The 137,068-nt window shown below is 44.2% G+C and overlaps 3 protein-coding genes across 4 annotated transcripts; 1 reads left to right on the forward strand and 2 right to left on the reverse strand.

Moving 5' to 3' along the window:
* Positions 1-881: 881 nt before the first annotated feature.
* NUDT2 (nudix hydrolase 2) lies at positions 882-5,052 on the reverse strand. 2 transcript variants are annotated; one of them, XM_075262401.1, is made up of 3 exons: positions 4,993-5,052; positions 2,341-2,466; positions 882-1,221 (listed from the first exon to the last, which is right to left on the reverse strand). In XM_075262401.1, the coding sequence occupies exons 2-3, from the start codon at positions 2,459-2,461 to the stop codon at positions 902-904; spliced, it is 441 nt and encodes a 146-aa protein (XP_075118502.1). In that variant the 5' UTR covers positions 2,462-2,466; positions 4,993-5,052; the 3' UTR covers positions 882-901. The 2 variants fall into 2 exon arrangements, with proteins under 2 accessions (XP_075118502.1, XP_075118501.1); XM_075262400.1 differs by lacking the exon at positions 4,993-5,052 and adding an exon at positions 4,891-4,958.
* A 7,916-nt stretch (positions 5,053-12,968) lies between these two features.
* On the forward strand, positions 12,969-30,490 carry KIF24 (kinesin family member 24). The gene is made up of 12 exons (XM_075262402.1): positions 12,969-13,537; positions 14,777-14,966; positions 17,128-17,225; positions 18,798-19,013; positions 19,709-19,796; positions 20,399-20,520; positions 21,158-21,263; positions 22,205-22,276; positions 22,800-22,909; positions 25,195-27,297; positions 28,104-28,197; positions 30,245-30,490. Exons 1-12 carry the CDS (start codon positions 12,969-12,971, stop codon positions 30,425-30,427), a joined length of 3,951 nt encoding a protein of 1,316 aa, XP_075118503.1. The 3' UTR covers positions 30,428-30,490.
* A 6,745-nt stretch (positions 30,491-37,235) lies between these two features.
* Positions 37,236-61,477, reverse strand: UBAP1 (ubiquitin associated protein 1). Its single transcript, XM_075269753.1, has 7 exons — positions 61,362-61,477; positions 47,617-47,656; positions 46,874-46,998; positions 45,219-46,085; positions 43,639-43,839; positions 41,048-41,149; positions 37,236-38,735 (listed from the first exon to the last, which is right to left on the reverse strand). The coding sequence occupies exons 2-7, from the start codon at positions 47,648-47,650 to the stop codon at positions 38,595-38,597; spliced, it is 1,470 nt and encodes a 489-aa protein (XP_075125854.1). The 5' UTR covers positions 47,651-47,656; positions 61,362-61,477; the 3' UTR covers positions 37,236-38,594.
* Between the last annotated feature and the right edge of the window lie 75,591 nt (positions 61,478-137,068).

Raw genomic sequence — 137,068 nt, forward strand, 5'->3', positions numbered from 1 at the left:
TCGTAGTTCCTGTCCCACCTCCCCTGCACAGTTATTGGTGTAAAAAAAAGCGCTAGGGAAGGTGGAAGGGGAATCACAATTTTACTGCATTTACCGCGTGGTATTTGACCGAGTACCAGTATTTCGAATACCATAGTATTCGATCGAATACCTATTCGATTGAATACCTACTGGATCGAATACTACTTACTCATTTCTACTAGGTTTGAATCCTGCCCAGGACAACATCGGCAAGGAGTTTGTATGTTCTCCCTATGTTTCTGTGGATTCCCTCCCATACTCCAAAGACATGCTGATGCAAAACCAAAAATGTTAAAATGCTCCCTAAAGGTCGTTGAGGATTATGATGGGGGCACATAGTGTAAAAATTAGGGCAAAAAAAAAATTTAATAAAAAAAATTTCAGTAAGGCTTAGGTTCACATCTGCGCTTGATCACCGTTCAGGGATTCTGTCCTCTATTCCTGCAAGCATTACTTTGCTCTCCGCATTTTTTGGGCGGAAACTGGGTAGACCCCTTTATAGTCTATGGGATCCATGGGTAACCACTTTTTAAGAGGATTGGGTTTCCATTTTTTGGCTTCCCAACTAGACTGGAAGAACAGAAACCCGAATGCAGGTGGAAACCTAGTGTAATATGTCCACATCACTGGTTCTAAGTCCCGCTTCCAGTAACATAACGCTATGTGTCACCTACACGAAATTTACCATCACGGAGAGGGATAACTATTTTTAAAAATAGTTCAGTAGCATTTTGTGATATTAAAAAAATGGGAACATGAGAAAAACAGATGTCTTCCCTCTTTTTGGAAAAAAAATGCAAAAATAAATACAGGATTTGGATTTTTATTATTCTATTATCTTAAAAATTATGTGACCCCCTCCTCCACTCTAAACATGACATCAAGGTTTTTTCTGGCCCTGCAGGAATTGATAAGCTTCATTCAGTGTTTCCTGCAAGTCCTGGTAGCCGACGTAGGCACAGGCCTCTTGCAGCCGCAGCCAGCGATAGTCCTGGTGCTCATCCGAGAGCTTCACCTGCGCGTTTCGGTCTTTCAGCTCCCCCAGCCAGTAGATGACCGTCTTTGGCTTGTCCTTGACTTTGTAATTTAATTCCCTCCTGAATCCATTCACAATATGGAACTGGCTGGGCTGGAGGCCGGCCTCCTCCTCCGTCTCACGTAACGCCGTCGTCATGTCATCTTCTCCAGGGTCAACATGACCTGGGACAACAAAATGTTACAAGGGGTTCTTAGTGATTATATTAATAAATTATTATGTCCCAAGTACATGTGAAGGAGAACTCAACTGGGGGAAAAAGCATCGGGGACACATCTCTGTGGCAAGGCTTATTTTAAAAGGGTTCTCCAAAACTACAAGAACATGGCAGATCCCATCCTAAAACAGCCCCACACCTATTCACAGGTTGTGTCTGGTATTGCAGCTGCGTCTTATTCACTTCAGAAGAGCTAAGCTGCAATAACAGACACTGCCACGGATGAGGGAGGCGCTGTATCTGGAAGAAAACAAAAAGGGGCAGATTAATTAAAGGGATTATATTATTAGAATTTGAGGCGGATCCTAAGGATAGACCACCAATATGTGACCAGTGGTCAGTTGTTGTAACTGGCAGCAGTACTCACAAGCTCTGCGCCATCTTCCCTGTGCCGTTGATGTCACATTCACTGATCACATGATACACCAGCAGCTCAGCTAATGTATACGGGGCTGAGCTGCAATACCAAGCACAACCACTATACAATGTATGGCACTGTGATTGTTTTTTATTGAACGCTCACCTGAACTCTCTGGCCTTCTCAACCAGCAGATCTGTATAGGTCAGTCTGGACCTCAAACTGGACCCCTATCAATCAAATACTGATGTCCTATCTTAAAGAAGTTGTCCAGGGTTAAGCTTTTTATGGACAAAAAGAGAGAGAGGCCATAAATACCTGATCATGGGGAGGGTCAACAGTTGACCCGTCCTATAAACTACACAGGACTGGAAGCAGAAAGCCCCGTCCTCTGTATGGCAGTCGGATGCCGTTGCTGCAGTTCAGCTCCCTCTGACTTCAGTGAGCGCTGAGCGATACAGCTGATCAGACCAGGGACCGGCCCATCCACAATCATGTGCTTATTTTGGTGATAAAGGATAGTCAGAAAGAGCCGTCCTTGTGATTCTTTGTGCCGTCTCATCCCCATGTGCAAAAAAGGGGAGAAAGTGAAAACAAAAAGTGAATCCAGTATATCACAAGTCCTAGCACAAAAAAAGCCATGAGCTGTTCCCTGTCCCATCTAGTGAGAAGACCCTGAAGGACCCCAAGACAAGTCAACGTTCTTACCTTTGGGAGGGGTCCAGTGATGTATACCATAAGACGTCTGTAAAAGAAGGAACTCGATATCACTCACAGAGGCCTCTGAGATTCTTCTGAAGATGATTAGACCACAGGCTCTCAGCGCCATGGTCCCTGCAAACACAGCAAAAAAATCCAAATTACAGGTCTTACTTAAGAGTCTAGGTTTATATGGGATACCTATTTATATGGGTTCACGTCTGCACTAGGAATTCCAGCTGTGACGTATCTGTACTGACAGCCCCCACTGACTTATTATGGGGTTCACTGGGTTCTGTCATGATGTCCGCTATTTTACTGACAAATATGACAGAATCTGTGATGGAGGCCTAAACCGAACTGCCAAATCTTTACAATCTATAGCCTGGCTATTGTAGAGAATGTAATCATATATCATTAAGCTGCAAATAAAGGAAAATAGACCATCGCTTTAAATAGGTTTTATGTCAATAAAGTATATAGTTAGTGTTATAACGATCTACAATATCTCAGTTTGGTGTCAATGAATGAAACATTCAGAATGTACAACCAAAAGCTGGAATCCAAGCACAGGTGAAGGTTTGTTACAATGTATCAGTATAGACTAAGGCTGGGTTTACACCTGTGCCTCCTGTCCACCTGGGGATTCCGTTCCCCATTCCGCTTTTTGGGCAGAAACCTGGTGGACCCCATTATAGTCTATGGTGCCTGCGGGTTTCCACTGGTAACCACTTTTTTTAAAACTGGATTAGGTTTCCATTTGGGGGATCCCCAAGCAGACCCCATGAATGGAAACACAAACGCAGGTGTGAACCTAGCATAAGAAGTGGCATGGAATTCAGAATAGAAATGAATCATCTGTACTGTTTAGCTCATGGAGGGTAGATTATACAGTACAGGGATAATACACACAGTGATGTCACAGTACAGGGATAATACACACAGTGATGTCACAGTACAGAGATAATACACACAGTGATGTCACAGTACAGGGATAATACACACAGTGATGTCACAGTACAGGATAATACACACAGTGATGTCACAGTACAGGGATAATACACACAGTGATGTCACAGTACAGGATAATACACACAGTGATGTCACAGTACAGGATAATTCACACAGTGATGTCACAGTACAGAGATAATACACACAGTGATGTCACAGTACAGAGATAATACACAGTGATGTCACAGTACAGGGATAATACACAGTGATGTCACAGTACAGGGATAATACACACAGTGATGTCACAGTACAGGGATAATACACACAGTGATGTCACAGTACAGGGATAATACACACAGTGATGTTACAGTACAGGGATAATACACACAGTGATGTCACAGTACAGGGATAATACACACAGTGATGTCACAGTACAGGGATAATACACACAGTGATGTCACAGTACAGGGATAATATACACAGTGATGTCACAGTACAGGGATAATACACAGTGATGTCACAGTAGAGGGATAATACACACAGTGATGTCACAGTACAGGGATAATACACACACAAAAAGATCACTGTATACATTATGACATCATAGGGTATGATGATATAATAACTATAGTGATGTCACCTGCAGGCATTGTGATGTCCCAGTAAACAATGGAGGTGCAGTCAGTATTCCGCATCTCCTTCGTCATCCATAGCTCTCAATAATTGCCCCCTATGTCTCAGGCGCCCGAATAGTTGTTGGGCCCCATGGTGGTGGCAATGTCTGCTACCCCGATAGCAACCCCCATGCTTAGGCTAAGGCTTTTTTCCTGTATGGATTACATCTAAATTAAAAAATGGATGCCCCAATGGATAACGCTGACGGAGGCCATACAAGTGTCTTATGGACTCCATCAGTATAATGGCGGCCTATAGGGGGCAGTATAACGTGTGATAGGAACTTTCCCAAAAGTTAAATGTGCGGAAGAAACCCATTGAAAAGACCCAAATGACAAACGTCCTTATTTCTTTTGCCCACATGATGTCCTATTCACCCGGGGAAGTGAAGATTTTGGGAAACAGTAGTGTCATTATTGATATGAGATACTGAACCTGGTAAAATCCCAGCATCTATTCGGACGTGCCAATAAAGCTTTTTTGATTTGATTTGCATCATTGCAAACTCAAGGCCTCTGGAAGGTCAGGCATGATGTTAAAGGGAGCGCCCCCTATAGGGAGGGGTGCATGGCTGAGGTTCTGTCTTCCTAATTACATCATGGAAGATAGACTTGCACATCCTCAGCTAGCGCCCTCTATTGGTGTGCACATACTGAGGCACTGTCTTCCTAATTACATCATGGAAGACAGATTTGCATATTCTTCCCATGATTCTTTTAGTGATATAGGAAAGGATTCTTTAGGGTAAGAGCAGTGCCGGCCATGTCCAGCTTCCATAGTGTAAGAGGACATAGAGTCCGAAATAATTCTCCATAGGATCCCATAGGATGTGGATCTATTCTTTCCACTATGGGTTGGCCTTGCAGACAATGATTCTAAAATACCAATCTATAGTGAGACTAAATCGTAGATCGCCCCAATTTCCATACATACCCAGGAACCCGAAGTACTGCGCATGCGCGGCCGGAACTCCGATATCACTTGTCATGTGACATAGTACAGCGGCCATCTTGCTTATGGGCATATGGATCATACCTTGATGATTTCACGTGTATCACTCTACAGTTTGCTGCCGGGATGCGTTTTCTCCGGTCATGTGAGCGGAGAACGGAGAATATTCCATACCCAGTGTCCGCTCCCGATCCTGTAATATACGGACGGAAGTTCTCCTAGGTCACGTGTGTATACTAGTAGACCCCGCCCCTAGACCGCTAGGATTGGTCGGCGGGGGACAGGGTTGTTATGGAGACGGGAACAGCTGTGCTCCTACTGACGGTTAGAGGCAGAGCGGGGAAAAGAGAGGGAACGGTGAGCAGTGTGCGGAGCGCAGGACAGGTACGGGAGCCGGGCGGCGTGTGATGTAGGGGCTGCGGAGCGGAGGACAGGTACGGGAGCCGGGCGGCGTGTGATGTAGGGGCTGCGGAGCGGAGGACAGGTACGGGAGCCGGGCGGCGTGTGATGTAGGGGCTGCGGAGCGGAGGACAGGTACGGGAGCCGGGCGGCGTGTGATGTAGGGGCTGCAGCGGAGGACAGGTACGGGAGCCGGGCGGCGTGTGATGTAGGGGCTGCAGCGGAGGACAGGTACGGGAGCCGGGCGGCGTGTGATGTAGGGGCTGCAGCGGAGGACAGGTACGGGAGCCGGGCGGCGTGTGATGTAGGGGCTGCACATGTGTACTGAGGGGAGAGAGGTAACATTGGGGGGCAGTGTACTGAGGGGAGAGGTAACATTGGGGGGCAGTGTACTGAGGGGAGAGGTGACATTGGGGGGCAGTGTACTGAGGGGAGAGGTAACATTGGGGGCAGTGTACTGAGGGGAGAGGTGACACTGGGGGCAGTGTACTGAGGGGAGAGGTAACATTGGGGGGCAGTGTACTGAGGGGAGAGGTAACATTGGGGGCAGTGTACTGAGGGGAGAGGTGACACTGGGGGCAGTGTACTGAGGGGAGAGGTAACATTGGGGGGCAGTGTACTGAGGGGAGAGGTAACATTGGGGGCAGTGTACTGAGGGGAGAGGTGACACTGGGGGCAGTGTACTGAGGAGAGAGGTAACATTGGGGGGCAGTGTACTGAGGGGAGAGGTCACATTGGGGGGCAGTGTACTGAGGGGAGAGGTAACACTGGGGGCAGTGTACTGAGGGGAGAGGTGACACTGGGGGCAGTGTACTGAGGGGAGAGGTAACATTGGGGGGCAGTGTACTGAGGGGAGAGGTAACATTGGGGGCAGTGTACTGAGGGGAGAGGTGACACTGGGGGCAGTGTACTGAGGAGAGAGGTAACATTGGGGGGCAGTGTACTGAGGGGAGAGGTAACATTGGGGGGCAGTGTACTGAGGGGAGAGGTAACATTGGGGGGCAGTGTACTGAGGGGAGAGGTAACACTGGGGGCAGTGTACTGAGGGGAGAGGTAACACTGGGGGCAGTGTACTGAGGGGAGAGGTAACACTGGGGGCAGTGTACTGAGGGGAGAGGTAACACTGGGGGCAGTGTACTGAGGGGAGAGGTAACACTGGGGGCAGTGTACTGAGGGGAGAGGTAACACTGGGGGCAGTGTACTGAGGGGAGAGGTCACATTGGGGGGCAGTGTACTGAGGGGAGAGGTCACATTGGGGGGCAGTGTACTGAGGGGAGAGGTAACATTGGGGGGCAGTGTACTGAGGGGAGAGGTAACACTGGGGGCAGTGTACTGAGGGGAGAGGTAACATTGGGGGGCAGTGTACTGAGGGGAGAGGTAACATTGGGGGGCAGTGTACTGAGGGGAGAGGTAACATTGGGGGGCAGTGTACTGAGGGGAGAGGTAACATTGGGGGGCAGTGTACTGAGGGGAGAGGTAACACTGGGGGCAGTGTACTGAGGGGAGAGGTGACACTGGGGGCAGTGTACTGAGGGGAGAGGTGACATTGGGGGGCAGTGTACTGAGGGGAGAGGTAACATTGGGGGCAGTGTACTGAGGGGAGAGGTGACACTGGGGGCAGTGTACTGAGGAGAGAGGTAACATTGGGGGGCAGTGTACTGAGGGGAGAGGTAACATTGGGGGGCAGTGTACTGAGGGGAGAGGTAACACTGGGGGCAGTGTACTGAGGGGAGAGGTAACATTGGGGGGCAGTGTACTGAGGGGAGAGGTAACATTGGGGGGCAGTGTACTGAGGGGAGAGGTAACATTGGGGGGCAGTGTACTGAGGGGAGAGGTAACATTGGGGGGCAGTGTACTGAGGGGAGAGGTAACATTGGGGGGCAGTGTACTGAGGGGAGAGGTAACACTGGGGGCAGTGTACTGAGGGGAGAGGTAACACTGGGGGCAGTGTACTGAGGGGAGAGGTAACACTGGGGGCAGTGTACTGAGGGGAGAGGTAACACTGGGGGCAGTGTACTGAGGGGAGAGGTAACACTGGGGGCAGTGTACTGAGGGGAGAGGTAACACTGGGGGCAGTGTACTGAGGGGAGAGGTAACACTGGGGGCAGTGTACTGAGGGGAGAGGTAACACTGGGGGCAGTGTACTGAGGGGAGAGGTCACATTGGGGGGCAGTGTACTGAGGGGAGAGGTCACATTGGGGGGCAGTGTACTGAGGGGAGAGGTAACATTGGGGGCAGTGTACTGAGGAGAGAGGTGACATTGGGGGGCAGTGTACTGAGGGGAGAGGTGACATTGGGGGGCAGTGTACTGAGGGGAGAGGTGACATTGGGGGCAGTGTACTGAGGGGAGAGGTGACACTGGGGGCAGTGTACTGAGGGGAGAGGTGACACTGGGGGCAGTGTACTGAGGGGAGAGGTAACATTGGGGGGCAGTGTACTGAGGGGAGAGGTAACATTGGGGGCAGTGTACTGAGGGGAGAGGTGACACTGGGGGCAGTGTACTGAGGAGAGAGGTAACATTGGGGGGCAGTGTACTGAGGGGAGAGGTAACATTGGGGGGCAGTGTACTGAGGGGAGAGGTAACACGGGGGGCAGTGTACTGAGGGGAGAGGTAACACTGGGGGCAGTGTACTGAGGGGAGAGGTAACACTGGGGGCAGTGTACTGAGGGGAGAGGTAACACTGGGGGCAGTGTACTGAGGGGAGAGGTAACACTGGGGGCAGTGTACTGAGGGGAGAGGTAACATTGGGGGCAGTGTACTGAGGGGAGAGGTGACACTGGGGGCAGTGTACTGAGGGGAGAGGTAACATTGGGGGGCAGTGTACTGAGGGGAGAGGTAACATTGGGGGGCAGTGTACTGAGGGGAGAGGTAACACTGGGGGCAGTGTACTGAGGGGAGAGGTAACACTGGGGGCAGTGTACTGAGGGGAGAGGTAACACTGGGGGCAGTGTACTGAGGGGAGAGGTAACACTGGGGGCAGTGTACTGAGGGGAGAGGTAACACTGGGGGCAGTGTACTGAGGGGAGAGGTAACACTGGGGGCAGTGTACTGAGGGGAGAGGTAACACTGGGGGCAGTGTACTGAGGGGAGAGGTAACACTGGGGGCAGTGTACTGAGGGGAGAGGTAACACTGGGGGCAGTGTACTGAGGGGAGAGGTAACATTGGGGGGCAGTGTACTGAGGGGAGAGGTAACATTGGGGGCAGTGTACTGAGGGGAGAGGTAACATTGGGGGCAGTGTACTGAGGGGAGAGGTAACATTGGGGGCAGTGTACTGAGGGGAGAGGTAACATTGGGGGCAGTGTACTGAGGGGAGAGGTAACATTGGGGGCATTACGCGTACTGGGGGATTAAAGTTGTCATTGGAAGCAGCATACTGGGGAGGGGTAGAGGTGTCATTGAGGGCAATGTACGGGGGTCAGCGAGCGTACTGGGGGATAAGGGATGTCATAGGGGCAGCATACTGGGGGGGGGGAAGGTGTCATTGGGGGCAGTGTATTTGGGGGTGCAGGTAGCGGGCGTATTAGGAGTATTTTGTGGTGCAGCAGTGTCCTGTAGGGTACTACAGAGGCTTGCTATATGCAGGGAGGTATATGAGAAGGACTCAGACTCCTTGTATTCGGTATTTACTGCCCCCACATGACATAATGGCCTATACTAGTAGCATCATAGCCGGCGTGTCCTCATTGTTAATATGTAGGACTGTTAGTGTAGGTAGATGACTGTGTCCTTACTCACACTTACAGATCTGTGTCCTCCCTGTCATTATCCATTCACCACTACATAATCGGGTCACCTCCGCCTCTCTTTGTAAACACAAGTTTTTTTTACTGTTATGACATTAGTGACGGGTCCACATTGTTGACCTGTTTAGACCCTCTCGTGGGGTTTCAGCCTTTGCCATTTAGGATATCTGCAGAAACCCAAACTCAAAGACCTCACTTTCTAAAATAGACATTTGAATAGTTTATTTTTGACAATTAACAAAATGAACTGAATAAATAAAAGAGAAATCAATAGTTGATGGGACTTTTGCCAATTGGAAGAGGAGTCCTTGGATTGATGAAAAGCCCTGATCGCAACATCATCCAGTCTGTCTGGGATGCCATGAAGACACAGAAGGATTGGAGTAAGCTACATCCACAGAAGATCTGTGCTTAGTTCTCCAAGATGGCTGGAACAACCTCTGGATCTTCTTGGATTCTCAGCCAATTTCCTTAAACTGTCTGCAAGTGTACTGAGAAGATTTGATGGAAGGCAAAGGTCACATTGATAGGATTTAGATTTCTCTTTTCTTCAGTCAATTCATTATGGTAATTGACAGCTATAAACGGTTAACCTTTCTATTTTTAAAAGTATTCTTACAGGGTTATGTCATGTTTTATTACCTATTCACATGGTAGATGGTGTTTGGTGGAGTTTAACCACTTTGGTGCACACAAATCATTAGATCGGGTTCCCTTTAATTCCTTGTCTAAATGTAGCAGTGGCAGCGTGTTCAATGGCATGGTTCTAAATAGTTGAACTGGCGTAAACTTAGTTGAACTGGCGTAAACTTTAATCAGGGTGTCCAAGGGTCCCCTCAGATCGGCGGAGGTCTGAGACACTCATTTCCTATCCTTTGTACGTCTTCTAGTGAAACCTCCAAAGTTTTGATAGTTGGGGATCTAGGTACTGAGACTTTCGTCGATTTGTGGGTATGTGCGCACAGCTAAACCCAGAGTACTGTGCATGCGCGGCCGGAACTCGATTACACTTGTCATGTGACATAGTGCAGCGGCCATCTTGCTTATGGGCATGTGGAAATCCCTTGGTGATTTAATGGCTAAAGTCACCATGTCGTTGTAGCCTTTGTTGTAAATAAGAAAAAATAAAACGCTCCTATTCACAGTTTCTAGTATATTTCTGAATCCACCTTGTAACTTATCTTATATTTTTCCTGCGACCTGCGAATCCATCCAGATAAGTCTTGATTATTTTTGTCCCCCGGCTGGTCCCTGACCTTGTGCTGTGGATTATTATACTCATTGTTTCTCATATTTTGTTATTAAACCCACTTGCGCCCGGCCGTTGTCCTGCTGGAGATGTGGGCTGGGCTCATCCAGTTGCTTCCAGGAGACAGCTGTCCCCTCTATCAGCTGTGATCTGCCCGGCTTAGCAGGTTATTATGGGAACATTGAAATAATTGTGTGTGCACTCACATTGCTGCCATTACTGCCCTGTGTAAGCAGGATGTGGTACCCCTGTCCCATACCCGCGGCCTGATGTCCTGAATCCTCTGACGAGATGGGTGTGTGTGTGTGTCTCTCTCTGCATTATGGTTATAGGTTTGGGCAGTGCTGGGACCTCTTCCCTTTCATCTCATCTGTCACTGTCCATTGACAACCTTTATAACCTGCTTTCATTTGCTTCTTCAATAACTCTTATGGGTTAGTCCTTCCTTGCCCTGAATCCAGCGGGTGTTCCCTTTATTGCCTCTCACTTTACAGACAATATCCGTGATAAAACTTCACCAGCGCAAGACAAAGTTGTCCGTTTCTCCTGTTCTCTCAATGCCAGAGTTTAATCGCTCTATTAATATTGATGAAGGCAGGGCGTAGATGGGTAACAGCTGTCAGGCTGTGTGATAAGTAACATGGGGAGGAGATCTGCTGTTGTAGTTTGGAGTAGTGTAAAAATACACCCCAACCATCACCCCTGCCCCCTCCTTCCATGATCAGGGTCCTGACCTTCACTGGCCAAGAGCAGCTGCCTGTTGTATCTCTGTACATTAGTCATGTGCCATGTAGTGCACATTTTAGCATTTGCAGAGGTTTCATCCCTTTCAATATACAGACTATCTAACCTGGTCCTAGTCCACTGGGATAAAAGTGTAGTATCACAGATTTACTGTTTACATACAGTACAGACCAAAAGTTTGGACACATCTTCTCATTCAAAGAGTTTTCTGTATTTTCATGACTATGACAATTGTAGATTCACACTGAAGGCATCAAAACTATGAAGTAACACGTGGAATTATATACTTAACAAAAAAGTGTGAAACAACTGAAAATCTGTCTTGTTGGTTGGAACCAAAGATCTCAAATTTGGATTCATCAGACCAAAGCACAGATTTCCACTGGTCTAATGTCCATTCCTTGTGTTCTTTAGCCCAAACAAGTCTCTTCTGCTTGTTGCCTGTCCTTAGCAGTGGTTTTCTAGCAGCTATTTTACCATGAAGGCCGGCGGCTGCACAAAGTCTCCTCTTAGCAGTTGTTGTAGAGATGTGTCTGTTGCTAGAACTCAGTGTGGCATTGACCTGGTCTCTAATCTGAGCTGCTGTTATCCTGCGATTTCTGAGGCTGGTGACTCGGATGAACTTATCCTCCGCAGCAGAGGTGACTCTTGGTCTTCCTTTCCTGGGGCGGTCCTCATGTGAGCCAGTTTCTTTGTAGCGATTGATGGTTTTTGCAACTGCACTTGAGGACACTTTCAAAGTTCTCCCAATTTTTCGGACTGACTGACCTTCATTTCTTAAAGTAATGATGGCCACTCGTTTTTCTTTACTTAGCTGCTTTTTTTTTCTTGCCATAATACAAATTCTAACAGTCTATTCAGTAGGACTATCAGCTGTGTATCCACCTGACTTCTGCACAACACAACTGATGGTCATGTGTTAATTCATAGTTTTGATGCCTTCAGTGTGAATCTACAAATTTCATAGTCATCATGAAAATACAGAAAATTCTTTGAATGAGAAGGTGTGTACAAACTTTTGTTCTGTACTGTATATAATTAACATTTTGAGACACTGTGTGCATAAGTTACATTACTTTATTATACTCCAGAGCTGCACTCACTATTCTGCTGGTACAGTCACTGTGTACATACATTACATTACTTATCCTGTACTAATCGTGAGTTATATCCTGTATTATACTCCAGAGCTGCGCTCACTATTCTGCTGGTACAGTCACTGTGTACATACATTACATTACTTATCCTGTACTGATCCTGAGTTACATCCTGTATTATACTCCAGAGCTGCACTCACTATTCTGCTGGTACAGTTACTGTGTACATACATTACATTACTTATCCTGTACTGATCCTGAGTTACATCCTGTATTATACTCCAGAGCTGCGCTCACTATTCTGCTGGTACAGTTACTGTGTACATACATTACATTACTTATCCTGTACTGATCCTGAGTTACATCCTGTATTATACTCCAGAGCTGCGCTCACTATTCTGCTGGTACAGTCACTGTGTACATACATTACATTACTTATCCTGTACTGATCCTGTATTATACTCCAGAGCTGTGCTCACTATTCTGCTGGGCATTTCTATGTGAAGTGTGAATTAGTCATATTAATTGTATTTTTCTATGTGAGACATTGTATGTAGGACAATTATTTGTTGTCCAGGAATGAGTGTTCCCATTATGGTTATGTATCATCTGGTTGGGCCAGTTCATCATGTCTGTGACCCGCTCTCTACTGATGTATTGTGTTGGTATTATTAGCTTCAGGTCACCTCTGTCGGTGCGGTGTATAGTGTGATACAATGTGTTGCTTCTCTGAATGGTACCCAACCATTCTGTTTAATTTTTTAATAGTAAAGATGGTTATCTCTTGTTCTACTCCTTCCAGAGCAATAACGTGTGCTCCTGAAGATGTCCTCCTGCCTCCTCGAGTGCCTCTGTGAGGCTGAACTGGAGCAGTATTATCCTCACTTTGTAGCCCTTGGACTTCAGAAAATTGAGGAACTGGCAAAGGTGTCAATGAGGGATTACTCCAAGTTGGGCGTTCACAGCATGGAGGACCGCAAACGCCTCTTCCAGCTGATTAAAATAATTCAGAGTGTGGCAGCTGAGGACATCAGTGACAGCAGGACCCCTCCCCTGCAGCCAGGCTGTGTCTACCTCCAGCCCCCCTACAACAGATCTGCCACCCGAAGACAGCTGCAATTTGACATCTCCTTTGACACAGATAGAAATGCGTTTCCCTCTGCTCCATCCCATCCCATGAAACATCCTTCTCATTTAAGTGAAATATCGCCATCTAGTGGGCAACAAAGCCTCACAATGAAGGGAGAGGAGACTTCCAGCTCATCGGCAGAGGGGTCCTACCTGAAGGTGCTAGGGGGCACAGCAGCGAGCTCAGGAGACAGCGAAGGTCCCATTGTACATAGAGTGATGCATGTGTCTGGGTACAATTATGGCGTGCCACAGACCTATGTACGGTAGGTTTTTATCTTTCGGTGTGTGTTGATTGGGATGGAGGGGAAGGGGCACAAACTTTTGCCTATGGCTATGTAGCCTGTCTCCTATGGCTGGCTTACATGAATCTTACAGGAATCTTTTTGGTGCATGCGCGAATACCTCTGTGATACCAGCTTGTAAGTCTCGCAAGTTAGAAGGATGATGGAAATTTATTTCCATTTTACTTATATATATATATATATATATATATAATTTTTTTTTAATGTAGATTGTGAGCCCCATATAGTATGGAAGGAAATCCACGCAAACATGGGGAGAACATACAAACTCCTTGCAAATGTTGTTCCTGGCGGGATTCAAACCCAGGACTCCAGCACTGCAAGTTATACATTTTATTGATATAAGCGCCAACATATTCTACCGCACGCTACAAATTGTAGGATCCAAGTACAGACAAAAAGAGGCATTACAGGGTAATAGTCTATTCGCACAAAGGGACTGAGGGCCCTGCTCACAAGAGCTTACAATCTATTAGCAAGAGCTTATTATAAGGTATCAAAAATGGTGCAGATGGTATAAAATGTATCAAAGGTGAACAGGTAATGTTTGCTGCAACTCATTAGGCATGTTTCTGTCAATAGACTCCACCTCTAGGAAGATATTTATATATCCCAATGTTATGTGGCAAAAATGGTGTCAAGTTTTAAAAAGGTTTTCTAGTCTTTATTATCCATTGACCTATGGGTCATCAATGGAAGATCAGCAAGGGTCCAACACCCAGGGCACCCCCCGCAGATCAGTTTTGCAGGCCATATGATAACACGTTCTTTGGTCACATGGGCTGTTCGCTGCTAAGTCCTATTCAAACTGATAACACTGGACTGCAATACCAAGCACAGCCATTATACAATGTAGGGCACTGTGCTTGATTTTCTGTAAAGAGGCTGCAGTACTTGTAGGAACTCTGCAGTCTCTTCTAACAGCTGTCCGTGGGTGATCCTGAAAATCAGACCCTTGCAAGGCTTCAATGGGTGACCTATACGTTATGTTTAACCAGTAACCTCCACCCAATGATGGGGCTGCAACACTTGATTTGTCCTTGACACAGCACCCACACCCTGTCATATTGCTCAGTATGCATGGACAAGTTTTCATGTTAAACACCTCTGGTGCCTTACCAGGGTTTTGATCAATGAACCGCCACTGCTTGAAGTGGAAATCCCCTTTAATTATTATTTTTTTTTTTTTTAATTATACAGACCCAGCTGCACAGACAAGGAGGAACCCTGGACCGACAACGACAAAATCCGCGTCTGTGTCCGTAAACGTCCTTTGGGCTTGAGAGAAGAGAGGCGAGGGGAAGTGAGCGTGGTGACCGTAGAAGACAAGGAGACCATTGCAATTTATGAGAGGAAAGAAGCTGTTAACCTAAAAGAATATATTTTGCAGGTATTGATATAGAAACACCTTGATGACTGCCATACAAATATCATGTCTGCTACCTGACTGTCTACAAAGTGAAACGTAAAGGGGTAGGCCATTGGGATAAGACATTCGTGTTATACAGGGATGCCGAGACTCGGCTCCACCAATCTCAGTTTTTTCAATTGGCCATGTCCCAGGGCTGAACGCTTTGTCCTCTTCGTTGTTTATGTTGGTCTGTTTCTTAAGAGTGGTGTAGAGCAGGGGTCAGCAAGCTTCAACACTCCAGCTGCTGTGAAACTACAACTCCCAACATATGCGCCCTTTAACCACTTCCTGGTGCTTTTTAATTACAGGGGTGTTTTTATATCTTGAAATAGTCTGAAGACTTCTTCTCCCTCATCTTCTTTGGTATCTAAGGGACACTATCTCTTAATCCGTTCCACTACATTCATCTAATTTTGGTGTGACCAAGGACCTTGGCGACTACTATAAGCGAATTGATTATTATTTTTGCGACATGAGTTTGCATATTCCAGGATTTCTCCATGGGATGTCCACCTCTACTTCTGTAAACTTCAATAAGACCTGTGATGCTCGGATATACGTGTATATATATATATATATGTATATGTTGTACAGCCATTTGTTAGTAACTTGTATAGGGTACACAATGTGTTATGGTGGAGTACTCACTGTTTATTTATGGCATGATATGTTTATTTTGTAGAGTCTGACGAAGGCCAGATAGGCCGAAAACGTTTATTTATTTATCACCATACATTGTCAAAAATTTGAAAAATAAAAAAGAATCACGAACAGCATCTTGTTTCCCGGTGGGATCCTTTGCATTATATGATACGGGTTGGGACCCTATCCTACCTCAAAGCCACATCCATCACACCTGTTCACATACAACTCCCAACATGCTCCATTCACTTCTTCGGGAGTTGCAAGAACAGCAGGAGCAAGTATGCATGCTGGGAGTTGTAGTTTTCCAACAGCTGAAGTGTCCAAAGCTACCTACCTCTAGTGTAGGGGATTGCAGCTTTGTCTTATTCAGAGGAATGAGACTGGTTACAATGCTCTTGAATAGCACGTGGTTGGGGCATTGGTGTGCAGGAGAAAACTAAATCTGTACTGTGACACTTTATTATCAGGATCTATTGGGGTCTCTGATTGAACCCCCATGATTATAAAGTGATTGCATATCCTAGTATTACTCCAACACTTTATAAATGAGAATGTATTTTTAAAGGGATTCTATCATTAGAATCCCTTTAAGTAAATGCACATCGGAATAACCTTAAGAAAGGCTATTCTTCTCTTGCCTTTCTTTTTCTGATCCGTGCCGCCGTTCCTGAGGAATTTCATTCCTGAGGAATGGGTTTTCAGACAGCATAGGGGGTGTCCTCTGTGCAGTCCGAAAATTCTCCAGCAACGTGTCTGTCTTCTCTGGTCCGCCGCTTCGCCGAGTCATTGGCCGCATCTTCAGCAAAAGTACCGACTGCGCATATCCTTCGGCCATTTTCCTGTGGCCTCTTACACGAGCGCCCATTTGGCCACAGGAAAATGGTTGCTGGAAATGAGCAGTCGGCGCTTTTGACTGAAGATGCAGCCGATGACCGGAGAAGAAGGCGGAGGTGTTGCTGGAGAGTTTTCGGACTGCACAGGGCCTGGTCCCCTGTGCTGAAAGCTCATTTACATATGGAAGAAAGAAGAAATTCCTCAGGAACGGCGGCGCGGATCAGATCAAGAAAGGTAAGAGAATAGACTTTCTTAAGGCTGTTCCGACATGTATTTAGTTAAAAAATGGGATTCTAATGATAGAATCCCTTTAAGTTCTGTGTTTACACAAGCTGTAAGGTTATGCAAAGTCTCCAAACACTGGTCCCTTGGTCTTCTGCCTTAAATTCCTCCCTTGCAAAGTGGCCCTGTGGAGCCCATGACAGAAAGCCAAGACTGAGGCCTGTGTTTTTGGCACAGGTTTGCAGGTGTGATCAGCCTTATATACAATGTGCCGCGGTTTCCGTTGTGAGCATACTCTTACTGTGTCGTAAAGCTAGCCCTGTATACTCCTGCTTGTTGTTTCTCCCATAGCGCACTTCAGGATGAAGCAAAACCCATGTTTGCCTTTCCTAGTCACCTTATCTGTAATCTTTATTGATTTCATGTTTCCTTTTTTCAGCATGTATTTTATTTCGATGAAGTGTTTAGCGAGATGTTCACCAATCAGGACGTGTATAGGAAGACCGCTCACCCGCTTATCCAGCATGTTTTTAATGGGTAGGGAACTTTCTGTCTTTATATGTTCTGCTTTCATTTCTAGCTGGTCATTCATGACATCTTTGGGCTTGTGATGTTTTCTGTGGTTCTGGAATTCCTGTAATTGTGAATGAATGTGGTATGTTAAAGAGGTATTCCCATAACCCTTGTTCACCAACCTGCAGGCTCTGTGCTCTGTTCACTTCCTGGATTTCTCGGCACATTGGTGGGCGGGGTTTCACTTGCTCTGCTATCTGCTATGTTTGCAGTCAGTAATGAGGGATTGGTTGTAAATGCATTACCACAGTATGAAGCTGATGTAGCTGAGCTGGTTTTGAGTCAGCTTGCATTACATACAGAGGTAACGGACTCCTTATCTCAGCCCTTATCAGCCAAATTCAATTAAACCAGAATCAGAAATGCCGGAGCTCTCACCTCCCCCCTCCCCTATCTGAGGAGCTAAGTTAATTGTCAGACAAACAGCTTAGAGCTGCTGCCAAGCACTCAGCCCCTCTCTCCCCCCTGAGAGCAGGCAGCTAGTCACTTGGGAGCTGAGCAGATAATCCCAGTGGCCATAGAAACTGAGTGTAAACCATGAAGTGAATAAATTAAGATAGCGGCCAAACAAAGCAGTTTTGATAAAGCAATGTATTTAGGAAAAGTCTTAAATCCACATAAACTAGCAGTATAGATAGGATGCTTTTCATGGGACAACCCCTTTAATGTCCAGTGGTGATGTAGAGCCAAGGTGGCCGATACATTAGGCAAATATCTAGCGGACCATCGAATATGTAAGGCCTCATGCACATGACAAAGTGTACAGTGTGAGGCTCTACGATTGTCACCGATGCCAGTTACCTGGGTTTGAATGTGGCAAATATTGGGTTCATGGTTTCTTGCACCAACCATGTTCCACATTGTTCCCTTTGCGCCCCATCACCATTTTGCTTTACAGTGCTGAGATGGACACATTTGCCACAAGTCATGCCAGAAAGCTGCCTTGACTTATACCTGAAATCTTTGCCAGTTCCTGACTGAGTTAGACTTCAGTTCACCAGTCTTAAAACTTTCTACCAGTATTAGTCTAATGCAGAGAAATTCAGCTCGTAATTAATATGCAATTGATTCCTCAAGTGCCACTTGTTGCTTTCCCTCTGGTTCATGTGCTTTGGGCTCTTATTTAGACCCCTGTCCCTCCACTATTTGCTCCCTTCCCCTTGTAAAATGATGTCGTCCTTCTAAAACATCTTCTTCTTGTCTCAGCACTGTCTGTAACGCAGTGTAGCGCTTCCAAAGTCCGTCACCTGTGCTCTACAGTCCGCGTATCCGGCTACAGTGATTTTTGGACTTAGAAAAGGATGTCATAAAAGTTTATGTAGGTGTCCCAGTCCATTTGTCCATGTAGTGAATGTCTGGTACCTGTGTTCCCATTTCTGCTACCTGCACCTATACTTAGACAAGAGGGATCCAGTCTCATATATATATATATATATATATATATATATATATATATATATATATATATATATATAAATTTTTTATTTTTTTTTTGCAGATTTACATTATACACATTTTGCTTTTTTTTCTTTCCAGAGGGAATGCCACATGTTTTGCGTATGGTCAGACTGGTGCAGGTAAAACATACACTATGATTGGCAGCTCGAAAAACCCCGGACTCTACGCCCTAGCCGCCAAAGACATCTTTCACCAACTGGAGACAAATCAACAGAAAAAAGACCACTCAGTGTGGATCAGTTTTTATGAGATCTACTGCGGACAGCTCTATGACCTGCTAAATGGAAGGAAAAGGTTGGTTTGATCCAGTTCAGGAGAGGCTGCTACTTCCTGTAATGTCATAATATCCGGAGAACCTATAAATATAATACTTATTCTGGTATCTAATATAAAATAACAACAATACAGCTTTAATGGGGCAACATGGTGGCTCAGTGGTTAGCACTGCAGCCTTGCAGTGCTCGAATCCTGCCAGGAACAACATCTGCAAGGAGTTTGTATGTTCTCCCCGTGTTTGCGTGGATTTCCTCCCATTCTACAAAGATATACTGATAGGAAAAAAAATGTACATTGTGATCCCTATATGGGGCTCCCAATCTACATGGGAGTGGGAGGAAATCCATCCCTTTTAAAGGAATCCTGTGCTCTCTTTGCATTAGGGAACCTCCCATATTAACCAAACTAGATGCTACTAAGAGCATCTCTGGTTATGGAGGATTTGGCAACACTGCGGTGCTGGTTTATTAGTATGGGCCATGTAGTACCAAATTATTGTCCCTCCACAACATGTCGCAGCAATAAGAACTGATTGCTATATGATTGAGTCATACACGGCCAGGTTCCTAGGGAGTAAATAAATCATGCTTTGTGGTTGTGTATGTTTGTAGAGGGTTTGCGTACAAGCTCCATGTCCTGATGTCTGTCTATCATGTATTGATCTTGACCCTATTTAGTGTCACATGATTAAGTATTACATTGTGTTTCCGCAGGCTGTACGCTAGGGAAGACGGGAAGCATGTTGTACAAGTCGTGGGACTGCGAGAAGTTCAAGTTAATAGTGTTGATTTCCTGCTTGAGGTAAGCCGTGCACCTTGTCTTCTGGCTCCACCTGCTCTTTAATCCTTAACTGCTTTATTTCTACATTGCGATCAATACAGATTGTGTGATGTGTTCCTTTGGGCTGTTAAGTATAACGCTATGCTCAAAGATCATAAATTGCCCCTGATCTTGAGGCAGATTCCTCAACACTAGCACCACATTCTGCCCTTAATTGTATTCAATGGAGGCAGAGATCAAAAATGGATGCTGAAAAAAAAAAAAAAAGCCCTTGCTGTGATATCTGTGGCTAATTCATGCACAGAACCTTTGGTGCGAGCCAATTCTCCTTAATAAACCCATTCACCTGAGCCTAAGCTGTGGCAGAAAGCGGAGAGATGGAAAATGGAGAATAATTTGAGGTTGGAAGTCCACCTCCAATTCCTCTTCTTTTCCATTATGTGAATGTACCCTAAGATAAACTTTGGTGTTTGGTATCAGAACCACTGCATTTTACGTGCACACTGTGATGAGATATTAAAAATTAGAAGTTAAAGTCCACTAACTTAAATAGGAATAAAGGTAAAAATAATTAAAAACTAATCAAAAAGAAAAATTACAGTAAGCCGCATTGATCATTGTAGGTGATCTTGAAAGGCAGCAGAGAACGCAGCACCGGCGCCACAGGGGTGAATTCTGATTCGTCACGGTCACATGCTGTCATTCAGATCCAGATCAAAGATGCTGGGAACCGTAAACTTGGAAGGTGAGTTGTATAGCAGTACTAATAAATCGCAACAAACCCATTCTGTGCTGAAATAATTTTTAGTTATAAAATAAAATGTGTGTGTATATGTATGTTTATATATGTGTGTGTGTGTGTGTGTGTGTATATAATATATTTCTTCAGAAATCAGGTTTAGAGCTCTGTTTTCTTGTAAAACTCCAAATCTCCAGTCTCCCATCACGCAACCTTGGGGTAAAGTGATACAATTATGGTTGTCTACAGTTAACATTCTGGGATGATCGCTGCATTGCGATTTATACAGCTCTTATTGAAATTAGACTTTGTTCACACTTCCATTGCACACTGTTGTATTTGACAAGGAGAAAGGCCAGCGCACTGTGTTCTTTTTCCCCATCAATATTACAGACATGGGATATAACCTAGCGGTCAGATTCCTATCAATGTGATATGTCGCCTATCCTAAGGATAGCTCCTCAGTATCACACTTCTGGGTAACTCCTTGAAAGCTGAGATGACTTCCATATTAGGAGGGGCACTCTATAGGGGTTTGGAAGTGTAAGGGCAATTTTTATTTCACATTAGGTTCATATTGGAAGCAATTACAATGCAGCCCAACGTGACTGATTTTTTTTTTTTTTCCGTGTTTCTATTCCAGAATGTCATTCATTGATTTAGCTGGAAGTGAAAGAGCATCCGATGCCCGGGAATCAGATAAACAAACCAAAATAGAGGGAGCGGAGATAAACCAGAGCCTCCTAGCAGTAAGTGTGCATCTGAAACATAAGGTTTATTGTCATTGTATGGATCTATACAACATTGCATGCAGGTAATACCATCATTAAAGGGGTTGTCTGGGACTATCCTATTGAGCTCCACCACTACTTCTTGGGCAGTGGCATTGCATCACATGGCCTGCATGTCTGCTCCATTCTAATAAATGGGGCTGAGCTGTAGTACCAGGCACATTCACTATAAAATGTACTTGGTAAGTAGTGAACAGGCTATAGAACTCAATATCACAGTAGCGGACAACCAAACTCTGTTGTCAGCTGTATACTGAGAGCAATGAACGGCTGCAGCAGTCCTGTGAAGTCAGTGAAGCTGACAGGTGACCTACGTCAAAATGGAAGGGAAGATGGAGTCAAGTATAAATGCATTTTTATTTTTTACACCATCCCTTCTGCCTGCACATGTTCGTGTTTTTTTTTTTTTTTTTTTTTTTTTTTTTTAAATATACCCAGCATATCAATCCCTGCGGATCACATAGTTTAGGGTCACTGGAATCAAATTGTATTTTCCTCATGTGATTCACTGCATATTGTGTTATATTTGTTTGCAAATGAGCTCTTTGAAGCCGTGAGGGCGATATCTAAGCAGTAGAAGCATGATTCATAGGGTCAAACACTAGTGCTGCGATAATTTGTTGGGTTCTGGTGGCAGACTCCCTTTAAATTTGTGATTTTTTTTTTTTTTTTTTGATTTTTTTTTTTTGGTCTTTGACATTTAAATAAAAAAAAAAAAAAAAAGTTTAAAGCGTACATCCAGTTATTCTAAATTTGTCCTAAATAAGTAGTGCATTTAAATATAAGAAGCTTTGTAATATATTTTATTAAGGAGATCTCTTTCGTTCTCCACTTGTTAAGCTGTTCTCCTTCTCCGTCTCAGACTTTCTTCTACATAATGGTCTCTGTCTTTTTCTCAGTTGAAGGAGTGTATACGTGCCCTGGATCAAGAGCAGGCCCATACACCTTTTAGACAAAGCAAACTGACCCAGGTAGGAACAAACTCCAGAGTACAACCTACAGCAAGAGATCTGCTCAACATACTTTGTCTCTACTAAGTTCTCCATATGTTGTCACAGGATTCATCACAGGATGTGACATCACTTAACCTTTAAAAGAGGAGAATCTCCTCTTTTAAAATGATACCAAGAACTTGATGATAGAACTTACAGTTTTGGAGCGATTCACTGTTGAAAAACGCTACTTGGCATTGAGATCCAACTGCAGATCTTAATTCCTGACAGCGTTTCAACAGTGAATCGCTCCAGAACTGCAAGTTCTATCATCAAGTTCTTGGTATCATTTCAAAGAGGAGATTCTAATTGTAAGAGCATCGTCCCACATTAGTAAAGCCTAGAATGACCTCTAAATATATAACCTCTGCATATGGTGGAACAGAGAAATGACTGTAAAGTTTAGTTTTTGATCTGTATTGAGTGTTCTTCCACTACATGATGTTTGTCATGAGATCTTTTACAATGAGACCAGTCAGAATTTCTGGTGTCTTATCTATAGGTGCTGAAAGATTCCTTTATTGGAAACTCAAAGACCTGCATGATCGCCAATATATCCCCAAGTCATATTGCAACAGAGCACACGCTGAACACACTGCGCTATGCAGACAGGTTAGTAATGATGTGCTGTAGAGAAAAATAAGCTACGTTTTGATTCTTCTAGAAAAATTATATCAACTGCAGAAACTGCTATTCCTATTAGCCTGCGGCCAGCCCAATACATATCAATGAAAAGAGACACCTGGACTGAGTCTACAAGTTTCTTAAAGGATTTTTCCGGCTCCTAATACGGAGGCCCGACACCAGACGGGGCAAATGTGGTGTTCCAGCAGCCTCTGGGCACTGGGAGCGGATGCGGTTTGATGCCAATAACAGTGGTTGCCAAATTGCATGTTGCTCAGGTCCATGCGGCACACTTGTTGTGTTGTTATGGCCAGTAGAGAATTTATGTAGTAGATGGTGGTGAATTGATGGCATTCGGGTATCTTTTTCTAAAGTGTGTGTCTGTAGGCTAAAGCTGAATTTTACATATTTGCCTGCCGTTTCAATTTATTCCCTTCTCTTCATTTACCGCTATATCTATAGGATATGCCTTAAAGGGATTCTACCATTAAAACTTTTTTTTTTGTGTGGACAAGACGTCAGAATAGCCTTTAGAAAGGCTATTTGTCTCTTACCTTTAGACGTGGTCTCCGCTGCGCCGTTCCTCAGAAATATCGTTTTTTTTTTATCGGTATGCAAATGAGTTCTCTTGCAGCGATGAGGGCGTCTCCACCGCTGCCAGGGAAGGGTCTCCAAGCGCCGCCGCCGCCTCCTTCGTCTGCCGCGTCATGTTCAATGTCTTCTTTCGGCGCAGGCTCGTAACCTAACACACTGCACAGGCCACGGGAAAATGGCTGCTAACAATACTGTGCAAGCGGCCATTTTCCCGTGACCTGCGCAGTCTGCTCTACTCTGCTAGAAGTTACCAGCCTGCGCCGGAAGACATTGAAGATGACGTGGTGGACGAATAAGGAGGTGTGGTTTGGAGACACTTCTCTGGCAGCGGTGGGGCCGCCCCCATCGCTGCGGGAGAACTCATTTGCATACCGATAAGAACCGGTATTTCTAAGGAACGGCGCAGCGGAGACCACGTCTAAAGGTAAGAGACGAATAGCTTTTCCAAACGCTATTCCGACGTCTTATCCACAAAAAAAAAAGTTTTAATGGTAGAATCCCTTTAAATGCCTGATAGATGTAGACTTGAGAGTGGGGAATCTGTTTACTGCTGCAGCACATGCACTACTTTCTCCATTCACTTATGTGGGACTTGTACAGGAACATTACCAAGGCTGCCTTAAGACTATGCACGCATCTGCAGCCATTATTTATTCCTTCAAACAATATAGTTAAAACAAAAAATCAGCATCTTCACAAATATCCAAGATTATATATCCTAGTTTTTGCATCTGCAGTTACTATTCAGATCTATAGGTCTCCAGGGTTGCAGACGGCAAACAAACCTTGTGTAGTCTGATCCTGTGTAACGCTGGCCATACACATGACCTATACAGATGTTGGGGATAATGTTCCTCCTTAAGGAGAAATCACCTATTAGGTGTATGGAGACTTATACAGCCATAGTCGCTCCACTGCAAGGGAACATTGGAGGAATATGCAAATCTGTCTATAGAGGGCAGCCTAACAGAGGCACTGCCTCCCTAGTTACATCTGGGGAGACAGATTTGCATATTCCTATTCTACAGATGTAGCAGAGTTAATCCGAACATTGCTGCTGCAGTGAGTTATCTTTATCACAGAAGATGGGAAAAATAAAAGTTATTTTTCCCATATAAAAGTTAGACTTCTCACTGGTTTTTGTTGTCTTCTGTGATCCGATATCACACTGCAGCAGTTTATACAATTCTAAAAGTATGGGTGAACTCTGCTACATCTGTATGTCAGCCGAACCTGCCACATGTAGCAGGACTGAGCAGCCATTTAATGTGCATGGAAACCTGATCCCTTTGTTCTTAGAGAGAGAAGACTGTCAAGTGTCTGGCACAGGTTTCCTTTCCCCATTTAGAATGGCTGAGCGTTCATGTGTATGGGGATGTCGGGAGAGATAGCTGTCAGCTGTTACATGTATTTGTGACAGCTTTCTAGTATGTGTGGCCAGCTTGGCTTCCAGGCAGCAGGAGTGAAGCAGATGGAAAATAGGTGCCATGATCACACTACGCAAAAGTCTGAAGTCTGCAACCAGACATAGGTCTATGTATTTTCAGTCAAGACTTGCTTCATCTTTTTGTTTTGGAGAAGTAAAATCCGTATATAGTCTGTCTTGGTAAAATGTAATTTTATGCATACTAGTGTATAGTGTAGGTACTAACACCTAAAATGTGAATGTTGTTTTCTAGAGTGAAAGAACTGAAAAAAGGAATGAAGTACGCGACATCCTGCAACAATCGCGGCAAAGCTGCTACATGTCTTTCTCCAAAACGTGTTCAGAATTCTTCATCTGTCTCGGGTGAAAAAATATCGCCAAAAAAAGTAAAACTCGGGGGTTCCTCCCCTACCATGGTTAAGCACAAGTCCTGTCCATCTGTTTTCCATCCATCCAATGTCCCCATGTCGTCCACTCCAAAAATCTGCACAAAGCAAAGTACAGGGGGTAGAGGCTGCCCAACCCAAGCCTGGCTAAACCATACTACTCCTGTCAAGGGCACAATAAAGACCAGCAGAAAGAAGAATGAAAGCCATGATAAGATCTCTACCCCAAGGAATCCTCACAGCGTGAAGCCAGACATGGAGACCGAACCAAAAGAAGATCGTAGTCGACAGAGAGTCCAAGCCGTGCAGCCTGTACAAAAGCAAATAGTCTCCCGAACTGGGATGTTTACTGACCTGACGGGAAGATCGTGGGATGCTAATGATGTCCCCGCTTGTAGGAAGCCTGGTGTTGGGTATAGAGAGCTTATAGAGCAGAAAGAAAGAGAAGAACACTTGAAGTACTATCACCAGCAGATTCAGCACCCTCCCATCCTTCTTCAGAAGCTTCACTACCAACCACTTGAAAAAATTTTGGACCAGTATAAACCCCAAGAGGTCACAGTGGGTCATGTCCGAAGCTCTGCACAACGTGAAGGAACTCCAGAAGACCCCGATGACAGCGACTTTAGCGAAGACTCATTTTCATTTACTTCCAACCAAAAGAAAGGAAGAAAAGAAGAGTTGGTCCGAGAGAGGCTTTCTTTCTTTCTTCACCAGAGTTCGCCAAGCCTAGAGATCAAGAAGGTGCCGGCGATGGGGCAAGGACTACAATATTCTTTCTCTGAATCGAAGGAGAAAAAAAGTACCTTAAGTAGTAAATGTGGTTGTGGGTTGTCAGACAGAAAGAGAGTGGAAAATGCTGACCGCAATGTATGGAGTCCTGAAGAAGAGTCCACTAATACTCAAGACACCTCCAATATCAACAGTACTCCAGAAAAGCCATATTCTTCTCAGGAAGACTTAGAAGACCAGATAAAGATAAACGATTCACCTTTGTTTCGCAAGTCAAGTAGTGATTTTAATCCATTACAAGAAAGATGTAGTCGGACTGTGCCATTAAATGGTTCTCCAGCGACAGGTTCGGCGTTGCTTGAAGGAAGGAGTCCAACCATAAATACCTCATGTGAGTCGGCAATGATGGCTCCCCTCACTGTGTCGCTGTTGAAGGATAACTGGTCATTGGAGATGATGCATAATCTCGAACCTCATGAACTCTCCGGAGTTCATGGAGAACCAAATAGTGCAAATTCAGATAAAGCCTTAAGTGTGGAGGATCAGTCTATTGAGAAGAACCTGTCCAATTTGGTCAAAAAAATGCTTCGATATAATGACAGCTTACGTTTAGAGAACTCCCAAAGCAGAGGCAAGGACTGGTTCCTCGACAGCACCTATGAGTCCAAGCCTAGTTCTGCGGGTTCTCCACATTTAGCTGAAAAAATCTCTGCAAGCCCTGCCCGGATTGGACAGTCACCAGCCTCGGCCAAAAATGACTCCTTAGGTATAAATAATTCATTTTTAGAGCTTTCCAATCCTAAATGTAGAGATCAGGTTAGCCAGTATTACGATGCAGATACCGAGGACAGCGGTACAAATATCAAATCTCATGGTATACAGACTCCATGTCTGACATTTGGTAAGAGGAAATCAGAAGATCCTGGTGGAGCTGCCAAAGACCGTGACGACAATAAGGTCTCAGACTCCTCATCGAGCAATGTCAGCCCTGGTCCCCTTCAGTCTCGTTTGCAGGACTCTGAAGACTCCATTAACCTGCCTTTAAGAGACAGCGAGTTAGAGCAACTTAAAAATAAACTTATCAACTGTATATTTGGCCACTGCGGTGCCAAGGAGAACCAGATATCAAAATGTGCCCTCATCAGAGATGACCTGAGCCCAAGAACATCGACCTCAAGTAGCCCCTTACAGTCGTCCCTTATGACAAGTCCACAAATGAAGACTCTCGAGAAGGCTCGGTAAGTAGAGTCAGTGGGGTAACTCGTAAGACATCTTATATCGCTGTGTTAGATCAAATGGGTTCTATCTCCACACAACCTATTTTTTGGAAAATCGATCTTGAAAGTTATAATTTATTTTACCGTACATAAGTAACGAAAGTAATTATAGGACAAGTTGTTTTTTTTTTTTTGTTTTGTTTTTTTTTCATCTAAATGGTTTCTACTTTAATATAAGCAATGACTTTTGGAGATAGAACCTTATTGTTTCAGAAAATGTCAATTGTCGTCACTTTTAGGCTGGTGTCCGACAGCTAGTGTCCGTAGCTAATGTCCGCACAAGATTTTAGCATCGGACACTAGCTGGGTCCATTTACAATTTCCATAATTCTAAGTGGGACATCATGTAGTGTCCTTTAGGGTCTGTGTGTGTCTTTAAGTGTCTGTTTACAACCATGTCCGATTTTTCAAGCGGACAGCAAATTCCTACATGTACAACAGAATCCTTCCGCCAAAGCGGATTTCTGAATCTGCTGAAACCATTTTGCATTCACATTCTCTCCGTGAATATCACAGATAATTCTATACCGCTCAAACCGCATGTAGAGTAATATACAAAAAACCTCATGCCACAAAGTCATTTTTGACAAAATGTGGTGATGGAACCTTCTTGATCTAACACCGCAATATAACGGTTTCCACGAGTGGATATATGCAATAGGTCGTAGGGTTAATCTGTATTCACCACGGATGGCATACGATCCTAGATTTCGCCACAGATCATCACCAGCCCTCGTATTAATCCTTTCTTGACTCTTTCTTTTCAGGCAGGTTGTCATTCAAGCACATAGCAAACAGCTCAGTGAGATGTCGGCTCTGAGTTCACAGGAAGAAATGCTGCTAAATCACACGTCCAATTTAGTAAGTGTATTCTTCATACCTTGTAATAAAATGTGAGAGAAGAATGTCCATGGATATGCAAGGATACACTATATAGTGTGTGTGTGTATGTATGTATATATATATATATATATATATATATATATATATATATATATATATATATATATATATATATATGAGAGACACGCATTTATGTATATTGTACAGACACAGAACTCTGCTCTATGTTCTCAAAGGGATCCTATCATTGGATTCCCTTTTTTTTCCTGACTAACACATAGGAATAGCCTTAAGAAAGATGTCTTCTCTGCACCGCTGTTCAGTAGAAATCCGAGTTTTCTTTGGTATGCAAATGAGTTCTCTTGCAGCACTGGGGGCGTCCCCGATGCTGTGAGAGAACTCTTCAGCGCTGCCTCCATCTTCTGAATGACCTCTCCCTGTGTCATCTTCTGTCAGGCTCTGCCATCGAGCCTCGGGCAGAGCTGACTTCACATGCCACGGCCATAAGAAAATGGCCGCTCACACAGTAAACTGGTGTAAGCGGTCATTTTCTTGTGGCGACTTACACAGTAAGCTAGTGACCGTGGGCATGTGCAGTTGGCTCTGCCAGGGCCCGATGGTAGAGCCAATGGAAGAAGACACAGGGAGAGGCCGTTCAAGAAGAAGATGGAGGCAGCGCTGGAGAGTTCTCTCGCAGCATTGTGGACTCCCCCAGTGCTGTTTGAACGCTGGGGCCCGCCGCCAGTGCTGCGAGTGAACTCGTTTGCATACCGAAGAAAACCCAGTTTTCTACCGAACGGTGACGCGGAGAAGACGTCTAACGGTAGGAGAAGAATAGCCTTTCTTTAAAAAAAAAAAAAAAATACACTGCAGAAAACCTTCCCCCAAAATGTTGGCTTTTTTCTCTGCACTTTTGCCTTCTGCCATGGGTTTATAGGGAAAATGCAGTTTTCACAGGTAAAATTAACATGCTGCGTTTTTGAAAAACACTATTTTCCCGCTGTATTTTTATTTATTTTTTTCCCTGCAATGTTGTGATGAGATAAAATAAAATCTCATTCACTTTTGCTTCAGCTGAAACTGCCGTTCCAAGAAATAACACTTGATAGTACATGTTTGATCTCCAGGGAAATTCTGCCTGTGAATTCCCAATGCGACGAATGGCATGTGGAAAACTATCGCCTGGCCAGCATGGAATTGTTATAGAATTTACACAATCATTTCGCAACCTTTTTAGGTCATTCAAACCTGGTAAAGTGGATGCGGCTAGCCTATCGAGTGGTCGTACAGCACATTTATCCAATGTGACTTATTAAAAAGTCCCATTCTCATTGCAGTAAAGGGGTGCTACGGAAAGTGGAGCAACCTCTAAGGACACAAGTGTTAGGCTTTAAAGGGATGTGGCATTATATGGACAGGATAGGGGATAAGTGTCTGGTTGCTGGGGTCTGAAACCTGAACCTGGCAGCCAGACCCCAAGTGATATAACAGGACAACCCCTATAAGGATATGCCATGTGACATTTGACCACTTTGATGCAACTTATAGCGACAGGCATTCCAGAAAAACTGACTTTAAAGGGATCCTATCATTAAAAAGCAATTTTTTTGTGACTAACGCATAGGAATAGCCTTAAGAATACTTCTAGGCCTCGGGCAGAGCCAACTGCACATGCCCATAGGCCACAAGAAAATGACCACTTGCTTACTGTATAAGCGGCCATTTTTCTTGTGACCGCAGGCTCTGCCCAAGGCCTAGAAGTTTGACCCCTCAGTGCCGGAAAAAGACACGTGAAGAACCCATTCCTGAAGAAGATGGAGGCAGTGCTGGAGATTTCTCTCGCAGCATTGGGGACGCCCCCAGTGCTGCGAGAAAACTCATTTGCATACCGAAGAAAACCTGGATTTCTACTGAACGGCAGCGCGGAGAAGACCTCTAAAGGTAGGAGAAGAATAGCCTTTCTTAAGGCTATTCCGATGCGTCACAAAAAATTGCTTTTTAATGATTGAATCCCTTTAACGATTGTCCTCATGATAAATCTCCAACAATATCTTCTTGTCTACAGGATTTTCCAGAATACGTGAAGAAGCTGGATGAGATCCTGTCCCTAAAGTGTAAGCACATAGAGAGCCTGAGATCTCAGCTGCAGAGGTTCCTGGATCACAAACCGGCAGAATCGCCAACTCTGCCGCCCTCCGCCCCGGAGAGAAAACCACAAAAGATGGACGACTGTGTCTGCTGCTCTTAACCTGATGCTCAGCACGACAATACAGGAGCCTGAACCCCAAAGTCCAGCCCATACTATAGATGTGGATATGGAGGAGGAGGTGGAGTAATAAGCGGATTGCTTCATCCTCATGATAAAGAAACTTTCACTTTTACACAACTGGATCAGAGCATAGTGACCGAAGAAAAGAGAAAAACAGAAAATATACTGAAATAATTTTTGGGGAAAGAATAAAAGAAATGTATTAATATATAATTTTTTATTTTAATCATGCAGAGGAGACCATGGAAATCCTTCCCTATGTTCCTGTTCTGAACTGAAGTGCTCAAGATTTCTCCATTTTTATGAAATAAGCCACATGACATATCCAGGATTGTGATAGTGGATGAAAACATGAATATCGTAATGCAATACAACAAACGCCTTTAATCCACCAGTGCCTGGACCTCACCGCACTCACAGATATTCTGAATTATTAGAAGAACATAGAAAAGTCTATAAAATCTCCCCAGCAGAGGTTGCAGTAAAGTCTCTACAGATGCAGTGATACTGGTATGGACATGTGTTGTGAAGAGATGCATTATGGGAGATGTAGTTTTCTGCTTGTCGTGTCTCCTGACACTAGTAGTTTCCATAAAGTGATTCACTGAGGTACCACTCCCATGGAGGCTCACAGAGGTCTAGGTCTCGATGGTTACAAGCTCGGAGGGATTGAGGAGGGTGGAGGACTGGATTTAGTCACTGAAGCATCTTGGATCTATGGTGCTATAAATTCAGGTCATTATGGATGTATTCTGGCTACCTGAATGCAGGAATATTACTGTATTTCTCTATTAAGGAGGAGCTCTGCCTCAGTGAAGGCGGGGGGTATGTCACCTCACAGATAGGTGTCAGGAGCTGCTGGAGAGGAGCCTGGAAAATGAATCCTTAGGCTCCTAAATAGAGCAATGGCCTGGTCCCTAAACCCCAGCAGCAGCACATGCTAGTGGTTTAGGGCCCCCGAACTTTGTTTATGCAGTTGTATAACATGGTATATAAAGTGCCTGCCCTATTTAGACATGTCAGGAGCATTATTCAGTCTCTCAGCATCTTGTGTGAGATGAGATATGGTTGGTGCTCTGCTCTTATACCATTACTCGTCCCAGCCAGCTTCGATAGGATTCAGGCTCTCTGAGGCTGTAGCACTTGGTTATCATTTGCCCTGATGTGGCCATATGAAGGCCGCCATGCACTAATATATAACCATAAAAGGGATGTATAATTTTGTAAACTTAAAGAGGTTGTCCACTGAGGAAATAAAGGTTATTGTTTATGTAATAAAAAGTTGTACAATTTTCCAATATACTTTCTGTATCAATTCCTCACGGTTTTCTAGATCTCTGCTTGCTGTCATTCATTCTGCTTACTCCAGTGGATAAAAATCAGACGGTGGTCATGTGATGTACACACAGGTGCACAGCTAGTTACTAGACCGAGGTTTGATTTCTGTTCTGTGACTATAATGAGCTGTGCCCCTGTGTCTACATCACATGACCATAGACTGTACATCACATGACCCAGGGACTGATTTTTATCCACGAAAGGTAAACATAACTGGACAACCCCTTTAAGTATTTCTTCCATTTTGTGTTAGTTCACACTCTGCTCTCAGACTTTAGACAAGGAACAGGTGACAGTATAATACAGGTCTGTTTCAATGAAGACACACAAGACTGTATAAGAGTTGTAGTCCTAAATTGTAGGACATTCTTAATTTAAAAAAAAAAAAAGTTTGCAAAATGGCAGCTGACAAATGTCCCATAGAGGGATCATAAAAATGTTAAGGCTGGGGATACACGTGGTGTAAATGCAGCATCCCTCCAAACGCCATATATTGTGAATAAAGACTTGCAGCGGGCCGTTATAGTTTTGGAAACTGCAGCATGTCAATCCCCTATCTGAAAAAAAGATTTTGCAGAGTTTTACAATTTGTTTTATTTTTTTCTGACTTACCGTATATACTCGAGTATAAGCCGACCCGAATATAAGCCGACCCCCCTAATTTTACCACAAAAAAATGGGAAAACTTATTGACTCGAGTATAAGCCTAGGGGGAAATGCAGCAGCTACTGGAAAATTTCAAAAATTAAAATGGCCGAGTTCTTGGGTGCAGTAAGTGCTGGGAAAGGGGAGGGGGTGTTTTGGTTGTCTGTCTGCCCCTTCCCTGAGCTTGAGGACTAGGTTTTTTACCCCCACTTGGAATTCAGCCTGGCTGAATATAGGGTATCTGCAGTGCTCCTATTAACCTCTTCCTGACGGAATAGAAGCACTGCAGATACGCTATATTCAGTAGACCGGGCACTGTCAGACACAGGGATACCTAATGTGTTTGTGTTTCACAGTCATTTTCTACTTTGAGGGCAGGTTCACACCAGCGCCCAATCTCAGTTATGCAGGTTTCCGTTTCCTGCCTGAGAAACATTCATGGGTTTGAAAAGTGTCCGCCGGTGAGCGTCTTCTCCGCATTGAAACCGGTTTTTGTTTTTTTTTAGTTGGACATGCAGGACTTTGTGTCCAGTAAAAAACAAAACGGTTTCGCCATGGGCAGCAGAAGACGGCTCACCCACAGACACTGAATGTCGGTTTCTGTCTTCTGCTGACAGAAAACGGAAACCTGCATAACTGAGATCAGGTGCTGGTGTGAACCCGCTGTGAACTTTTATTTATTTTATTTTTTATTATATTTTTTTTTAAACTTTTTTTTAGCCCCCCTGAGGGACTTGAACCTGCAGTCATTTGATTGCAAGTTCCATAGACGGCAATACAAGTGTATTGCCGTCTATGGGAGATTCTCTACATTACTATTACGGCTGATCATAGACCAGCCGTAATAGTAATATAGCGATGACAGGCCTGGGAGCCTTCATTAGGCTCCCGGCTGTCGTCGGAACAGGTCGGCTACTGCGAGCTCGCTGCGCAGGAGCCGGCCTGCAACTTTAAAGGTATGGGGCCGGTGGGGACCGGCCCCGGGGGCTAATTTTGAACTAGGAGGGGGGGAGGACATCTCCGGAGGGCACCTCTGCTGTAACGCTTACAGCAGAGATGCCACAGCTTATGCCTACAATCAGAGATCGCAGGCATAAGCTTCAGCATCTCTGTTGTAAGCGTTACAGCGGAGGTGCTGGTTTCTATGGCGACCGCTCTGCAGAGCGGTTACGTTTACAGCCCGGCATCCGGACCCGGCATCCAGACACCGCGGCGGGTGCCGGGGCCCACAGCATCACCACGCTCCTGCCAGGAGCGCGGCGATGCTGTACATTAAAATCTGCAGAAGTACTTACGGTACTTCTGCTAGCAGGGCAGGAAGCAGACATGCCGGGTGCGGGCCTGAGTTTACGTGGCTATGTCACCCGGCGTGTGATGGAGCGGTGGGGGGGTGGTGGAGTCTGCTAGCCTGGCCTGCTAGCAGAAAATTACCGTAATGATCTGAATATAAGCCGAGGAGCACTTTTTCAGCACAAAAACTGTGCTGAAAAACTCGGCTTATACTCGAGTATATACGGTAACTATAATTCCTGGATTATGCTGTTTTTTGGCCTTTTTTTATTTTTGTAAAAAACACCCCCATGCATTGACCGATATGGCACTACCTTCCAAAAGGTGGCTCTAGAGCAAACTCCTGTTTTCCATCTTGGACTGTTTCTTTGCACGGTCCTTACATAGAATTCTTAGCAAGGCATGCATGGTCTAATAAGTCCCTGCACTGTCTCTCCCTAAGGAGACACCTTACTCCTCTGACCCAGGAAGAAGAACACACAAAGGGCAGAATACAGAGCACATGAAATAACATGTCGGGACTAGATCTTTTTAACTACGGTTCCGATCACTTCTGAGCTGTAGATGACTCAGGTCAGGGTTTTGCGTGATGTGAAAGGTTTGACTTGTATTTATTACTTTTTGTCTATTTTGGAGTTAATGGTTCTTACAAATGAATTATAAAAAGAAAATGTAAAATTAAAAATTTTAAATTTTTTTAAAGTCTTTTCTTCTGTTGTGAATTGTTATACATTGACTGGTTTACAGTCTCATAGCAAAGGCAATTCTCATTAAAGGGATATTCCCATCTCAAGGATCACGTTAAGACATGTAGCCGAAGCGTTTTACTCAATACGTTTTTTTTCTGGCTCTATTTGCCAGATACAGCTACATGTCTTCATCATTGGTTTAAGGTAAAGCTCCACGTTGCGGAAACGCAGCTTTTTTTGTTGTTGCAGATTTTGTTGCGTTTTTTTGAGTCAAAGCCAGGAGTGGATTGAGCAAAAGGGAGAACCTTTCCCATCCCTTTGGTAGCCATTGTTGGCTTTGGCTAAAAAAACCGCAACAAAATCTGTTTCACAACGTAGGGCCTTAGATTACAGTCCTGCTCACAGGTTGGCATGATGACTCTTGGCCATCTATACTCTCTTCAGCTAGGATCACATGTACTCCGCTGCAGAAAATCAGCAAAAGAAAAGTCCTGTCCCATTACAGTCTATGGGGTCTGTAGACAACCGCTGTCTTAGTGATCTGCCTCCATTTACTCCCGAAAAATAGCAGTGGAAATGCTGCGATTTCAAAAACACATATTTTTGTAAATCGCATCATGGCAATTATTCCTATAAAAACGCTGGTGGGACTTTTTTTTTTTTTGCAATGAGTCGCTTATACGAGCACTTACCCTAAGGCACCTTGCAGACAACCATGGTGTGGAGTTTTTTCCCTGAATGACACACTGACCCAAACACAAGCTGTGAATTAAATGGTTGTGTTCGGGCTATCTGGGCTTCAAAACTCAGAACAGGTCCTACTGCTGTCCGGTTTGCAGCCATGCTTCCGCAGCTCCTATTTATAAAATGAATGGGGCCGCAGAAGCACAGCCGGCACATGGATGACAACTGTATGTCAGCTATACCGTTCAATCATGGCCGGCCTAAAGCAGGTGACTTCTGCTAGGTCCATAGAAACAGTGCTCACAAACAGAAACTGTTGCAAGGAGCCCAGACATAAGTGAAGACTAATTTTAAGACAGTCTTGTTTACGGATGAGTACTGAGTAACCCTGGACGGCCAAGATGGATAGAGTAGTGGATGGCCACCGTATCCCAACAAGGAGGTGACAATCATGTTTTGGGCTGGAATCATAGGGCTAGAACTGATAGGCCCCTGTAGGTGTGAAAATGACTTCTGCAAAATACATAGTTTCTGGTGGACCATTGTCAACTGCCTGCTGTAGCAAAAATAGACAAAAAACAAAACTCCGAATGGCCACCATCCTCCCCGACTAACACTATTTAGAACCTTTGGAGGTATCCTCAAGCAAAAGATCTATATAGGTTGGAGAAAGTTCACATCAAAACAGCAGCTCTAGGAGGCGATTCTGACATTTCAAAGAAATTCAAGCAGAAACCATCCAAAAACTCAAGATCAATGGGTGCAAGAATTGTTAAGGCGATAATAAAGAAGAGGGCCTATGTTATGTAACTTGGCCAATTAAGATGATATTGAGTTCGGTAAATTTGACCTCAACCCCTTCCTGAGATTCACGTACTATTTCAGCTCCTGAGTGGCTGACAGTCACCGGGTCTTTGCTCTATGCAGCTTGTAATAGAAGTGCTAGTATATTGTATATTGCAATGCATTAGTGATTAGACATTGCAGGGTTCAAGAACCCCTATAGTCTAATAATTACATTATAAAAAAAATTGAAACTTTTAATCATCCCCTATTTTTAATTTTTGGCTCAAAACTTTGACTTGCAATATTTAGTCTTTCATGTTGCTCTTGCCTGTCAGATTTATGATGATTGATGCTGGTTTAAAGGCATAATACCTGAACTCTACTCCGGCGATGATCTGGTACAGGTTTAAGTGCAGGCACATGGCTGGGAGGAGGGAGCGTGCACGTGATTAATGATCAGTTGTGTCTAGTCATAAGAGGTGTGCATGCTCTGACAGTGCAGGAATGATCAAGATTAGCATACTAAACACTTATCTTGATAAATCCTCCCCATTATATTTGTACATCGGTCTTCATATCCCGTTCTGAATCCGGAGTATCCTCATATTCCTTGGCCAAAGTCTACACCAGGTCCTGAGCAATCAGTGCAGTTAGTCTTGGTGAATGATGCCAACTAGACTCCCTAATGTTAAGTGGATGGTGTAAGGCTGCGTTCACACTGAGTTTTTTGGTCAGGAAACGGACTCAAATGCCTCCTCCTAAAAACGCTTCATAAGTAGAGATGAGCAAACACTGTTCGGATCAGCCGATCCGAACAGCACGCACCCATAGAAATGAATGGAAGCACTTGTGACGCTGACTTTGCCGGTGTCACAGGTGCTTCCATTCATTTCTATGGGAGCGTGCTGTTCGGATCGGCTGATCCGAACAGTGTTCGCTCATCTCTATTCATAAGGTGAGGTGTTTTGTTTTTTTTTGGAGGAGGAATTTGAGTCAGTTTCCTGACCAAAAAAAAACTCGGTGTGAACTTAGCCTAAGGCTTGAGCAGACAATGGAGACTGATTCAGAGCTCTTAACCTGGCTGGCTCTGATTTGATCTTTGAGTCACGCCCCTTACCCGCTCCTGCCTTACACCACCCACTTGACTTAGGGAGTCTAGTTAGCATCAGGCACCAAGACTATCGGCCCTGATTGCTTGGGAACCGTGGACACTAGAAAAAATAACTACAACTGTGTGAGAATCAGTAGTGTGGTGACTATTAACCGATACTAAGAACTGAAGGAGGTGGCGAAAGGATCTCTTTAAGACAAGTAAAAATGAAGCACAGCCCACAACTATTGTCCTTTTTAGAGTTTTATTAGTACCTCTGTAGGGAGAAAGAAAATATTTAGCAAATTACTTATATATTCATCAAGACTGAAGATTTACATGTTCTTTTATCTTAAACAATGTACAACATAATACACTTTGTACTATCAAAAGATGATTCGAAATACTAGATATAATTCTGGGAAGGAAAAGAAGCGGGGAGAACAAAGTGCTTAAAGAAAGTTGGTTCACGTGGACAGGTGGCGCCACTATATGCCTGGGTCTAGCGGCTGTCGAGCTTGCCATATGGTGGTAGTATAACTAGTTGCAAAACTATGACAGGGTTGTAGTTTTGCAAAACCAAGAGAGCGCAGCATTACGGGATGAGCTGCGACACCTGTAACCCAACGCTTACGACCGTCCGCTGCGGTCGCTCAGTTTCTTCATTACATTCGGTAACGATTATTCGTTCCCATTTAGCAATCTCGTGAACACACCCTGATACTTGCCAAGGGACAGCTCAAACGATACAACACGTTCGGTCCGTTTCTCTGCCGTTTCCTCGTCATGTGTTATCAATTGAACATAACTTGTAATCTCAATCAAAATGGTCTAGTTTGGAAACGAAAACTACACACGAGGCCGGCGCCCACCTCCCCGTGCAGCTCGACAGCAGCTAGAACCACACAATGTATCAACCTGTTTTAAGTCAACACTTTCCAAAATGGAGTCCTTCGAAAGGGTAGTGGGGTGAGTAATGTCTTTTGATGCACAGATAAAGCTCTGAAAACTCAATAACTTATAGCATATAATTAAACAATCCCGAGAAGCGGTCACAGCTTTACCAGTGCTAAACTGTAACCACCACCAAGCCGCCGCCCGAGGCGAGGGCCGAGCCGGTGGATGACGCAGAGTGTACAGGTTAGTCTGCCATTTTACTCTATACTCTTGTAACTATTTCAATGACCAGTGTAGCACTAACTATCCAAAAGAAAAAAAACAAACAATAATTGCACTAATATTTGCCATTTCGGGGTAGAACAGTCCGTATTCCAGTATAAGCATCAGCAGCTTCACACGTCAATTCTTCTGTTTCCATTTACACTGCAAAGTAAAACAAAAAATTCAGCTCCCCCAATGTCGTGCATATAAAGGTTCAGAGACCTCCTCATTCCTTGGAAGGGGGTAAAGGTTTGGGTGTAAAAGGGCACTTCTTACAATAACTCTGTAGCTGGCATTTTTGTGAAAAAAGGGAAAAACCGAGTAGAACACGTAACATGGTAGGACGCAGCGGGTTTGTCCGCTCTCTCTCTGCGCTCCTCTGTGAACGGAAAGCTTGTCGTAGGATTCTCCTATCCAGACATTCGGTTAAGAGCCTATTGTGATAGGGGAGGGGGCAGAGTATTCAGCTGGGGCCGGCACGCGTCATTAACTCTTCCAATGCCTTGTCCTGATCATTGTTATGAAGTAACAAAACTTCCTTTATCTCTTTCTGTTCAAAGCCCATCTCTTTAAATTTACTCATCAGCTGGAGAAATACCATTGTCTGCGGAGAAGAGGAGGAAATATTCATATAAATGTATACAGGAAAGAGTATCACACAATATAGTAGGTGTATTTTTGTACATAGGAGCAGTGTTATAGTAGTTATATTCTTGTATATTATAGTATTTATATTCTTGTACATAGGAGCAGTATTACAGTAGTTATATTCTTGTACATAGGGGCAGTATTATAGTAGTTATATTCTTGTACACAGGAGGCAGTATTATAGTAGTTATATTCTTGTACATAGGAGTAGTATTATAGTAGTTATATTCTTGTACATAGGAGGCAGTATTATAGTAGTTATATTCTTGTACATAGGAGCAGTATTATAGTAGTTATATTCTTGTACATAGGAGTAGTATTATAGTAGTTATATTCTTGTACATAGGAGGCAGTATTATAGTAGTTATATTCTTGTACACAGGAGGCAGTAATATAGTAGTTATATTCTTGTACATAGGAGGCAGTATTATAGTAGTTATATTCTTGTACATAGGAGCAGTATTATAGTAGTTATATTCTTGTACACAGGAGGCAGTAATATAGTAGTTATATTCTTGTACATAGCAGCAGTATTATAGTAGTTATATTCTTGTTCATAGGAGGCAGTATTATAGTAGTTATATTCTTGTACATAGGAGTAGTATTATAGTAGTTATATTCTTGTACATAGGAGCAGTATTATAGTAGTTATATCCTTGTACATAGGAGCAGTATTATAGTAGTTATATCCTTGTACATAGGAGCAGTATTATAGTAGTTATATCCTTGTACATAGGAGCAGTATTATAGTAGTTATATCCTTGTACATAGGAGCAGTATTATAGTAGTTATATTCTTGTACATAGGAGCAGTATTATAGTAGTTATATCCTTGTACATAGGAGCAGTATTATAGTAGTTATATTCTTGTACACAGAAGGCAGTACTATAGTAGTTATATTCTTGTATATAGGAGGCAGTATTATAGTAGTTATATTCTTGTATATAGGAGGCAGTATTATAGTAGTTATATTCTTGTACATAGGAGTAGTATTATAGTAGTTATATTCTTGTACATAGGAGTAGTATTATAGTAGTTATATTCTTGTACATAAGGGCAGTATTATAGTAGTTATATTCTTGTACATAGGGGCAGTATTATAGTAGTTATATTCTTGTACATAGGGGTAGTATTATAGTAGTTATATTCTTGTACATAGGAGCAGTATTATAGTAGTTATATTCTTGTATATAGGAGGCAGTATTATAGTAGTTATATTCTTGTACATAGGAGTAGTATTATAGTAGTTATATCCTTGTACATAGGAGCAGTATTATAGTAGTTATATTCTTGTACATAGGAGCAGTATTATAGTAGTTATATTCTTGTACATAGGAGCAGTATTATAGTAGTTATATTCTTGTATATAGGAGGCAGTATTATAGTAGTTATATTCTTGTACATAGGAGTAGTATTATAGTAGTTATATTCTTGTACATAGGAGCAGTATTATAGTAGGTATATTCTTGTACATAGGAGACAGTATTATAGTAGTTATATTCTTGTACATAGTGGGCAGTATTATAGTAGTTATATTCTTGTACATAGGGGGCAGTATTGTAGTAGTTATATTCTTGTACATTGGAGGCAGTATTATAGTAGTTATATTCTTGTATATAGGAGCAGTATTATAGTAGTTATATTCTTGTACATAGGAGTAGTATTATAGTAGTTATATTCTAGTACATAGGAGCAGTATTATAGTAGGTATATTCTTGTACATAGGAGACAGTATTATAGTAGTTATATTCTTGTACATAGTGGGCAGTATTATAGTAGTTATATTCTTGTACATAGGGGGCAGTATTGTAGTAGTTATATTCTTGTACATTGGAGGCAGTATTATAATAGTTATGTTCTTGTACAGTGGAGGCAGTATTATAGTAGTTATATTCTTGTACATAGTGGGCAGTATTATAGTAGTTATATTCTTGTACATAGGGGGCAGTATTGTAGTAGTTATATTCTTGTACATAGGGGGCAGTATTGTAGTAGTTATGTTCTTGTACAGTGGAGGCAGTATATGGCCCATGTAGATAGACAATCAGTCGAGCCCATACACAAATTATTACAGCTGAGATGGGTGTAACTTAGCAGATTTTAATTGCTTACACCTTTGATAGTTAGCTGTATGGGATAAACATTCACTGGTTTATGTAGGAATGGTCGGCTGATCCAAACATTTGGTGACTTCAGCAAATTTCTGATATATATAGTAAGCTTAATATTATAAAGACAGAAGCCTAGAACTAAATACTTGGTACGTACCTTCTCTTCAGAGCACTGATACATCTCCATAGCCTCATCCACCAGCAACGGATCAAAGCCCTTCTCACACAGCTGAGAGTGGATGAACAAGTACTCCAGCACCTGTGTTAAAGAGGAGAAGACTGTCAAGGATACCGGTATAATCTGGTATAAACAACATCATGTGACAGCTATTATAGCCTAACTTTACACCACTAATTCACTTCTCATACCTGAAGGGAACTTCCATTTTAAGGTATCTAACTCAACAACAGAAAACAATGCACCCTAAAACATATCTACAGGGAACTTGCTGCAGATTTCACACACCCCATTTAGGTTTACTTGGACAAGACTATGCCTACATGTCAAATGATGTTGCCTTTGTAAGGTGCTGTAGTGTGTGTGTGTGTGTGTGTGTGTGTGTGTGTGTGTATATATATTTCAAAGTAGCCTCCTTTTGCTTTGATTACTGCTTTGCACACTCTTGGCATTCTCCTGATGAGCTTCTGCTTAGCACTTGTTGGCCCTTTTGCCTTCTCTCTGCGGTCCAACTCACCCCAAACCATCTGTATTGGGTTCTGGTCTGGTGACTGTGGAGGCCATGTCATCTGGCGTAGCACCCCATCACTCTCCTTCTTGGTTAAATAGCCCTTACACAGCCTGGAGGTGTTTGCGGTCATTGTTCTGTTGAAAAATAAATGATGGTCCAACTAAACGCAAACCGGATGGAATAGCATGCCGCTGCAAGATGCTGTGGTAGCCATGCTGGTTCAGTATAAATCCCCAATAGTGTCACCAGCTTGGCACCCCCACACCATCACACCTGGGATCCAGGCATGTAGAGTCCGTCCGTTCACCTTTTCTGCGTCACACAAAGACACGGTGGTTGGAACCAAAGATCTCAAATTTGGATTCATCAGACCAAAGCACAGATTTCCACTGGTCTAATGTCTATTCCTTGTGTTCTTTAGCCCAAACAAGTCTCTTCTGCTTGTTGCCTGTCCTTAGCAGTGGTTTTCTAGCAGCTATTTTACCATGAAGGCCGGCGGCTGCACAAAGTCTCCTCTTAACAGTTGTTGTAGAGATGTGTCTGCTGCTAGAACTCTGTGTGACATTGACCTGGTCTCTAATCTGAGCTGATGTTAACCTGCGATTTCTGAGGCTGGTGACTCGGATGACCTTATCCTCCGCAGCAGAGGTGACTCTTGGTCTTCCTTTCCTGGGGCGGTCCTCATGTCAGCCAGTTTCTTTGTAGCGCTTGATGGTTTTTGCAACTCCACTTGGAGACACTTTCAAAGTTTTCCCAATTTTTCAGACTGACTGACCTTCATTTCTTAAAGTAATGATGGCCACTCGTTTTTCTTTACTTAGCTGCTTTTTTCTTGCCATAATACAAATTCTAACAGTCTATTCAGTAGGACTATCAGCTGTGTATCCACCGGACTTCTGCACAACACAACTGATGGTCCCAACCCCATTTATAAGGCAAGAAATCCCACTTATTAAACCTGACAGGGCATACCTGTGAAGTGAAGACCATTTCAGGTGACTACCTCTTGAAGCTCATCGAGAAAATGCCAAGAGTGTGCAAAGCAGGAATCAAAGCAAAAGGTGGCTACTTGGAAGAACTTAGAATATAAGACAGATTTTCAGTTTTCACACTTTTTTGTTAAGTATATAATCCCACATGTGATAATTCATAGTTTTGATACCTTCAGTGTGAATCTACAATTTTCATAGTCATGAAAATACAGAAAACTCTTTGAATGAGAAGGGGCTGAGCTGCAATTCCAAGCTCCGTCCCCTATGATATGTATGGCACCATGCTTGATATTCATTGAAGTGACTGCAGCCCCTTCAACCACCTTATCAGTGGGGGTCCTGGGTGGTGACCCCCACCAATCATGTTGACGACCTATCCTAAATCCTGTAAAACCCCTTGATCTGTAATCTAGCAGGGCTGTGGAGCCAATAGGCTAGACTACAGCCTGACTCAGACTCCTGCTCATAGATGGCTGACAGTCATGGTCCGTCACACGCAGTAAAGATTCTCTAATTCATGAAATATGTACATTCTATATTCCAATGAAAGTAAATGTGTAACAGACTATACATCTAATTATACAATAAAATAAAAATAATTAATAATATATTACTTATTACAATAATAATAATAATAATAATAAAAAAAAAAATCCTTTCTGACTCCACCCAAAATTGATCGGGACTCCAACTCCATAGTCTATCATACAGTGCACCCATAACAATTGAGCTTTGGTGGAATTCTTTATGCAAAATATATAACCGCCACATCATAAATGCCAGCAAAGAAATAGTTAATCAACCCGGTGACTGTAAGAGGAAATCTGAGTTGCAGCAACATGAGCAGACATGGAGCGGCTCACAGGATTGAGCTCTTGTTGCAACACTGGATGTCAGTCAGAGTAATCTGCCAGTCGAAGCAATTCAGCCCACAATACCTTCTGTTCATACCAAGCATTCTGCCAGCTTGGTTACACAGAGTAATAACACAGCATTAGAAATTACTCCAGGAGTCACCATTGTGTACAAGTGTAGATTTCTTCCCCATGTCAGGTTAGTGTCCTCACCTGCTCCACATTCTGCCCTTGCTTCTGCATGGCTCTCATCACATGTTCATAGGAATACCCCATGCTGACAATGGTCTCGGCACATTGCCGCTCGCTGCTGGACAGTGCTTGGAGAAGCTCCTCGTAGCCCGGGACACTGAGCTGTCTCACATTAGTTACACTATTGGGCACTTTGGACACTGCGACCTGATGAGCGGATATCTGGTATAAGGGAAAGAAATGAAGATCATCTATTAAAAGGACAAATGCAATGTATTTTCCACACGTCTCTAACAGCCATTTCACATACAAATGTCTTATATGGGTTTTGTCATTACAGACACTTATTCCTTATCCACGGGACCCCCAGTGATCAGGAGAATGGAGGCCGCAGGAGAAAGTCCCGACATCCATCATATGAAGCAGCAGTGCGAATGTCCAACTGGGCCTCATTCAATTCTATGGGGCATCTGGGACTGCAATCTGCAGAAGCCTCAGACTAGAGTTCAGGCAAGTGCACGGCTGGTTCATTCAAACCCATTCAAACCACTTAATATCATTAAATAAGTTGAGCCACTGTGTACATACATTACATTACTTATCCTGTACTGATCCTGAGTTACATCCTGTATTATACTCCAGAGCTGCGCTCACTTTTCTGCTGGTACAGTCACTGTGTACATACATTACTTATCCTGTACTGATCCTGAGTTACATCCTGTATTATACTCCAGAGCTGCACTCACTATTCTGCTGGTACAGTCACTGTGTACATACATTACTTATCCTGTACTGATCCTGAGTTACATCCTGTATTATACTCCAGAGCTGCGCTCACTATTCTGCTGGTGCAGTCACTGTGTACATACATTACATTACTTATCCTGTACTGATCCTGAGTTACATCCTGTATTATACTCCAGAGTTGCACTCACTATTCTGCTGGTTAATAATGCATGTAGCTCACATGCTTCTTATTGGACACCTCCTCCCACCTAGTAGCTTACCCAGGCCTTATACCGCAGGGGAGCAGTTTGTTTTTTTCCAACATCACACAGTGCCTGCCCAAAAGACAACATTTAAGGGGGTTTCCAGAAAGGCCTCACCAATTACCTGCTGTTGTCAATTTACCAGGTCCAATCTTGACACACAAGAATTGGCAGGAAATACCAGCTCAGTCATTTCCTGTGTATCAAGACAGGAAGCGGAGACCAGCAGGGACCTGGTAAGCAGCAGTAGAGGGGAAACACGAGATGGGCTTATTTTATATCTCAATCTCTTTTTTTTTTTAACAACATTTTCACTTGGTGACAAATTGCCGTAAATCTAAATCCACTGAGCAAGCTTGGCTTAGACTGGGAAGAAGCAGTTTATGATTTCAGCTCAGCAGAATAATGAATGCAGTTGAGAGTATAATATAGGATATAGCTAAGGGGAGAACAAGAACAAAATGTAATTTACAAACTGACTATGTTGTAGATGACTAACAATCTGATGGAAGGCAAAAGTCACACCAAATACTGATGGGCCGGAATCAGAGTAGCTGGACCTATTAAAGGATGCAAAGACTCCTATGAAATCTCCATAGGAAATAGCCTTACCTTTGTGTCACCAGTCCTGGAAATTCCTTCTGTACCACTGACTGGGCCCACAGTGGAAGGAGGTAATGCACACTTCAACATCCCACTGTCTAAACGCAAGGAAGGCCCCCACATGAGGTGTCCATTCAGTTCATCACCATTATGGGTTGAGCGGGATTTTAAGGATTCTAGGAAAGTGCCGTTGGGCAGGCAGTTAGTGCTTGCATGTGCTATCTTCTGATTGCTCTCGTCAGAGTCTAGTTTGGGAAACGATAGGGATTTGATATTGCTGACCGTGGTCATGGGGGCAAGTGACACTTTGGAAGACGGGGGCAGTTCACAGTTTTCCAACTGTGGTAAAGTGATGAAACCATTGGGTTTGCGGAGATGCTTAAAGTCTAAAGCTTCCTGTTTCAGGGTCGAGAGCGTCTCCTCGTCCTTCAGAGGTGACTGGGAGTTCTGGACTGTGTCAGCGTTACTTAAGTCTGGACTTACAACAGGCCTCACGTGAATATCAAGAATGTTCTTCAACTCTTCTTTGTCATCGATGGTTTTTAATTCTAACTTGTCAAAGGGGTCCTCCTCGCACTCGAAGTCGGCAGGGTTAAAGTCTGCCTTGCTGTGAGGGGGGCTCAGCACTTTTTGCGTTATGGCACTGCTTAGGGCGGGGGTTGGGGTCAGGATGTTGTTGTGCTGCAGGCTTGCGAGGATCGGATTGATGGGAGGAGGGCATCCTATACCTTCGTCACCCTCACTCTCTGCCTGAGTGTCAGAAAGAGCTTGCGAGCGAGCCTCTTCTGCCTTCCTCTCGGCTTCCCTCTGAGCAGCTTTGATCCGTTTTACTTCTTCTGCCCACTGGACAGTTTTCTTCTCCAGCGAAAAGTCATACTGTCATTAAGACACAGAAAAAAAGAGATTAGATTAGACATCCATCGCTATATCACCATAGAGAAAACTGTTTTATCATATGTCCTACTGACACCCTCACTGATCATGAGCACTGGGGTGCTTTGCAACCCAATTCTGAATGGAGCAGCTAGTTGGACAGCACGCAACACTTCATTCATTTCAATAGGACCACCAGAGAGTCAAGTGCAGTGTTGCGGCTATCTCTGGTGGACTCTTTGAATGAATGGTGAAGACTTCCCTGATTTGTGCCGCATGGTTGGGGGGTTCCCTGCAGTCATCCTGAGGGCGGGTTCACACCTACGCCCAGTCTCCACTATGCAAGTTTCCGTCTTCTGCCCGAGAAACTGGACAGGAGATGGAAACTGGCAGTCAGTTTTCAAACCCATTCACTTGAATGGAGTTGCAAAGTGTCCGCACATGAGAATCTTCTGCCTCTCCGATGTCAAACCACCTTTTTTAACCAGACACAAAGTCGGACATGCAGGACTATGTGTCCGGTTAAAAAACAAAAAAACCCAGTTTCGCCGGAGACCAGAAGACGCTCACGGGTGGACACTGACTGCTGGGTTTCAGTCTCATGTCCAGTATCTGGGGCAGAAGACAGAAACCCACAAAGCAGAGACCGGGCGCAGTTGTGAACCCGCCCTAACTCTGATCAGAACGTTACTTGTTGGAACTGGAATACTCCTTCACCCTCACATGAGCTAATGCACAACTGCTGGCTTCTAGATGATTTCCCAGGGGTAATATAACCAGAGACCCCCTACCTGGACTTCACTGATGAGCTGGCTGACATCTGGCACACAAAAACCTATAGGCAAGCCAACTTTATCCGGCACTCTGAACTTGTCACCAATCTTAAACGGGACGTCCTCTAGATAACTGAAAGGCCCTAGAATAAAGAGAAAGAGCACAAAATAGTATCAGTCAAATTTAAAGGGATTTCTCAGCTACATATATTGTATATTATCCTTTTGGAAGCGGGAAGGATTGTCTCATTAGTGACGACCCAGAAGTTCCTTCCTATCTGACCGTCAGCTTGAGTCCACTAGAGTGAGACATAATTCTACAGAGGATACTTGCGTTGACATTCTCTACACCTGTGCCAGGCAACACCTATGTATGAACCCATTACCAAACATTTTGCACAGTTTATTCTTTTACCCAAACTTTAATGAAAAAAAAGGATGTTTGTGTATAGCAAAGATAGACTAGGTACGTATAGCCACTGAGAACAGCTATATACCTCATGGGGGCATATGAATGTTAGACAGAAGGGTCTCTTGTACTCAGTTACTCCCCGGACCAATATGGGAGGATTAGAGAAGCGATTTTGCGGCCATTTCTGTTAAAGTTAATGGGCACAAGACTATCCTCCAGGGACTCCTTCTACTGATAAAGACAGGCAAAATGACCAGCCCTCTACTCTCCTTGTCACCCAGGTATGAAGGTGTAAACCCACGAGACCTCCATTATACATGGACAGGTGCAAACCACCTTTTATTCTTACCGTGTAAGTCTGAAGCCGACTTCCTAGAAGCCATTTAGAGCTGTAAACAGAAAAAGACCAGAGTGAGTGCAAAGGAACATGTGATTCACATGAAAGCCGCATGACACAAGCTATGAATATCAGGATCCTATCTGTCTGATCCACAATAACAAATAACCCCTTTCATGGAAATGAACCGTGGTCAAGTCTCCCAAAACGTACGGCAGCTGGGTGCACTACACGACAGTGCTCAAAGAGAATGGCCGCAGGACCACAAGCATAGCAAGTGCCAAGGAACCTCCCACAGACTCACTCAAAAATCCTTCCCTAAAGAGTGGAAGCTGTTTGAGCATCACAAAGGGGAACCAACTCCAGGTGAATGAACTGCAGTGAATACCAATGCCTCCTGCAAATGGGGGAATACAGTCCATACACTGGCTGGATATCACAGCGCAAGCATGGTGACTTACAAAGCTAGCAGTCCTTGTCTCTATGCGGCTCTACAGTCCCATAATATATACTGTAGTATAGCAATATAGAGCTGCAGGGAATTATAGACAGTCTGTAGCAATGGTCTCCACTTGTGGCTCTACAGACGCTGCAAAATTACAACTTCCACGTGTCATAAAGCAGCCTGTGTCTGCCAAAAGGGAAGTGGTGGGAAATGACATTATAAAAAGCCATTGTTTATGCAGGTCTATCTTGTTTTTGTACAGTACGGTCCTACAACAGGCAATCTAGTGCCCACCTAGTAATGAAGTCTACAGAAGTCCCAATTGGATCTTGTACAGATGAAACCATCATTGTGGTCTCCTACTGGAAAATACAGTGGTACTGCACACTGGGATGTGTGATCTGACCTCAGTACAATTTACTTCTACATTGGTGGATGCATATATACTGAATCTATATGTACACAATTTTCATTACAGCCATGTTCTATATCTACAATGCATCTTGAAACCTAAGCGGAAAGACCTGTATAAAGGAGACAGTCTGAAAAATGGGACGTGCCAACATGAAGTCAGGAGACGGAGATGCTTCACGGCTCACATGGTCCATTACGTAAACACTTTGAAGACTTTTGCTAAGTCATGTGAACCGAATCTCAGTGAACTTTGGATCTGACATTTATAGGAAAGCATTGGATGTTAAAGAGTAACTGCACTTGTAAGGAATGAGCTCATGTACACATCACACATCCTTATCTTCAAGGTCCATTCAGAAGACATGCGACATATTATAGCCTGTGGATTAGTGCCAAGCAAATGGACAAGGATGAGCTTAAACATTATGTAGTATACTAATATATCTGTCTACATCAGGGGTGGGCAATTAATTTTCCCATGGGGCCGTATAAGAAATTCTATTCTAGAGGGCCATGTGAGCTGCGGCAAATTTAGCTCCACCCATTCTCAATAATTTTTTCATCTGCCCCCACAAAGTATAATCCTCCTACAGTCACCCGTACATTATATGCCCCCACATTATAATGTTCCCTTCCAACTGCCCCACAGTGTTAAGTCAGGAGAGGTCCTGGTGCTCCAGTTTAAACTGGTGGAAAATAGAGGGGACATTAAACTCTGACAGCTGGAAGCAACAATTAAACCGTAGGGGTAACTGGAGGGTGACATTAAACTGGGGGCAACTAGAGGCAGACAGATCCCCCTCCAGCTACCTGCACGGTTTAATGCCCCCTCCAGTTGTCCCCAGTTTAATGTCCCCCCGTATCCCCTTCATCTACCGCCAGTTTCATGTCCCCCCCCCTCCATTTCTCTACCAGTTTCATATCCCCCTTCATCTGCCCCATTTCATGTCCCCCCCTCCATCTCTGCCCCCAGTATAACTTTCCCCTTCCATCTCTGCCCTCAGTATAACATTCCCCTTCCATCTCTGCTCCCAGTATAACATTCCTCCTCCATCTCTGCCTCTAGGTTACTGAGACACAGACACACACACACTCTCCACCCTGCATCTCACATCCCCCTCCCTCCCCTCTCAGTACCTTAGGACACACACCACATGTCTCCATCTTCTTGCACTGTCCTGCTGGCACTAAGACACGCCTCCCTAGTCAAGCTATGCGGGCCGGACTGAATCAGTCAGGGGGCCGGATATGAAGGAATTTTGGTGTCGAGGCAAAGCTGAATTTGGCGCTTTATGAAAGCTCCATAAAAAATGAGAGGTAGTACTTTATGTACCTACACAATTTACAAAGAGAAATGTCCGGTAGTGTTATACAGTAGGCCCTTACTGTACTTATTGACGCTGCATACAAACTAGTCACGCCTCTCCGTTGTTCAGGTCAATCAGAGAACCAGATCAACAGACAGGCGGACCTCTAAAATAGTGGTAACATATGGAGTCCAATTGACTCCATGGACTATAATGGGGTCCATCAGATGTCTGTGGCTTTAAAAATGAAAATGGCAGGAGTCTTTCCTCAGACAATTTTCAGGCGGACATTGTGAGAGTCTCAAACGGTTACTCTGGCATAGATGTAAACAGAGAGTGAGAACGACAAGGAGGTAGAACTGTCTATGCCTAAATCACATTCAACAATATCGGGAAGCAGGACTGCTTTGTAGTGTCCCCCCTTAGGCAAGGGGCCACCAGATCACCCTGTTTTGGGTAACGCTCCACAGCCATTGTAAGGAATAAAGACAGTGGACACAAGGTAACCCTGTTCAGGTGCATGCGGAAGCAGATTATAAAACAGTTTTCTATAGTAATCTCCCCAACATATCACAAGGCTGTCACCTCATGTTCCTGGCAGGGCCTGTGACGTGGCCACATATATTGTAAACAGCTTCCTTTTAGAGAATAACTCTGAATGAGTCCATTTATGAGGCGAGCACAACATCACCTTTATAAAGAGAGTCAAAATGTGACTAAGAACATCTGGGAACGTCCCAGCATCAGACTTCACACAATGTATAAACCTGACTATATATAATGTCCGTCCTTCAGTCTGCCCCGTATATGCGTATAAATATTTGGTGGAGTTACAGGCCTGGATTCAGCTCTGGATTAACATAATGGCCTCATACAAGTGTAAGCAATGTCCAGTACAGCCAACCTGAAATACCAGGTCACAGCGGGGGAGACAGGAGGAGCGCTATTCTTAGTCATTAAATTACAGGTTTAGAAACTGTGATCGAGAAGGGTGGAGAACGGCCGGCCGTGCGCTCGGGATTTATAGGTCATACTGTGGATAAGTTTTCCTCTTGTTATACGCCTGTTCTGACAATATACAGAAAATAAAACATTTGTGGAAACACATTAGTACAATTTCTTTTAGCTTGTATAGTCTTCTAGTCTGTATAGCACCAGATAAATACTTAGTATATACATAAAGATACACATTGGCAGGACTGGCTGACTAATAGGTATAAGGCCACCCTTACCCAAAGGATAGGGGATAAACTGCAGATTGGTAGTAATCCGACCATTAAAGCCTCCAGTAGGGGGATATACTCCCATTAAGATTGTATCAGCACACCGCCATGTCATTCAATGCTGAATAGCCAGAAAACAGCAGTCCGCCATCTGCAGCACTCCCACTTACGTGAATGGGAGAGGTGTGCTTTCTGGGTTCACCGCCAATTCCTAAAACAACTAGGGATCAGCAAATGATCACTTGCCCTATGTATAAAGGATAGATTTTTCTGTTATAACCCCTTTAATTGGCTCAGTGGTTAGCACTGCAGCCTTGCAGCGCTGGAGTCCTGGGTTCAAATCCCACCAAGGACAACATCTGCAAGGAGTTTGTATGTTATCCCCGTGTTTGCGTGGGTTTCCTCCGGATACTTCGGTTTCCTCCCACACTCCAAAGACATACTGATAGGGAATGTAGATTGTGAGCCCTATATGGGACAGTGACTGTCAATATCTGTAAAGCGCTGCGGAATATGATGGCGCTATATAAGTAAGCATAATAAATAATAAATAAGATGACCGTACATATAAGCCTATAGTCACTTCTGAAGTGCTAGTCCCTATAGACAATTACACCATATAATTGCTACAAACACAGAAGATCTTTTTTGCAATTTTCTTGTAGTTCCTTATATTGGTTAGGAAATAAAAACACAGAAAACATTTTCCAGAACTGCGTCGTGATAGACCTGAATTATCCTGATTTGTGCAGTGAACCTAATACAACCCGATTTATTATTTCTCTTATTGTACACCACCAAACCCTTAATAATTCCCTCTAATGTGACTCTCCTATCCCTCTCTGACGTTATGGTTGGAAAAGCACAAATATACACTGGGCAGTAGAGATGCCAAGGCAGCCGTACCAGGCTCTGCAAGTATCACGCACAAGTCCTCGAAAACTGAACCACTTACATACTGCTGCACAAGATGTTAGAATGAGTGGGAAGGGAACTGGAGGAACAGTACGTCTCCATCTCATAGACATTTTCTGCATCACCTCTGCACATAATATCACTAAGATCATGAAGTCGGCGGCCAAATGTGGCTTATCAGAGGACCACACTGAAAAGTCAAAATTTGCAACCGAACTATAAACCCTTAATATAACCATGTGAAATTGGCTGTGTATGGTGCGCTCTTTGATCCTCTTCACCCTGCACTTGGATTTGAAAGACGACAGAAATATGGACGAATGAATTTCCTTTAGCTATGCCATACAGGTTTGTTGCTAAAATATTCCTTTTATTTAGCCTCATACGTGACTAGGTAGGAAAGTGTGATGTAACTAAAAAAAAAAAAAAAAAAAACCCCATACATTGTGTTAGGATGAGCCATAGCAGGAGTGGATTTAGCAGAAGAGAGAAGTATAAGCGCTTCCTATATATTTCCCATTCCTTGTGTAGCCACTCATGGGTCTGACACAAAAACTGCAGCAAAATCTACAACACAAAAAAACAGCATTTCCACAACGTGGGGCCTAAGGCATACGGGTTTCCATTCGGGGAGTCCGATTGTGGATGCCCTGAAACGCAAACCTAATCCGCATAAAAAAGCAGTTACCTTACTAAAACCATGGACCCCATAGACAAAAGAGATAAGAATCCTTTAATAGTCCCACAGTGGGGAAATTTCAGCATGTTACAGCAACATAGTAATACAGACACAGGATAATACACAGTAATATATTACAGACGTAGACAGACATATGGGGATGTCCCCAGTGCTGCGAGAGAACTCATTTGCATACCAAACCGGGATTTCTACTGAATGACGGCACACAGAAGACATCTAAAGGTAGGAGAAGAATAGCCTTTCTTAAACTATTCCTACGTGTTAGTCACAAAAAAATTGCTTTTTATTGATAGAATCCCTTTAAAGAGGACCTTTCATCAGATTGGGCACAGGCAGTTCTATATACTGCTGGAAAGCCGACAGTGCGCTGAATTCAGCACACTATCGTCTTTCCCGATCTGTGCCCCGGGTAAAGCGCTATTGGTCCCGGTACCGTAGCGCTTTACAGTCAGTAGGGCGTTTCTGACAGTTAGTCAGGAACGTCCTTCTCCACAGCAGCGCCTATCGCGCTGTACAGTGTGAGCGGGCAGGAACGCCCCCTCCCTCTGCTCACAGTGCTCGTCCATAGACAAGTGTTATCAGGAGGGGAGGGGGCGTTCCTCCCCGCTCACACAGTACAGCGTGATAGGCGCTGCTGTGGAGAAGGACGTTCCTGACTGACTGTCAGGAACGCCCTTCTGACTGTAAAGCGCTACGGTACCAATAGCTCTTTACCCTGGGGCACAGATCGGGAAAGCCGATAGTGAGCTGAATTCAGAGCACTGTTGGCTTTCCAGCAGTATATAGAACTGCCTGTGCCCAATCTGATGAAAGGTCCTCTTTAATGTCTTTGGAAAGCCAAAGCAATTCCTGCCACTCACCCAGTAAACCCCCCACTCACCCCCAACTACCAGCAGAGTTGAATACATGGCATTCACCTGCATAGCCAATAGATACATTAGGTTCACTGTCCCTTTAAATCACATTGTCAGAACTATTTCCAATTCCGAAGCCTCACTCACCAGATAGTAATAAACAGCGGTACAGTCACACACTCCTTTATTACATACCACAGACCTGTACAATACAGCCAGGCCAGATACAATCTTTATTGAGTCACGTGACTTCTGTAACTTTCCACCTGCACATAACCCTCATCGTACTTGTCAAGGCCCTTTCTACAAGATCTCCAGTGTATGTCATCCGCTGACCCTACACACAACAGCTGCGCTCCTGCTCCTGTCGGCACCTTATTAAATATTAATAGATTTGCAATAAATATTTAATTTCAATGAAACAGGACAGAATCGCTGACAAAGAGCAGTCAATCCAAACATGGAGCCTCCCACAACCTGCGGTGACAACTTCAACCCAAATACCAACACATGACATTCAGAAAAAGCCACAGGCCGCGCACTTATGTCTTCAGTGACTCACAAACTTTCACTGCAACCAATTCACGCCCAACCCTAAACCTCAGGTGACTGTGCTGTGAACGCAGAACAAGGAGAGAAAGTAGGGATATCAGAATTGTGAATGCAGCTCTGGAGTACCAGACAGCATCCAATAAGCAATACAGTAGATTTAAGGGGTATTCCGACTCCTTTTATTAACCCTGCAGATCCTAAAATAAACTCTGCGGGCTCACCTTTCCGTTTGACTGGATTGAGGAATTGTAGTCAGATTTCCGCATCAGTGAGTGGAAAACAAAGTAGAGGAATCTGAGGTGGAATTTTGCCACAAATTCCTCTTCATTTTATGATGTCTGAAAGGGACCTTACTGCTCCCGACTGATTATAGTTGTCAGCCATTTACATAAGAGTTGCAATTGGGTTAGTGGTTTGACCTACTGACTCCACAACCCTGCTGGTCCTTATTTTTTGGCCGATTCGCTCACATCTGGACAGAATGTCACCGGTCAGTGGCCATGTGGTTATGTCCTGTTTGAACATGGCATCACCTCTTATGCACCGATTGGCCGTATCACTCGGGGACATCGGCGATCAGAAGAGACACTCTCCATTGGACGGACAGGTGAGTATGTAGAGTTTGTTCTATGCAGGAGTTAATTTAAAAAAAAACTAGAACAACCCTTTAAGCTTGAGTCATCTTAACATGTAAATTAAATCTGTATATAATAGGTGGTCAAAAGTAAACCCCACATTAGGGTAAAAGGGCTGTGAAATATGATGGCCTTATATAAGTAAGCAATACATTTACTGACAGATTACTTAAAGGGGTTACCTGAGGAGTAATAACGCTTACCTTTATTACTAATATACACGTTGGTCACCCCATTTATTACTTTTGCAGAGGGCAACTGGGGAGGTCTCAAATCCCAAGCTCTGTCGCCATTGAGCCGCTCCAAATGTGAGTGACATCACTGACTCCCCTCTACATCAGGTGCAGGTCCATTGAGTAGAGAGGAGTTGGTCATGTGACCATGAGTCTGGGGGCTAGGTAGGAGAGATTGAAAGGTAGTGAAGGTAGGAGGGGGTGTTCTCCACCGTCTAAGGCTATAGAAGAGACCACCAGGGAGACAGACACTCCTCACTACTCAGCAATGACCTCAAGCTGTAGGACCGGCTCCTCTGACAGTGCAGTGATATTGGTGGAAGTAACAGCAGAGGCATATCTGTAACGGGGGAAGATACCACGAAAACTGACCACCATCATCTTTGCTATGGTATATAACGCTCCCCAACTTAGAGAACATGAGCAGACCACTTTAACCAAGGATCATTAGGCTCAGGTTATGGAAGCAAACTACGTCACCACAGGTTAGGTTGCTTGTAGTTTGTCTACTTAGTAAAGGAAATCATCTAAGCATACGCTGATTTACTCATAAGCTAGTGCTGCAACACATAACTGCAGTGTAAAGTATGGTGGAAGGATGGTAGGAGGAGCGGTATAAACATCTGCAGAACTGAAATCTATCTCAAACTACCAGATAGTGCAGGTCAGGCTGCGGACACGCTAGCGTTGGGTGACCGTTAAGGAACTTCATCCCCCATTCCGCAAACAGGACTTTCCTCTCTGCCAGAAACCGGGCAGACCCTATTGTATAGTCTATGGGGTCCGCAGATTTCCGTGGATAACCACTATTTAAGCGGATAGGGTTTCCATTTTTCAGGTCCCTGAGCAGATCCAAAAGATGAAAACCCAAACGCTAGTGTGAACCTAGAGCGAGCTAAATCAACAGAAATTTTTGACAATCAGTTTACTGATCGGTGAACACAGCCAAATATAGGGCAGACCATTCTAATGCAATCGGTGCAACCAATTGTGCGCAACGTGTAAGTTCATGTGAATACAGCCTTAGAGTTTACGCACGTCTTTGTCATACTGCATTTGTTTGTGATTTTCACAAAACTGTGTAAAGAGTTGAATATGATGGCAGTATGTAGCTAAACCTTTAAGACAGCGGTATTCTCCTTTAAGACCCAATGACGCCGATATAAATAGTCTCTATTCCAGACAGTCACACTGGCATCTTTGTCGCTTGGATCTTCTGAAAAATAATTAACATTCAGGGAGAAAATTCTGTCCCGTCAAAAATCAATGAGAGCTGTGAGAGCCTGCCACGCCAAGCCCCAGATGCTTCACAAAACAAGTCTTACAAGTCAGCCTTTTCCTTAACTGGAAACGTATTTCCTATCTCACACAGGTACATTAGGTCCAGGGCAGGAGGGCACAGAGGCAATGGTGCAAACTAGAAGAAAGTCGCCGTTAAAAAAAACAAAAACAAAACAGTCCTTCATTGAATACAGCCTATGTCTATGGGGTCCAAATCACAGTGGGGGGAGATTTATCAGGCAAAATGTACCAGAATTCTGGCCAAAAAACTGTGAAACCTGTTGTGTGTGCACCACATCTATCTAGCGTTATAGACACTTTTTTCAAACTTATGGGCGTGGCCTCTAAAACTGGGCGTGACTGTACACCAAAAATATGGGAAGAACTATTAGGGTAAGTTCACACAGGGTTTTTTGGATCGGAACCTGAGGCGGAGGCTCCCTCAAGTTCCGATCCAAAAGCTGGGTAGCCATGGCTGAAAGCCGACGTACTGCACTTAATGGGCCTAGTCCGGAGGAGGGAGTGTCTTCAGGCCAAATTGCAAGGCGAAATGGCCTGAAGAATGAACACCTCACTTCTTCTCCTGAGCAGCTCCCATTGATTCCAATGGGAGCCGTCTTTTTGGTCAGGATTTTGAGACGAATACGGCCTCAAAATCTTGACCAAAAAACTCTGTGTGAACTTACCCTTAGGCTGAGGCCCCACATTCTGGAAAATCAGCTTTTTTTGTTGCAGATTTTGTTGAGGTTTTTTGTGCCAAGGCCAGGAGTGGATTGAGCAGAAGTATAAGAACTCCCTACATATTTCCCATTCCTTTTGTAGCCATTCTTGGCTTTGGCTCAAAAAACCGCAACAAAATCTGCAACAAAAAAAGCTGCGCTTCTGCAGTGTGGGGCCTCAGCCTTAAGCTAACTAATAAGTGGCCTGTCTAAACCTCAAAGGGGTTTTCTGGGCTTTTTTTTTTTTTAAAGGTCCGTTAGTGCTAGTAATGGGTTAATAGTGGGGAAAGTAACGATGATCCGTTTCCAGAGATGGGGAAATGGATCGTCACCAGATAACCAGCAACTGTCCCTGAGGTCGTCACATGATCGCCCAGTGGTATGGGTAAATATACAATTTTGATTAATTATGTTATTTATAAAGTAGTAGGGTGTTTAGATTAGTCTAGGGATTTCCAGTTATCCCGAACAACCCCTTTAAACACTACTAGCAAATCTGCCCTAGAATATCCAAACAGTTAATCGAAAAGTAACCGAAACCAAACATCAACCAGGATGACCAAGGTTACAGTTATTACAATATTTCTGAGGTTCTACTAGTAGTGTTGTTCAGACCCCAATTGTCCAAATGGGAACTGCTATAATACTGAGATGTTTCTTTAGACCTCAGAGTATAATAAGTGGAGGCTCAGGGGAGCTGATCAAACATAAAATTGCGTTACTTACCTCTCCTCTGATGTGACTCCCTGTTTTCTTCGGGTCCTCTGAAGTCAAGAATAGATGAACCTTGTGGTTGGGCCTCAGTGGGTAACGTGGAGTTGTGACGTTTAGACACAAGCTGAAGGACCAATGTGAATGATGAGGCCCCATTACAGGCCTTAGTGGTCCCTAACATCAGTCAGAAGACTCGAAGACAGCAGGGAGTCCTGCCGGAGTCCAGTGGAGGTGAGTAACAGTGTATTTTATGTTCGATCACCTCCCCTGAGGCCTCCACTAACTATCCTCTGGGATCTGAAGTCACCTCACAGTGGAATAGCATTTCTGGTTTGGCCCAATTAAAACTGCCTGGTGAACCTCACGAATGAATCTTGCAACAATCACCCGACACGTACTCATACTTTAAAAGGGGAGTGACCTGAATAATCAACTTGAATCATAATAGAGATAAAATGCCTGATTAATCCCAATTTTGATTTAGGTCACAATAGTCTCATCCTGATATCCATCTGTGGTGTGTATACTGCTGACCAAGCTCAGAACCAGTTATCTCATAAGAAACCTACAAGACGACCATTATATTCCATCGTACAGTCATCTGGCAATGATGAGGATGCTGTTACCCTGAATATACTTCATGTCACTGTATACCATACCAGATATCAGTAAATACATGTAATACAACAATATCAATATGATCAAGATCAGAGCCACTAAAAGGGTTGTGACCCCAAAGACCCTATTCATTGTCAGATGGCTACAACGCGCTCCGATCATAGGCCTGCTGAAGTGAATGGAAAGGATAAGTGTCTTTGTGTTACAACCTAATTCATAACCTTAGTTAACAGAGGCGCTGATCCGTTGTTTATTATTTGCTTAGGCCGCAAATATCCAATTGGCCGGGATCAGCTGATCAGGCTGTGTACTATACAGTGCACAGGGATGGATGTCAGTAGGAGTTGAGCAGCTTCCGGCTCTGTGCACTGTATAATATGGGAAATGGGTACAGCTCTGAACAGCTGATCCATGCAGGGGCCGGCTAGCACCCCACTGATCAGATGTCCATTGCTTGCCGTCAAAGACAAATGACCTAACTTCTGTACAACTACAATTTCTTAACTACACCACAAACACAACTGATCTTGGTTGCTATGGGTGACAACATTGTAAACAATCACCAAAATATAGAATTATCAAATAATAAGTAAGAAGAGCACCATCTTTGCAAAAGTGACAACAAGAAGTTCCGCCATATTGGTTATCACCTCGAAAAAGTAACTTATGTAATATTAGAAAAAAGTTCCATCAATATTGAAGTTCCGAGAGCCGGTTCACATCTGCGTTCCTGCCATTCCCTCTCCGCATGAAAATTGCCGAGTGAAGGGTTCTGCAATAAGCACTTTTCTCTCCGCATTTTTCGTGCAGAAACCACACCGACCCCATTATAGTCTTATTGGGTCCATGTGGTTTCTTAAGTAACTGCTTTGTAATGCGTATAGGTTTCCATTAGGGGGGTCCCCAAGTGGACTCCCCGAACGCTGATGTGAACTAGGCCTGACACGTCCCTGACCACGGTCTTAAAGCTGCCAAGTGCAAACAATGCCCATCACACCCATGGCAGCAGCAGTAACTCCCCTTGAGTTTGGGTGATGTCCCTGCAGAGGAGAGTTCTCATAATGAGTGCAAACGTGAAGCAGAGGATTTGTCCAGAGCCACCAATAACGTCATCTCTAATATTTCAGTGCAGCTTTGGAAAATGAAGCAGTAACTTTACTGCTGTGTGTGATCATGAGCCTACCTCGCAGTACTGAGTCTCCCACTGGCCCGAGTCATGTGTAACACTGGGATGTGATCTGGTCACCACTGCCTTGTCATTGTAGTAATCCACTCGTCACTGTCACCCTGTTCCATTTACCTGTTGTGTCTTCAACCCCCTACCAACTACTCTGATCTGTCCCCTTTACCACCTCACCAAAGCTGTGGCCCCCAATGTGGTAACTCAGTCACAAGTATGCCACCCAGGACTGTGATCTGGTCACCGGCAACCCCGTCAGTGGGAGGTGTGACCCAGTCATAGTTAACCCTATCAGTAAGAGGTATGATCAGGTCTCAATTAACTCTATCAGTAAGAGTTGTGATCCAGTCACCATTAACCCTATCAGTCAGGGGAGAGATCCAGTCACCATTAACCCTATCAGTCAGGGGAGAGATCCAGTCACCATTAACCCTATCAGTCAGGGGAGAGATCCAGTCACCATTAACCCTATCAGTCAGAGGAGAGATCCAGTCACCATTAACCCTATCAGTCAGGGGAGAGATCCAGTCACCATTAACCCTATCAGTCAGGGGAGAGATCCAGTCACCATTAACCCTATCAGTCAGGGGAGAGATCCAGTCACCATTAACCCTATCAGTGTAGAGATCCAGTCACCATTAACCCCATCAGCAAGGGGTGTGATCCAGCACTATTAACCCTATCAGTCAGGGGAGAGATCCAGTCACCATTAACCCTATCAGTCAGAGGAGAGATCCAGTCACCATTAACCCTATCAGTCAGGGGAGAGATCCAGTCACCATTAACCCTATCAGTCAGAGGAGAGATCCAGTCACCATTAACCCTATCAGTCAGGGGAGAGATCCAGTCACCATTAACCCTATCAGTCAGGGGAGAGATCCAGTCACCATTAACCCTATCAGTCAGGGGAGAGATCCAGTCACCATTAACCCTATCAGTCAGAGGAGAGATCCAGTCACCATTAACCCTATCAGTCAGGGGAGAGATCCAGTCACCATTAACCCTATCAGTCAGAGGAGAGATCCAGTCACCATTAACCCTATCAGTCAGGGGAGAGATCCAGTCACCATTAACCCTATCAGTCAGGGGAGAGATCCAGTCACCATTAACCCTATCAGTCAGGGGAGAGATCCAGTCACCATTAACCCTATCAGTCAGGGGAGAGATCCAGTCACCATTAACCCTATCAGTCAGGGGAGAGATCCAGTCACCATTAACCCTATCAGTCAGGGGAGAGATCCAGTCACCATTAACCCTATCAGTCAGGGGAGAGATCCAGTCACCATTAACCCTATCAGTCAGGGGAGAGATCCAGTCACCATTAACCCTATCAGTCAGGGGAGAGATCCAGTCACCATTAACCCTATCAGTCAGAGGAGAGATCCAGTCACCATTAACCCTATCAGTCAGGGGAGAGATCCAGTCACCATTAACCCTATCAGTCAGAGGAGAGATCCAGTCACCATTAACCCTATCAGTCAGGGGAGAGATCCAGTCACCATTAACCCTATCAGTCAGGGGAGAGATCCAGTCACCATTAACCCTATCAGTCAGGGGAGAGATCCAGTCACCATTAACCCTATCAGTCAGAGGAGAGATCCAGTCACCATTAACCCTATCAGTCAGGGGAGAGATCCAAGCACCATTAACCCTATCAGTGTAGAGATCCAGTCACCATTAACCCCATCAGCAAGGGGTGTGATCCAGCACTATTAACCCTATCAGTCAGCGCTGTGATCCAGTCACCATTAACCCTATCAGTCAGCACAGTGATCCAGTCACCTAGCACACGGGGACACCTAGCAGACGGGTGAGATCCGGGTGTCGGTCCCCCTGAGCCGGTGTCCTGTGCTCAGGACCGTTAATCTGTCTCCGCTTTACCACCCACAGTTACAATCTTTCCGAGTGCGACACCCGTGTAACAGCAACCAGCGACCCGACTTCAGGGAGTGCCCGGCTGTACTCACCCGCTGAGCTGCCTCCTCCACCCGCTGTCAATCTGCCACTTTCCTACACACCCAGCACCTTGGCCCCGGCCTCAGTGTGCGACGCCATCTTGGAACACTTCCTCCTTCCTGCAAAGGGTGGCGTATGACGTAATCACGTACAGCACGTGATGAATACACTAATACGTCATTAGTCATATGGCGCAGGGCACCGCCCCACTGACTGTGTACATAGTAACAAGCGATGAGGTAATTCAGGGCTCGGCAGAGGTGACTATGTAGTGTAAGCCAAGCCTCAAAACCCCCCCAGGCCCCTCTGGCCCGGGCCCCCTGCCTTACAGACCATGTCCCTATAGTATAAGGGTAAGTTAACAAAGTTTTTTGCAGAAGGATTTTGAGAAGGAATACGCCTCAAAATACTCCCCCAAAAACACCTCCCATTAATTCAAATGGGAGTCAGTAGTAGTCAGCCATAGGGGGGAAAAACACCATGGCCTATCTTCACGCCCAGAAAAACCCATTGAAATCAGTGAAAAGAGAAAAATGTGTCAGGGTTTGTAACTTGTCTTTCTTTCAATACACATCAAAAATCACTACTGTATTTTTTAATCGTATTTTCCTGGTCCATACAGTGAGCTGAAGTGAGACTTATAGGCGTGAAAAAACGTATTCTATCAGTGCACACAGAGTTTTTTGGCGCTGATTTTGACGCTGAATCTACCTCAAAATCAGCCTAAAAAAAAATCCTGCCAATAGAACTCTATTGGCAGGCTTTTGTTAGAAGCTGATTTTGAGGCGGAATCAGCGTAAAAAAGACCCTCAGCACCGAGCTTCTCTCCACACGGTTGGGGAGCTTAACCCACTAGCTATTTAAAGGTCATCGCGGAAGGGATGTCTTAACTTAAGGCGACATCTATTGTCAAGAAAGAAGATGATAAATGAGAAGAGCGGCTTTATGATAAAATTGATAAGATCCGTCAGGAAATTACTGCCCAAGCCCCAGGTAGCATTGATTCCCACACCTACAATAGTACTGATCCCCTCACCAACCACACTTTAGACTATCCATTCTCATCTTTTGAACCTGTTACAGAAGAGAAAGTCTCCCAGCTACTTTCTTCATCTCACCCTACAACCTGCAGTAGTAACCCCTCACATCTTCTCCAATCTCTGTCACCTGCTGTCACGACTTACTTTACTAAAATATTTAACCTCTCTCTCTTCTAGAATCTTCCCATCCTCCTTCAAGCATGCTGTTATAACCCCGCTATTGAAAAAACGCTCCCTGGACCCATCCTGTGCTGCTAACTATTGACCCGTCTCTAACCTCCCTTTCATCTCTAAACTCTTGGAACGCCTGGTCTATTCTTGTTTAATCCGCTATCTCTCTGCTAACTCTCTGCTTGACCCCATACAATCTGGTTTCCGCGCTCTGCACTCTACTGAAACAGCTCTCACAAAAGTCTCCTAATGATCTCCTAATGGCTAAATCCAATGGCGACTTCTCTCTTCTTATTCTTCTGGACCTCTCAGCAGTATTTGACACTGTTGACCATCAACTTCTCCTCACTATGCTCCGCTCAGTCGGCCTCAAGGACACTGCGCCCTCCTGGTTCTCCTCTTATCTCTCAGACCGCACTTTCAGTGTATCATTTGCGGGCTCTGTTTCCTCCCCTCTTTCCCTTGCTTTTGGGGTTCCTCAGGGCTCGGTCCTAGGCCCCCTGCTCTTTTCTCTCTACACAGCCCCCATTGAACAAACCATCGCCAGATTTGGCTTCAGGTACCATCTTTATGCTGATGACACCCAATTATACACATCTTCCCATGACATCACCCCTGTACTCATACAGAACACCAGCGACTGTCTCTCTGCTGTCTCAAATATCATGTCCTCGCTCTATCTGAAACTAAATCTCTCCAAGACTGAACTACTACTGTTTCCACCATCTAACAGATCTGTCCCATATATATCCATTGTAGTCTCAGGCCTTACTATAACACCTAGGCAGCAGTCCCGCTGCCTCGGGGTGATGTTTGACGCAGACCTTTCCTTCACCCCTCATATTGAATCACTGACACGTTCATGTCACCTCCACCTCAAAAACATCTCCAGAATACGCCCTTTCCTTACCAGAGATACACTGAAGACACTTATTGTTTCTCTGATTCATTCTCGCCTTGACTACTGTAACTCCTTACTAATCGGTCTTCCCCTCACTAAACTCTCCTCTCTACAATATATTCTGAATGCAGCGGCTAGGTTCATCTATCAGTCTAGACGCTACAGCGATTCCTCCGGTCTGTGTCAGTCACTACATTGGCTGCCTATTCATTATAGAATAAAATATAAATTTATTACTCTCATCCACAAGGCTCTCCATAATGCCGTACCTCCCTACATTTCCACCCTCATCTCTGTCTAACGCCCAACCCGTGCTCTCCGCTCACTCAATGACCTAACACTTACATCCTCTATTATCAGAACCTCTCATGCTCGTATACAAGACTTCTCCCGAGCTGCACCACTTCACTGGAATGCTCTACCCCCGACAATTAGATTTACTCCCAATTTCTACAGTTTCAAACACAAACTAAAGACGCATCTTTTCAGACAGGCCTATCACAATTTCTAACGTAAACCCTTCCATAATATAATTAGAATCCCCAAAATATATTATTAATATTATTATTATTATTATTATATAAAGTTAATTTTATACAACATTAGATAGTGTTTTGCATGATATTGCAACAGGCAATTCTGCTTTTTAGTTCTGGATCAGATACACATGCAAATTAGACTATAAGGCAAGAGCTGATTTTTTTTCATCTGAGTTTAATATTTTGATTTTAGATTAGAATTTCTACAGAAACATTTTCATTCAAAGCCCAAGCAAAGTATTGAATTACTGACAGAACCCACAGTTGTGTTTTGTACCAGTAGACCTGCCATGGCATAGTGAAAGATTCACCTGTACTCTCCCGAAACAGACATCAAAATCTATAGGCCCAGGGAGAATCGGACAGCTGTAGAGACTCCCGCTTTCCAAGTGCTATCGTCTCTATCTGAAAGCGGAACCTTGTTTTTCTTCAAGTATTTCTTGCCCAGGACTGAGGGAGCAAACGCCAATGTGGTGTATGAAAAGGAGCTTGGAAAATAACGGCACGATCTGTTCTTAACATTCAATAGAAAACATACAGCGCTTTTCTGGAGCAGACGCCAACAAAAGTTGGAGAGAGAGTAGTCTGAATTGAGTTGGGAAACATCTGCTTTTTCCTCTCGGTCATTGAACTGAAGCATGCCAGCCGTGAGTCGCTTCCAAACTCGACAACTTGGAATCGGTAGCGGCGCAGTATTCTGAACGCTCGCTACTTCTTGTTCCTTCAAGTTGCAAGCTGACCGGTGTTGATGGGAACTCACTTGCTCTGTTCAAGCAATGCTTTGCGAAAGCAGCACATGGCTCCTATCTCAGACCTTCCCTGAGGCCAGCTGAAGAGCAACTGGAGTGCTCCGCAAGGAACCTCAGCACCGAGCTTCTCTCCACACGGTTGGTGAGCTTACCTCACTGGCTATTTAAAGGTCATCGCGGAAGGGATGTCTTAACTTAAGGCGACATCTCTTGTCAAGAAAGAAGATGATAAATGAGAAGAGCGGCTTTTATGTAAAGTTAATTTTCTACAACATTAGATAGTGTTTTGCACGATATTGCAACCAGCAATTCTGCTTTTTAGTTCTGGATCAGATACACATGCAAATTAAACTATAAGGCAAGAGCTGATTTTTTTTCATCTGAGTTTAATATTTTGATTTTAGATTAGAATTTCTACAGAAACATTTTCATTCAAAGCCCAAGCAAAGTATTGAATTACTGACAGAACCCACAGTTGTGTTTTGTACCAGTAGACCTGCCATGGCATAGTGAAAGATTCACCTGTACTCTCCCGAAACAGACATCAAAATCCATAGGCCCAGGGAGAATCGGACAGATGTAGAGACTCCCGCTTTCCAAGTGCTATCGTCTCTATCTGAAAGCGGAACCTTGTTTTTCTTCAAGTATTTCTTGCCCAGGACTGAGGGAGCAAACGCCGATGTGGTGTATGAAAAGGAGCTTGGAAAATAACGGCACGATCTGTTCTTAACATTCAATAGAAAACATACAGCGCTTTTCTGGAGCAGACGCCAACAAAAGTTGGAGAGAGAGTAGTCTGAATTGAGTTGGGAAACATCTGCTTTTTCCTCTCGGTCATTGAACTGAAGCATGCCAGCCGTAAGTCGCTTCCAAACTTGACAACTTGGAATCGGTAGCGGCGCAGTATTCTGAACGCTCGCTACTTCTTGTTCCTTCAAGTTGCAAGCTGACCGGTGTTGATGGGAACTCACTTGCTCTGTTCAAGCAATGCTTTGCGAAAGCAGCACATGGCTCCTATCTCAGACCTTCCCCGAGGCCAGCTGAAGAGCAACTGGAGTGCTCCGCAAGGAACCTCAGCACCGAGCTTCTCTCCACACGGTTGGTGAGCTTACCTCACTGGCTATTTAAAGGTCATCGCGGAAGGGATGTCTTAACTTAAGGCGACATCTCTTGTCAAGAAAGAAAATGATAAATGAGAAGAGCGGCTTTTATGTAAAGTTAATTTTCTACAACATTAGATAGTGTTTTGCACGATATTGCAACCGGCAATTCTGCTTTTTAGTTCTGGATCAGATACACATGCAAATTAGACTATAAGGCAAGAGCTGATTTTTTTTTCATCTGAGTTTAATATTTTGATTTTAGATTAGAATTTCTACAGAAACATTTTCATTCAAAGCCCGAGCAAAGTATTGAATTACTGACAGAACCCACAGTTGTGTTTTGTACCAGTAGACCTGCCATGGCATAGTGAAAGATTCACCTGTACTCTCCCGAAACAGACATCAAAATCCATAGGCCCAGGGAGAATCAGACAGATGTAGAGACTCCCGCTTTCAAAGTGCTATCGTCTCTATCTGAAAGCGGAACCTTGTTTTTCTTCAAGTATTTCTTGCCCAGGACTGGGGGAGCAAACGCCGATGTGGTGTATGAAAAGGAGCTTGGAAAATAACGGCACGATCTGTTCTTAACATTCAATAGAAAACATACAGCGCTTTTCTGGAGCAGACGCCAACAAAAGTTGGAGAGAGAGTAGTCTGAATTGAGTTGGGAAACATCTGTTTTTTCCTCTCGGTCATTGAACTGAAGCATGCCAGCCGTGAGTTGCTTCCAAACTCGACAACTTGGAATCGGTAGCGGCGTAGTATTCTGAACGCTCGCTACTTCTTGTTCCTTCAAGTTGCAAGCTGACCGGTGTTGATGGGAACTCACTTGCTCTGTTCAAGCAATGCTTTGCGAAAGCAGCACATGGCTCCTATCTCAGACCTTCCCCAAGGCCAGCTGAAGAGCAACTGGAATGCTCCGCAAGGAACCTCAGCACCGAGCTTCTCTCCACACGGTTGGTGAGCTTACCCCACTGGCTATTTAAAGGTCATCGCGGAAGGGATGTCTTAACTTAAGGCGACATCTCTTGTCAAGAAAGAAGATGATAAATGAGAAGAGCGGCTTTTATGTAAAGTTAATTTTCTACAACATTAGATAGTGTTTTGCACGATATTGCAACCGGCAATTCTGCTTTTTAGTTCTGGATCAGATACACATGCAAATTAGACTATAAGGCAAGAGCTGATTTTTTTTCATCTGAGTTTAATATTTTGATTTTAGATTAGAATTTCTACAGAAACATTTTCATTCAAAGCCCGAGCAAAGTATTGAATTACTGACAGAACCCACAGTTGTGTTTTGTACCAGTAGACCTGCCATGGCATAGTGAAAGATTCACCTGTACTCTCCCGAAACAGACATCAAAATCCATAGGCCCAGGGAGAATCGGACAGATGTAGAGACTCCCGCTTTCCAAGTGCTATCGTCTCTATCTGAAAGCGGAACCTTGTTTTTCTTCAAGTATTTCTTGCCCAGGACTGGGGGAGCAAACGCTGATGTGGTGTATGAAAAGGAGCTTGGAAAATAATGGCACAATCTGTTCTTAACATTCAATAGAAAACATACAGCGCTTTTCTGGAGCAGACGCCAACAAAAGTTGGAGAGAGAGTAGTCTGAATTGAGTTGGGAAACATCTGCTTTTTCCTCTCGGTCATTGAACTGAAGCATGCCAGCCGTAAGTCGCTTCCAAACTCGACAACTTGGAATCGGTAGCGGCGCAGTATTCTGAACGCTCGCTACTTCTTGTTCCTTCAAGTTGCAAGCTGACCGGTGTTGATGGGAACTCACTTGCTCTGTTCAAGCAATGCTTTGCGAAAGCAGCACATGGCTCCTATCTCAGACCTTCCCCGAGGCCAGCTGAAGAGCAACTGGAGTGCTCCGCAAGAAACCTCAGCACCGAGCTTCTCTCCACACGGTTGGTGAGCTTACCTCACTGGCTATTTAAAGGTCATCGCGGAAGGGATGTCTTAACTTAAGGCGACATCTCTTGTCAAGAAAGAAGATGATAAATGAGAAGAGCGGCTTTTATGTAAAGTTAATTTTCTACAACATTAGATAGTGTTTTGCACGATATTGCAACCGGCAATTCTGCTTTTTAGTTCTGGATCAGATACACATGCAAATTAAACTATAAGGCAAGAGCTGATTTTTTTTTCATCTGAGTTTAATATTTTGATTTTAGATTAGAATTTCTACAGAAACATTTTCATTCAAAGCCCGAGCAAAGTATTGAATTACTGACAGAACCCACAGTTGTGTTTTGTACCAGTAGACCTGCCATGGCATAGTGAAAGATTCACCTGTACTCTCCCGAAACAGACATCAAAATCCATAGGCCCAGGAAGAATCGGACAGATGTAGAGACTCCCGCTTTCCAAGTGCTATCGTCTCTATCTGAAAGCGGAACCTTGTTTTTCTTCAAGTATTTCTTGCCCAGGACTGAGGGAGCAAACGCCGATGTGGTGTATGAAAAGGAGCTTGGAAAATAACGGCACGATCTGTTCTTAACATTCAATAGAAAACATACAGCGCTTTTCTGGAGCAGACGCCAACAAAAGTTGGAGAGAGAGTAGTCTGAATTGAGTTGGGAAACATCTGCTTTTTCCTCTCGGTCATTGAACTGAAGCATGCCAGCCGTGAGTCGCTTCCAAACTCGACAACTTGGAATCGGTAGCGGCGCAGTATTCTGAACGCTCGCTACTTCTTGTTCCTTCAAGTTGCAAGCTTACCGGTGTTGATGGGAACTCACTTGCTCTGTTCAAGCAATACTTTGCGAAAGCAGCACATGGCTCCTATCTCAGACCTTCCCCGAGGCCAGCTGAAGAGCAACTGGAGTGCTCCGCAAGGAACCTCAGCACCGAGCTTCTCTCCACACGGTTGGTGAGTTTACCCCACTGGCTATTTAAAGGTCATCGCGGAAGGGATGTCTTAACTTAAGGCGACATCTCTTGTCAAGAAAGAAGATGATAAATGAGAAGAGCGGCTTTTATGTAAAGTTAATTTTCTACAACATTAGATAGTGTTTTGCACGATATTGCAACCGGCAATTCTGCTTTTTAGTTCTGGATCAGATACACATGCAAATTAAACTATAAGGCAAGAGCTGATTTTTTTTCATCTGAGTTTAATATTTTGATTTTAGATTAGAATTTCTACAGAAACATTTTCATTCAAAGCCCGAGCAAAGTATTGAATTACTGACAGAACCCACAGTTGTGTTTTGTACCAGTAGACCTGCCATGGCATAGTGAAAGATTCACCTGTACTCTCCCGAAACAGACATCAAAATCCATAGGCCCAGGGAGAATCAGACAGATGTAGAGAATCCCGCTTTCAAAGTGCTATCGTCTCTATCTGAAAGCGGAACCTTGTTTTTCTTCAAGTATTTCTTGCCCAGGACTGGGGGAGCAAACGCCGATGTGGTGTATGAAAAGGAGCTTGGAAAATAACGGCACGATCTGTTCTTAACATTCAATAGAAAACATACAGCGCTTTTCTGGAGCAGACGCCAACAAAAGTTGGAGAGAGAGTAGTCTGAATTGAGTTGGGAAACATCTGCTTTTTCCTCTCGGTCATTGAATTGAAGCATGCCAGCCGTGAGTCGCTTCCAAACTCGACAACTTGGAATCGGTAGCGGCGCAGTATTCTGAACGCTCGCTACTTCTTGTTCCTTCAAGTTGCAAGCTGACCGGTGTAGATGGGAACTCACTTGCTCTGTTCAAGCAATGCTTTGCGAAAACAGCACATGGCTCCTATCTCAGACCTTCCCCAAGGCCAGCTGAAGAGCAACTGGAATGCTCCGCAAGGAACCTCAGCACCGAGCTTCTCTCCACACGGTTGGTGAGCTTACCCCACTGGCTATTTAAAGGTCATCGCGGAAGGGATGTCTTAACTTAAGGCGACATCTCTTGTCAAGAAAGAAGATGATAAATGAGAAGAGCGGCTTTTATGTAAAGTTAATTTTCTACAACATTAGATAGTGTTTTGCACGATATTGCAACCGGCAATTCTGCTTTTTAGTTCTGGATCAGATACACATGCAAATTAGACTATAAGGCAAGAGCTGATTTTTTTTCATCTGAGTTTAATATTTTGATTTTAGATTAGAATTTCTACAGAAACATTTTCATTCAAAGCCCGAGCAAAGTATTGAATTACTGACAGAACCCACAGTTGTGTTTTGTACCAGTAGACCTGCCATGGCATAGTGAAAGATTCATCTGTACTCTCCCGAAACAGACATCAAAATCCATAGGCCCAGGGAGAATCGGACAGATGTAGAGACTCCCGCTTTCCAAGTGCTATCGTCTCTATCTGAAAGCGGAACCTTGTTTTTCTTCAAGTATTTTTTGCCCAGGACTGAGGGAGCAAACGCCGATGTGGTGTATGAAAAGGAGCTTGGAAAATAATGGCACGATCTGTTCTTAACATTCAATAGAAAACATACAGCGCTTTTCTGGAGCAGACGCCAACAAAAGTTGGAGAGAGAGTAGTCTGAATTGAGTTGGGAAACATCTGCTTTTTCCTCTCGGTCATTGAACTGAAGCATGCCAGCCGTGAGTCGCTTCCAAACTCGACAACTTGGAATCGGTAGCGGCGCAGTATTCTGAACGCTCGCTACTTCTTGTTCCTTCAAGTTGCAAGCTGACCGGTGTTGATGGGAACTCACTTGCTCTGTTCAAGCAATGCTTTGCGAAAGCAGCACATGGCTCCTATCTCAGACCTTCCCTGAGGCCAGCTGAAGAGCAACTGGAGTGCTCCGCAAGGAACCTCAGCACCGAGCTTCTCTCCACACGGTTGGTGAGCTTACCCCACTGGCTATTTAAAGGTCATCGCGGAAGGGATGTCTTAACTTAAGGTGACATCTCTTGTCAAGAAAGAAAATGATAAATGAGAAGAGCGGCTTTTATGTAAAGTTAATTTTCTACAACATTAGATAGTGTTTTGCACGATATTGCAACCGGCAATTCTGCTTTTTAGTTCTGGATCAGATACACATGCAAATTAGACTATAAGGCAAGAGCTGATTTTTTTTTCATCTGAGTTTAATATTTTGATTTTAGATTAGAATTTCTACAGAAACATTTTCATTCAAAGCCCGAGCAAAGTATTGAATTACTGACAGAACCCACAGTTGTGTTTTGTACCAGTAGACCTGCCATGGCATAGTGAAAGATTCACCTGTACTCTCCCGAAACAGACATCAAAATCCATAGGCCCAGGGAGAATCAGACAGATGTAGAGACTCCCGCTTTCAAAGTGCTATCGTCTCTATCTGAAAGCGGAACCTTGTTTTTCTTCAAGTATTTCTTGCCCAGGACTGGGGGAGCAAACGCCGATGTGGTGTATGAAAAGGAGCTTGGAAAATAACGGCACGATCTGTTCTTAACATTCAATAGAAAACATACAGCGCTTTTCTGGAGCAGACGCCAACAAAAGTTGGAGAGAGAGTAGTCTGAATTGAGTTGGGAAACATCTGCTTTTTCCTCTCGGTCATTGAATTGAAGCATGCCAGCCGTGAGTCGCTTCCAAACTCGACAACTTGGAATCGGTAGCGGCGCAGTATTCTGAACGCTCGCTACTTCTTGTTCCTTCAAGTTGCAAGCTGACCGGTGTAGATGGGAACTCACTTGCTCTGTTCAAGCAATGCTTTGCGAAAGCAGCACATGGCTCCTATCTCAGACTTTCCCCGAGGCCAGCTGAAGAGCAACTGGAGTGCTCCGCAAGGAACCTCAACCTCACCGAGCTTCTCTCCACACGGTTGGTGAGCTTACCCCACTGGCTATTTAAAGGTCATCGCGGAAGGGCTGTCTTAACTTAAGGCGACATCTCTTGTCAAGAAAGAAGATGATAAATGAGAAGAGCGGCTTTTATGTAAAGTTAATTTTCTACAACATTAGATAGTGTTTTGCACGATATTGCAACCGGCAATTCTGCTTTTTAGTTCTGGATCAGATACACATGCAAATTAGACTATAAGGCAAGAGCTGTTTTTTTTCATATGAGTTTAATATTTTGATTTTAGATTAGAATTTCTACAGAAACATTTTCATTCAAAGCCCGAGCAAAGTATTGAATTACTGACAGAACCCACAGTTGTGTTTTGTACCAGTAGACCTTCCATGGCATAGTGAAAGATTCACCTGTACTCTCCCGAAACAGACATCAAAATCCATAGGCCCAGGGAGAATCAGACAGATGTAGAGACTCCCGCTTTCAAAGTGCTATCGTCTCTATCTGAAAGCGGAACCTTGTTTTTCTTCAAGTATTTCTTGCCCAGGACTGGGGGAGCAAACGCCGATGTGGTGTATGAAAAGGAGCTTGGAAAATAACGGCACAATCTGTTCTTAACATTCAATAGAAAACATACAGCGCTTTTCTGGAGCAGACGCCAACAAAAGTTGGAGAGAGAGTAGTCTGAATTGAGTTGGGAAACATCTGTTTTTTCCTCTCGGTCATTGAACTGAAGCATGCCAGCCGTGAGTTGCTTCCAAACTCGACAACTTGGAATCGGTAGCGGCGCAGTATTCTGAACGCTCGCTACTTCTTGTTCCTTCAAGTTGCAAGCTGACCGGTGTTGATGGGAACTCACTTGCTCTGTTCAAGCAATGCTTTGCGAAAGCAGCACATGGCTCCTATCTCAGACCTTCCCCAAGGCCAGCTGAAGAGCAACTGGAATGCTCCGCAAGGAACCTCAGCACCGAGCTTCTCTCCACACGGTTGGTGAGCTTACCCCACTGGCTATTTAAAGGTCATCGCGGAAGGGATGTCTTAACTTAAGGCGACATCTCTTGTCAAGAAAGAAGATGATAAATGAGAAGAGCGGCTTTTATGTAAAGTTAATTTTCTACAACATTAGATAGTGTTTTGCACGATATTGCAACCAGCAATTCTGCTTTTTAGTTCTGGATCAGATACACATGCAAATTAGACTATAAGGCAAGAGCTGATTTTTTTTCATCTGAGTTTAATATTTTGATTTTAGATTAGAATTTCTACAGAAACATTTTCATTCAAAGCCCGAGCAAAGTATTGAATTACTGACAGAACCCACAGTTGTGTTTTGTACCAGTAGACCTGCCATGGCATAGTGAAAGATTCATCTGTACTCTCCCGAAACAGACATCAAAATCCATAGGCCCAGGGAGAATCGGACAGATGTAGAGACTCCCGCTTTCCAAGTGCTATCGTCTCTATCTGAAAGCGGAACCTTGTTTTTCTTCAAGTATTTTTTGCCCAGGACTGAGGGAGCAAACGCCGATGTGGTGTATGAAAAGGAGCTTGGAAAATAACGGCACGATCTGTTCTTAACATTCAATAGAAAACATACAGCGCTTTTCTGGAGCAGACGCCAACAAAAGTTGGAGAGAGAGTAGTCTGAATTGAGTTGGGAAACATCTGCTTTTTCCTCTCGGTCATTGAACTGAAGCATGCCAGCCGTGAGTCGCTTCCAAACTCGACAACTTGGAATCGGTAGCGGCGCAGTATTCTGAACGCTCGCTACTTCTTGTTCCTTCAAGTTGCAAGCTGACCGGTGTTGATGGGAACTCACTTGCTCTGTTCAAGCAATGCTTTGCGAAAGCAGCACATGGCTCCTATCTCAGACCTTCCCTGAGGCCAGCTGAAGAGCAACTGGAGTGCTCCGCAAGGAACCTCAGCACCGAGCTTCTCTCCACACGGTTGGTGAGCTTACCCCACTGGCTATTTAAAGGTCATCGCGGAAGGGATGTCTTAACTTAAGGCGACATCTCTTGTCAAGAAAGAAAATGATAAATGAGAAGAGCGGCTTTTATGTAAAGTTAATTTTCTACAACATTAGATAGTGTTTTGCACGATATTGCAACCGGCAATTCTGCTTTTTAGTTCTGGATCAGATACACATGCAAATTAGACTATAAGGCAAGAGCTGATTTTTTTTTCATCTGAGTTTAATATTTTGATTTTAGATTAGAATTTCTACAGAAACATTTTCATTCAAAGCCCGAGCAAAGTATTGAATTACTGACAGAACCCACAGTTGTGTTTTGTACCAGTAGACCTGCCATGGCATAGTGAAAGATTCACCTGTACTCTCCCGAAACAGACATCAAAATCCATAGGCCCAGGGAGAATCAGACAGATGTAGAGACTCCCGCTTTCAAAGTGCTATCGTCTCTATCTGAAAGCGGAACCTTGTTTTTCTTCAAGTATTTCTTGCCCAGGACTGGGGGAGCAAACGCCGATGTGGTGTATGAAAAGGAGCTTGGAAAATAACGGCACGATCTGTTCTTAACATTCAATAGAAAACATACAGCGCTTTTCTGGAGCAGACGCCAACAAAAGTTGGAGAGAGAGTAGTCTGAATTGAGTTGGGAAACATCTGCTTTTTCCTCTCGGTCATTGAATTGAAGCATGCCAGCCGTGAGTCGCTTCCAAACTCGACAACTTGGAATCGGTAGCGGCGCAGTATTCTGAACGCTCGCTACTTCTTGTTCCTTCAAGTTGCAAGCTGACCGGTGTAGACGGGAACTCACTTGCTCTGTTCAAGCAATGCTTTGCGAAAGCAGCACATGGCTCCTATCTCAGACTTTCCCCGAGGCCAGCTGAAGAGCAACTGGAGTGCTCCGCAAGGAACCTCAACCTCACCGAGCTTCTCTCCACACGGTTGGTGAGCTTACCCCACTGGCTATTTAAAGGTCATCGCGGAAGGGCTGTCTTAACTTAAGGCGACATCTCTTGTCAAGAAAGAAGATGATAAATGAGAAGAGCGGCTTTTATGTAAAGTTAATTTTCTACAACATTAGATAGTGTTTTGCACGATATTGCAACCGGCAATTCTGCTTTTTAGTTCTGGATCAGATACACATGCAAATTAGACTATAAGGCAAGAGCTGTTTTTTTTCATATGAGTTTAATATTTTGATTTTAGATTAGAATTTCTACAGAAACATTTTCATTCAAAGCCCGAGCAAAGTATTGAATTACTGACAGAACCCACAGTTGTGTTTTGTACCAGTAGACCTGCCATGGCATAGTGAAAGATTCACCTGTACTCTCCCGAAACAGACATCAAAATCCATAGGCCCAGGGAGAATCGGACAGATGTAGAGACTCCCGCTTTCCAAGTGCTATCGTCTCTATCTGAAAGCGGAACCTTGTTTTTCTTCAAGTATTTCTTGCCCAGGACTGAGGGAGCAAACGCTGATGTGGTGTATGAAAAGGAGCTTGGAAAATAATGGCACAATCTGTTCTTAACATTCAATAGAAAACATACAGCGCTTTTCTGGAGCAGACGCCAACAAAAGTTGGAGAGAGAGTAGTCTGAATTGAGTTGGGAAACATCTGCTTTTTCCTCTCGGTCATTGAACTGAAGCATGCCAGCCGTGAGTTGCTTCCAAACTCGACAACTTGGAATCGGTAGCGGCGCAGTATTCTGAACACTCGCTACTTCTTGTTCCTTCAAGTTGCAAGCTGACCGGTGTTGATGGGAACTCACTTGCTCTGTTCAAGCAATGCTTTGCGAAAGCAGCACATGGCTCCTATCTCAGACCTTCCCCGAGGCCAGCTGAAGAGCAACTGGAGTGCTCCGCAAGAAACCTCAGCACCGAGCTTCTCTCCACACGGTTGGTGAGCTTACCTCACTGGCTATTTAAAGGTCATCGCGGAAGGGATGTCTTAACTTAAGGCGACATCTCTTGTCAAGAAAGAAGATGATAAATGAGAAGAGCGGCTTTTATGTAAAGTTAATTTTCTACAACATTAGATAGTGTTTTGCACGATATTGCAACCGGCAATTCTGCTTTTTAGTTCTGGATCAGATACACATGCAAATTAAACTATAAGGCAAGAGCTGATTTTTTTTTCATCTGAGTTTAATATTTTGATTTTAGATTAGAATTTCTACAGAAACATTTTCATTCAAAGCCCGAGCAAAGTATTGAATTACTGACAGAACCCACAGTTGTGTTTTGTACCAGTAGACCTGCCATGGCATAGTGAAAGATTCACCTGTACTCTCCCGAAACAGACATCAAAATCCATAGGCCCAGGAAGAATCGGACAGATGTAGAGACTCCCGCTTTCCAAGTGCTATCGTCTCTATCTGAAAGCGGAACCTTGTTTTTCTTCAAGTATTTCTTGCCCAGGACTGAGGGAGCAAACGCCGATGTGGTGTATGAAAAGGAGCTTGGAAAATAACGGCACGATCTGTTCTTAACATTCAATAGAAAACATACAGCGCTTTTCTGGAGCAGACGCCAACAAAAGTTGGAGAGAGAGTAGTCTGAATTGAGTTGGGAAACATCTGTTTTTTCCTCTCGGTCATTGAACTGAAGCATGCCAGCCGTGAGTTGCTTCCAAACTCGACAACTTGGAATCGGTAGCGGCGCAGTATTCTGAACGCTCGCTACTTCTTGTTCCTTCAAGTTGCAAGCTGACCGGTGTTGATGGGAACTCACTTGCTCTGTTCAAGCAATGCTTTGCGAAAGCAGCACATGGCTCCTATCTCAGACCTTCCCCAAGGCCAGCTGAAGAGCAACTGGAATGCTCCGCAAGGAACCTCAGCACCGAGCTTCTCTCCACACGGTTGGTGAGCTTACCCCACTGGCTATTTAAAGGTCATCGCGGAAGGGATGTCTTAACTTAAGGCGACATCTCTTGTCAAGAAAGAAGATGATAAATGAGAAGAGCGGCTTTTATGTAAAGTTAATTTTCTACAACATTAGATAGTGTTTTGCACGATATTGCAACCGGCAATTCTGCTTTTTAGTTCTGGATCAGATACACATGCAAATTAGACTATAAGGCAAGAGCTGATTTTTTTTCATCTGAGTTTAATATTTTGATTTTAGATTAGAATTTCTACAGAAACATTTTCATTCAAAGCCCGAGCAAAGTATTGAATTACTGACAGAACCCACAGTTGTGTTTTGTACCAGTAGACCTGCCATGGCATAGTGAAAGATTCACCTGTACTCTCCCGAAACAGACATCAAAATCCATAGGCCCAGGGAGAATCGGACAGATGTAGAGACTCCCGCTTTCCAAGTGCTATCATCTCTATCTGAAAGCGGAACCTTGTTTTTCTTCAAGTATTTTTTGCCCAGGACTGAGGGAGCAAACGCCGATGTGGTGTATGAAAAGGAGCTTGGAAAATAACGGCACGATCTGTTCTTAACATTCAATAGAAAACATACAGCGCTTTTCTGGAGCAGACGCCAACAAAAGTTGGAGAGAGAGTAGTCTGAATTGAGTTGGGAAACATCTGCTTTTTCCTCTCGGTCATTGAACTGAAGCATGCCAGCTGTGAGTCGCTTCCAAACTCGACAACTTGGAATCGGTAGCGGCGCAGTATTCTGAACGCTCGCTACTTCTTGTTCCTTCAAGTTGCAAGCTGACCGGTGTTGATGGGAACTCACTTGCTCTGTTCAAGCAATGCTTTGCGAAAGCAGCACATGGCTCCTATCTCAGATCTTCCCTGAGGCCAGCTGAAGAGCAACTGGAGTGCTCCGCAAGGAACCTCAGCACCGAGCTTCTCTCCACACGGTTGGTGAGCTTACCCCACTGGCTATTTAAAGGTCATCGCGGAAGGGATGTCTTAACTTAAGGCGACATCTCTTGTCAAGAAAGAAAATGATAAATGAGAAGAGCGGCTTTTATGTAAAGTTAATTTTCTACAACATTAGATAGTGTTTTGCACGATATTGCAACCGGCAATTCTGCTTTTTAGTTCTGGATCAGATACACATGCAAATTAGACTATAAGGCAAGAGCTGATTTTTTTTTCATCTGAGTTTAATATTTTGATTTTAGATTAGAATTTCTACAGAAACATTTTCATTCAAAGCCCGAGCAAAGTATTGAATTACTGACAGAACCCACAGTTGTGTTTTGTACCAGTAGACCTGCCATGGCATAGTGAAAGATTCACCTGTACTCTCCCGAAACAGACATCAAAATCCATAGGCCCAGGGAGAATCAGACAGATGTAGAGACTCCCGCTTTCAAAGTGCTATCGTCTCTATCTGAAAGCGGAACCTTGTTTTTCTTCAAGTATTTCTTGCCCAGGACTGGGGGAGCAAACGCCGATGTGGTGTATGAAAAGGAGCTTGGAAAATAACGGCACGATCTGTTCTTAACATTCAATAGAAAACATACAGCGCTTTTCTGGAGCAGACGCCAACAAAAGTTGGAGAGAGAGTAGTCTGAATTGAGTTGGGAAACATCTGCTTTTTCCTCTCGGTCATTGAATTGAAGCATGCCAGCCGTGAGTCGCTTCCAAACTCGACAACTTGGAATCGGTAGCGGCGCAGTATTCTGAATGCTCGCTACTTCTTGTTCCTTCAAGTTGCAAGCTGACCGGTGTAGATGGGAACTCACTTGCTCTGTTCAAGCAATGCTTTGCGAAAGCAGCACATGGCTCCTATCTCAGACTTTCCCCGAGGCCAGCTGAAGAGCAACTGGAGTGCTCCGCAAGGAACCTCAACCTCACCGAGATTCTCTCCACACGGTTGGTGAGCTTACCCCACTGGCTATTTAAAGGTCATCGCGGAAGGGCTGTCTTAACTTAAGGCGACATCTCTTGTCAAGAAAGAAGATGATAAATGAGAAGAGCGGCTTTTATGTAAAGTTAATTTTCTACAACATTAGATAGTGTTTTGCACGATATTGCAACCGGCAATTCTGCTTTTTAGTTCTGGATCAGATACACATGCAAATTAGACTATAAGGCAAGAGCTGATTTTTTTTCATCTGAGTTTAATATTTTGATTTTAGATTAGAATTTCTACAGAAACATTTTCATTCAAAGCCCGAGCAAAGTATTGAATTACTGACAGAACCCACAGTTGTGTTTTGTACCAGTAGACTTGCCATGGCATAGTGAAAGATTCACCTGTACTCTCCCGAAACAGACATCAAAATCCATAGGCCCAGGGAGAATCGGACAGATGTAGAGACTCCCGCTTTCCAAGTGCTATCGTCTCTATCTGAAAGCGGACCCTTGTTTTTCTTCAAGTATTTCTTGCCCAGGACTGAGGGAGCAAACGCTGATGTGGTGTATGAAAAGGAGCTTGGAAAATAATGGCACAATCTGTTCTTAACATTCAATAGAAAACATACAGCGCTTTTCTGGAGCAGACGCCAACAAAAGTTGGAGAGAGAGTAGTCTGAATTGAGTTGGGAAACATCTGCTTTTTCCTCTCGGTCATTGAACTGAAGCACGCCAGCCGTAAGTCGCTTCCAAACTCGACAACTTGGAATCGGTAGCGGCGCAGTATTCTGAACGCTCGCTACTTCTTGTTCCTTCAAGTTGCAAGCTGACCGGTGTTGATGGGAACTCACTTGCTCTGTTCAAGCAATGCTTTGTGAAAGCAGCACATGGCTCCTATCTCAGACCTTCCCCGAGGCCAGCTGAAGAGCAACTGGAGTGCTCCGCAAGAAACCTCAGCACCGAGCTTCTCTCCACACGGTTGGTGAGCTTACCTCACTGGCTATTTAAAGGTCATCGCGGAAGGGATGTCTTAACTTAAGGCGACATCTCTTGTCAAGAAAGAAGATGATAAATGAGAAGAGCGGCTTTTATGTAAAGTTAATTTTCTACAACATTAGATAGTGTTTTGCACGATATTGCAACCGGCAATTCTGCTTTTTAGTTCTGGATCAGATACACATGCAAATTAAACTATAAGGCAAGAGCTGATTTTTTTTTCATCTGAGTTTAATATTTTGATTTTAGATTAGAATTTCTACAGAAACATTTTCATTCAAAGCCCGAGCAAAGTATTGAATTACTGACAGAACCCACAGTTGTGTTTTGTACCAGTAGACCTGCCATGGCATAGTGAAAGATTCACCTGTACTCTCCCGAAACAGACATCAAAATCCATAGGCCCAGGAAGAATCGGACAGATGTAGAGACTCCCGCTTTCCAAGTGCTATCGTCTCTATCTGAAAGCGGAACCTTGTTTTTCTTCAAGTATTTCTTGCCCAGGACTGAGGGAGCAAACGCCGATGTGGTGTATGAAAAGGAGCTTGGAAAATAACGGCACGATCTGTTCTTAACATTCAATAGAAAACATACAGCGCTTTTCTGGAGCAGACGCCAACAAAAGTTGGAGAGAGAGTAGTCTGAATTGAGTTGGGAAACATCTGCTTTTTCCTCTCGGTCATTGAACTGAAGCATGCCAGCCGTGAGTCGCTTCCAAACTCGACAACTTGGAATCGGTAGCGGCGCAGTATTCTGAACGCTCGCTACTTCTTGTTCCTTCAAGTTGCAAGCTTACCGGTGTTGATGGGAACTCACTTGCTCTGTTCAAGCAATACTTTGCGAAAGCAGCACATGGCTCCTATCTCAGACCTTCCCCGAGGCCAGCTGAAGAGCAACTGGAGTGCTCCGCAAGGAACCTCAGCACCGAGCTTCTCTCCACACGGTTGGTGAGTTTACCCCACTGGCTATTTAAAGGTCATCGCGGAAGGGATGTCTTAACTTAAGGCGACATCTCTTGTCAAGAAAGAAGATGATAAATGAGAAGAGCGGCTTTTATGTAAAGTTAATTTTCTACAACATTAGATAGTGTTTTGCACGATATTGCAACCGGCAATTCTGCTTTTTAGTTCTGGATCAGATACACATGCAAATTAAACTATAAGGCAAGAGCTGATTTTTTTTCATCTGAGTTTAATATTTTGATTTTAGATTAGAATTTCTACAGAAACATTTTCATTCAAAGCCCAAACAAAGTATTGAATTACTGACAGAACCCACAGTTGTGTTTTGTACCAGTAGACCTGCCATGGCATAGTGAAAGATTCACCTGTACTCTCCCGAAACAGACATCAAAATCCATAGGCCCAGGGAGAATCGGACAGATGTAGAGACTCCCGCTTTCCAAGTGCTATCGTCTCTATCTGAAAGCGGAACCTTGTTTTTCTTCAAGTATTTCTTGCCCAGGACTGAGGGAGCAAACGCCGATGTGGTGTATGAAAAGGAGCTTGGAAAATAACGGCACGATCTGTTCTTAACATTCAATAGAAAACATACAGCGCTTTTCTGGAGCAGACGCCAACAACGCCTGTCTAACGCCCAACCCGTGCTCTCCGCTCACTCAATGACCTAACACTTTACATCCTCTATTATCAGAACCTCCCACGCTCGTATACAAGACTTCTCCCGAGCTGCACCACTTCACTGGAATGCTCTACCCCCGATAATTAGATTTACTCCCAATTTTTTTTGTTGGCAGACGCCAACAAAAGTTGGAGAGAGAGTAGTCTGAATTGAGTTGGGAAACATCTGCTTTTTCCTCTCGGTCATTGAACTTAAGCATGCCAGCCGTAAGTCGCTTCCAAACTCGACAACTTGGAATCGGTAGCGGCGCAGTATTCTGAACGCTCGCTACTTCTTGTTCCTTCAAATTGCAAGCTGACCGGTGTTGATGGGAACTCACTTGCTCTGTTCAAGCAATGCTTTGCGAAAGCAGCACATGGCTCCTATCTCAGACCTTCCCCGAGGCCAGCTGAAGAGCAACTGGAGTGCTCCGCAAGTAACCTCAGCACCGAGCTTCTCTCCACACGGTTGGTGAGCTTACTTCACTGGCTATTTAAAGGTCATCGCGGAAGGGATGTCTTAACTTAAGGCGACATCTCTTGTCAAGAAAGAAGATGATAAATGAGAAGAGCGGCTTTTATGTAAAGTTAATTTTCTACAACATTAGATAGTGTTTTGCACGATATTGCAACCGGCAATTCTGCTTTTTAGTTCTGGATCAGATACACATGCAAATTAAACTATAAGGCAAGAGCTGATTTTTTTTCATCTGAGTTTAATATTTTGATTTTAGATTAGAATTTCTACAGAAACATTTTCATTCAAAGCCCGAGCAAAGTATTGAATTACTGACAGAACCCACAGTTGTGTTTTGTACCAGTAGACCTGCCATGGCATAGTAAAAGATTCACCTGTACTCTCCCGAAACAGACATCAAAATCCATAGGCCCAGGGAGAATCAGACAGATGTAGAGACTCCCGCTTTCCAAGTGCTATCGTCTCTATCTGAAAGCGGAACCTTGTTTTTCTTCAAGTATTTCTTGCCCAGGACTGAGGGAGCAAACGCCGATGTGGTGTATGAAAAGGAGCTTGGAAAATAACGGCACGATCTGTTCTTAACATTCAATAGAAAACATACAGCGCTTTTCTGGAGCAGACGCCAACAAAAGTTGGAGAGAGAGTAGTCTGAATTGAGTTGGGAAACATCTGCTTTTTCCTCTCGGTCATTGAACTGAAGCATGCCAGCCGTGAGTCGCTTCCAAACTCAACAACTTGGAATCGGTAGCGGCGCAGTATTCTGAACGCTCGCTACTTCTTGTTCCTTCAAGTTGCAAGCTGACCGGTGTTGATGGGAACTCACTTGCTCTGTTCAAGCAATGCTTTGCGAAAGCAGCACATGGCTCCTATCTTAGACCTTCCCCGAGGCCAGCTGAAGAGCAACTGGAGTGCTCCGCAAGGAACCTCAGCACCGAGCTTCTCTCCACACGGTTGGTGAGCTTACCCCACTGGCTATTTAAAGGTCATCGCGGAAGGGATGTCTTAACTTAAGGCGACATCTCTTGTCAAGAAAGAAGATGATAAATGAGAAGAACGGCTTTTATGTAAAGTTAATTTTCTACAACATTAGATAGTGTTTTGCACGATATTGCAACCGGCAATTCTGCTTTTTAGTTCTGGATTAGATACACATGCAAATTAGACTATAAGGCAAGAGCTGATTTTTTTTTCATCTGAGTTTAATATTTTGATTTTAGATTAGAATTTCTACAGAAACATTTTCATTCAAAGCCCGAGCAAAGTATTGAATTACTGACAGAACCCACAGTTGTGTTTTGTACCAGTAGACCTGCCATGGCATAGTGAAAGATTCACCTGTACTCTCCCGAAACAGACATCAAAATCCATAGGCCCAGGGAGAATCGGACAGATGTAGAGACTCCCGCTTTCCAAGTGCTATCGTCTCTATCTGAAAGCGGAACCTTGTTTTTCTTCAAGTATTTCTTGCCCAGGACTGAGGGAGCAAACGCTGATGTGGTGTATGAAAAGGAGCTTGGAAAATAATGGCACAATCTGTTCTTAACATTCAATAGAAAACATACAGCGCTTTTCTGGAGCAGACGCCAACAAAAGTTGGAGAGAGAGTAGTCTGAATTGAGTTGGGAAACATCTGCTTTTTCCTCTCGGTCATTGAACTGAAGCATGCCAGCCGTAAGTCGCTTCCAAACTCGACAACTTGGAATCGGTAGCGGCGCAGTATTCTGAACGCTCGCTACTTCTTGTTCCTTCAAGTTGCAAGCTGACCGGTGTTGATGGGAACTCACTTGCTCTGTTCAAGCAATGCTTTGTGAAAGCAGCACATGGCTCCTATCTCAGACCTTCCCCGAGGCCAGCTGAAGAGCAACTGGAGTGCTCCGCAAGGAACCTCAGCACCGAGCTTCTCTCCACACGGTTGGTGAGCTTACCCCACTGGCTATTTAAAGGTCATCGCGGAAGGGATGTCTTAACTTAAGGCGACATCTCTTGTCAAGAAAGAAGATGATAAATGAGAAGAGCGGCTTTTATGTAAAGTTAATTTTCTACAACATTAGATAGTGTTTTGCACGATATTGCAACCGGCAATTCTGCTTTTTAGTTCTGGATCAGATACACATGCAAATTAAACTATAAGGCAAGAGCTGATTTTTTTTTCATCTGAGTTTAATATTTTGATTTTAGATTAGAATTTCTACAGAAACATTTTCATTCAAAGCCCGAGCAAAGTATTGAATTACTGACAGAACCCACAGTTGTGTTTTGTACCAGTAGACCTGCCATGGCATAGTGAAAGATTCACCTGTACTCTCCCGAAACAGACATCAAAATCCATAGGCCCAGGAAGAATCGGACAGATGTAGAGACTCCCGCTTTCCAAGTGCTATCGTCTCTATCTGAAAGCGGAACCTTGTTTTTCTTCAAGTATTTCTTGCCCAGGACTGAGGGAGCAAACGCCGATGTGGTGTATGAAAAGGAGCTTGGAAAATAACGGCACGATCTGTTCTTAACATTCAATAGAAAACATACAGCGCTTTTCTGGAGCAGACGCCAACAAAAGTTGGAGAGAGAGTAGTCTGAATTGAGTTGGGAAACATCTGCTTTTTCCTCTCGGTCATTGAACTGAAGCATGCCAGCCGTGAGTCGCTTCCAAACTCGACAACTTGGAATCGGTAGCGGCGCAGTATTCTGAACGCTCGCTACTTCTTGTTCCTTCAAGTTGCAAGCTTACCGGTGTTGATGGGAACTCACTTGCTCTGTTCAAGCAATACTTTGCGAAAGCAGCACATGGCTCCTATCTCAGACCTTCCCCGAGGCCAGCTGAAGAGCAACTGGAGTGCTCCGCAAGGAACCTCAGCACCGAGCTTCTCTCCACACGGTTGGTGAGTTTACCCCACTGGCTATTTAAAGGTCATCGCGGAAGGGATGTCTTAACTTAAGGCGACATCTCTTGTCAAGAAAGAAGATGATAAATGAGAAGAGCGGCTTTTATGTAAAGTTAATTTTCTACAACATTAGATAGTGTTTTGCACGATATTGCAACCGGCAATTCTGCTTTTTAGTTCTGGATCAGATACACATGCAAATTAAACTATAAGGCAAGAGCTGATTTTTTTTCATCTGAGTTTAATATTTTGATTTTAGATTAGAATTTCTACAGAAACATTTTCATTCAAAGCCCAAACAAAGTATTGAATTACTGACAGAACCCACAGTTGTGTTTTGTACCAGTAGACCTGCCATGGCATAGTGAAAGATTCACCTGTACTCTCCCGAAACAGACATCAAAATCCATAGGCCCAGGGAGAATCGGACAGATGTAGAGACTCCCGCTTTCCAAGTGCTATCGTCTCTATCTGAAAGCGGAACCTTGTTTTTCTTCAAGTATTTCTTGCCCAGGACTGAGGGAGCAAACGCCGATGTGGTGTATGAAAAGGAGCTTGGAAAATAACGGCACGATCTGTTCTTAACATTCAATAGAAAACATACAGCGCTTTTCTGGAGCAGACGCCAACAACGCCTGTCTAACGCCCAACCCGTGCTCTCCGCTCACTCAATGACCTAACACTTTACATCCTCTATTATCAGAACCTCCCACGCTCGTATACAAGACTTCTCCCGAGCTGCACCACTTCACTGGAATGCTCTACCCCCGACAATTAGATTTACTCCCAATTTTTTTTGTTGGCAGACGCCAACAAAAGTTGGAGAGAGAGTAGTCTGAATTGAGTTGGGAAACATCTGCTTTTTCCTCTCGGTCATTGAACTTAAGCATGCCAGCCGTAAGTCGCTTCCAAACTCGACAACTTGGAATCGGTAGCGGCGCAGTATTCTGAACGCTCGCTACTTCTTGTTCCTTCAAATTGCAAGCTGACCGGTGTTGATGGGAACTCACTTGCTCTGTTCAAGCAATGCTTTGCGAAAGCAGCACATGGTTCCTATCTCAGACCTTCCCCGAGGCCAGCTGAAGAGCAACTGGAGTGCTCCGCAAGAAACCTCAGCACCGAGTTTCTCTCCACACGGTTGGTGAGCTTACCTCACTGGCTATTTAAAGGTCATCGCGGAAGGGATGTCTTAACTTAAGGCGACATCTCTTGTCAAGAAAGAAGATGATAAATGAGAAGAGCGGCTTTTATGTAAAGTTAATTTTCTACAACATTAGATAGTGTTTTGCACGATATTGCAACCGGCAATTCTGCTTTTTAGTTCTGGATCAGATACACATGCAAATTAAACTATAAGGCAAGAGCTGATTTTTTTTCATCTGAGTTTAATATTTTGATTTTAGATTAGAATTTCTACAGAAACATTTTCATTCAAAGCCCGAGCAAAGTATTGAATTACTGACAGAACCCACAGTTGTGTTTTGTACCAGTAGACCTGCCATGGCATAGTGAAAGATTCACCTGTACTCTCCCGAAACAGACATCAAAATCCATAGGCCCAGGGAGAATCAGACAGATGTAGAGACTCCCGCTTTCCAAGTGCTATCGTCTCTATCTGAAAGCGGAACCTTGTTTTTCTTCAAGTATTTCTTGCCCAGGACTGAGGGAGCAAACGCCGATGTGGTGTATGAAAAGGAGCTTGGAAAATAACGGCACGATCTGTTCTTAACATTCAATAGAAAACATACAGCGCTTTTCTGGAGCAGACGCCAACAAAAGTTGGAGAGAGAGTAGTCTGAATTGAGTTGGGAAACATCTTCTTTTTCCTCTCGGTCATTGAACTGAAGCATGCCAGCCGTGAGTCGCTTCCAAACTCAACAACTTGGAATCGGTAGCGGCGCAGTATTCTGAACGCTCGCTACTTCTTGTTCCTTCAAGTTGCAAGCTGACCGGTGTTGATGGGAACTCACTTGCTCTGTTCAAGCAATGCTTTGCGAAAGCAGCACATGGCTCCTATCTTAGACCTTCCCCGAGGCCAGCTGAAGAGCAACTGGAGTGCTCCGCAAGGAACCTCAGCACCGAGCTTCTCTCCACACGGTTGGTGAGCTTACCCCACTGGTTATTTAAAGGTCATCGCGGAAGGGATGTCTTAACTTAAGGCGACATCTCTTGTCAAGAAAGAAGATGATAAATGAGAAGAACGGCTTTTATGTAAAGTTAATTTTCTACAACATTAGATAGTGTTTTGCACGATATTGCAACCGGCAATTCTGCTTTTTAGTTCTGGATTAGATACACATGCAAATTAGACTATAAGGCAAGAGCTGATTTTTTTTTCATCTGAGTTTAATATTTTGATTTTAGATTAGAATTTCTACAGAAACATTTTCATTCAAAACCCGAGCAAAGTATTGAATTACTGACAGAACCCACAGTTGTGTTTTGTACCAGTAGACCTGCCATGGCATAGTGAAAGATTCACCTGTACTCTCCCGAAACAGACATCAAAATTCATAGGCCCAGGGAGAATCGGACAGATGTAGAGACTCCCGCTTTCCAAGTGCTATCGTCTCTATCTGAAAGCGGAACCTTGTTTTTCTTCAAGTATTTCTTGCCCAGGACTGAGGGAGCAAACGCTGATGTGGTGTATGAAAAGGAGCTTGGAAAATAACGGGACGATCTGTTCTTAACATTCAATAGAAAACATACAGCGCTTTTCTGGAGCAGACGCCAACAAAAGTTGGAGAGAGAGTAGTCTGAATTGATTTGGGAAACATCTGCTTTTTCCTCTCGGTCATTGAACTGAAGCATGCCAGCCGTGAGTTGCTTCCAAACTCGACAACTTGGAATCGGTAGCGGCGCAGTATTCTGAACGCTCGCTACTTCTTGTTCCTTCAAGTTGCAAGCTGACCGGTGTTGATGGGAACTCACTTGCTCTGTTCAAGCAATGCTTTGCGAAAGCAGCACATGGCTCCTATCTCAGACCTTCCCTGAGGCCAGCTGAAGAGCAACTGGAGTGCTCCGCAAGGAACCTCAGCACCGAGCTTCTCTCCACACGGTTGGTGAGCTTACCCCACTGGCTATTTAAAGGTCATCGCGGAAGGGATGTCTTAACTTAAGGCGACATCTCTTGTCAAGAAAGAAGATGATAAATGAGAAGAGCGGCTTTTATGTAAAGTTAATTTTCTACAACATTAGATAGTGTTTTGCACGATATTGCAACCGGCAATTCTGCTTTTTAGTTCTGGATCAGATACACATGCAAATTAGACTATAAGGCAAGAGCTGATTTTTTTTTCATCTGAGTTTAATATTTTGATTTTAGATTAGAATTTCTACAGAAACATTTTCATTCAAAGCCCGAGCAAAGTATTGAATTACTGACAGAACCCACAGTTGTGTTTTGTACCAGTAGACCTGCCATGGCATAGTGAAAGATTCACCTGTACTCTCCCGAAACAGACATCAAAATCCATAGGCCCAGGGAGAATCAGACAGATGTAGAGACTCCCGCTTTCCAAGTGCTATCGTCTCTATCTGAAAGCGGAACCTTGTTTTTCTTCAAGTATTTCTTGCCCAGGACTGAGGGAGCAAACGCCGATGTGGTGTATGAAAAGGAGCTTGGAAAATAACGGCACGATCTGTTCTTAACATTCAATAGAAAACATACAGCGCTTTTCTGGAGCAGACGCCAACAAAAGTTGGAGAGAGAGTAGTCTGAATTGAGTTGGGAAACATCTGCTTTTTCCTCTCGGTCATTGAACTGAAGCATGCCAGCCGTGAGTCGCTTCCAAACTCAACAACTTGGAATCGGTAGCGGCGCAGTATTCTGAACGCTCGCTACTTCTTGTTCCTTCAAGTTGCAAGCTGACCGGTGTTGATGGGAACTCACTTGCTCTGTTCAAGCAATGCTTTGCGAAAGCAGCACATGGCTCCTATCTTAGACCTTCCCCGAGGCCAGCTGAAGAGCAACTGGAGTGCTCCGCAAGGAACCTCAGCACCGAGCTTCTCTCCACACGGTTGGTGAGCTTACCCCACTGGCTATTTAAAGGTCATCGCGGAAGGGATGTCTTAACTTAAGGCGACATCTCTTGTCAAGAAAGAAGATGATAAATGAGAAGAACGGCTTTTATGTAAAGTTAATTTTCTACAACATTAGATAGTGTTTTGCACGATATTGCAACCGGCAATTCTGCTTTTTAGTTCTGGATTAGATACACATGCAAATTAGACTATAAGGCAAGAGCTGATTTTTTTTTCATCTGAGTTTAATATTTTGATTTTAGATTAGAATTTCTACAGAAACATTTTCATTCAAAGCCCGAGCAAAGTATTGAATTACTGACAGAACCCACAGTTGTGTTTTGTACCAGTAGACCTGCCATGGCATAGTGAAAGATTCACCTGTACTCTCCCGAAACAGACATCAAAATCCATAGGCCCAGGGAGAATCGGACAGATGTAGAGACTCCCGCTTTCCAAGTGCTATCGTCTCTATCTGAAAGCGGAACCTTGTTTTTCTTCAAGTATTTTTTGCCCAGGACTGAGGGAGCAAACGCTGATGTGGTGTATGAAAAGGAGCTTGGAAAATAACGGGACGATCTGTTCTTAACATTCAATAGAAAACATACAGCGCTTTTCTGGAGCAGACGCCAACAAAAGTTGGAGAGAGAGTAGTCTGAATTGATTTGGGAAACATCTGCTTTTTCCTCTCGGTCATTGAACTGAAGCATGCCAGCCGTGAGTTGCTTCCAAACTCGACAACTTGGAATCGGTAGCGGCGCAGTATTCTGAACGCTCGCTACTTCTTGTTCCTTCAAGTTGCAAGCTGACCGGTGTTGATGGGAACTCACTTGCTCTGTTCAAGCAATGCTTTGCGAAAGCAGCACATGGCTCCTATCTCAGACCTTCCCTGAGGCCAGCTGAAGAGCAACTGGAGTGCTCCGCAAGGAACCTCAGCACCGAGCTTCTCTCCACACGGTTGGTGAGCTTACCCCACTGGCTATTTAAAGGTCATCGCGGAAGGGATGTCTTAACTTAAGGCGACATCTCTTGTCAAGAAAGAAGATGATAAATGAGAAGAGCGGCTTTTATGTAAAGTTAATTTTCTACAACATTAGATAGTGTTTTGCACGATATTGCAACCGGCAATTCTGCTTTTTAGTTCTGGATCAGATACACATGCAAATTAGACTATAAGGCAAGAGCTGATTTTTTTTTCATCTGAGTTTAATATTTTGATTTTAGATTAGAATTTCTACAGAAACATTTTCATTCAAAGCCCGAGCAAAGTATTGAATTACTGACAGAACCCACAGTTGTGTTTTGTACCAGTAGACCTGCCATGGCATAGTGAAAGATTCACCTGTACTCTCCCGAAACAGACATCAAAATCCATAGGCCCAGGGAGAATCAGACAGATGTAGAGACTCCCGCTTTCAAAGTGCTATCGTCTCTATCTGAAAGCGGAACCTTGTTTTTCTTCAAGTATTTCTTGCCCAGGACTGGGGGAGCAAACGCCGATGTGGTGTATGAAAAGGAGCTTGGAAAATAACGGCACGATCTGTTCTTAACATTCAATAGAAAACATACAGCGCTTTTCTGGAGCAGACGCCAACAAAAGTTGGAGAGAGAGTAGTCTGAATTGAGTTGGGAAACATCTGCTTTTTCCTCTCGGTCATTGAATTGAAGCATGCCAGCCGTGAGTCGCTTCCAAACTCGACAACTTGGAATCGGTAGCGGCGCAGTATTCTGAACGCTCGCTACTTCTTGTTCCTTCAAGTTGCAAGCTGACCGGTGTAGATGGGAACTCACTTGCTCTGTTCAAGCAATGCTTTGCGAAAGCAGCACATGGCTCCTATCTCAGATTTTCCCCGAGGCCAGCTGAAGAGCAACTGGGGTGCTCCGCAAGGAACCTCAACCTCACCGAGCTTCTCTCCACACGGTTGGTGAGCTTACCCCACTGGCTATTTAAAGGTCATCGCGGAAGGGATGTCTTAACTTAAGGCGACATCTCTTGTCAAGAAAGAAGATGATAAATGAGAAGAGCGGCTTTTATGTAAAGTTAATTTTCTACAACATTAGATAGTGTTTTGCACGATATTGCAACCGGCAATTCTGCTTTTTAGTTCTGGATCAGATACACATGCAAATTAGACTATAAGGCAAGAGCTGATTTTTTTTCATCTGAGTTTAATATTTTGATTTTAGATTAGAATTTCTACAGAAACATTTTCATTCAAAGCCCGAGCAAAGTATTGAATTACTGACAGAACCCACAGTTGTGTTTTGTACCAGTAGACCTGCCATGGCATAGTGAAAGATTCACCTGTACTCTCCCGAAACAGACATCAAAAGCCATAGGCCCAGGGAGAATCGGACAGATGTAGAGACTCCCGCTTTCCAAGTGCTATCGTCTCTATCTGAAAGCGGAACCTTGTTTTTCTTCAAGTATTTCTTGCCCAGGACTGAGGGAGCAAACGCTGATGTGGTGTATGAAAAGGAGCTTGGAAAATAACGGCACGATCTGTTCTTAACATTCAATAGAAAACATACAGCGCTTTTCTGGAGCAGACGCCAACAAAAGTTGGAGAGAGAGTAGTCTGAATTGAGTTGGGAAACATCTGCTTTTTCCTCCCGGTCATTGAACTGAAGCATGCCAGCCGTGAGTCGCTTCCAAACTCGACAACTTGATATCGGTAGCGGCGCAGTATTCTGAACGCTCGCTACTTCTTGTTCCTTCAAGTTGCAAGCTGACCGGTGTTGATGGGAACTCACTTGCTCTGTTCAAGCAATGCTTTGCGAAAGCAGCACATGGCTCCTATCTCAGACTTTCCCCGAGGCCAGCTGAGGAGCAACTGGAGTGCTCCGCAAGGAACCTCAACCTCACTGAGCTTCTCTCCACACGGTTGGTGAGCTTACCCCACTGGCTATTTAAAGGTCATCGCGGAAGGGATGTCTTAACTTAAGGCGACATCTCTTGTCAAGAAAGAAGATGATAAATGAGAAGAGCGGCTTTTATGTAAAGTTAATTTTCTACAACATTAGATAGTGTTTTGCACGATATTGCAACCGGCAATTCTGCTTTTTAGTTCTGGATCAGATACACATGCAAATTAGACTATAAGGCAAGAGCTGTTTTTTTTCATATGAGTTTAATATTTTGATTTTAGATTAGAATTTCTACAGAAACATTTTCATTCAAAGCCCGAGCAAAGTATTGAATTACTGACAGAACCCACAGTTGTGTTTTGTACCAGTAGACCTGCCATGGCATAGTGAAAGATTCACCTGTACTCTCCCGAAACAGACATCAAAATCCATAGGCCCAGGGAGAATCGGACAGATGTAGAGACTCCCGCTTTCCAAGTGCTATCGTCTCTATCTGAAAGCGGAACCTTGTTTTTCTTCAAGTATTTCTTGCCCAGGACTGAGGGAGCAAACGCTGATGTGGTGTATGAAAAGGAGCTTGGAAAATAATGGCACAATCTGTTCTTAACATTCAATAGAAAACATACAGCGCTTTTCTGGAGCAGACGCCAACAAAAGTTGGAGAGAGAGTAGTCTGAATTGAGTTGGGAAACATCTGCTTTTTCCTCTCGGTCATTGAACTGAAGCATGCCAGCCGTGAGTTGCTTCCAAACTCGACAACTTGGAATCGGTAGCGGCGCAGTATTCTGAACGCTCGCTACTTCTTGTTCCTTCAAGTTGCAAGCTGACCGGTGTTGATGGGAACTCACTTGCTCTGTTCAAGCAATGCTTTGCGAAAGCAGCACATGGCTCCTATCTCAGACCTTCCCCGAGGCCAGCTGAAGAGCAACTGGAGTGCTCCGCAAGAAACCTCAGCACCGAGCTTCTCTCCACACGGTTGGTGAGCTTACCTCACTGGCTATTTAAAGGTCATCGCGGAAGGGATGTCTTAACTTAAGGCGACATCTCTTGTCAAGAAAGAAGATGATAAATGAGAAGAGCGGCTTTTATGTAAAGTTAATTTTCTACAACATTAGATAGTGTTTTGCACGATATTGCAACCGGCAATTCTGCTTTTTAGTTCTGGATCAGATACACATGCAAATTAGACTATAAGGCAAGAGCTGATTTTTTTTTCATCTGAGTTTAATATTTTGATTTTAGATTAGAATTTCTACAGAAACATTTTCATTCAAAGCCCGAGCAAAGTATTGAATTACTGACAGAACCCACAGTTGTGTTTTGTACCAGTAGACCTGCCATGGCATAGTGAAAGATTCACCTGTACTCTCCCGAAACAGACATCAAAATCCATAGGCCCAGGGAGAATCAGACAGATGTAGAGACTCCCGCTTTCAAAGTGCTATCGTCTCTATCTGAAAGCGGAACCTTGTTTTTCTTCAAGTATTTCTTGCCCAGGACTGGGGGAGCAAACGCCGATGTGGTGTATGAAAAGGAGCTTGGAAAATAACGGCACAATCTGTTCTTAACATTCAATAGAAAACATACAGCGCTTTTCTGGAGCAGACGCCAACAAAAGTTGGAGAGAGAGTAGTCTGAATTGAGTTGGGAAACATCTGCTTTTTCCTCTCGGTCATTGAATTGAAGCATGCCAGCCGTGAGTCGCTTCCAAACTCGACAACTTGGAATCGGTAGCGGCGCAGTATTCTGAACGCTCGCTACTTCTTGTTCCTTCAAGTTGCAAGCTGACCGGTGTAGATGGGAACTCACTTGCTCTGTTCAAGCAATGCTTTGCGAAAGCAGCACATGGCTCCTATCTCAGACTTTCCCCGAGGCCAGCTGAAGAGCAACTGGAGTGCTCCGCAAGGAACCTCAACCTCACCGAGCTTCTCTCCACACGGTTGGTGAGCTTACCCCACTGGCTATTTAAAGGTCATCGCGGAAGGGATGTCTTAACTTAAGGCGACATCTCTTGTCAAGAAAGAAGATGATAAATGAGAAGAGCGGCTTTTATGTAAAGTTAATTTTCTACAACATTAGATAGTGTTTTGCACGATATTGCAACCGGCAATTCTGCTTTTTAGTTCTGGATCAGATACACATGCAAATTAGACTATAAGGCAAGAGCTGATTTTTTTTCATCTGAGTTTAATATTTTGATTTTAGATTAGAATTTCTACAGAAACATTTTCATTCAAAGCCCGAGCAAAGTATTGAATTACTGACAGAACCCACAGTTGTGTTTTGTACCAGTAGACCTGCCATGGCATAGTGAAAGATTCACCTGTACTCTCCCGAAACAGACATCAAAAGCCATAGGCCCAGGGAGAATCGGACAGATGTAGAGACTCCCGCTTTCCAAGTGCTATCGTCTCTATCTGAAAGCGGAACCTTGTTTTTCTTCAAGTATTTCTTGCCCAGGACTGAGGGAGCAAACGCTGATGTGGTGTATGAAAAGGAGCTTGGAAAATAACGGCACGATCTGTTCTTAACATTCAATAGAAAACATACAGCGCTTTTCTGGAGCAGACGCCAACAAAAGTTGGAGAGAGAGTAGTCTGAATTGAGTTGGGAAACATCTGCTTTTTCCTCCCGGTCATTGAACTGAAGCATGCCAGCCGTGAGTCGCTTCCAAACTCGACAACTTGATATCGGTAGCGGCGCAGTATTCTGAACGCTCGCTACTTCTTGTTCCTTCAAGTTGCAAGCTGACCGGTGTTGATGGGAACTCACTTGCTCTGTTCAAGCAATGCTTTGCGAAAGCAGCACATGGCTCCTATCTCAGACTTTCCCCGAGGCCAGCTGAGGAGCAACTGGAGTGCTCCGCAAGGAACCTCAACCTCACCGAGCTTCTCTCCACACGGTTGGTGAGCTTACCCCACTGGCTATTTAAAGGTCATCGCGGAAGGGATGTCTTAACTTAAGGCGACATCTCTTGTCAAGAAAGAAGATGATAAATGAGAAGAGCGGCTTTTATGTAAAGTTAATTTTCTACAACATTAGATAGTGTTTTGCACGATATTGCAACCGGCAATTCTGCTTTTTAGTTCTGGATCAGATACACATGCAAATTAGACTATAAGGCAAGAGCTGTTTTTTTTCATATGAGTTTAATATTTTGATTTTAGATTAGAATTTCTACAGAAACATTTTCATTCAAAGCCCGAGCAAAGTATTGAATTACTGACAGAACCCACAGTTGTGTTTTGTACCAGTAGACCTGCCATGGCATAGTGAAAGATTCACCTGTACTCTCCCGAAACAGACATCAAAATCCATAGGCCCAGGGAGAATCGGACAGATGTAGAGACTCCCGCTTTCCAAGTGCTATCGTCTCTATCTGAAAGCGGAACCTTGTTTTTCTTCAAGTATTTCTTGCCCAGGACTGAGGGAGCAAACGCTGATGTGGTGTATGAAAAGGAGCTTGGAAAATAATGGCACAATCTGTTCTTAACATTCAATAGAAAACATACAGCGCTTTTCTGGAGCAGACGCCAACAAAAGTTGGAGAGAGAGTAGTCTGAATTGAGTTGGGAAACATCTGCTTTTTCCTCTCGGTCATTGAACTGAAGCATGCCAGCCGTGAGTTGCTTCCAAACTCGACAACTTGGAATCGGTAGCGGCGCAGTATTCTGAACGCTCGCTACTTCTTGTTCCTTCAAGTTGCAAGCTGACCGGTGTTGATGGGAACTCACTTGCTCTGTTCAAGCAATGCTTTGCGAAAGCAGCACATGGCTCCTATCTCAGACCTTCCCCGAGGCCAGCTGAAGAGCAACTGGAGTGCTCCGCAAGAAACCTCAGCACCGAGCTTCTCTCCACACGGTTGGTGAGCTTACCTCACTGGCTATTTAAAGGTCATCGCGGAAGGGATGTCTTAACTTAAGGCGACATCTCTTGTCAAGAAAGAAGATGATAAATGAGAAGAGCGGCTTTTATGTAAAGTTAATTTTCTACAACATTAGATAGTGTTTTGCACGATATTGCAACCGGCAATTCTGCTTTTTAGTTCTGGATCAGATACACATGCAAATTAGACTATAAGGCAAGAGCTGATTTTTTTTCATCTGAGTTTAATATTTTGATTTTAGATTAGAATTTCTACAGAAACATTTTCATTCAAAGCCCGAGCAAAGTATTGAATTACTGACAGAACCCACAGTTGTGTTTTGTACCAGTAGACCTGCCATGGCATAGTGAAAGATTCACCTGTACTCTCCCGAAACAGACATCAAAATCCATAGGCCCAGGGAGAATCGGACAGATGTAGAGACTCCCGCTTTCCAAGTGCTATCGTCTCTATCTGAAAGCGGAACCTTGTTTTTCTTCAAGTATTTTTTGCCCAGGACTGAGGGAGCAAACGCCGATGTGGTGTATGAAAAGGAGCTTGGAAAATAACGGCACGATCTGTTCTTAACATTCAATAGAAAACATACAGCGCTTTTCTGGAGCAGACGCCAACAAAAGTTGGAGAGAGAGTAGTCTGAATTGAGTTGGGAAACATCTGCTTTTTCCTCTCGGTCATTGAACTGAAGCATGCCAGCCGTGAGTTGCTTCCAAACTCGACAACTTGGAATCGGTAGCGGCGCAGTATTCTGAACGCTCGCTACTTCTTGTTCCTTCAAGTTGCAAGCTGACCGGTGTTGATGGGAACTCACTTGCTCTGTTCAAGCAATGCTTTGCGAAAGCAGCACATGGCTCCTATCTCAGACCTTCCCCGAGGCCAGCTGAAGAGCAACTGGAGTGCTCCGCAAGGAACCTCAGCACCGAGCTTCTCTCCACACGGTTGGTGAGCTTACCTCACTGGCTATTTAAAGGTCATCGCGGAAGGGATGTCTTAACTTAAGGCGACATCTCTTGTCAAGAAAGAAGATGATAAATGAGAAGAGCGGCTTTTATGTAAAGTTAATTTTCTACAACATTAGATAGTGTTTTGCACGATATTGCAACCGGCAATTCTGCTTTTTAGTTCTGGATCAGATACACATGCAAATTAAACTATAAGGCAAGAGCTGATTTGTTTTTTCATCTGAGTTTAATATTTTGATTTTAGATTAGAATTTCTACAGAAACATTTTCATTCAAAGCCCGAGCAAAGTATTGAATTACTGACAGAACCCACAGTTGTGTTTTGTACCAGTAGACCTGCCATGGCATAGTGAAAGATTCACCTGTACTCTCCCGAAGCAGACATCAAAATCCATAGGCCCAGGGAGAATCAGACAGATGTAGAGACTCCCGCTTTCCAAGTGCTATCGTCTCTATCTGAAAGCGGAACCTTGTTTTTCTTCAAGTATTTCTTGCTCAGGACTGAGGGAGCAAACGCCGATGTGGTGTATGAAAAGGAGCTTGGAAAATAACGGCACGATCTGTTCTTAACATTCAATAGAAAACATACAGCGCTTTTCTGGAGCAGACGCCAACAAAAGTTGGAGAGAGAGTAGTCTGAATTGAGTTGGGAAACATCTGCTTTTTCCTCTCGGTCATTGAACTGAAGCATGCCAGCCGTGAGTCGCTTCCAAACTCAACAACTTGGAATCGGTAGCGGCGCAGTATTCTGAACGCTCGCTACTTCTTGTTCCTTCAAGTTGCAAGCTGACCGGTGTTGATGGGAACTCACTTGCTCTGTTCAAGCAATGCTTTGCGAAAGCAGCACATGGCTCCTATCTTAGACCTTCCCCGAGGCCAGCTGAAGAGCAACTGGAGTGCTCCGCAAGGAACCTCAGCACCGAGCTTCTCTCCACACGGTTGGTGAGCTTACCCCACTGGCTATTTAAAGGTCATCGCGGAAGGGATGTCTTAACTTAAGGCGACATCTCTTGTCAAGAAAGAAGATGATAAATGAGAAGAACGGCTTTTATGTAAAGTTAATTTTCTACAACATTAGATAGTGTTTTGCACGATATTGCAACCGGCAATTCTGCTTTTTAGTTCTGGATCAGATACACATGCAAATTAGACTATAAGGCAAGAGCTGATTTTTTTTCATCTGAGTTTAATATTTTGATTTTAGATTAGAATTTCTACAGAAACATTTTCATTCAAAGCCCGAGCAAAGTATTGAATTACTGACAGAACCCACAGTTGTGTTTTGTACCAGTAGACCTGCCATGGCATAGTGAAAGATTCACCTGTACTCTCCCGAAACAGACATCAAAAGCCATAGGCCCAGGGAGAATCGGACAGATGTAGAGACTCCCGCTTTCCAAGTGCTATCGTCTCTATCTGAAAGCGGAACCTTGTTTTTCTTCAAGTATTTCTTGCCCAGGACTGAGGGAGCAAACGCTGATGTGGTGTATGAAAAGGAGCTTGGAAAATAACGGCACGATCTGTTCTTAACATTCAATAGAAAACATACAGCGCTTTTCTGGAGCAGACGCCAACAAAAGTTGGAGAGAGAGTAGTCTGAATTGAGTTGGGAAACATCTGCTTTTTCCTCCCGGTCATTGAACTGAAGCATGCCAGCCGTGAGTCGCTTCCAAACTCGACAACTTGGAATCGGTAGCGGCGCAGTATTCTGAACGCTCGCTACTTCTTGTTCCTTCAAGTTGCAAGCTGACCGGTGTTGATGGGAACTCACTTGCTCTGTTCAAGCAATGCTTTGCGAAAGCAGCACATGGCTCCTATCTCAGACTTTCCCCGAGGCCAGCTGAGGAGCAACTGGAGTGCTCCGCAAGGAACCTCAACCTCACCGAGCTTCTCTCCACACGGTTGGTGAGCTTACCCCACTGGCTATTTAAAGGTCATCGCGGAAGGGATGTCTTAACTTAAGGCGACATCTCTTGTCAAGAAAGAAGATGATAAATGAGAAGAGCGGCTTTTATGTAAAGTTAATTTTCTACAACATTAGATAGTGTTTTGCACGATATTGCAACCGGCAATTCTGCTTTTTAGTTCTGGATCAGATACACATGCAAATTAGACTATAAGGCAAGAGCTGTTTTTTTTCATATGAGTTTAATATTTTGATTTTAGATTAGAATTTCTACAGAAACATTTTCATTCAAAGCCCGAGCAAAGTATTGAATTACTGACAGAACCCACAGTTGTGTTTTGTACCAGTAGACCTGCCATGGCATAGTGAAAGATTCACCTGTACTCTCCCGAAACAGACATCAAAATCCATAGGCCCAGGGAGAATCGGACAGATGTAGAGACTCCCGCTTTCCAAGTGCTATCGTCTCTATCTGAAAGCGGAACCTTGTTTTTCTTCAAGTATTTCTTGCCCAGGACTGAGGGAGCAAACGCTGATGTGGTGTATGAAAAGGAGCTTGGAAAATAATGGCACAATCTGTTCTTAACATTCAATAGAAAACATACAGCGCTTTTCTGGAGCAGACGCCAACAAAAGTTGGAGAGAGAGTAGTCTGAATTGAGTTGGGAAACATCTGCTTTTTCCTCTCGGTCATTGAACTGAAGCATGCCAGCCGTGAGTTGCTTCCAAACTCGACAACTTGGAATCGGTAGCGGCGCAGTATTCTGAACGCTCGCTACTTCTTGTTCCTTCAAGTTGCAAGCTGACCGGTGTTGATGGGAACTCACTTGCTCTGTTCAAGCAATGCTTTGCGAAAGCAGCACATGGCTCCTATCTCAGACCTTCCCCGAGGCCAGCTGAAGAGCAACTGGAGTGCTCCGCAAGAAACCTCAGCACCGAGCTTCTCTCCACACGGTTGGTGAGCTTACCTCACTGGCTATTTAAAGGTCATCGCGGAAGGGATGTCTTAACTTAAGGCGACATCTCTTGTCAAGAAAGAAGATGATAAATGAGAAGAGCGGCTTTTATGTAAAGTTAATTTTCTACAACATTAGATAGTGTTTTGCACGATATTGCAACCGGCAATTCTGCTTTTTAGTTCTGGATCAGATACACATGCAAATTAAACTATAAGGCAAGAGCTGATTTTTTTTTCATCTGAGTTTAATATTTTGATTTTAGATTAGAATTTCTACAGAAACATTTTCATTCAAAGCCCGAGCAAAGTATTGAATTACTGACAGAACCCACAGTTGTGTTTTGTACCAGTAGACCTGCCATGGCATAGTGAAAGATTCACCTGTACTCTCCCGAAACAGACATCAAAATCCATAGGCCCAGGAAGAATCGGACAGATGTAGAGACTCCCGCTTTCCAAGTGCTATCGTCTCTATCTGAAAGCGGAACCTTGTTTTTCTTCAAGTATTTCTTGCCCAGGACTGAGGGAGCAAACGCCGATGTGGTGTATGAAAAGGAGCTTGGAAAATAACGGCACGATCTGTTCTTAACATTCAATAGAAAACATACAGCGCTTTTCTGGAGCAGACGCCAACAAAAGTTGGAGAGAGAGTAGTCTGAATTGATTTGGGAAACATCTGTTTTTTCCTCTCGGTCATTGAACTGAAGCATGCCAGCCGTGAGTTGCTTCCAAACTCGACAACTTGGAATCGGTAGCGGCGCAGTATTCTGAACGCTCGCTACTTCTTGTTCCTTCAAGTTGCAAGCTGACCGGTGTTGATGGGAACTCACTTGCTCTGTTCAAGCAATGCTTTGCGAAAGCAGCACATGGCTCCTATCTCAGACCTTCCCTGAGGCCAGCTGAAGAGCAACTGGAGTGCTCCGCAAGGAACCTCAGCACCGAGCTTCTCTCCACACGGTTGGTGAGCTTACCCCACTGGCTATTTAAAGGTCATCGCGGAAGGGATGTCTTAACTTAAGGCGACATCTCTTGTCAAGAAAGAAGATGATAAATGAGAAGAGCGGCTTTTATGTAAAGTTAATTTTCTACAACATTAGATAGTGTTTTGCACGATATTGCAACCGGCAATTCTGCTTTTTAGTTCTGGATCAGATACACATGCAAATTAGACTATAAGGCAAGAGCTGTTTTTTTTCATATGAGTTTAATATTTTGATTTTAGATTAGAATTTCTACAGAAACATTTTCATTCAAAGCCCGAGCAAAGTATTGAATTACTGACAGAACCCACAGTTGTGTTTTGTACCAGTAGACCTGCCATGGCATAGTGAAAGATTCACCTGTACTCTCCCGAAACAGACATCAAAATCCATAGGCCCAGGGAGAATCGGACAGATGTAGAGACTCCCGCTTTCCAAGTGCTATCGTCTCTATCTGAAAGCGGAACCTTGTTTTTCTTCAAGTATTTCTTGCCCAGGACTGAGGGAGCAAACGCTGATGTGGTGTATGAAAAGGAGCTTGGAAAATAATGGCACAATCTGTTCTTAACATTCAATAGAAAACATACAGCGCTTTTCTGGAGCAGACGCCAACAAAAGTTGGAGAGAGAGTAGTCTGAATTGAGTTGGGAAACATCTGCTTTTTCCTCTCGGTCATTGAACTGAAGCATGCCAGCCGTGAGTTGCTTCCAAACTCGACAACTTGGAATCGGTAGCGGCGCAGTATTCTGAACGCTCGCTACTTCTTGTTCCTTCAAGTTGCAAGCTGACCGGTGTTGATGGGAACTCACTTGCTCTGTTCAAGCAATGCTTTGCGAAAGCAGCACATGGCTCCTATCTCAGACCTTCCCCGAGGCCAGCTGAAGAGCAACTGGAGTGCTCCGCAAGAAACCTCAGCACCGAGCTTCTCTCCACACGGTTGGTGAGCTTACCTCACTGGCTATTTAAAGGTCATCGCGGAAGGGATGTCTTAACTTAAGGCGACATCTCTTGTCAAGAAAGAAGATGATAAATGAGAAGAGCGGCTTTTATGTAAAGTTAATTTTCTACAACATTAGATAGTGTTTTGCACGATATTGCAACCGGCAATTCTGCTTTTTAGTTCTGGATCAGATACACATGCAAATTAAACTATAAGGCAAGAGCTGATTTTTTTTTCATCTGAGTTTAATATTTTGATTTTAGATTAGAATTTCTACAGAAACATTTTCATTCAAAGCCCGAGCAAAGTATTGAATTACTGACAGAACCCACAGTTGTGTTTTGTACCAGTAGACCTGCCATGGCATAGTGAAAGATTCACCTGTACTCTCCCGAAACAGACATCAAAATCCATAGGCCCAGGAAGAATCGGACAGATGTAGAGACTCCCGCTTTCCAAGTGCTATCGTCTCTATCTGAAAGCGGAACCTTGTTTTTCTTCAAGTATTTCTTGCCAAGGACTGAGGGAGCAAACGCCGATGTGGTGTATGAAAAGGAGCTTGGAAAATAACGGCACGATCTGTTCTTAACATTCAATAGAAAACATACAGCGCTTTTCTGAAGCAGACGCCAACAACGCCTGTCTAACGCCCAACCCGTGCTCTCCGCTCACTCAATGACCTAACACTTTACATCCTCTATTATCAGAACCTCCCACGCTCGTATACAAGACTTCTCCCGAGCTGCACCACTTCACTGGAATGCTCTACCCCCGACAATTAGATTTACTCCCAATTTTTTTTGTTGGCAGACGCCAACAAAAGTTGGAGAGAGAGTAGTCTGAATTGAGTTGGGAAACATCTGCTTTTTCCTCTCGGTCATTGAACTGAAGCATGCCAGCCGTGAGTCGCTTCCAAACTCGACAACTTGGAATCGGTAGCGGCGCAGTATTCTGAACGCTCGCTACTTCTTGTTCCTTCAAGTTGCAAGCTGACCGGTGTTGATGGGAACTCACTTGCTCTGTTCAAGCAATGCTTTGCGAAAGCAGCACATGGCTCCTATCTTAGACCTTCCCCGAGGCCAGCTGAAGAGCAACTGGAGTGCTCCGCAAGGAACCTCAGCACCGAGCTTCTCTCCACACGGTTGGTGAGCTTACCCCACTGGCTATTTAAAGGTCATCGCGGAAGGGATGTCTTAACTTAAGGCGACATCTCTTGTCAAGAAAGAAAATGATAAATGAGAAGAGCGGCTTTTATGTAAAGTTAATTTTCTACAACATTAGATAGTGTTTTGCACGATATTGCAACCGGCAATTCTGCTTTTTAGTTCTGGATCAGATACACATGCAAATTAGACTATAAGGCAAGAGCTGATTTTTTTTTCATCTGAGTTTAATATTTTGATTTTAGATTAGAATTTCTACAGAAACATTTTCATTCAAAGCCCGAGCAAAGTATTGAATTACTGACAGAACCCACAGTTGTGTTTTATACCAGTAGACCTGCCATGGCATAGTGAAAGATTCACCTGTACTCTCCCGAAACAGACATCAAAATCCATAGGCCCAGGGAGAATCAGACAGATGTAGAGACTCCCGCTTTCAAAGTGCTATCGTCTCTATCTGAAAGCGGAACCTTGTTTTTCTTCAAGTATTTCTTGCCCAGGACTGGGGGAGCAAACGCCGATGTGGTGTATGAAAAGGAGCTTGGAAAATAACGGGACGATCTGTTCTTAACATTCAATAGAAAACATACAGCGCTTTTCTGGAGCAGACGCCAACAAAAGTTGGAGAGAGAGTAGTCTGAATTGAGAAACATCTGCTTTTTCTTCTCGGTCATTGAATTGAAGCATGCCAGCTGTGAGTCGCTTCCAAACTCGACAACTTGGAATCGGTAGCGGCGCAGTATTCTGAACGCTCGCTACTTCTTGTTCCTTCAAGTTGCAAGCTGACCGGTGTAGATGGGAACTCACTTGCTCTGTTCAAGCAATGCTTTGCGAAAGCAGCACATGGCTCCTATCTCAGACTTTCCCCGAGGCCAGCTGAAGAGCAACTGGAGTGCTCCGCAAGGAACCTCAGCACCGAGCTTCTCTCCACACGGTTGGTGAGCTTACCTCACTGGCTATTTAAAGGTCATCGCGGAAGGGATGTCTTAACTTAAGGCGACATCTCTTGTCAAGAAAGAAGATGATAAATGAGAAGAGCGGCTTTTATGTAAAGTTAATTTTCTACAACATTAGATAGTGTTTTGCACGATATTGCAACCGGCAATTCTGCTTTTTAGTTCTGGATCAGATACACATGCAAATTAAACTATAAGGCAAGAGCTGATTTTTTTTTCATCTGAGTTTAATATTTTGATTTTAGATTAGAATTTCTACAAAAACATTTTCATTCAAAGCCCGAGCAAAGTATTGAATTACTGACAGAACCCACAGTTGTGTTTTGTACCAGTAGACCTGCCATGGCATAGTGAAAGATTCACCTGTACTCTCCCGAAACAGACATCAAAATCCATAGGCCCAGGAAGAATCGGACAGATGTAGAGACTCCCGCTTTCCAAGTGCTATCGTCTCTATCTGAAAGCGGAACCTTGTTTTTCTTCAAGTATTTCTTGCCCAGGACTGAGGGAGCAAACGCCGATGTGGTGTATGAAAAGGAGCTTGGAAAATAACGGCACGATCTGTTCTTAACATTCAATAGAAAACATACAGCGCTTTTCTGGAGCAGACGCCAACAAAAGTTGGAGAGAGAGTAGTCTGAATTGATTTGGGAAACATCTGTTTTTTCCTCTCGGTCATTGAACTGAAGCATGCCAGCCGTGAGTTGCTTCCAAACTCGACAACTTGGAATCGGTAGCGGCGCAGTATTCTGAACGCTCGCTACTTCTTGTTCCTTCAAGTTGCAAGCTGACCGGTGTTGATGGGAACTCACTTGCTCTGTTCAAGCAATGCTTTGCGAAAGCAGCACATGGCTCCTATCTCAGACCTTCCCCAAGGACAGCTGAAGAGCAACTGGAATGCTCCGCAAGGAACCTCAGCACCGAGCTTCTCTCCACACGGTTGGTGAGCTTACCCCACTGGCTATTTAAAGGTCATCGCGGAAGGGATGTCTTAACTTAAGGCGACATCTCTTGTCAAGAAAGAAGATGATAAATGAGAAGAGCGGCTTTTATGTAAAGTTAATTTTCTACAACATTAGATAGTGTTTTGCACGATATTGCAACCGGCAATTCTGCTTTTTAGTTCTGGATCAGATACACATGCAAATTAGACTATAAGGCAAGAGCTGATTTTTTTTCATCTGAGTTTAATATTTTGATTTTAGATTAGAATTTCTACAGAAACATTTTCATTCAAAGCCCGAGCAAAGTATTGAATTACTGACAGAACCCACAGTTGTGTTTTGTACCAGTAGACCTGCCATGGCATAGTGAAAGATTCACCTGTACTCTCCCGAAACAGACATCAAAATCCATAGGCCCAGGGAGAATCGGACAGATGTAGAGACTCCCGCTTTCCAAGTGCTATCGTCTCTATCTGAAAGCGGAACCTTGTTTTTCTTCAAGTATTTTTTGCCCAGGACTGAGGGAGCAAACGCCGATGTGGTGTATGAAAAGGAGCTTGGAAAATAACGGCACGATCTGTTCTTAACATTCAATAGAAAACATACAGCGCTTTTCTGGAGCAGACGCCAACAAAAGTTGGAGAGAGAGTAGTCTGAATTGAGTTGGGAAACATCTGCTTTTTCCTCTCGGTCATTGAACTGAAGCATGCCAGCCGTGAGTCGCTTCCAAACTCGACAACTTGGAATCGGTAGCGGCGCAGTATTCTGAACGCTCGCTACTTCTTGTTCCTTCAAGTTGCAAGCTGACCGGTGTTGATGGGAACTCACTTGCTCTGTTCAAGCAATGCTTTGCGAAAGCAGCACATGGCTCCTATCTCAGACCTTCCCTGAGGCCAGCTGAAGAGCAACTGGAGTGCTCCGCAAGGAACCTCAGCACCAAGCTTCTCTCCACACGGTTGGTGAGCTTACCCCACTGGCTATTTAAAGGTCATCGCGGAAGGGATGTCTTAACTTAAGGCGACATCTCTTGTCAAGAAAGAAAATGATAAATGAGAAGAGCGGCTTTTATGTAAAGTTAATTTTCTACAACATTAGATAGTGTTTTGCACGATATTGCAACCGGCAATTCTGCTTTTTAGTTCTGGATCAGATACACATGCAAATTAGACTATAAGGCAAGAGCTGATTTTTTTTTCATCTGAGTTTAATATTTTGATTTTAGATTAGAATTTCTACAGAAACATTTTCATTCAAAGCCCGAGCAAAGTATTGAATTACTGACAGAACCCACAGTTGTGTTTTGTACCAGTAGACCTGCCATGGCATAGTGAAAGATTCACCTGTACTCTCCCGAAACAGACATCAAAATCCATAGGCCCAGGGAGAATCAGACAGATGTAGAGACTCCCGCTTTCAAAATGCTATCGTCTCTATCTGAAAGCGGAACCTTGTTTTTCTTCAAGTATTTCTTGCCCAGGACTGGGGGAGCAAACGCCGATGTGGTGTATGAAAAGGAGCTTGGAAAATAACGGCACGATCTGTTCTTAACATTCAATAGAAAACATACAGCGCTTTTCTGGAGCAGACGCCAACAAAAGTTGGAGAGAGAGTAGTCTGAATTGAGTTGGGAAACATCTGCTTTTTCCTCTCGGTCATTGAATTGAAGCATGCCAGCCGTGAGTCGCTTCCAAACTCGACAACTTGGAATCGGTAGCGGCGCAGTATTCTGAACGCTCGCTACTTCTTGTTCCTTCAAGTTGCAAGCTGATCGGTGTAGATGGGAACTCACTTGCTCTGTTCAAGCAATGCTTTGCGAAAGCAGCACATGGCTCCTATCTCAGACTTTCCCCGAGGCCAGCTGAAGAGCAACTGGAGTGCTCCGCAAGGAACCTCAACCTCACCGAGCTTCTCTCCACACGGTTGGTGAGCTTACCCCACTGGCTATTTAAAGGTCATCGCGGAAGGGATGTCTTAACTTAAGGCGACATCTCTTGTCAAGAAAGAAGATGATAAATGAGAAGAGCGGCTTTTATGTAAAGTTAATTTTCTACAACATTAGATAGTGTTTTGCACGATATTGCAACCGGCAATTCTGCTTTTTAGTTCTGGATCAGATACACATGCAAATTAGACTATAAGGCAAGAGCTGATTTTTTTTCATCTGAGTTTAATATTTTGATTTTAGATTAGAATTTCTACAGAAACATTTTCATTCAAAGCCCGAGCAAAGTATTGAATTACTGACAGAACCCACAGTTGTGTTTTGTACCAGTAGACCTGCCATGGCATAGTGAAAGATTCACCTGTACTCTCCCGAAACAGACATCAAAAGCCATAGGCCCAGGGAGAATCGGACAGATGTAGAGACTCCCGCTTTCCAAGTGCTATCGTCTCTATCTGAAAGCGGAACCTTGTTTTTCTTCAAGTATTTCTTGCCCAGGACTGAGGGAGCAAACGCTGATGTGGTGTATGAAAAGGAGCTTGGAAAATAACGGCACGATCTGTTCTTAACATTCAATAGAAAACATACAGCGCTTTTCTGGAGCAGACGCCAACAAAAGTTGGAGAGAGAGTAGTCTGAATTGAGTTGGGAAACATCTGCTTTTTCCTCTGGGTCATTGAACTGAAGCATGCCAGCCGTGAGTTGCTTCCAAACTCGACAACTTGGAATCGGTAGCGGCGCAGTATTCTGAACGCTCGCTACTTCTTGTTCCTTCAAGTTGCAAGCTGACCGGTGTTGATGGGAACTCACTTGCTCTGTTCAAGCAATGCTTTGCGAAAGCAGCACATGGCTCCTATCTCAGACCTTCCCCGAGGCCAGCTGAAGAGCAACTGGAGTGCTCCGCAAGAAACCTCAGCACCGAGCTTCTCTCCACACGGTTGGTGAGCTTACCTCACTGGCTATTTAAAGGTCATCGCGGAAGGGATGTCTTAACTTAAGGCGACATCTCTTGTCAAGAAAGAAGATGATAAATGAGAAGAGCGGCTTTTATGTAAAGTTAATTTTCTACAACATTAGATAGTGTTTTGCACGATATTGCAACCGGCAATTCTGCTTTTTAGTTCTGGATCAGATACACATGCAAATTAAACTATAAGGCAAGAGCTGATTTTTTTTTCATCTGAGTTTAATATTTTGATTTTAGATTAGAATTTCTACAGAAACATTTTCATTCAAAGCCCGAGCAAAGTATTGAATTACTGACAGAACCCACAGTTGTGTTTTGTACCAGTAGACCTGCCATGGCATAGTGAAAGATTCACCTGTACTCTCCCGAAACAGACATCAAAATCCATAGGCCCAGGAAGAATCGGACAGATGTAGAGACTCCCGCTTTCCAAGTGCTATCGTCTCTATCTGAAAGCGGAACCTTGTTTTTCTTCAAGTATTTCTTGCCCAGGACTGAGGGAGCAAACGCCGATGTGGTGTATGAAAAGGAGCTTGGAAAATAACGGCACGATCTGTTCTTAACATTCAATAGAAAACATACAGCGCTTTTCTGGAGCAGACGCCAACAAAAGTTGGAGAGAGAGTAGTCTGAATTGAGTTGGGAAACATCTGCTTTTTCCTCTCGGTCATTGAACTGAAGCATGCCAGCCGTGAGTCGCTTCCAAACTCGACAACTTGGAATCGGTAGCGGCGCAGTATTCTGAACGCTCGCTACTTCTTGTTCCTTCAAGTTGCAAGCTTACCGGTGTTGATGGGAACTCACTTGCTCTGTTCAAGCAATGCTTTGCGAAAGCAGCACATGGCTCCTATCTCAGACCTTCCCTGAGGCCAGCTGAAGAGCAACTGGAGTGCTCCGCAAGGAACCTCAGCACCGAGCTTCTCTCCACACGGTTGGTGAGCTTACCCCACTGGCTATTTAAAGGTCATCGCGGAAGGGATGTCTTAACTTAAGGCGACATCTCTTGTCAAGAAAGAAGATGATAAATGAGAAGAGCGGCTTTTATGTAAAGTTAATTTTCTACAACATTAGATAGTGTTTTGCACGATATTGCAACCGGCAATTCTGCTTTTTAGTTCTGGATCAGATACACATGCAAATTAGACTATAAGGCAAGAGCTGATTTTTTTTCATCTGAGTTTAATATTTTGATTTTAGATTAGAATTTCTACAGAAACATTTTCATTCAAAGCCCGAGCAAAGTATTGAATTACTGACAGAACCCACAGTTGTGTTTTGTACCAGTAGACCTGCCATGGCATAGTGAAAGATTCACCTGTACTCTTCCGAAACAGACATCAAAAGCCATAGGCCCAGGGAGAATCGGACAGATGTAGAGACTCCCGCTTTCCAAGTGCTATCGTCTCTATCTGAAAGCGGAACCTTGTTTTTCTTCAAGTATTTCTTGCCCAGGACTGAGGGAGCAAACGCTGATGTGGTGTATGAAAAGGAGCTTGGAAAATAACGGCACGATCTGTTCTTAACATTCAATAGAAAACATACAGCGCTTTTCTGGAGCAGACGCCAACAAAAGTTGGAGAGAGAGTAGTCTGAATTGAGTTGGGAAACATCTGCTTTTTCCTCCCGGTCATTGAACTGAAGCATGCCAGCCGTGAGTCGCTTCCAAACTCGACAACTTGGAATCGGTAGCGGCGCAGTATTCTGAACGCTCGCTACTTCTTGTTCCTTCAAGTTGCAAGCTGACCGGTGTTGATGGGAACTCACTTGCTCTGTTCAAGCAATGCTTTGCGAAAGCAGCACATGGCTCCTATCTCAGACTTTCCCCGAGGCCAGCTGAGGAGCAACTGGAGTGCTCCGCAAGGAACCTCAACCTCACCGAGCTTCTCTCCACACGGTTGGTGAGCTTACCCCACTGGCTATTTAAAGGTCATCGCGGAAGGGATGTCTTAACTTAAGGCGACATCTCTTGTCAAGAAAGAAGATGATAAATGAGAAGAGCGGCTTTTATGTAAAGTTAATTTTCTACAACATTAGATAGTGTTTTGCACGATATTGCAACCGGCAATTCTGCTTTTTAGTTCTGGATCAGATACACATGCAAATTAGACTATAAGGCAAGAGCTGTTTTTTTTCATATGAGTTTAATATTTTGATTTTAGATTAGAATTTCTACAGAAACATTTTCATTCAAAGCCCGAGCAAAGTATTGAATTACTGACAGAACCCACAGTTGTGTTTTGTACCAGTAGACCTGCCATGGCATAGTGAAAGATTCACCTGTACTCTCCCGAAACAGACATCAAAATCCATAGGCCCAGGGAGAATCGGACAGATGTAGAGACTCCCGCTTTCCAAGTGCTATCGTCTCTATCTGAAAGCGGAACCTTGTTTTTCTTCAAGTATTTCTTGCCCAGGACTGAGGGAGCAAACGCTGATGTGGTGTATGAAAAGGAGCTTGGAAAATAATGGCACAATCTGTTCTTAACATTCAATAGAAAACATACAGCGCTTTTCTGGAGCAGACGCCAACAAAAGTTGGAGAGAGAGTAGTCTGAATTGAGTTGGGAAACATCTGCTTTTTCCTCTCGGTCATTGAACTGAAGCATGCCAGCCGTGAGTTGCTTCCAAACTCGACAACTTGGAATCGGTAGCGGCGCAGTATTCTGAACGCTCGCTACTTCTTGTTCCTTCAAGTTGCAAGCTGACCGGTGTTGATGGGAACTCACTTGCTCTGTTCAAGCAATGCTTTGCGAAAGCAGCACATGGCTCCTATCTCAGACCTTCCCCGAGGCCAGCTGAAGAGCAACTGGAGTGCTCCGCAAGAAACCTCAGCACCGAGCTTCTCTCCACACGGTTGGTGAGCTTACCTCACTGGCTATTTAAAGGTCATCGCGGAAGGGATGTCTTAACTTAAGGCGACATCTCTTGTCAAGAAAGAAGATGATAAATGAGAAGAGCGGCTTTTATGTAAAGTTAATTTTCTACAACATTAGATAGTGTTTTGCACGATATTGCAACCGGCAATTCTGCTTTTTAGTTCTGGATCAGATACACATGCAAATTAGACTATAAGGCAAGAGCTGATTTTTTTTCATCTGAGTTTAATATTTTGATTTTAGATTAGAATTTCTACAGAAACATTTTCATTCAAAGCCCGAGCAAAGTATTGAATTACTGACAGAACCCACAGTTGTGTTTTGTACCAGTAGACCTGCCATGGCATAGTGAAAGATTCACCTGTACTCTCCCGAAACAGACATCAAAATCCATAGGCCCAGGGAGAATCGGACAGATGTAGAGACTCCCGCTTTCCAAGTGCTATCGTCTCTATCTGAAAGCGGAACCTTGTTTTTCTTCAAGTATTTTTTGCCCAGGACTGAGGGAGCAAACGCCGATGTGGTGTATGAAAAGGAGCTTGGAAAATAACGGCACGATCTGTTCTTAACATTCAATAGAAAACATACAGCGCTTTTCTGGAGCAGACGCCAACAAAAGTTGGAGAGAGAGTAGTCTGAATTGAGTTGGGAAACATCTGCTTTTTCCTCTCGGTCATTGAACTGAAGCATGCCAGCCGTGAGTCGCTTCCAAACTCGACAACTTGGAATCGGTAGCGGCGCAGTATTCTGAACGCTCGCTACTTCTTGTTCCTTCAAGTTGCAAGCTGACCGGTGTTGATGGGAACTCACTTGCTCTGTTCAAGCAATGCTTTGCGAAAGCAGCACATGGCTCCTATCTCAGACCTTCCCTGAGGCCAGCTGAAGAGCAACTGGAGTGCTCCGCAAGGAACCTCAGCACCAAGCTTCTCTCCACACGGTTGGTGAGCTTACCCCACTGGCTATTTAAAGGTCATCGCGGAAGGGATGTCTTAACTTAAGGCGACATCTCTTGTCAAGAAAGAAAATGATAAATGAGAAGAGCGGCTTTTATGTAAAGTTAATTTTCTACAACATTAGATAGTGTTTTGCACGATATTGCAACCGGCAATTCTGCTTTTTAGTTCTGGATCAGATACACATGCAAATTAGACTATAAGGCAAGAGCTGATTTTTTTTTCATCTGAGTTTAATATTTTGATTTTAGATTAGAATTTCTACAGAAACATTTTCATTCAAAGCCCGAGCAAAGTATTGAATTACTGACAGAACCCACAGTTGTGTTTTGTACCAGTAGACCTGCCATGGCATAGTGAAAGATTCACCTGTACTCTCCCGAAACAGACATCAAAATCCATAGGCCCAGGGAGAATCAGACAGATGTAGAGACTCCCGCTTTCAAAATGCTATCGTCTCTATCTGAAAGCGGAACCTTGTTTTTCTTCAAGTATTTCTTGCCCAGGACTGGGGGAGCAAACGCCGATGTGGTGTATGAAAAGGAGCTTGGAAAATAACGGCACGATCTGTTCTTAACATTCAATAGAAAACATACAGCGCTTTTCTGGAGCAGACGCCAACAAAAGTTGGAGAGAGAGTAGTCTGAATTGAGTTGGGAAACATCTGCTTTTTCCTCTCGGTCATTGAATTGAAGCATGCCAGCCGTGAGTCGCTTCCAAACTCGACAACTTGGAATCGGTAGCGGCGCAGTATTCTGAACGCTCGCTACTTCTTGTTCCTTCAAGTTGCAAGCTGATCGGTGTAGATGGGAACTCACTTGCTCTGTTCAAGCAATGCTTTGCGAAAGCAGCACATGGCTCCTATCTCAGACTTTCCCCGAGGCCAGCTGAAGAGCAACTGGAGTGCTCCGCAAGGAACCTCAACCTCACCGAGCTTCTCTCCACACGGTTGGTGAGCTTACCCCACTGGCTATTTAAAGGTCATCGCGGAAGGGATGTCTTAACTTAAGGCGACATCTCTTGTCAAGAAAGAAGATGATAAATGAGAAGAGCGGCTTTTATGTAAAGTTAATTTTCTACAACATTAGATAGTGTTTTGCACGATATTGCAACCGGCAATTCTGCTTTTTAGTTCTGGATCAGATACACATGCAAATTAGACTATAAGGCAAGAGCTGATTTTTTTTCATCTGAGTTTAATATTTTGATTTTAGATTAGAATTTCTACAGAAACATTTTCATTCAAAGCCCGAGCAAAGTATTGAATTACTGACAGAACCCACAGTTGTGTTTTGTACCAGTAGACCTGCCATGGCATAGTGAAAGATTCACCTGTACTCTCCCGAAACAGACATCAAAAGCCATAGGCCCAGGGAGAATCGGACAGATGTAGAGACTCCCGCTTTCCAAGTGCTATCGTCTCTATCTGAAAGCGGAACCTTGTTTTTCTTCAAGTATTTCTTGCCCAGGACTGAGGGAGCAAACGCTGATGTGGTGTATGAAAAGGAGCTTGGAAAATAACGGCACGATCTGTTCTTAACATTCAATAGAAAACATACAGCGCTTTTCTGGAGCAGACGCCAACAAAAGTTGGAGAGAGAGTAGTCTGAATTGAGTTGGGAAACATCTGCTTTTTCCTCTGGGTCATTGAACTGAAGCATGCCAGCCGTGAGTTGCTTCCAAACTCGACAACTTGGAATCGGTAGCGGCGCAGTATTCTGAACGCTCGCTACTTCTTGTTCCTTCAAGTTGCAAGCTGACCGGTGTTGATGGGAACTCACTTGCTCTGTTCAAGCAATGCTTTGCGAAAGCAGCACATGGCTCCTATCTCAGACCTTCCCCGAGGCCAGCTGAAGAGCAACTGGAGTGCTCCGCAAGAAACCTCAGCACCGAGCTTCTCTCCACACGTTTGGTGAGCTTACCTCACTGGCTATTTAAAGGTCATCGCGGAAGGGATGTCTTAACTTAAGGCGACATCTCTTGTCAAGAAAGAAGATGATAAATGAGAAGAGCGGCTTTTATGTAAAGTTAATTTTCTACAACATTAGATAGTGTTTTGCACGATATTGCAACCGGCAATTCTGCTTTTTAGTTCTGGATCAGATACACATGCAAATTAAACTATAAGGCAAGAGCTGATTTTTTTTTCATCTGAGTTTAATATTTTGATTTTAGATTAGAATTTCTACAGAAACATTTTCATTCAAAGCCCGAGCAAAGTATTGAATTACTGACAGAACCCACAGTTGTGTTTTGTACCAGTAGACCTGCCATGGCATAGTGAAAGATTCACCTGTACTCTCCCGAAACAGACATCAAAATCCATAGGCCCAGGAAGAATCGGACAGATGTAGAGACTCCCGCTTTCCAAGTGCTATCGTCTCTATCTGAAAGCGGAACCTTGTTTTTCTTCAAGTATTTCTTGCCCAGGACTGAGGGAGCAAACGCCGATGTGGTGTATGAAAAGGAGCTTGGAAAATAACGGCACGATCTGTTCTTAACATTCAATAGAAAACATACAGCGCTTTTCTGGAGCAGACGCCAACAAAAGTTGGAGAGAGAGTAGTCTGAATTGAGTTGGGAAACATCTGCTTTTTCCTCTCGGTCATTGAACTGAAGCATGCCAGCCGTGAGTCGCTTCCAAACTCGACAACTTGGAATCGGTAGCGGCGCAGTATTCTGAACGCTCGCTACTTCTTGTTCCTTCAAGTTGCAAGCTTACCGGTGTTGATGGGAACTCACTTGCTCTGTTCAAGCAATGCTTTGCGAAAGCAGCACATGGCTCCTATCTCAGACCTTCCCTGAGGCCAGCTGAAGAGCAACTGGAGTGCTCCGCAAGGAACCTCAGCACCGAGCTTCTCTCCACACGGTTGGTGAGCTTACCCCACTGGCTATTTAAAGGTCATCGCGGAAGGGATGTCTTAACTTAAGGCGACATCTCTTGTCAAGAAAGAAGATGATAAATGAGAAGAGCGGCTTTTATGTAAAGTTAATTTTCTACAATATTAGATAGTGTTTTGCACGATATTGCAACCGGCAATTCTGCTTTTTAGTTCTGGATCAGATACACATGCAAATTAGACTATAAGGCAAGAGCTGTTTTTTTTCATATGAGTTTAATATTTTGATTTTAGATTAGAATTTCTACAGAAACATTTTCATTCAAAGCCCGAGCAAAGTATTGAATTACTGACAGAACCCACAGTTGTGTTTTGTACCAGTAGACCTGCCATGGCATAGTGAAAGATTCACCTGTACTCTCCCGAAACAGACATCAAAATCCATAGGCCCAGGGAGAATCGGACAGATGTAGAGACTCCCGCTTTCCAAGTGCTATCGTCTCTATCTGAAAGCGGAACCTTGTTTTTCTTCAAGTATTTCTTGCCCAGGACTGAGGGAGCAAACGCTGATGTGGTGTATGAAAAGGAGCTTGGAAAATAATGGCACAATCTGTTCTTAACATTCAATAGAAAACATACAGCGCTTTTCTGGAGCAGACGCCAACAAAAGTTGGAGAGAGAGTAGTCTGAATTGAGTTGGGAAACATCTGCTTTTTCCTCTCGGTCATTGAACTGAAGCATGCCAGCCGTAAGTCGCTTCCAAACTCGACAACTTGGAATCGGTAGCGGCGCAGTATTCTGAACGCTCGCTACTTCTTGTTCCTTCAAGTTGCAAGCTGACCGGTGTTGATGGGAACTCACTTGCTCTGTTCAAGCAATGCTTTGCGAAAGCAGCACATGGCTCCTATCTCAGACCTTCCCCGAGGCCAGCTGAAGAGCAACTGGAGTGCTCCGCAAGAAACCTCAGCACCGAGCTTCTCTCCACACGGTTGGTGAGCTTACCTCACTGGCTATTTAAAGGTCATCGCGGAAGGCAGACATCAGAGCTGGAAGAGAAACATGAGGGGAGGAGAGAAAAAATAGCAAGTCGTCTGCATAAGCCGCCACTTTGTATAAACAGGAAGAATGAGCAGCGCCTGAGATGTTCGGGTCGGCTCGAACCTGGCGGAGGAAGGGTTCAAGAGTCAGGACGAAAATGAGAGGCGAGAGGGGGCATCCTTGCCTAGTGCCATTTCGGATAGGGAAGGACTGGGACAATAAACCGTTCACCCTAACCATCGCTGTAGGGAGAGAGTATAGAGCCATGATCCAACTCATCATGCGATTTCCAAGACCAATATGTAATAGGGTCTCTTCCATGAACCGCCAGTTGACCCTGTCGAAGGCTTTCTCAGCGTCAGTTGAAAGAAGCATGAGAGGAGAGCCCGATTGTTTAGCCCCATACATGAGGTTGATAGCTTTGGTAGTATTATCTCGAGCCTCACGGCCGGGTAAAAATCCAGCTTGATCCGCGTGAACAATATTTCCTAACAAGGGCGATAAACGTGTCGCAAGGATCTTGGCTAAAATTTTTAGGTCAACATTGATTAGCGAAATGGGGCGGTAGTGTTTCTGTAGAAATTCTAATCTAAAATCAAAATATTAAACTCAGATGAAAAAAAAATCAGCTCTTGCCTTATAGTCTAATTTGCATGTGTATCTGATCCAGAACTAAAAAGCAGAATTGCCGGTTGCAATATCGTGCAAAACACTATCTAATGTTGTAGAAAATTAGCTTTACATAAAAGCCGCTCTTCTCATTTATCATCTTCTTTCTTGACAAGAGATGTCGCCTTAAGTTAAGACATCCCTTCCGCGATGACCTTTAAATAGCCAGTGGGGTAAGCTCACAAACCTTGTGGAGAGAAGCTCGGTGCTGAGATTCCTTGCGGAGCACTCCAGTTGTTCTTCAGCTGGCCTAGGGGAAGGTCTGAGATAGGAGCCATGTGCTGCCTTCGCAAAGCATTGCTTGAACAGAGCAAGTGAGTTCCCATCAACACCGGTCAGCTTGCAACTTGAAGGAACAAGAAGTAGCGAGCGTTCAGAATACTGCGCCGCTACCGATTCCAAGTTGTCGAGTTTGGAAGCAACTCACGGCTGGCATGCTTCAGTTCAATGACCGAGAGGAAAAAGCAGATGTTTCCCAAATCAATTCAGACTACTCTCTCTCCAACTTTTGTTGGCGTCTGCTCCAGAAAAGCGCTGTATGTTTTCTATTGAATGTTAAGAACAGATCGTCCCGTTATTTTCCAAGCTCCTTTTCATACACCACATCGGCGTTTGCTCCCTCAGTCCTGGGCAAGAAATACTTGAAGAAAAACAAGGTTCCGCTTTCAGATAGAGACGATAGCACTTGGAAAGCGGGAGTCTCTACATCTGTCCGATTCTCCCTGGGCCTATGGATTTTGATGTCTGTTTCGGGAGAGTACAGGTGAATCTTTCACTATGCCATGGCAGGTCTACTGGTACAAAACACAACTGTGGGTTCTGTCAGTAATTCAATACTTTGCTCGGGCTTTGAATGAAAATGTTTCTGTAGAAATTCTAATCTAAAATCAAAATATTAAACTCAGATGAAAAAAAAATCAGCTCTTGCCTTATAGTCTAATTTGCATGTGTATCTGATCCAGAACTAAAAAGCAGAATTGCCGGTTGCAATATCGTGCAAAACACTATCTAATGTTGTAGAAAATTAACTTTACATAAAAGCCGTTCTTCTCATTTATCATCTTCTTTCTTGACAAGAGATGTCGCCTTAAGTTAAGACATCCCTTCCGCGATGACCTTTAAATAGCCAGTGAGGTAAGCTCACCAACCGTGTGGAGAGAAGCTCGGTGCTGAGGTTTCTTGCGGAGCACTCCAGTTGCTCTTCAGCTGGCCTCGGGGAAGGTCTGAGATAGGAGCCATGTGCTGCTTTCGCAAAGCATTGCTTGAACAGAGCAAGTGAGTTCCCATCAACACCGGTCAGCTTGCAACTTGAAGGAACAAGAAGTAGCGAGCGTTCAGAATACTGCGCCGCTACCGATTCCAAGTTGTCGAGTTTGGAAGCGACTTACGGCTGGCATGCTTAAGTTCAATGACCGAGAGGAAAAAGCAGATGTTTCCCAACTCAATTCAGACTACTCTCTCTCCAACTTTTGTTGGCGTCTGCCAACAAAAAAACATTGGGAGTAAATCTAATTGTCGGGGGTAGAGCATTCCAGTGAAGTGGTGCAGCTCGGGAGAAGTCTTGTATACGAGCGTGGGAGGTTCTGATAATAGAGGATGTAAAGTGTTAGGTCATTGAGTGAGCGGAGAGCACGGGTTGGGCGTTAGACAGGCGTTGTTGGCGTCTGCTCCAGAAAAGCGCTGTATGTTTTCTATTGAATGTTAAGAACAGATCGTGCCGTTATTTTCCAAGCTCCTTTTCATACACCACATCGGCGTTTGCTCCCTCAGTCCTGGGCAAGAAATACTTGAAGAAAAACAAGGTTCCGCTTTCAGATAGAGACGATAGCACTTGGAAAGCGGGAGTCTCTACATCTGTCCGATTCTCCCTGGGCCTATGGATTTTGATGTCTGTTTCGGGAGAGTACAGGTGAATCTTTCACTATGCCATGGCAGGTCTACTGGTACAAAACACAACTGTGGGTTCTGTCAGTAATTCAATACTTTGTTTGGGCTTTGAATGAAAATGTTTCTGTAGAAATTCTAATCTAAAATCAAAATATTAAACTCAGATGAAAAAAAATCAGCTCTTGCCTTATAGTTTAATTTGCATGTGTATCTGATCCAGAACTAAAAAGCAGAATTGCCGGTTGCAATATCGTGCAAAACACTATCTAATGTTGTAGAAAATTAACTTTACATAAAAGCCGCTCTTCTCATTTATCATCTTCTTTCTTGACAAGAGATGTCGCCTTAAGTTAAGACATCCCTTCCGCGATGACCTTTAAATAGCCAGTGGGGTAAGCTCACCAACCGTGTGGAGAGAAGCTCGGTGCTGAGGTTCCTTGCGGAGCACTCCAGTTGCTCTTCAGCTGGCCTCGGGGAAGGTCTGAGATAGGAGCCATGTGCTGCTTTCGCAAAGCATTGCTTGAACAGAGCAAGTGAGTTCCCATCAACACCGGTAAGCTTGCAACTTGAAGGAACAAGAAGTAGCGAGCGTTCAGAATACTGCGCCGCTACCGATTCCAAGTTGTCGAGTTTGGAAGCGACTCACGGCTGGCATGCTTCAGTTCAATGACCGAGAGGAAAAAGCAGATGTTTCCCAACTCAATTCAGACTACTCTCTCTCCAACTTTTGTTGGCGTCTGCTCCAGAAAAGCGCTGTATGTTTTCTATTGAATGTTAAGAACAGATCGTGCCGTTATTTTCCAAGCTCCTTTTCATACACCACATCGGCGTTTGCTCCCTCAGTCCTGGGCAAGAAATACTTGAAGAAAAACAAGGTTCCGTCTTCAGATAGAGACGATAGCACTTGGAAAGCGGGAGTCTCTACATCTGTCCGATTCTTCCTGGGCCTATGGATTTTGATGTCAGTTTCGGGAGAGTACAGGTGAATCTTTCACTATGCCATGGCAGGTCTACTGGTACAAAACACAACTGTGGGTTCTGTCAGTAATTCAATACTTTGCTCGGGCTTTGAATGAAAATGTTTCTGTAGAAATTCTAATCTAAAATCAAAATATTAAACTCAGATGAAAAAAAAATCAGCTCTTGCCTTATAGTTTAATTTGCATGTGTATCTGATCCAGAACTAAAAAGCAGAATTGCCGGTTGCAATATCGTGCAAAACACTATCTAATGTTGTAGAAAATTAACTTTACATAAAAGCCGTTCTTCTCATTTATCATCTTCTTTCTTGACAAGAGATGTCGCCTTAAGTTAAGACATCCCTTCCGCGATGACCTTTAAATAGCCAGTGGGGTAAGCTCACCAACCGTGTGGAGAGAAGCTCGGTGCTGAGGTTCCTTGCGGAGCACTCCAGTTGCTCTTCAGCTGGCCTCGGGGAAGGTCTGAGATAGGAGCCATGTGCTGCTTTCGCAAAGCATTGCTTGAACAGAGCAAGTGAGTTCCCATCAACACCGGTCAGCTTGCAACTTGAAGGAACAAGAAGTAGCGAGCGTTCAGAATACTGCGCCGCTACCGATTCCAAGTTGTCGAGTTTGGAAGCGACTCACGGCTGGCATGCTTCAGTTCAATGACCGAGAGGAAAAAGCAGATGTTTCCCAACTCAATTCAGACTACTCTCTCTCCAACTTTTGTTGGCGTCTGCTCCAGAAAAGCGCTGTATGTTTTCTATTGAATGTTAAGAACAGATCGTGCCGTTATTTTCCAAGCTCCTTTTCATACACCACATCGGCGTTTGCTCCCTCAGTCCTGGGCAAGAAATACTTGAAGAAAAACAAGGTTCCGCTTTCAGATAGAGACGATAGCACTTGGAAAGCGGGAGTCTCTACATCTGTCTGATTCTCCCTGGGCCTATGGATTTTGATGTCTGTTTCGGGAGAGTACAGGTGAATCTTTCACTATGCCATGGCAGGTCTACTGGTACAAAACACAACTGTGGGTTCTGTCAGTAATTCAATACTTTGCTCGGGCTTTGAATGAAAATGTTTCTGTAGAAATTCTAATCTAAAATCAAAATATTAAACTCAGATGAAAAAAAATCAGCTCTTGCCTTATAGTTTAATTTGCATGTGTATCTGATCCAGAACTAAAAAGCAGAATTGCCGGTTGCAATATCGTGCAAAACACTATCTAATGTTGTAGAAAATTAACTTTACATAAAAGCCGCTCTTCTCATTTATCATCTTCTTTCTTGACAAGAGATGTCGCCTTAAGTTAAGACATCCCTTCCGCGATGACCTTTAAAAAGCCAGTGAGGTAAGCTCACCAACCGTGTGGAGAGAAGCTCGGTGCTGAGGTTTCTTGCGGAGCACTCCAGTTGCTCTTCAGCTGGCCTCGGGGAAGGTCTGAGATAGGAGCCATGTGCTGCTTTCGCAAAGCATTGCTTGAACAGAGCAAGTGAGTTCCCATCAACACCGGTCAGCTTGCAACTTGAAGGAACAAGAAGTAGCGAGCGTTCAGAATACTGCGCCGCTACCGATTCCAAGTTGTCGAGTTTGGAAGCGACTTACGGCTGGCATGCTTAAGTTCAATGACCGAGAGGAAAAAGCAGATGTTTCCCAACTCAATTCAGACTACTCTCTCTCCAACTTTTGTTGGCGTCTGCCAACAAAAAAAATTGGGAGTAAATCTAATTGTCGGGGGTAGAGCATTCCAGTGAAGTGGTGCAGCTCGGGAGAAGTCTTGTATACGAGCGTGGGAGGTTCTGATAATAGAGGATGTAAAGTGTTAGGTCATTGAGTGAGCGGAGAGCACGGGTTGGGCGTTAGACAGGCGTTGTTGGCGTCTGCTCCAGAAAAGCGCTGTATGTTTTCTATTGAATGTTAAGAACAGATCGTGCCGTTATTTTCCAAGCTCCTTTTCATACACCACATCGGCGTTTGCTCCCTCAGTCCTGGGCAAGAAATACTTGAAGAAAAACAAGGTTCCGCTTTCAGATAGAGACGATAGCACTTGGAAAGCGGGAGTCTCTACATCTGTCCGATTCTCCCTGGGCCTATGGATTTTGATGTCTGTTTCGGGAGAGTACAGGTGAATCTTTCACTATGCCATGGCAGGTCTACTGGTACAAAACACAACTGTGGGTTCTGTCAGTAATTCAATACTTTGTTTGGGCTTTGAATGAAAATGTTTCTGTAGAAATTCTAATCTAAAATCAAAATATTAAACTCAGATGAAAAAAAATCAGCTCTTGCCTTATAGTTTAATTTGCATGTGTATCTGATCCAGAACTAAAAAGCAGAATTGCCGGTTGCAATATCGTGCAAAACACTATCTAATGTTGTAGAAAATTAACTTTACATAAAAGCCGCTCTTCTCATTTATCATCTTCTTTCTTGACAAGAGATGTCGCCTTAAGTTAAGACATCCCTTCCGCGATGACCTTTAAATAGCCAGTGGGGTAAGCTCACCAACCGTGTGGAGAGAAGCTCGGTGCTGAGGTTCCTTGCGGAGCACTCCAGTTGCTCTTCAGCTGGCCTCGGGGAAGGTCTGAGATAGGAGCCATGTGCTGCTTTCGCAAAGCATTGCTTGAACAGAGCAAGTGAGTTCCCATCAACACCGGTAAGCTTGCAACTTGAAGGAACAAGAAGTAGCGAGCGTTCAGAATACTGCGCCGCTACCGATTCCAAGTTGTCGAGTTTGGAAGCGACTCACGGCTGGCATGCTTCAGTTCAATGACCGAGAGGAAAAAGCAGATGTTTCCCAACTCAATTCAGACTACTCTCTCTCCAACTTTTGTTGGCGTCTGCTCCAGAAAAGCGCTGTATGTTTTCTATTGAATGTTAAGAACAGATCGTGCCGTTATTTTCCAAGCTCCTTTTCATACACCACATCGGCGTTTGCTCCCTCAGTCCTGGGCAAGAAATACTTGAAGAAAAACAAGGTTCCGTCTTCAGATAGAGACGATAGCACTTGGAAAGCGGGAGTCTCTACATCTGTCCGATTCTTCCTGGGCCTATGGATTTTGATGTCTGTTTCGGGAGAGTACAGGTGAATCTTTCACTATGCCATGGCAGGTCTACTGGTACAAAACACAACTGTGGGTTCTGTCAGTAATTCAATACTTTGCTCGGGCTTTGAATGAAAATGTTTCTGTAGAAATTCTAATCTAAAATCAAAATATTAAACTCAGATGAAAAAAAAATCAGCTCTTGCCTTATAGTTTAATTTGCATGTGTATCTGATCCAGAACTAAAAAGCAGAATTGCCGGTTGCAATATCGTGCAAAACACTATCTAATGTTGTAGAAAATTAACTTTACATAAAAGCCGTTCTTCTCATTTATCATCTTCTTTCTTGACAAGAGATGTCGCCTTAAGTTAAGACATCCCTTCCGCGATGACCTTTAAATAGCCAGTGGGGTAAGCTCACCAACCGTGTGGAGAGAAGCTCGGTGCTGAGGTTCCTTGCGGAGCACTCCAGTTGCTCTTCAGCTGGCCTCGGGGAAGGTCTAAGATAGGAGCCATGTGCTGCTTTCGCAAAGCATTGCTTGAACAGAACAAGTGAGTTCCCATCAACACCGGTCAGCTTGCAACTTGAAGGAACAAGAAGTAGCGAGCGTTCAGAATACTGCGCCGCTACCGATTCCAAGTTGTCGAGTTTGGAAGCGACTCACGGCTGGCATGCTTCAGTTCAATGACCGAGAGGAAAAAGCAGATGTTTCCCAACTCAATTCAGACTACTCTCTCTCCAACTTTTGTTGGCGTCTGCTCCAGAAAAGCGCTGTATGTTTTCTATTGAATGTTAAGAACAGATCGTGCCGTTATTTTCCAAGCTCCTTTTCATACACCACATCGGCGTTTGCTCCCTCAGTCCTGGGCAAGAAATACTTGAAGAAAAACAAGGTTCCGCTTTCAGATAGAGACGATAGCACTTGGAAAGCGGGAGTCTCTACATCTGTCTGATTCTCCCTGGGCCTATGGATTTTGATGTCTGTTTCGGGAGAGTACAGGTGAATCTTTCACTATGCCATGGCAGGTCTACTGGTACAAAACACAACTGTGGGTTCTGTCAGTAATTCAATACTTTGCTCGGGCTTTGAATGAAAATGTTTCTGTAGAAATTCTAATCTAAAATCAAAATATTAAACTCAGATGAAAAAAAATCAGCTCTTGCCTTATAGTTTAATTTGCATGTGTATCTGATCCAGAACTAAAAAGCAGAATTGCCGGTTGCAATATCGTGCAAAACACTATCAAATGTTGTAGAAAATTAACTTTACATAAAAGCCGCTCTTCTCATTTATCATCTTCTTTCTTGACAAGAGATGTCGCCTTAAGTTAAGACATCCCTTCCGCGATGACCTTTAAATAGCCAGTGAGGTAAGCTCACCAACCGTGTGGAGAGAAGCTCGGTGCTGAGGTTTCTTGCGGAGCACTCCAGTTGCTCTTCAGCTGGCCTCGGGGAAGGTCTGAGATAGGAGCCATGTGCTGCTTTCGCAAAGCATTGCTTGAACAGAGCAAGTGAGTTCCCATCAACACCGGTCAGCTTGCAACTTGAAGGAACAAGAAGTAGCGAGCGTTCAGAATACTGCGCCGCTACCGATTCCAAGTTGTCGAGTTTGGAAGCGACTTACGGCTGGCATGCTTAAGTTCAATGACCGAGAGGAAAAAGCAGATGTTTCCCAACTCAATTCAGACTACTCTCTCTCCAACTTTTGTTGGCGTCTGCCAACAAAAAAAATTGGGAGTAAATCTAATTGTCGGGGGTAGAGCATTCCAGTGAAGTGGTGCAGCTCGGGAGAAGTCTTGTATACGAGCGTGGGAGGTTCTGATAATAGAGGATGTAAAGTGTTAGGTCATTGAGTGAGCGGAGAGCACGGGTTGGGCGTTAGACAGGCGTTGTTGGCGTCTGCTCCAGAAAAGCGCTGTATGTTTTCTATTGAATGTTAAGAACAGATCGTGCCGTTATTTTCCAAGCTCCTTTTCATACACCACATCGGCGTTTGCTCCCTCAGTCCTGGGCAAGAAATACTTGAAGAAAAACAAGGTTCCGCTTTCAGATAGAGACGATAGCACTTGGAAAGCGGGAGTCTCTACATCTGTCCGATTCTCCCTGGGCCTATGGATTTTGATGTCTGTTTCGGGAGAGTACAGGTGAATCTTTCACTATGCCATGGCAGGTCTACTGGTACAAAACACAACTGTGGGTTCTGTCAGTAATTCAATACTTTGTTTGGGCTTTGAATGAAAATGTTTCTGTAGAAATTCTAATCTAAAATCAAAATATTAAACTCAGATGAAAAAAAATCAGCTCTTGCCTTATAGTTTAATTTGCATGTGTATCTGATCCAGAACTAAAAAGCAGAATTGCCGGTTGCAATATCGTGCAAAACACTATCTAATGTTGTAGAAAATTAACTTTACATAAAAGCCGCTCTTCTCATTTATCATCTTCTTTCTTGACAAGAGATGTCGCCTTAAGTTAAGACATCCCTTCCGCGATGACCTTTAAATAGCCAGTGGGGTAAGCTCACCAACCGTGTGGAGAGAAGCTCGGTGCTGAGGTTCCTTGCGGAGCACTCCAGTTGCTCTTCAGCTGGCCTCGGGGAAGGTCTGAGATAGGAGCCATGTGCTGCTTTCGCAAAGCATTGCTTGAACAGAGCAAGTGAGTTCCCATCAACACCGGTCAGCTTGCAACTTGAAGGAACAAGAAGTAGCGAGCGTTCAGAATACTGCGCCGCTACCGATTCCAAGTTGTCGAGTTTGGAAGCGACTCACGGCTGGCATGCTTCAGTTCAATGACCGAGAGGAAAAAGCAGATGTTTCCCAACTCAATTCAGACTACTCTCTCTCCAACTTTTGTTGGCGTCTGCTCCAGAAAAGCGCTGTATGTTTTCTATTGAATGTTAAGAACAGATCGTGCCGTTATTTTCCAAGCTCCTTTTCATACACCACATCGGCGTTTGCTCCCTCAGTCCTGGGCAAGAAATACTTGAAGAAAAACAAGGTTCCGCTTTCAGATAGAGACGATAGCACTTGGAAAGCGGGAGTCTCTACATCTGTCCGATTCTTCCTGGGCCTATGGATTTTGATGTCTGTTTCGGGAGAGTACAGGTGAATCTTTCACTATGCCATGGCAGGTCTACTGGTACAAAACACAACTGTGGGTTCTGTCAGTAATTCAATACTTTGCTCGGGCTTTGAATGAAAATGTTTCTGTAGAAATTCTAATCTAAAATCAAAATATTAAACTCAGATGAAAAAAAATCAGCTCTTGCCTTATAGTTTAATTTGCATGTGTATCTGATCCAGAACTAAAAAGCAGAATTGCCGGTTGCAATATCGTGCAAAACACTATCTAATGTTGTAGAAAATTAACTTTACATAAAAGCCGCTCTTCTCATTTATCATCTTCTTTCTTGACAAGAGATGTCGCCTTAAGTTAAGACATCCCTTTCGTTGCAACTTCCCCCCACTTCTGGCGTCTATCAGGGCTGATTGTACTCGATGGTCCACTGGAGCCTTTACTTGGTTCGGGAGATGCGCGATTTTTAAAATGAACATTCTCCCTCGTCTTCTCTACTTGATGCAGGCGCTTCCCATTCACATCCCTCTGTCTTTTCTTAGATCCCTCACTTCCGTCCAATTGAAGTTCATCTGGTCGGGCAGACCCGCCCGAGTGAGCAAGGCTTTTCTCTTTCGTCCCAAGAGTTGCGGTGGTTTATCGCTTCCGGACCTGAAGTCCTATTACTTGGCTACCCACCTGACTCGTGTCGTGGACTGGTGTAGGCATGCTGTTTCTAAACCTTGGGTCTACATCGAACAGGCATTCTCTCCGATCCCTTTGTAGGTTGCCCCATGGCTGGACTCCTCCTCATTGTCATCTCTCTTTTCTCACCCTACCCTTGGTCCCACGCTTCGGATTTGCTCCAGGGGCCTTGTTCGCTCCACTCTCCTCCCTAAGGATTCCGCTCTTTTCCCAGTGCTGGGCAATCCTGCCTTTCCACCTGGAATGTTTGACCGAGTTTTTCGTAATTGGCGCCGTCATGGGATTTTCCGTGCCTGTCACTTCCAGGACGCTGGGGGATGGACTACACTTCTGAATTCCCAGGCCCCCTCCTGAGCTGCCCCCTTTGGATGCTTGGCGGGGGATGCAACTTCGTCACTTTTTACATTCTCTCCCTGCTCCTGCAGAGTTCCGCGTCGAACCTACCCCCTTGGAGAAGATTTTTGTTGGTGCTGGCCCCCTTCGCCACTCCCTCTCGCTCACTTACCGGATCCTGGTTGAACCTCCGGAGGACTTTGTTCCGCCGTTCTTGTTGAAATGGGAATCTGACTTATCCCTTTCCCTCTCTCAGGAGCAGCGTAGGCGAATTTTTCGCCTTTCTCATACTGCTTCCATCAGCTCTCGCCACCAGGAGGCCAGCTACAAAATCTTGTCCCGATGGTATAGGGTTCCTACGAGACTCCATGCTATGTTTCCTCAGGTCTCCCCATTATGTTGGCGCTGTGGCGACGAGGAAGGCACGCTGCTACACATTTTTTGGTCCTGTCCTGCCCTTTCGTCCTTCTGGGAGGGGGTCAAGCGGATAACCCTCCAGCTTACTGAAACTTCTCACCATTTGGGCCCTGCCCTGTTCCTCCTTAATCATTGTGAGTCTTCTGTAAAGGTCTTTAAGCGTTCCCTACTTAGATTCCTGATCCTCGCTGCCCGGGCTTGTATCCCCCTTTTTTGGAAACGAGTGGATCCTCCTCCTCTCTCCCTCTGGATTTCGAAGGTCAACAAGATAATGCGCATGGAAAATCTCACGTCTTTCCTGCATGGCACGACTGAGGCGTACATCAAAACCTGGTTCTACTGGTTCAGGTTTCAACAGTCTGCAGAGTACCGGACGCTCCTGGGCTCTGACCCCTCCTCTGATTGATACTCTTGTTGTTCGTCTCAGGTATTTGACCAGTGGTTGCTCCCGAGCCCTTCCCAACTGGCTGTGGTATGGATGACCTGGCGAGCGCTCTCACTGGTTTCCTGACTGCTCACACTCACCCCTACCTACCCTTTCACCCCCCACATTTAGTCCTCTCCCCCACTCATCTGTCCCACTAACCCCTCCCTCCCCCCCCCCCTTTTTTCCTTTTTCTTCTATGTTGCTTTCTTTGTCTTTAATTTTTTTTTTATTTTTTATTTTTTTTATTTTTTTTTATTTTATTCTTCTGATTGTATTTTGTGTTGCACTGTGTGCTTTTTCTGTTCGCAGGGCGGGTGTTCGCCTTGTAACTTGTAATTGTTTTTTCTTTTCGTATTGTTTAAAAAAAATTTCAATAAAAATTTGAGTTATAAAAAAAAAAAAAGAATTTCTACAGAAACATTTTCATTCAAAGCCCGAGCAAAGTATTGAATTACTGACAGAACCCACAGTTGTGTTTTGTACCAGTAGACCTGCCATGGCATAGTGAAAGATTCACCTGTACTCTCCCGAAACAGACATCAAAATCCATAGGCCCAGGGAGAATCGGACAGATGTAGAGACTCCCGCTTTCCAAGTGCTATCGTCTCTATCTGAAAGCGGAACCTTGTTTTTCTTCAAGTATTTCTTGCCCAGGACTGAGGGAGCAAACGCTGATGTGGTGTATGAAAAGGAGCTTGGAAAATAACGGGACGATCTGTTCTTAACATTCAATAGAAAACATACAGCGCTTTTCTGGAGCAGACGCCAACAAAAGTTGGAGAGAGAGTAGTCTGAATTGAGTTGGGAAACATCTGCTTTTTCCTCTCGGTCATTGAACTGAAGCATGCCAGCCGTGAGTTGCTTCCAAACTCGACAACTTGGAATCGGTAGCGGCGCAGTATTCCGAACGCTCGCTACTTCTTGTTCCTTCAAGTTGCAAGCTGACCGGTGTTGATGGGAACTCACTTGCTCTGTTCAAGCAATGCTTTGCGAAAGCAGCACATGGCTCCTATCTCAGACCTTCCCCGAGGCCAGCTGAAGAGCAACTGGAATGCTCCGCAAGGAACCTCAGCACCGAGCTTCTCTCCACACGGTTAGTGAGCTTACCCCACTGGCTATTTAAAGGTCATCGCGGAAGGGATGTCTTAACTTAAGGCGACATCTCTTGTCAAGAAAGAAGATGATAAATGAGAAGAGCGGCTTTTATGTAAAGTTAATTTTCTACATTAGATAGTGTTTTGCACGATATTGCAACCGGCAATTCTGCTTTTTAGTTCTGGATCAGATACACATGCAAATTAGACTATAAGGCAAGAGCTGATTTTTTTTTCATCTGAGTTTAATATTTTGATTTTAGATTAGAATTTCTACAGAAACATTTTCATTCAAAGCCCGAGCAAAGTATTGAATTACTGACAGAACCCACAGTTGTGTTTTGTACCAGTAGACCTGCCATGGCATAGTGAAAGATTCACCTGTACTCTCCCGAAACAGACATCAAAATCCATAGGCCCAGGGAGAATCGGACAGATGTAGAGACTCCCGCTTTCCAAGTGCTATCGTCTCTATCTGAAAGCGGAACCTTGTTTTTCTTCAAGTATTTCTTGCCCAGGACTGAGGGAGCAAACGCCGATGTGGTGTATGAAAAGGAGCTTGGAAAATAACGGCACGATCTGTTCTTAACATTCAATAGAAAACATACAGCGCTTTTCTGGAGCAGACGCCAACAAAAGTTGGAGAGAGAGTAGTCTGAATTGAGTTGGGAAACATCTGCTTTTTCCTCTCGGTCATTGAACTGAAGCATGCCAGCCGTGAGTCGCTTCCAAACTCGACAACTTGGAATCGGTAGCGGCGCAGTATTCTGAACGCTCGCTACTTCTTGTTCCTTCAAGTTGCAAGCTGACCGGTGTTGATAGGAACTCACTTGCTCTGTTCAAGCAATGCTTTGCGAAAGCAGCACATGGCTCCTATCTCAGACCTTCCCCGAGGCCAGCTGAAGAGCAACTGGAGTGCTCCGCAAGTAACCTCAGCACCGAGCTTCTCTCCACACGGTTGGTGAGCTTACCCCACTGGCTATTTAAAGGTCATCGCGGAAGGGATGTCTTAACTTAAGGCGACATCTCTTGTCAAGAAAGAAGATGATAAATGAGAAGAGCGGCTTTTATGTAAAGTTAATTTTCTACATTAGATAGTGTTTTGCACGATATTGCAACCGGCAATTCTGCTTTTTAGTTCTGGATCAGATACACATGCAAATTAGACTATAAGGCAAGAGCTGATTTTTTTTTCATCTGAGTTTAATATTTTGATTTTAGATTAGAATTTCTACAGAAACATTTTCATTCAAAGCCCGAGCAAAGTATTGAATTACTGACAGAACCCACAGTTGTGTTTTGTACCAGTAGACCTGCCATGGCATAGTGAAAGATTCACCTGTACTCTCCCGAAACAGACATCAAAATCCATAGGCCCAGGGAGAATCGGACAGATGTAGAGACTCCCGCTTTCCAAGTGCTATCGTCTCTATCTGAAAGCGGAACCTTGTTTTTCTTCAAGTATTTCTTGCCCTGGACTGAGGGAGCAAACGCTGATGTGGTGTATGAAAAGGAGCTTGGAAAATAACGGGACGATCTGTTCTTAACATTCAATAGAAAACATACAGCGCTTTTCTGGAGCAGACGCCAACAAAAGTTGGAGAGAGAGTAGTCTGAATTGAGTTGGGAAACATCTGCTTTTTCCTCTCGGTCATTGAATTGAAGCATGCCAGCCGTGAGTCGCTTCCAAACTCGACAACTTGGAATCGGTAGCGGCGCAGTATTCTGAACGCTCGCTACTTCTTGTTCCTTCAAGTTGCAAGCTGACCGGTGTAGATGGGAACTCACTTACTCTGTTCAAGCAATGCTTTGCGAAAGCAGCACATGGCTCCTATCTCAGACTTTCCCCGAGGCCAGCTGAAGAGCAACTGGAGTGCTCCGCAAGGAACCTCAGCACCGAGCTTCTCTCCACACGGTTGGTGAGCTTACCCCACTGGCTATTTAAAGGTCATCGCGGAAGGGATGTCTTAATTTAAGGCAACATCTCTTGTCAAGAAAGAAGATGATCAATGAGAAGAGCGGCTTTTATGTAAAGTTAATTTTCTACAACATTAGATAGTGTTTTGCACGATATTGCAACCGGCAATTCTGCTTTTTAGTTCTGGATCAGATACACATGCAAATTAGACTATAAGGCAAGAGCTGATTTTTTTTTCATCTGAGTTTAATATTTTGATTTTAGATTAGAATTTCTACAGAAACATTTTCATTCAAAGCCCAAGCAAAGTATTGAATTACTGACAGAACCCACAGTTGTGTTTTGTACCAGTAGACCTGCCATGGCATAGTGAAAGATTCACCTGTACTCTCCCAAAACAGACATCAAAATCCATAGGCCCAGGGAGAATCGGACAGATGTAGAGACTCCCGCTTTCCAAGTGCTATCGTCTCTATCTGAAAGCGGAACCTTGTTTTTCTTCAAGTATTTCTTGCTCAGGACTGAGGGAGCAAACGCTGATGTGGTGTATGAAAAGGAGCTTGGAAAATAACGGGACGATCTGTTCTTAACATTCAATAGAAAACATACAGCGCTTTTCTGGAGCAGACGCCAACAAAAGTTGGAGAGAGAGTAGTCTGAATTGATTTGGGAAACATCTGCTTTTTCCTCTCGATCATTGAACTGAAGCATGCCAGCCGTGAGTTGCTTCCAAACTCGACAACTTGGAATCGGTAGCGGCGCAGTATTCTGAACGCTCGCTACTTCTTGTTCCTTCAAGTTGCAAGCTGACCGGTGTTGATGGAAACTCACTTGCTCTGTTCAAGCAATGCTTTGCGAAAGCAGCACATGGCTCCTATCTCAGACCTTCCCCGAGGCCAGCTGAAGAGCAACTGGAATGCTCCGCAAGGAACCTCAGCACCGAGCTTCTCTCCACACGGTTGGTGAGCTTACCCCACTGGCTATTTAAAGGTCATCGCGGAAGGGATGTCTTAACTTAAGGCGACATCTCTTGTCAAGAAAGAAGATGATAAATGAGAAGAGCGGCTTTTATGTAAAGTTAATTTTCTACAACATTAGATAGTGTTTTGCACGATATTGCAACCGGCAATTATGCTTTTTAGTTCTGGATCAGATACACATGCAAATTAGACTATAAGGCAAGAGCTGATTTTTTTTCATCTGAGTTTAATATTTTGATTTTAGATTAGAATTTCTACAGAAACATTTTCATTCAAAGCCCGAGCAAAGTATTGAATTACTGACAGAACCCACAGTTGTGTTTTGTACCAGTAGACCTGCCATGGCATAGTGAAAGATTCACCTGTACTCTCCCAAAACAGACATCAAAATCCATAGGCCCAGGGAGAATCGGACAGATGTAGAGACTCCCGCTTTCCAAGTGCTATCGTCTCTATCTGAAAGCGGAACCTTGTTTTTCTTCAAGTATTTCTTGCCCAGGACTGAGGGAGCAAACGCCGATGTGGTGTATGAAAAGGAGCTTGGAAAATAACGGCACGATCTGTTCTTAACATTCAATAGAAAACATACAGCGCTTTTCTGGAGCAGACGCCAACAAAAGTTGGAGAGAGAGTAGTCTGAATTGAGTTGGGAAACATCTGCTTTTTCCTCTCGGTCATTGAACTGAAGCATGCCAGCCGTGAGTCGCTTCCAAACTCGACAACTTGGAATCGGTAGCGGCGCAGTATCCTGAACGCTCGCTACTTCTTGTTCCTTCAAGTTGCAAGCTGACCGGTGTTGATGGGAACTCACTTACTCTGTTCAGGCAATGCTTTGCGAAAGCAGCACATGGCTCCTATCTCAGATCTTCCCCGAGGCCAGCTGAAGAGCAACTGGAGTGCTCCGCAAGGAACCTCAGCACCGAGCTTCTCTCCACATGGTTGGTGAGCTTACCCCACTGGCTATTTAAAGGTCATCGCGGAAGGGATGTCTTAACTTAAGGCGACATCTCTTGTCAAGAAAGAAAATGATAAATGAGAAGAGCGGCTTTTATGTAAAGTTAATTTTCTACAACATTAGATAGTGTTTTGCACGATATTGCAACCGGCAATTCTGCTTTTTAGTTCTGGATCAGATACACATGCAAATTAGACTATAAGGCAAGAGCTGATTTTTTTTCATCTGAGTTTAATATTTTGATTTTAGATTAGAATTTCTACAGAAACATTTTCATTCAAAGCCCAAGCAAAGTATTGAAGTACTGACAGAACCCACAGTTGTGTTTTGTACCAGTAGACCTGCCATGGCATAGTGAAAGATTCACCTGTACTCTCCCAAAACAGACATCAAAATCCATAGGCCCAGGGAGAATCGGACAGATGTAGAGACTCCCGCTTTCCAAGTGCTATCGTCTCTATCTGAAAGCGGAACCTTGTTTTTCTTCAAGTATTTCTTGCCCAGGACTGAGGGAGCAAACGCCAATGTGGTGTATGAAAAGGAGCTTGGAAAATAACGCACGATCTGTTCTTAACATTCAATAGAAAACATACAGCGCTTTTCTGGAGCAGACGCCAACAAAAGTTGGAGAGAGAGTAGTCTGAATTGAGTTGGGAAACATCTGCTTTTTCCTCTCGGTCATTGAACTGAAGCATGCCAGCCGTGAGTCACTTCCAAACTCGACAACTTGGAATCGGTAGCGGCGCAGTATTCTGAACGCTCGCTACTTCTTGTTCCTTCAAGTTGCAAGCTGACCGGCGTTGATGGGAACTCACTTGCTATGTTCAAGCAATGCTTTGCGAAAGCAGCACATGGCTCCTATCTCAGACCTTCCCCGAGGCCAGCTGAAGAGCAACTGGAGTGCTCCGCAAGTAACCTCAGCACCGAGCTTCTCTCCACACGGTTGGTGAGCTTACCCCACTGGCTATTTAAAGGTCATCGCGGAAGGGATGTCTTAATTTAAGGCAACATCTCTTGTCAAGAAAGAAGATGATCAATGAGAAGAGCGGCTTTTATGTAAAGTTAATTTTCTACAACATTAGATAGTGTTTTGCACGATATTGCAACCGGCAATTCTGCTTTTTAGTTCTGGATCAGATACACATGCAAATTAGACTATAAGGCAAGAGCTGATTTTTTTTTCATCTGAGTTTAATATTTTGATTTTAGATTAGAATTTCTACAGAAACATTTTCATTCAAAGCCCAAGCAAAGTATTGAATTACTGACAGAACCCACAGTTGTGTTTTGTACCAGTAGACCTGCCATGGCATAGTGAAAGATTCACCTGTACTCTCCCGAAACAGACATCAAAATCCATAGGCCCAGGGAGAATCAGACAGATGTATTGACTCCAAGTGCTTACACAGTGGCTTTATTCTCGTGGCCAGGGGACATGCCCAGTTAGCTTGCCCGAGGCCTAGAAGTTAGAATACACCTCCGGAAGAAGACGCGGTGAAGACCTCGTTCCAGCCGAAGATGAAGGTGGCACTGGAGATTTTTCTCGCAGCATTGTGGTCACCCACAGTGCTGTTTGTGCGCTGGGGTCCACCCCCAGTGCTGCAAAAGTCCTATGAGCACAACTGTTCATTATGTGGGTTACAACCGTATCATCAATGTGGTTTTCCAATTGTTTATTGAAAGAAAGTGTACAATGCAATTAACGATAAGACTTTTGGTAGTGAGCAGGGACTCCAGATCCACCAAACTTTTTGGACTCGCAACAACAAGGATCTGCAACTACAAGACTCCTCTCATTGTTCATGAGAATATCCTTTATTTGGAAGCTTCATCAACATACTTTTGGTAATATGCCACAAGAGACTTGAAAATAGATTGACGAATGGTAAAGAATTGTGCAATATGTCCACTACCCTTTAAACAGACTCTGATATCAACAACATTTGGCAATCCAGCGTGCAATCCAAGTGCATCTAAGTGTAGACTTCAGAATTATACCAGAATGAAGTAGACTGTCATCCACCATCCATTTTTGTCTCCTGAACCTCTTTGCATTCTCCGTCCACAGATATGTCTATCTCACATGAACAAATAACTCCAGTCTCATTCCTGTATCCTGTTTAAACTGTATCCCTGCCTGCTATTATCATTCATTCATTCTGCTGGTATGTCTATCTCACTCTGTAGCCATTATATAAGTTGTGATACCTCTCTGTAAGCCCTGCTGTGTACTATTTCCTGTTCTTTGATTCTGGCCTGATTGCGTCTGCTTATATGCACACCCTATTCACACCTGATAGAGATCTCACAAACTCTGACTGTATAAATGTAATAGGGCAGGTCATCTGGCCTTGGTCATTTGGCAATCCAGCGTGCAATCCAAGTGCATCTAAGTGCATCTAAGTGTAGACTTCAGAATTATACCAGAATGGAAACAGAAGGTAACACAATCTAACTGCTGTAAACTGCTCACCTGTCTAACAGAAATGTTTCTCACTTTAATCACTGTTGGTCTCCCACTCCTTGTAAAAACCACTTGCAACACTCAGGAAGGCCAGGGCTGGTATCACGGGTATATATCAGATGTGGCCGGCTTGCAGGGGGGGTCCCTGGGTCCCAAATGTGCACAAAATCTCCTTTTTGATGTCCCCGACTACCCACCCCTGCTCTGATACCTGACAGTGACAACAGACAACCAGGCTTCGGGGGTAATCGTTGCTCTTTTTACTAGCAGGACAAAGTAATACAAATGTACATATGGAGGACTTCTTCACATACAATACAGCAATCTTTTTAGGCCGTGCCCAATTAAGCAGGTGATAGAGCTTGGAGCAGGAATGCTTGGGATAGTTTAATTAATAGTTGCTGGGTAGTTAACTTGTATATACTTGTAAAGATGGCCTGTATCCAAGGGGTTAATCCTCGACAACTGGGTACACGTATGTAGAAGAGCAAATACAATTTTTCTTAGCAGCGGGAGATTCTCGATTTCTGCCAGACTAGCTATGGGCTTCTTTAAATATAGATTTGTCCCAAAGACTTACTTGGATAGAGATATACGTGGGGGGTCCCAGATGTACGGATAAAACAAGTCCATCAACTTCAGCGCTTGTAAGATTAGAGCTTCAGAGGAAAACACTCTCTGAGAAGGGTCTTGAGGACAGGGAAGAAGACATCTCTGCTTGGTGTACCCTGATAGTCAGAAGCCATTATCCATGCTCCATGTGCTCTGTCTCTCAGCTGTCTCTACACAATAGGGCCAACAGAAGGTTTCCCACCCCCCTCGAGGGGCTGTAACTCCTCCTCCAGGCCAAATCAAGGGAGCTTGAATGGTCCTGAAGGTCACCTGATTATAATGGACACACCTTCACAGTGACAACTCAAATTACAATGGCAAAGTATAGGCAGGTGTAGTTCACAAAAACATCCACAAGATGGCGCATGCCCTGGAAAAATAGAAATGAAGGAATGCAGGGGAAGGAATCGCTTTACCTTATATGAAAATGTCCATGCTATCTCGGTCTGCAAGGATTATTAGAGGGAATTGGACTAGCAGTACCGGGACATTACACACTTTTCCACCCCAAACCAGCCTGGTCAGTAAAGAAATCCTCATCTCTCCCTCTCTCCTACCCCACCATATAGCTTTCTCTGCACAGCTCCTCACAAACCTGCAGGCTTTCCACCCCAGACACATACAACCCCCCCGCAGCCTCTCCTACCTACACCTGCTGTCACTCTCCCTACTCCTCCTTACTTCTGGTGACATATCTCCTAATCCTGGACCTCCCCAGCAAATCCCCACACCTGGCACTAGCACACGGAACCTCTGAAATCTCAAACCAATCACACTCACCCCTACCCCTGCCCTCCCTGGTGCACTTTGGAATGCCCGCTCCGTATGTAATAAACTTGCCTACATCCATGACCTTTTTATTCTTAATAAACTTACATTTCTCTGTCTCACAGAAACATGGCTGAGCCCCTCAGACACAGCCTCCCCCGCCGCCCTCTCCTGTGGAGGTCTGCACTTCTCACATACCCCCCGCCCCAACAAACCTGGTGGAGGTGTAGGCGTCCTCCTGTCAGACAAGTGCTCATTTGCCCCTATCCAGGCGCTACCTGCCCTCACCCCCCCATCCTTTGAAGTGCACGCTGTTCGTATCTACTCACCCTCCAACTGGCCGTCATATATCAACCGCCGGGACCTACCGCTGCCTTTATCGACCACTTCACCACCTGGCTTACACACTTCCTATCCACAGACACCCCCACCATCATCATGGGTGACTTCAACATCCCCATTAACACAGACCACCCTTCCGCCTCCAGTCTCCTATCCCTCACCGCCTCCTTTGGTTTCTCCCAATGGTCCTCCTCTGCCACCCACATAAAAGGGGGCACACTAGACCTAATATTCACCCGCCTCTGCTCCATATGCTCCTCTCTAACTCTCCATCCACGCTCTCTGACCACAACCTGCTGACATTCTCTGCCCTCTGCTCTCCAATAGACAGCCCAACCTCTAAACCAACACGCTCCCGCAGGAACCTCAACCGCCTTGACACCTGCACCCTCTCAGACTCTCTCCTACCACTTGCTGACATATCCTCACTCCAGGACACAGACGCTGCTGCTACCTTCTATAATAACACCATTACCTCAGCCCTTGATTCTGTGGCCCCCTACACATACACCAGAGCCCGACCGATCAATAGACAACCCTGGCACACTTTACCTGACTAAAAAACTGAGACGTGCCTCGCGGGTTGCAGAGCGCCTCTGGAAGAAAAGCCACTCCCAGGAGGATTTCCTCAGGTACAAAGAAGCAGTTCTCTCATTTAAGAACGCACTCACCTCTGCAAAGCAGGTCTACTTCACCACACTCATATCTGCGCTCTCTCACAACTCCAAACAGCTCTTCTCCACCTTCAACTCCCTTCTCCGTCCTCCCACCCCCCCTCCAACATCACTTATCTCAGCTGACGACTTTGCTGCTTACTTTAAAACTAAAATTGACACCATCAGAGACAGTCTCACCCTACTCCCCCGACAACCCCTCTACCCAACTACTTACTGTTCCTCATCCCTGACCTGTTTCTCCTCCATAACTGACGAAAAACTCTCCTCCCTAATCTCCAAATCCCACCTCACCTCCTGCGTGCTCGACCCGATCCAGTCACACCTCATCCCCAAACTCGCTGAAGTCATTACTCCAGCCCTAACCCATCTTTTCAATCTATCCCTAACCAATGGATCCTTCCCCTCAGCCTTCAAACACGCCACTGTCACTCCTATACTTAAGAAACTGTCCCTCGACCCGTCCTCTCCTGCCAACTATCGTCCCATCTCTCTGCTCCCGTACGCCTCAAAACTTCTTGAGCAGCATGTCCACTCCGAACTCTCCTCCTATTTCTCATCCAACCTGCTCTTTGACAGACTACAGTCAGGCTTCAGACCCCGACACTCCACTGAAACTGCCCTAACAAAAGTCACTAACGACCTGCTAACCGCCAAAGCCAAGCGCCATTACTCTGTCCTCCTCCTCCTCGACCTCTCCTCTGCCTTTGACACAGTTGACCACTCCCTCCTGTTAGAAATTCTCTCATCCCTTGGTATCTCAGACCTGGCCCATTCCTGGATCTCCTCATACCTCACCGACCGCACATTCAGCGTCTCCCACTCGCACGCCACCTCCTCACCACGCCCTCTCTCTGTAGGTGTCCCCCAGGGCTCCGTCCTAGGACCCCTCCTGTTCTCCATCTACACCCTTGGCCTGGGCCAACTCATAGAATCTCACGGCTTTCAGTACCACTGCTACGCTGATGACACCCAAATATACATCTCTGGACCAGACATTACCTCCCTGCTGGCCAGAGTTCCAGATTGTTTAGCGGCCGTAGCCTCGTTCCTCTCCTCCCGCTTTCTCAAACTCAACATGGAGAAAACAGAGTTTATCATCTTCAGCCCATCCTGTATGGCCCCTCCACCTGACCCATCTATCAAAGTTAATGGAACCACAATTACCCCTGTCCCACAGGCCCGATGCCTTGGGGTAACCCTGGACTCTGACCTATCCTTCAAGCCACATATTCAAGCCCTCAACACCTCCTGCCGCCTCCAGCTC

Source organism: Leptodactylus fuscus, chromosome 1 (assembly GCF_031893055.1).
Source record: "Leptodactylus fuscus isolate aLepFus1 chromosome 1, aLepFus1.hap2, whole genome shotgun sequence".
In the NCBI taxonomy this organism is placed as follows: domain Eukaryota; kingdom Metazoa; phylum Chordata; class Amphibia; order Anura; family Leptodactylidae; genus Leptodactylus; species Leptodactylus fuscus.

Bases quoted from the DNA above. Each gene is read 5' to 3' on its own strand.
- NUDT2 (XM_075262400.1), bottom strand. From the start codon at position 4,945: ATGACAAGTGATATCGGAGTTCCGGCCGCGCATGCGCAGTACTTCGGG. The intron at 2,467-4,890 runs GTATGTATGGAA...CTGTGTTTGCAG, and splicing joins GCAGTACTTCGGGTTCCTGG to GGACCATGGCGCTGAGAGCC. The intron at 1,222-2,340 runs GTAAGAACGTTG...TTGTTGTCCCAG, and splicing joins TCACTGGACCCCTCCCAAAG to GTCATGTTGACCCTGGAGAA.
- KIF24 (XM_075262402.1), top strand. From the start codon at position 12,969: ATGTCCTCCTGCCTCCTCGAGTGCCTCTGTGAGGCTGAACTGGAGCAG. The intron at 19,797-20,398 runs GTAAGCCGTGCA...TGATCATTGTAG, and splicing joins GTGTTGATTTCCTGCTTGAG to GTGATCTTGAAAGGCAGCAG. The intron at 20,521-21,157 runs GTGAGTTGTATA...TTTCTATTCCAG, and splicing joins GGGAACCGTAAACTTGGAAG to AATGTCATTCATTGATTTAG.
- UBAP1 (XM_075269753.1), bottom strand. From the start codon at position 47,650: ATGGCTTCTAGGAAGTCGGCTTCAGACTTACACG. The intron at 43,840-45,218 runs GTAAGGCTATTT...CCCTTATACCAG, and splicing joins CCAGGACTGGTGACACAAAG to ATATCCGCTCATCAGGTCGC. The intron at 38,736-41,047 runs GTACGTACCAAG...TCTTCTCCGCAG, and splicing joins ATCAGTGCTCTGAAGAGAAG to ACAATGGTATTTCTCCAGCT.